Below are 127813 nucleotides of genomic sequence, written 5' to 3'. Positions count from 1 at the left end.
TTTATTTTTACTTCTTCATTTTAATGGAATATTTATCTTTTTGTATTCCTAATTTTTGTTTCCTATTTGTGTTTGTTTTAATGGAATCTTATGTTTTATAATAGAAACCAACTGGACATGTTTTAAAATAGAAACTAACCGGACAAGCACACACAAATTATCATTTACATCACCTTACACGTCCTAAAATGACTAGATTATGTACTTTGAATGTAAAAGGGCTAAACAATAAAGGGAAACGCATAAAAATCTACAAATGGTTAGACGATAAAAAATATAGTATATGCCTATTACAAGAAAGTCAATTGACACATACTTTAGCACAAACCTTAAAAGATGAATGGGACGGAGACATCTATCTCAGTGGACAACATACTAATAAACAAGGCATTGCCTTTCTGATAAAAAAAAATATAGGGATCACAGTCGATAACTTTAACGAAATAATAATTGGCAGACAAGCAAGTATAGATATCAAAATAAACGAAAAACAAATAACATTAATCAACGTTTACGGCCCTAACATAGATGATTCCACTTTTTACGAAACATTACAATCCTTTATAATCAATAACCAAGATAAAAACATTATAGTCGGTGGTGACTTCAATACTGTCCTTAACCCATTATAAGATAAAAAGAAGGGAAACCTTTATACTCATCCTAAAAATAGAAACATTTTAAATAACATAATTGAAAACTACAATATGATAGACATCTGGCGTACAATATATCCAAACGAAAGCAAATTCACCTGGTTCACAAACACAAAACCAACAATATTTTGTAGATTAGACTATTTTTAATATCTGAGTCTCTTTGCAACATTATTGACACATGTAACATAAAACCAGGATTTATGACTGACCACTCTCTAGTTGAACTTAAACTACACAAAATACAACCTGAAAGAGGCCCAGGATACTTTTAAATTAATAACAGCATCTTATTAGATACACAATATCAAACACATATAAAACAAGAAATATTCAATACAGTTCAAAATAATAAAGATGCAAACCCAAACACCTTATGGGAAGTAATTAAAGGAAATATACGTAACACAACAATTAGATATACATCATTTAAACAAAAAAAACACACAAACTTGAAACTGAAACCATCAAAACCATTGAAACACTTGAAAAACAATTGCATCAAACAAACACAAATGATACCACCGACATTGAAAATGAAATAACATTAAAAAAACAAATATTAGATGGAATCTATCAAACACATCTCAATGGAATAATACTAAGAGCGCGTGCACAGCATGTTGAACACAATGAAAAAACTACAAAATACTTCGCAAACATTGAAAAATGTAGAAGTGAACAAAAAACTGTACACAAATTAGTAGTCAATGTCAAAGATATAACAAACAGAAGTCAAATACTAGAAGAACAACGTTTATTTTTTGAAACCCTCTATAAACGAAAAAATGTTGAAAATAACACTATTCATATAATAATGAAAACCTAACTACGCTTCAAAAACAAGGTATAATATCACTCATTCCAAAACCTGGAAAAAACTTAGAATCCTTACCGAACTGGCGCCCAATAAGTTTACTAAACAATGATTATAAAATTGCAACTAAAAGTATAGCAAACAGAATAAAAAAATATTACCATTAATCATTTCAAAATCTCAATCTGGTTTCATAAAAGGACGTTACATTGGTAAAAACGTTCGTCTTATTCAAGAATGCATAAACTATTTCAACAATTCAAATAATCCTGGTCTAATATTCTTTGCAGACTTTGAAAAGGCATTCGATTCGCTTGATCATTCATTTATGTTCTCTTGCTTAGAAAATATGAACTTTGGTGAAAGTCTCATTCAATGGGTCAAACTATTCTATACCGATATTAACAGTATAATCATTAACAATGGCTTCTTTTCAAACAGTTTTAACATCGAACGAGGGGTTCGACAAGGATGTCCACTCTCATCATCGCTGTTTATTATTTGTATCGAGTATCTATCACATCACATCCAATCAAATAAACACATAAAAGGCATATCACTAGAACCTGACAAAGCAATCAAACAGTCCCTATTTGCTAATGATGCAACTTATTTTTTAAACGACAATTACGATTCTTTCCATAACCTAATAGAGTCGCTGACCCTTTACGGAATGACATCGGGTTTTAAACTAAACAAAGGTAAATGTACTGTGCTACGAGAAGGTAAATTAAAACAAAGTAATGTCCAATATAAAAAAGAAATGAAATATAATTGGACATCCGATGAAGCCACAACGTTAGGAATTACTTTCACAAATAATGAAAAGGATACAGTTCTTAAAAAAAATACTACCTAAATTACAGAATTTTAAAAACTGCTTAAAATCATGGCATCACCGTAAACTTACACTAATCGGAAGAAACACAGTATTGAAAACGTTTGCACTTCCTAAATTAATTTATGTATTAACAGTTCTCCAAAATCCACCAAATGATGCTATTAACGATATAAAATCAGCAATATTTAATTTTATATGGGACGGTTAGCCTGATAAAATAAAACGAACTCAGTTAATTCAATCTGTAGAAAATGGATGTATCCAATTAACGAACATTGACTCATTCTTGAATGCAATTAAATGCAGCTGGGTTAAAAGATACCTAGATAATACCAATACGAGTAAATGGAAAATATTCTACCGGAAAATCCTAAAAAAATATGGTGACTCCTTACTCTTTGAATGTTACATCAGCAATACTATCTTACATGAAATTGCAAACGAAAACATATTTCTGTCTGATGTTCTATCAGCATGGAGTGATGTCACTCATAATCTAGAAACCCAAACCAGCAGTAAAACTATTTAATGGAACAATAAAGACATAACTTCAAACAATTAGAAGTTTTTCTATAAAGATTGGTTTGAACGGAGCATTAAATATGTCGACCAATTGTATGACTACAGAATTAAGGATTTCTACTCTTTTGATGATATATGCTACATATACGGAATACCTTCAAATAATTTTCTGAAGTACTACACACTAATCAAAAGCATACCCATATATATTAAATCTGAAATCAATACAAATAATACATCATGTACTCAAACAACATTCGTAGAAAACATACTTGGAAGAAAAAACAAAACGAATAAAATATTTTACACACTACAAATTAAAAACCCTACAGAAAACTCCAAAACCCAAAATAAATGGCAAGTCCTTTTTGGAGAACATGAACTTAATTGGAAACACATATTTACCATGTCATATAAAGCAACTATTGAAAGATCATTGAGAACTTTTCAATATAAATACATCCATAGAATTATAGCTACAAATAAATATCTCTTTAAATGCAAATTATCTAACTCAAATCTGTGTGACTTCTGTGGTGAAAACATCGAAACTATAGAACATCTTTTTGGGGAGTGTGAACAACAGCAACTAAACGTTAAACTATCTTTCTTAAATGTAAGTTTCGGAATGTACTCATTGAAATCAATAGACTGTAATAATATTGTGAATTGTATTCTTTTATTGATGAAATATTTTATCTTTAACATGAAGTACAAAAAACAAGTACCAAATTTTAATTGTTTCGTCCATAGTCTTAAACTTAAAATCCAGATTGAGAAAGAAATAGCCTTCAGTAATGACACATTACAAATCTTCGAACAAAAATGGAATCGGATTAAATTCTCATAATGTTTGTCCACTTATATACATTTCACTCTAATGTTAGTTTATCTTTCTAAAATATTTTTGTATATTTTTTTCAATCTTATAAGATCATTGTGAATATACAACAAAACACACAAGTCCAATATGTTTTCTTCCCACTTTATACAACTCATCATTTTTCATAACTACTCTTATGTTGTTCTTTTCTTTTCTCTTTAAAAAAAACACCTATCACAAACAACCAAAGAAAAAACATATTAACCCATTTTTTTTTGTAGTTTTTTTTAATCTTAAGGAGACCAAAAAAAGTATATATATTAGCATATCTTGTATAACATGTCTGAACTTTACTGCTTTGTACAATCACTTTGTTGTATGATCATATACATGTATACATTGTATGTATTATATTGAATAAAAAAAATAAAAATAAAATGTTTCCGTACCCAAATATTTTCGTACCCAAATTTCTGTTCGTACCCAAATTTTGTTCGTACCCACATTTTGTGTATCCATTTTTTTTTCGTTCCCAATTTTTTTATGTATCCAATTTTTGGTCGTACCCAATTTTTTTTCTTACACAATTTTTTTTCGTACCCAATTGTTTTTTCGTATCCAAATATTTTTCCTACCCAAAATTTAGTTTAAACATAACTTCTTCATTTATTTAACAATTGACTTCAAATAAATACTGAACATGTCTTATGACAACACGGTCTCGACCATATATGTCCACATTGCCCACCCGAGGCCCCACCAACATAGGCCTTGCCCACCCGAAATTGCCTTTTAATATAACATCTATGCGGCGTGGGGATGCGCATCGGCCTCTGCCGCGCCATTTCTAGTTAGATTTGGCATGATACAAATGATTGCACGAAGTTTAAAGTGAATTTGATTTAAAACATTTCAAATACTGAAATGTTTGCTAAGTTATGTTTGCATTTTCAAAGTGTGCAGCATAACATAATAAGTTTAATTTATGATTGGTAAATACTTGCACTAATAGACACAATCACGGTGATTTTTTTATTACTCGCAGTTGACCAATTCAACAACCACATCAGCAAATTGTAGCTTAAATAAATACTAAAGTAAATATTGTATATTCGTGCATGCACTTATTATTATAACTGGACGATTAATATAATAAAAGGCTCGTAAATTCTAGTGTATATTTCCTGCTTTTAGTATGGTGGCTAAGAACAGAACAGATACTCTCCATGATATAAAAGGAAACGTACGGCATAACTTTCGTGCTTGTGGATGTTTGTGTCGTCATTTCTGGGGTGGGGGCGTGCTGGATACCTTCATGTACCCTCCCAGCACAGCATGACCCATTTTCAGTAATGAGTCCCATGCCTTTGTCTAAAAATTGCTATTTCGATTGAATTGTTGTTTGTCGCAAGTAGTTCATGGTATGATTGTGACTAATCATCCTTAGCTTGAAACCTTTGAATTTTGAACCTCTTCAGTAAACACACATAATCAAATCATATTTTATAATATATTCGAAAACTATAAATGAAGACAATACACTTATGTTAACTGCACGCTTATTAATCATGTGTACACACTTCGGAGACATGATCTTTGTATAGTTTCGTGCTGGAATTAAAACAGTATTTAAATAATATTCTGTAGATATGTTGCTGTTTTTATAAAAAAATATATTTAATTTGTTAACAGAAACATGCTTCATATTGTCTGATTCATGTCTTCATATTGTCTAATTTATGACAGAATATTTAATAAACGCTTGTATTGATATTTCGTACGTTTTGTTGTCTATAAAAATAACACTGGCTTGTTATTTTGCTTCCATATTCATAATACACACACACGCGGTTTGTTATTGATTTTCTGATATTTTTCTTTAAAAACTGCTATATAAATTTTACAAATAAATACTTTTTTCATAACTGTAGTAAAGAGTATATGAAAAAATTGCCTGCAACGTTACATACGTGAAAAGCGGTTTTTGTCGTGTGCATATACAACTACATGATTGATTCAGAGTTAAAATTCCGTTCTTATGTTATTCATTGTATATCCCAGAATATGATTTTTTGTCTTTTCCTTGAAAAAAACAACACAATTTATAAACTAGTGGTTATATACTTTAAATTTTAACAAAAGTTTTAGCTTTCCCACTTATCAAAATTCCAACGTAATCACGCTACGAATCATGCTCATTCGATTGAAAAGTAAGGTCGAGGAACTGCTGGTCGAAGAACAGGCTGGATTCAAAGCTGGGCGGATCACAGTGGAACAGATCTTCAGCTGCAGAGTCATCATTAAAAAAAAAACCTACGAAACCAACGTGAACTCTTTCTCAACTTCATCGACTTTAAGAAAGTTTTCGACCGCGTGTGGCATGATGGCTTATGGCATGTTATGAGAGGTTTTAACATCTATTACGGGCTGGTGCAAGTCATCAAGAACTCTACGGAAACGCCAGAAGCGTAGTACTTTCAATGAACAGTTCCTTCCCTGAGACTCTCCATGACCATCACATAACATCTCTATCTCTAACGGTGGAGGACCCATCTCTTAGTTGAGATTCGCTGATGACATTGACCTCACGGATGGCACCAGCATTAAACTTCGAAAACTCACCAACACACTCTATGAAAGACCAGGAGCATACGGGATGGAGGTCAGCAAGGAATATTCAAAGATCGCGGTAAACAACACGACCAACAGCAGTGTAAACATATCCACGATCGGCGGGAATAATCGAATATTCGTTATTCCTTTATCGGATATATGTGGAATATTCGATGCATAAATCATTCCAAGAGTCAGTAAATCACTCAATTTACACTCGGTCACTTATTTCTATCGAAGTTTCAACGTATGCATGACACATACACAATCCGAAATACGTTTTGTATTCGTTAGATGCTTTAAACATATATATATATATATATATATATATATAATGTACTTTTTAAAACTTTACCACGCTTGAATCTTTGTCCCTTAAATTATGAGAGTTTCGCTTCAACGTGTATGTTTGTTTTTCAGAAATTATGTCACACGAGATACGTCATAAATTGCGTAATCAATTAAATGAAAATAAATGCACGGAATGCTAGTTGTACGGAATGCTAGTTCTGTAATAAATTTGAATAAAGTAAATAAGTATGTAATATAACGATAAAGCACGATAGAGCAGGTCAGACGTCTATAATCGGCCCTAGCCACATAATGGCCCTTGAACCTGAGGCAGCGGGTCGTTTTTAGACGTTCAAACCAGCGCTGCCTTTTGTTATTTTCTAATACCCGACTGTTAAAAAATAGCCTTCAGTTTCATCACAATTCTACTTTAAAGGAAATACTACACTGTTTTAGTTTTGTTTTCTAAAACATATCACCTTTTCATGTTTACACTACATCAAAAGCATACACTTTTTTTAAACGTGTGACCAGTCATATTTCGATGTATTTGAAGTATTGGACGAATTAGCAGATCTCACCAACGTCTCATAACCCTTATTTTACATACACATTCTCATTTATGTTCTGATCCAGGTTTGTATTGGCTGGTAAATATGCAACAGCAATCGAATGTTGAGAATGTTACATAGAAAAAGTCAAAATACTGTTAATGTACTTAACCTTTAAGTCTCCGCAATATGTAAAATAATAAACAAGCGTGGTGGTAAAATAATAATGTTATTTTTCATTTACAGTTTCTGAATATAATATTACTTGGTGTAACAGTATGGCTAATATGTTTTTTGTGTTTATGGTAGATCAATATTCCAAATGCTATGGATCCTTACACCATCATGCAATGATCCATTTTGACAAAATCACAATACAAATAACAATATTTTGACTCAAATATGAGGCTCATTTATGCCAAACCGTTCTGGCGTGTTGACATGTTAGATAAAGGTCACCAGCACGCCCACGAGAAAGAACAACGCAAAAAATGGCACCGACATACGGGAACTAAAACATTTGTGTCATTGTTTCATCATGGTGCCTTGTCGTGCTTTCGTCTTTCCCGTGTTAAATAGTGCAATAAGATACGTAATTATGATACCGCTGTCACGTGGAAAAATAAAAAGTCAAGCGTCACTTTTTAAGTTTACTTATCATATAAGAACTCATTCATTCTGCTATGTTAGACATTTTGAGGATGACAACTCAAGTTTGCGCACATTGAAGAATTTGGGAGACAGTTAATACATTACAATACGCACTTTTTTAATCATACTGATTGACAGTATGCGAAATCATATGAAAGTATGTGTTACAAATTTTACGGCATGTTGACATATTGGACCGCACTGTGTCGATTATTTAACCTGGAATGTTTCTAATCACTTCATAGCCTCAAATAGCTACATATAATTGCATGGGTTTTAATATGTCTGAAAGAGCTATAAAACGAACATATCGTGGCCTAAGCCCGTATTACCACACTTGTTTCAGTATTGACATGAGGGCTAAAGTCCGAGGGGCAATGCCTCAAAAAGTGTGCATATTCTTGCCCATGACACACCATAGCAAGTTTTCAATCCTAATTCTATACACATTATATTCGTGAACGCTGCACAATTGGGAGCAAATTACTCAATTCTGCACCTTGTAAACGTTATTTGTATTTGAAAAGTATGCACAAAAATGACGTTACCTAAAATGAAGTAACTTTAAATCATGCCGAATAACGAATGCATACAAAGACAAAAACGGCAACAAAGGTTAACACATCGGCACAATTGTAACGTGATGTGTACGTCGCGGGGGATATTTTTTGGTAATAAAGAACCAAATTCACCAACTTATCTAAAACAATTCTGCTTAAACTTTGAACGTACACAACCCACAACATTCTGCTTCAACTTCAAGCGTACGATCCGCGACATTCATTTTGACGTTGCTAATTACTTTGTTTTTGTGAAAGACGGATAGAGAATTCGATCGTGTGCCAGATACAAACCAGTAAACCTTTGTTGTACGTCTATATCAGACAAATATCGACCTACTTTTGATACTATTTATAGTAAGGTATGCTATCAATATAAATTACGTTCTGTAGTTTAAATAGAGACGCGTGCAGACGAACTAATAATCCGGTTGGTAGTCACATCACGCTTGACATGAGCTTTTATGAAGAAATATATAGCAAAGTTTAAGGCACAATGAAAAAAGCACAGATTTGGGTGTTTAGTGATCTAAAGCATCAGGAAGAGTCGCACATTTGTCTCATTATTATGATTGTGATTGTCATTGATGGTTTGAAATTTAAAATGCAATTTAACTTCTTTCTTCTGTGTTATTTTGATCCCTCAGTTTTGACAAATTACTATGGCGCTCGACGACTGTTCATAAATTATTTGGTTGAGTTGCAATATACACATGAACAGGAATTTGTTTGAGAATTACTAAATAAAACAACAACAATACAACACTTTGCTTATCCCCCTACCGAATACTATAGTATAGCGAGTGTCATTAATAGTTTGAATATTTTAATTTGAATAAATTATTAAATGCAATTTAACCACTATTTTCTCGGTATGTATACGCTTAAATATTGATCGATTATTTAATTTCAACATATGTATCTGTCATAGGGTGATTATAATGTCATGGGTTGATTAAATCGATGTTATATTTCAAAGCCACTATCTTTAAGTAGGCATAGTCAATTGCTATTAGAATTGTAGTTGTAGTATTAGTAGTGTTTAACCACTATTGTTATACTTCATGCTAACACCGTTTATGCGCACGAGCACGTGATTGATAATCCTTTTCGCGCCACTGTCCAAAAGCGGTAGCGACGGTCAGATAGCTAGACGCCATTTGAATGTACCGATTTAGCAGTTGTTTATAAATACATCTGCAGGTATTTCATATTATGATTATTATTATTACTATCAGTGTTATTATTATTGTTATTATTCTTATTCTTCTTCTTATTATTATTATTAATATATTGAAATAATATTGTATTGTCGAACATGTCGATGCGGTTGTATTGATTGCATTGTTATATGTTTGCTATATTTAAATTATTGATTATCTATTCCTTAACATTAATCCATTCATATTCGTTATAAAATTCTAAGCTATTGTTGCAGATTCATTCATATTTATGTGTCTGCACGGGGAAATTACACATAGAAACATCAACCGTTGTTGGTATTCATTTCCCACCCACTACGGCTGGCGAGGCCGGCAACATATCAATTGGTACCTTAAAAAGACAACATCTTTAAATGAACATCTAGTGCGTACACTGTAGTCATTAAAATAGATTCTTTACGGTTTAACAAGTTTTAAAGGGGCCTTTTCACGTTTTGGTAAATTGACAAAATTAAAAAAAAAACAGATTCAAACAATTTCGTTGTAGTTGATATTTGTAAGGAAACAGTTATACTGAACATTTACCATTTCTAAAATATCCATTTTTTGCATCTTTTGACGATTTAAAAACCTGAAAATTATAAAACGTTGCAACGCGAAACGATTGAATGATTTGGAGAGTTCGGTGTTGTCGTTATATTTTGTGATACTACGATTATTGCTTATATGAAGAATAAAATACATCATTCATTTTATGAGCACGGATGGCCGAGTGGTCTAAGCAATAGACTTTCACTTCATGGGTCCAGGGGTCAGTGGTTCGAGCCCAGTTGAGTGTTACTTTTTTTTCTTTAATTGTATTCTTCTTTTTTACTGGAGCTTTTTAAATCTTTATCAATAAAAAGCATAATAGCATTTGTGAAAAGACCCCTTTAAGAATAAATTGTCATATTTATTTGCAATTTTAGATTCGACATTTTCTAACCCATTAGAATTCGAAATAGTGGTTTATGAAAACGTTTATTTCCTAACAAAATGTTTACTTTATATAACATTTCAAAAACAGATATAACATTTCAAATCCGTTTTTGAGCACTACTTCCTGGTGAAAGTCAAGATTGTTAATATAAAGATATAAAGAAGTGAAACTCCAGCTGCTGGAGCAGTATTGAATTATTATCATAAAGAATCAGTTGGTCCTTTATTTAAGGCAAGTGACCAATTGCCCAAACAGTACAAAACAGCACAATACAAAACAACATATTAGGTACGAGTTGACTTCCGTGCGAGTTGACCAAACAACGTGCGAGTTGACTACCGTGCGAGTTGACTTAGGTACGAGTTGACTGTAAACCTTGTATTGTGGAGTCGTCGTGGTTATTGTATAGCCTAAAAACAATGTTCATATTCGCGAACATGACTTTAGAGTTCGAAACATGATAATGGCTAGAGAATTGCTCTATTTATGTTAACAGTCTTAATTGTATTTTAAATTAAACTGTAATTTGTTGATAAAAACGTTGCAGAAAAAGCATCAATATTGCAAATATTCGATCATATTCGTTCGTTTCGTTCATATTCGCGAAAATGAGTCATATACGCATTATAGACGGACTCAAAATTTCGAGCAAAAAACTTCAAAAACTGTTAAAGGGGAATAAACAACACAATTATACAATTCCGAATGACAATAAGTATGTTTCCAATGCTATTGTCTTTCTGGATTGTATTTATCATCACAGAAATGGATAAAAGCAACGTTTGGATTATCAAAAGGTAAATGTAATATATTTTCGAGATAAGTCACTATATTATTTATACAGTCTTTCACAATTATGGAACGTTTTAAATTCATCTTTCCAGAAATAGCAATATGTGGGTCTAATCTCTTTCAAAAAGACATTTTATTCAACGTAACGTACCGAGTTAAGAAAATTCAAAAATTATAAATTGATTTTGACACCTTAAAAAGAAAACATCAATTATTTAATAAAGTTTGGTGTCTTTTACTCTTTATACAATGGAATATATTGCAATGGGTATAAACTGTTTATTGAAGTCTGATCCCCCCCCCTCCCTTCTCTGGTCAAACTCCCATTGGAGTTCTTTATAAATTGGAGTTAAACGGGGATCCCCCGTCAAACTCCCATTGGGGTTTAATTTAAATGGGGGATTGACGGGGTCCCCCGTGAAAACCCCGTTGGAGTTTAATGGATATGGGAGATGGACGGGATCCCCCGTCAAAACCCCACGGGTGAAGAAAATCTACAAACACTTTATTTTCTTATTAAAGTACATATTTCTTACAATTATAACTTAAACATGTGTATTTGTAAACATTGAAACAGAAAACAAAGCATAATATTTAAATTACATTTTTTGTAAAATATAGGTAAAATTCTCCCGTCTGGAAAAAACTCCCGTTGGAGAATTGCAATTCTCAACGGGGGAGCCAAAACCCCGTTGAGATCAAACGGGGGATGGCAACTTTATTATCAAATAACTCTACTTTCCAAAAACATTTTTACTCTTTTTTTTCAATTATATGTATGTACTCAATGCCCCCTACAAATATGCAAAATGTCATAACAATTGTTCAATAAATAAAAAAAATAAGTTTGCAAATAATCTGGATTTGCAAACTTAATCTGGATACTGTTATAAACACAAATAAGAATAAAGCTGGGGTCACCGCCTTGGAACGGTCAATGCAAAGCATTGGGGGTTTAAACCGGTTTTAGAGCGCTCAACCTCACACTTGGCCCAGCAATAGTCATGTAACATTTAAGTGTAAATAAAAATTAACCTCATAGCACTGTAACTCAAATTAAACAATAATAAAAGGGAATTAAAACGCATTCAATTTAATTATCATTTAATTACTCAATGGTAGGAAAGATACCAGAACAAGAGAGTTACGACTTTTTGAGTCACGATGAAATGAAACTACTAACAAGTATCTACTACATTCCTTCTTTATAGAAAAAGATTAAAAAATATAGCGTCATAAAGTTAATATTTCAGATCATCATCGCGTAAATACAAGAAGAAGGAGCAATAATGGGTGTAAAGGATCCATATTACATACCTTTGTTGTTAATGCGATTGCTAAAAAATAAATCTAACAAGAAACACCTATCAGAGATGAAATAAAATGAAAATTGAACGATATAAAACCAATGACCTATGCATGAAGATTACAACAGTGAAAGTGGGTCGTATGGCTTCGTCAGGGGTGTATACAGATATGCGTTAACGATTCTCCAGTGCGTTGCAACTGTAAGCTTAATGCAATGCATACAACACATTTAAACAGTCATGAAAACCCTTCGTCTCAATGATAGCTGGATTTAAATTAACTAACAGATACGTGCTAGTAATACTTTAATTCTTCTGATATTATGTAAGTATACATTTTGATTACCATAGCTTTTTATATTAAAATGGTAACATCAGTTTTTTTTTATTCAAAATAGTATTAGTTAATTTATTTCACAGGTGCGTCTGGTTAACTGTGTTTGAAAGCAATATAGTTTGGTCGTTATTTAGAACGATACGAATTATGAGCATTCATTTAAAATGTGAATATCCATTAAAACATTACTATTTTACCGTTTTATTGTTTTAAGAGCATGCATGGGTGTGTTGTTAATAAACGCATTAATGAGGGATTGAAGCTCATCAAATGTTGACAAAACAAAACCCGTTTATTTGAAATATGTTTTTCCTTAAGTTTCAGGATATATATTCTACATGGTTATTTTTGCTTCCAAGCGTTCAGTTTTCTTATACTCAGAATAATTATTCCATTTTATTTGTGTAACAGCTTTCTCCCTATCCAATTGCATTTGGACCATTTTGAACGTTTTATGGATTTTTACCTGTGGCTGTGAAAGATAATGTTACCTTTGATAAGGTACATAGAAATGCGAGAGTTGAATACCTTTTTAGATCAATTTAATTAGTAACTTAAATGAGAGATGATTCCTTTAACGGATAGTACAGGTGTGAACATATATGTTATATTAAGGCGTTGTATACGTTCAATGTATGTTTTTAGTTTGTGCTTAAAATTTATTATTTCGTGAAATGCATTGTAAACCTATTTAAATCGATTTATGAAAATGCGATCAATGATCTTAAGATAATGATAGTATATAACTAGATTGATTAAATTGATAAATTGATCGATTGATTAATTATAGGTTGATGATAACTGATTTGCAGACAGTTAGATCTTGATGTAAATAGTTTAATAGAACAACACAAAAGTTCAATTCAATAACATATTTATACAAGGTATACTCTGAGTATTTTAAGATGAGCAACATTAAAAACGGTCCGAACACAATGCCCTAACTTAATACGCAATTTCCTATTATACTTTTATTTTTCCGTAAGAGCAAGACAATACTCATCGATTCTTACTTGATTAATCATTCTTTGAATACAACAATATGAAAAAATTGGAAATAACTTGTAATTTAAGACACGATATGTCATGCATACGAGTTTTCATATGAACGAGTGTATTTTTCATGATCAACTTGACAATGGTTTTTTCGTCACGCATAAGCTCTCAATAGGAAGTTTTAAATATCATGTTCTCTGGCTTATTCATCTACATACTTTACGATGGGCGACAATGACAAAACGTTGTTAGTTTGTAGCTTTATTAGCCAAATCTGGTTTAAGCGTGTTAACGATCATTTCTTCCTAGATGAGGTTAAGTTTGTTAGTTTATAAAATTACTCTCAATGAGAGGATTTGCAAAAGAGAACAGATCAGATTTCACAGTTGTGTTACAAATATAAGCCTTGTTCTGAGAAAACTGGGCATAATGCATGTGCGTAAAGTGTCGTGCCAGATTAGCCTGTGCAGTTCGCACAGGCTAATCAGGGACGACACTTTCCGCCGAAATTTGATTTTTGCTAAGAAGAGACTTCATTCAATCGAAAAATGTCATAAAAGCCGAAAGTGTCGTCCCTGATTATCCGCTGCGGACTGCACAGGCTAATCTGGGACGACACTTTACGCACATGAATTATGCCAATTTTCTCAAAACAAGACACATTTTATGATCACCACAAGGTCCTTTATTGAAGGCAAGTGATAAATTGTCATGCAATTCACACCGGCAAGTATCACAAACAGGATACATATTCATGTACATATTAATGTACACATATACAAATAAATTTGTGGAAAACACGTCAGCATATAATTTACAAAACATCCGAACACGTGTTTAGCAACCTGTTGAAGGTATTACACTTCATAACGCTCATATCCGGATGGTATACGCAAATGCATATTCGTTGCTTATAACTAATATAGTTCAGTTGACTCTGAAAAATGATGTGGGCCATTGATTTAATCTTTTAATTGATGTCAGGCTTTAAATGACTGTGAGAAAATACAAGGAACATTTGATGTTTAATAATGGAACGCATTGGTACTTGGGTTACTTGACTGGGAACATGCAATGCATGAACATTTGTTCCATATTATCAATATGCTTTGTAAAAAAACATCTGCATTTTAACATTTATTTGATGATTTTGAAATAGCTTAGCCTTACTCTTAACCGATTTGGGGCGGTACATAACACGTAAGAGCCAACTGACTTAAAATATCCATGTTTTAACTTTGATATTTCATCGTTGCATACCAATAACTTTAAAACATATCCCCTAATCGTTGAAATACATGTTTGATAATTAGGTATGAAGGACACAAAACTGTGTAGTATTCTATTTGCGCGTCGCGTTTTGCCATTCTCGTTATCATGGTGTGTATTGATAGGAATATTTTTGGAAATCGTTTTAGACGGGCATATGATTTGTTGTTAATTCTGTGGTAAGTGTGAGGTAGGTTCGGTTGCCCTCTAGCCGGTGTAAACCTCCAATGCTTGCATTGACCCTTTCAAGGCGATGATCGCAGTTTTAATTATGATAATTATTATATATATGCATTTTGTTCTTTAGCAACAACAAATATACCATGTATATGTTTTAAGAGGGCCACAGCATTTTAATAGACCAAGTTATAAATCAATGTTTCTTTCGACCATAGGTTAGTCCATGCTATTTGGAGGTAACCAGTGTAATTCAACCCATATTTTTCGAGAGCCGACAAGGCAAACACTATTATTTGTTTGTAGAGGTTCGAGCTATCCAAATACTTACTAGTTTGAAAGACAATCTTTCTTACAGCTTTACGTGTAGGAAAGTTATAAAATAATAAATTCAATTCTTTATAACCTGAATCAAACATGAGTATAATTGACCATCCCAGTCCGTCAATGCTTAAGGCAGAGGTGTAGAAGGCAGTGCGTAGTCTTAAGGCTTGGATACTCCGGGTTTGGACAACGCCTCATCTGAGCTGATAAAGCACGGAGGAGCGGCAACAACTGCAGCAATGACGGCACTATACCAAACGACCTGGGAGGAGCACAAGTGGCCAAAGGAATGGACCCAGTCACTGGACATCACCCTGTCGAAAAATGGCGACCTCAATTTCTGGGAAATTAACGACGAAATCAGCCTCATCAGTCACACCAGCAAAGTCATGCTACGCATCATGCTCAATTGATTGAAAAAAGTAAGTGTGAGGACCTGTTTGCCGAACAGGCTGGATTCAAAGCTGGGCGGAGCACAGTGGAGCAGATCTTAAACTGCAGAGTCATCATTTAGAAACACCTACAAAACCAACGTGAATTCTTCTTTAACTTCATTGACTTAAGCCGTACGCGTGGGGCATGATAGCCTATTGCATGATAAGAGGATTCAACATCGATGTTGGGCAAGTACAGGTCAACAAAAACTATACGGAAAAGTCAGAAGCGAAGTGATTTTCAATGAACAGCCTCCCTCCCTGAAACTCTCCATGACACCACATCTCTATCTCCATCGGTCGAAGACCCATCTCCAAATAGAGTTTCGCTGATGACATTGACCTAACGGATGGCACCAGTATTGCACTTCGAGAACTCACCAACAACACTCTATGCAGGAGCAGGAGCAGGAGCAAACGGGATGGAGGTCAGTAAGTAGGAGTCAAAGATTACGATGAGCAACACAAATAAAACAATTTAGACGTCACCATGAACGGCGAGAATAATCGAATATTCGTTATTCCTTTATCGGATAAATTTGGAATATTGATGAATTAACCATTTTAACAGTCAGTAAATCACTTAATATACTATCGCTCACTTTTTCCCATCGAAGTTTCAAATTATTCATGACAAATACACAATCCGAAGTACGTTTTGGATACATTAGATGATTTCAAAAAATAGTTGCTTTTATTTTAAAAACATTTACCACGCTTGAATCGTTGTGCCTTAAATTATTAGAGTTTCGCTTCAACGTGTGTGTTTTGTTTCAGATATTATAGCACACGAGATGCATCATATATTGCCTAATCAATTGAATGAAAATAAATGTATGGAATGCTAGTTGTATAGAATGCTAGTTTTGAAATAAATATGAATGAAGGAAATAAAATATGTAATGTAACGATAAAGCACTACAAAGCTTAGTCAAACGTCTATAATCGTCCGTAGCCACACAATGGCCCTCCAACGGCAGGCAGCGGGTCGTTTATAGACGTTTACTCCTGCTCTGCTGTTTGTTATTTTCTTATTACCGACTGTTAAAAATAGCCTTCAATTTTATTACACTAATGCTTTGAAGGAACTACTACAATGTTTTATTTTTTTCTTAATCACCGGTTTATGTCTAAAAAACGGGATTTACACTGAATTAAAAGCATACAACTATGTTTAAATATTTGGCCTGTCACATTTCGAAGTATTTGAAGTTAGGAATGAATTATCGAACAACGTCGCATAACCCATAAAAATTATCATTGATGATCTGATCAAGGTTTAGATTGGTTGGTAAAAATGCAACAAGAATTCAACGTTGATGATTTTACATAGAAAAAGTCAATATACTGTAAATTAACATTACCGTCATGTCTCCGCAATATGTAAAACAAAAACAAGTGTGGTGGTAAAACAATAATGTTGTTTTTATTTACAGTTTTATAAAATAATATGTATTGGCGTAACAATATGGCTAACATGATTTTTGTATTTATGGTTGATCAATATTCCAAATGATACGGATCCTAACACCATCATGCAATGATACATTTTGATAAAATCACAATACACATAACAATCATGTGACTCAAGTATGAGGCTCATTTCTTCCAAACCGTTTTGGCGTGTTGACGGCAGGCGAAAGAACAAAACATAGTCTCACAAAAAATGGTAACGACTTACGTAAACAAAAACATTTTTGTCATTTTTTCATCATAGCGAGTATCTTTGTCTTGATTTCATCTTTACCTGTTTGCGGCTTTGACGGTCGCAAACAAGACAACACGTCACGGTATGACAGAAATGATCATACATACACAGCTGGAAATATACACCGGTATTTACCACTATTGAATACTGTCAGTTTTACTACTTGCACGCATACATATGTAAATTGTGCGTAACAATTTAAGAACTACGATTACTTTTGTATTGATCGAAGACACATTTGCTTGATTTGATTGTTTCATTTGTCAATTCAAAATAAGAAAAGAATTCATCTTAGTGTGTTAAATAGTCCAATAAGAAATGTAATTATGATACCGCTGTTACGTAGAAAAAAGGAAAATAAAATGGCAAGCGTCACTTTTTAAGTTGACTAATCATATAAGAAACTCATTCATTCTGCTATGTTAGACACCCTTAGGATGAAAACTCAAGTTTGCGAACAATGAAGACTTTGAAAGACAATTATTTATATATGAAAAGTATGCACATAAATAAAGTTACCGAAAATGACGTAACTTTAATTCATGCCGGATAAAGAATGCATACAAAGAAAACAAACGGCAAAACAGGTTATACATCGGCACAATTGTAACGTGATATGTACGTCATGGGGGATATTTATTTTATAATAATTAACCAAATTCACCATCTAATCTAAAACAATTCTGCTTAAAATTTGAACGTACACAGCTCACAACATTCTGCTTCAACTTCAAGCGTACGATCCGCGACATTCATTTTGACGTTGCTAATTACTTTGTTTTTGTTAAATGTGGATAGAGATTTCGATCTTGTGCCAGATACAAACCAGTTATGAGCAAACCTTTGTTGTGCGTCGATATCAGACAAATATCGACCTACTTTGGATACTATTTATAGTAAGGTACGTTATCAAGACAATCTACGTTCTGTAGTTTAAACAGTTGGTAGTCACATCACGCTTCAAATGAGGTTTTATGTAGAAATGTGTAGGAAAGTTTAATCACAGATTTGAGTGTTAAGTGATCTTACGCAATCATGAAGAGTCGCACATTTGTCACATTATTATGAATGCCATTGATGGTTTGAATATTTTAAATGAAATTTTTAAAATAAATTAAGCTGCTTTCTTCTGTGTTATTATGATTTTTCAGTATTTACATATTACTATGGAGCTCGACGAATGTTTATTGATTATTTGGTTAAGTAATGTCCAAATATACACATGGATATGAATTTGGTTGAGAATAATTTAATAAAATAACAAGACTACAACACTATGCTTATCTCCAAACCGAATACTTTAGTATTACGAGTGTCTTTTGTAGTTCGAATATATGATTTTAAGATAAATTATTAAATGAAATTGAACTACTATTTTCTTAGTAAGTATACGCTTAAATATTGATCGTTTATTTAATTCATCATATGTATCAATTGGTACCGTAACACGACAACATCTTCAAATGAACATCTAGTGCATACACTGTAGTCATTAAAATATATTATTTACGGTTTAACAAGTTTTAAGAATAAATTGCAATATATATATTTGCCAGTTTAGATTCGACATTTTCTGAACCCATTAAAAGTCGAAATATTGGTTTAGGAATAAGTATATTTCGTAACAAATATTTTACTTTATTTAACATTTATAAAACAGATATAACATTTCAAATCGGTTTATGATCACTACTTCCTAGTGTAAGTCAAGATCGTTAGGTCTTTAAAGTCAGATTTTAGGTTGCAACTGTAAACTTAATGCTAGGCATACAAAACATTTAAACAGTCATGAATACTCTACGTCTGAATGACAGCTGGATTTAAATTAAAGAACAGATACGTTCTAGTTATACTTCAATTGTTCTGGTATTTTGTAAGTACATATTTTGATTATCGTAGCTTTTAGTATTAAAATGGTTAAATCGGTTATTATTTATGCAAACTATTATAAGTTATTTTATTTCACACATTCATCTGGTTAACGATTTTTGAAAGCAAGGTAAACGTATAATGGTGGGTTTGAACTTCAGCCAGTTATGACAAAACAAACATTAATTAAACATACACGTATTTTAGCAACAAAAAAATCCGTTCATTTGAAATAGTTTTTCCCAAACCTTGAAACTTTCATTCAGGTTTATATGGATATTAATCTACATGGTTAATTTGCTTCTAAGCGTTCAGAGGTTTTATACCTAAGAATTATTATGCAGCTGAGATTTGAGTTGTGTTACAACTGCTCTTTCTACCAAATTGCAATCGGATCGTTTTAAACGCTTGATGGATTTGTATGCGCAGCTGTAAACGATCATCTTACTTGTGATAGTATAAATAGCAATGCGAATTCGCGTTTTTATTCAATTTTACAGGGAAGTTCTTTCATTACACTTTAAGAAATGGTTGTATCTTTTTGGATAAAATAAATAAGTTACTAGGTAAGATTTTAAACATGTTATTTTTTTACAATTAAAAGAAAGTATAAATAAGGCTGTTTATGTCATATTTATGCATTGCAAACGTTCAAAGTATGTTTTCAGTTTTGTACTTAAAATCTAATATTTTTCATTTTAGACTTTGGGTTATTGCAAGATATGTTTTAATCGAGCAAAACAGCTTTTTCACGAGCCGCTATTTAACTTGTATTAGTATATATTGTATATACAAATTCGTTATTTAAAATTCGAGCACACGCCGAAATAAAATAAAAGCGCTGAAGGCACTGATGTTGTTGCATAATCATATACGCAACTCATTTTGTCAAAACTAAGTTATAGCTTTTTAATCGCAAGTTTGAAATGAACAAAAGCCATTCAAATTTATATAGAGTGTGTACTACAGAAATGGTTAAGTGGCACGATAAGAGGAAAATCTCTTAATTATCTTACCACAAATGTTTGCCGTACGCGGTGTTCATGTCTGGAAATCGTTCATGAACGCCCGGATACGGTACCCTTATTTGCCAGTTTGCTTTATTTGCTATTTTGAATTCAAGTTTGTATTGAAAAGCATTGTGCCTAAATAAGCCAATAACAATTCACAGTGAGATTTTTAAAGCCCCGGGTCATGCCAAAATGGGCCGTATGCCATATGCGCCAATCATATCTATAGTCCACCCAGCGTGCACATCTCTCAGTCTGGTCAGGAGATACATTATGAGACCATACCACATCGATTTATATTATAGCGGACAGAAACGCCTCTCGCCAGACTGCGCAAATGCAGTGGTTGGGTTTGAACTACGCTGGGCAAAACGCCATAAGACCCATTTTCGCATGACGCGGCTGTGAAAGTGTGATTTAAATGTGTCGAAAGAAAACTGCGTTTTAATAAAATATTAACATGTAATATATTTCGATGGTTAAAAATTAAAGTCATATTAAGCCATGTAAGGACACATATGATGTGAACTGCCGTAGTATAATTTTTATCTACTTACACTAATGTTTCATGCAATGAATATGCGACTTATATATGAACAAATAAACGCAAAGATAAAACTTTTGTTTTCAATTTTATTATTTAGAAACGTAAATTTCAAACTGTATTGCCAAGTCAGCATTTACGCCGAATATCTTTTTAAATTATATTTATTGTTATATTTAGTTGTTTTTATATTCGGTTTTAGCAATTATACAGCATTTCTTTCGTTGTTTATGGTATACCTATAGTTATTGCTGTACGCATGTTCAACGTTTTATAAATTGTGAACTATGAATATAAACAAACTTAACCATATACTGCGTTTTTACCACCCGCGCAATTGAGAATACAGGAGAGATTGCCGCTACCTGTCGAGAACAAAATAACGTTTCCCAGACAGATCGAATTTAATCCCGCTGTACTAGCAAGCACTATCAACGAGGTTACGCAATAGACGTGCGATAGTGTTTTGGACTCTCGAAATCCAATTATTCTTGCTGATCAACAGTAGTTTTATTTTCCCGTATCTATTAATAGCCTCAGCATGGGTTAAGCATGACAGACTGTTGTTGTTTTTTAAGAATTTAGATATCACATGTCTTTGTTTTTTTGGACAAGCTTATATAATCAAGTGCTCGCTCAAATTGTTGAACGCATATACATTTCACAAATTTTAGATATGCTCACACCATTTTAAAATAATTAAATATGCCTTTAAAATAATACGTTTATAGCCTGCTGCAATTTAGTTTATGTGCTATAAGAAGCAGTAATGTAAAGGACCCCTTTGGAAATAAGTCGCAAGACTTTCAAGGGCTTACCTGGCAGTACATGTCCTTATATCAGACTAAAATAAACTAAAAGTTTTAAAGTATCTGTCTAATGTAAATGTACCTTAAATTTATACCTCAGTCAATTTAATCTGTGATACTTTTGTGCTCAATTTATGTGTTTGTTATAAGCTGAATTGTTTTAAGCTTCTGTGTGAAAATTGTAAATTTTATTAAGGTATGTAAATGTATCTCACATTGTTACCTCATAAAGTAAATTTTATCTGTGATATTGTTGTGCTCAATATATGTGTTTGTTCTAAGCTAAGTTGTTTTAAGCTTCTGTGAAATTGTAATCTATCTATCTATCTATATATCTATCTATCTATCTATCTGTCTGTCTGTCTGTCTGTCTGTCTGTCTGTCTGTCTGTCTGTCTGTCTGTCTGTCTGTCTGTCTGTCTGTCTGTCTGTCTGTCTGTCTGTCTGTCTGTCTGTCTGTCTGTCTGTCTGTCTGTCTGTCTGTCTGTCGGTCTGTCTGTCTGTCTGTCTGTCTGTCTGTCTGTCTGTCTGTCTGTCTGTCTGTCCGTCCGTCCGTCCGTCCGTCTGCCTGCCTGCCTGCCTGCCTGCCTGCCTGCCTGCCTGCCTGCCTGCATGTCTGCCTGTATGTCTGTCTGTCTGTCTGTCTGTCTTTCTGTTTGTCTTTCTGTCTGTCTTTCTGTCTATCTTTCTGTCTATCTATCTATCTATCTATCTATCTCGGATTTTGAAATACCTGTACTGCGCAAAAATACCACGTGATCAAGACACAGTAAATGGTGGACTATTTTTAAAACTCATAAAAATTCTCTTCCGCGACACGAATAATTCTAAAATTGTGTTTAAAGATTTTTTTGTATACGCTCCGTTAAAAAATATTCCATTTAATACAATAATTACATTATGTGTCTATTTGATAATGAATATAGTTGTAGAACTGAAATCTCTGGCATAAATTAAACAACTCTCTCTCGACGCGTATGCGACAGTTTTCAGGTATATCGTTCTTAACAAAACTGGCTTAAAAAACGTGGAATTAACCTTAATTGTTAGCAAGCAAACAACTAAAAAATCCTTTACGCGTACGATTATTGCGCTTGGTGTTCATATATGCTTAAATATGTAATACTCAAAATAACTGTTTTATAACTTAATCATGACAGAACATTTAAAAAAATTTAAGTGTTTGGATTTCAGTACTTCACGGACCTTCTACTATTTAAACATAACTGGACCTTAATATTGTGCTTATAGATAACATGAGGTACACATTCTAGATTGCGTCATTGCATGTCAAAAAATATGCAAGCTCCAAAAAGCAATAATTAAAAAATAACACATGTTTGTTATAAATAATGTTTGAGTTTATACATGCATATTATTTAGTTCAAAATTGAACAAAATGCATTTAATGTGATTAAGACTTTAACCTCAATGGTACTTCGGTAACTTAAAACATGTGATTTACGTAGTTTTGTCTGGATCAAAATGAGCGTTTGTCTTCTACAGACTAAATGGTAAAGGTCGACAACGCAAATCCATACTTACAAATTAACAGTAGGAACACAAAGCAAATAGTATTAAATTAAAAATCAGATATTGAAAGCCATGCGTAAGAATGTGTCAAATGAACGATAGTTTACTTCATACTCAAATTTTGACATCCGGTTTTATTCTTTACGTATTAAATACTACGTGGAAAGTTTAAATGTAATTTCCGCTAGGGTGCGTTATGTCCCTCCTTGGTGACTATGAATAAAGTTAAAATATATACTGCGTAGCTTCATTTGCCAAATTTGGTAAAAAAGTGTTGATCACTACTTCCTAGTTGTGGTCAAGGTCGTTAGCTTAGACATAAAGGCATACATTCGCTTTTGTGAGCAACAGTCTTAATTTACTGCACAGCTGTTTAAATAGGCACTCTCACATTTCACCGTTCAACAATTTGAATTGCGCAGTGTTATACCTGCATGATAAATATTGTTTATGTGCGCACATGGACAGATCCCTCTATCCCCAGTGGTACCTTAGGAAAGGCGGACATATACCCTCCGGGAAATGTAGTGCCACTCGCCAATTTGACGACTCATACATTTATCAACGCTCCACGGTTATCAATGAAGGCACCGTTCATATAATTGAAGATTTGAATAGTTTTCAAACATGATACTTAAATTCCAATTAATTCCAAATTCCAAGTCAGTGAACAATACTAAACAAATGTTTGTGTTTGCTTGTATTTGTTTAAATTAGTTTCAGTAATTTAAACAATGTGACTTTGATTGTTTATAGATACACATAACACGTGTAGCCTGAAACATCAGTCTTGATGTTCACATTGAAAGAAGATTAAAAGATTATTTTAAACATTGAAAATGTGTTTAATTTATTATTAAACTTATTGAAGTAATACATTCTTTTTGCGTTTAAGACCTATATTTGTATTTCACGTATTTGACTGTACGATTTTTAAACGTCACACATAATAACATACATTTATTATGTGTTACATGATTAAGGTTTCAGTATTAAATAATTGGGATAAGCATAAAAAGTATCAAATATCTGTACCCTAATGTATATATTCTTATTTAATTAAATACACTTATTAATAACTGATAGTTTCACCGGGATAATGTTTGAAGAGATTATTTATTGTTTATTCACTATTGTCAATTCGTTTTGAAAGCAAATTTTATCAAATACATCGCACGATGTGATCTGATAATTATCAAACATTAAGTAAGATTAAGAAAGTTGATGTTTTAACGACAAATTAATAATTGGGCAGCACACTTGAAGAGTCACATTATATTAATTTCGTTCGATCCTCTGATTGGTAAAAGGGAACTTTTCACGTTCTTGTTAATTGACCCAATTGAAAAAAGATTCAGATTTGCAAATGTTCTTTGTAGTTATGATATTTGCAAGAACATATTAATATTGAAAATTAATCATTGTCTTAAAAGCCAGTATATGCATCTTTTGACGATGTAAAATACATGGAAAATATTAAGCGTTAAAACGCAAAACGATTAAATTACTTGGAGAGTTTTATCGACATATTTTTTGCCATGAAGAGGATTTCGTAAGTAAGGTATAACGTAAACCTCATATATATATATATATATATATACGAGCACGGGAATTTTGTTTGCTGTCGACTTGTGACGAATCCTGTAACTTTTATATATTTTACGTAGCACTGCGTGTCACTCTCTGGTTTAAGATTTACTGCTTTGGACGTATTGGGAACATCGCTTATTTTCTTTTGGGTTGAATACAACTTTACGGCGTAAGTAAATGTAATTCTTTATTATTTATTTATTTTCTTTGTAATTTAGGTCATAGAACAGGCACAATTTAAAAACAATAAGATTTAAATTCATAATTTTTTCTTTTTCTCCGTTAAATTGCACTTAAAATCCAGATATTTGACAGATAGATTTTATGCAGCAACTTGATTAGTAAATTAAAAACAAAACAAGACTGCGAATATGGTACTACAGGTCCATTAATACAATATTCTTTTTAAAATACAGCCGTACTTCAATATGCAGTCCAGACAAACAATTTACAAACGAGTCAATATGTGCGCTTTGGTAGGAAATGAGAATTTCGTAAATGTTAGAACAAAACTCTTAATTGACCATTTTAATATTTAGCCGATTAGCCTGATATTCCTGTAACTTACTATACTGGTTTGTTGTTGGTTTATACACAAAACTTCACAACACAATAAACGACAACAACACGCCCATACGTATATCACGCGAAGCAACATAAAAGCTGGTAAAGCAGATCTTAAGCTGCAGAGTCATCATTGAGAAATACCTACAAGGGTAGGTGGTTAATAGAATACAATACGCACTTTATATAATCATACTCATTGAAAAAAGGTAAAACATCGGCATAATTGTTATATGATATGTATGTCGTGGGGGGTATTTATTTCATAATAATTAACCAAATTCACCTTATTTGAAACAATAATTCTGCTTCAACTCCAATCGTACGATCTGCGACATTCATTTTGTCGTTTCTAATTACTAAGTTTTTGTTAAAGACGGACAGAGATTTCGATCTTGTGCCAGATACAAACCAGTAATAAGCAAAACATTGTTGTATGCCTATATCAGACAAATATCGACCTACTTTGGATTCTATATTTAGGAAGGTATGCTATCAATATAAATTACGTTCTGTAGTTTAAATAGAGACGTGTACAGACGAACTATTTATCCTGTTGGTAGTCACATCACGCTTGACATGAGCTTTTATGTAGAAATGTATAGAAAAGTTTAAGGCACAATGAGCACAGATTTGGGTGTTAAGTGATCTCAATCAATCAGGAAGGGTCGCACATTTGTCTCATTAGTATGATTGCCATTGATGGTTAAAATGCAATTTAACTGGTTTTGTCTGTGTTATTATGATCTAACAGGTTTTACAAAGTACTATGGTGCTTATTTAAGTATACGCTTAAATATAAATCGATTATCTAATTTCAAAATATGTATCAATGGGTACCGTAACAAGACAACATCTTTAAATGAACATCTAGTGAGTACACTGTAGTCATTAAACGAATATTCTTCACGGTTGAACACGTTTTAAAGGGGCCTTTTCACGTTTTGATAAATTGACAAAATTAAAAAGAAAAATGTTTCAGTTTCGAAATATTTGCTTGCAGTTATACTATTTGTGAGGAAACAGTAATACTGAACATAAAACATGCTCCATTATATGCATCTTTTGACGATTTAAACACCTGAAAATTATAAAACGTTGCAACGCGAAACGATTGAATAATTTGGAGAGTTCTGTTGTTGTAGATATATATTTTTGATACTAAGAGGATTGCTTATATAAAGTATAAAATACATCAATCATTGTATGAGCACGGATGCCCGAGTGGTCAAGCGATAGAATTTTACTTCAAGGGTCAAGGGGTCAGTGGTTCGAGCCCAGTTGAGTGTCACTTTCTTTCTTTCTTTAAATGTATTCTTCTTTTTTACTGGAGCTTTTGAGATCCTAGGTTTACATGTATCATTATAAATCATTTAATGACACACCTCAATACACGCCAAATTCTGTGGAAAGTCCCCTTAAAGAATAAATTTTCATATATATTTGCAATTTTAGATTCGACATTTTCTTAACCCATTAGAGGTCGTAATAGTGGTTTATGAATAAGTTTATTTCGACACAAAAGCGTTTACTTCACATAAAATTTCAAAAGCAGATATAACATTTCAACTTTGTTTTTTTATCACTACATCCTGGTGTAAGTCATGATCGTTAGGTCTTTAAAGTAAGATTTTATTATGCAACTGGGTAATGCTAGTCATACAACGAATGTAAACAGGCATGAATACCCTACGTCTAAATGATAGCTGGATTTAAATTCACGAACAGATACGTGCAAGTAATACTTCCAATCTTCTTGTTATGTAAGCATATATTTTGATTACCATAGCTTATTATATTAAAATGGTTATATCAGGGGGGGCGGGTTATTCACAATATTATCTGTTAATTAATTTCACAGGTGCGACTGGTTAACGGTGTTTGAAAGCAATGTAATTTGGTCGTTAATAAGCACGATACGAATTAAAGCATCAATATTTTCACCGTTTTATTGTATTAAGGGCATACATGGGTGTGTTGTTAATAAACGCTGTGTTGACCAGTTGAGCTCCATCAACTTATGGCAAAATAAAACCTGAATAAAAAATATAACTTTACATAAAAACGAAAGATAATAACCGTTTATTTGAAATTATGTTTTCCCAAATCTTGAAACTTTCATGCATTTTGTATAAAGATATATATTCTACACGGTTATTTTTTGTTTCTAATGCATTCAGGCTTTAAATACTAAACATTATTGTGCAGCTGACATTTGAGTTGAGTAATGGCTCTTTCTACCCAAATGCAATTGGATCCTTTTGAACGCTTAATGGACTTGTACGTGCGGCTTTGAAAGATCATTTTACCGCTGATAAGGTAAATAGTTATGAGAGGGATTTGCGTTGTTATTCAGTTGTATAAAGAAGACCTCGCATTACTCCTTGAAACTCTGAAGAAATCAGATGCCTTGGTGGACCAACGTTAAACGTAACTAACTAAGATGAAAAAGGGTTTTCCTTTACAGGTATGAATATCTATATTATATTAATGAATTGTCTAAGTTTTATGAATGTTTTCAGTCGTGTTCGTTACACCTTATATTTCGTTAAATGCATATGAGAGCTTCTGGAAACAATTCATAAAAAAGAAATGAGGCTATTTAGATAATGAGAGGCATAATATATAATTAGATTCATATCACTTATTCGCACAAGGTTTGATCTGAAAGAAAATATAGTAAAATTAAAAACAAAACGTTTAATCACAAAACAACTCAATGTTAAATTGAAGGCCATAGTTTTAAGGAAAGTATTAACTGTTAAGTTATTACTAAATGTAAATGACAGCATTCAATACCAAATGTACACCTGTACCGTTTTTCGTTATTACCTAATTTTCATTTTAAACTCATTTATCGTTAAAGGCGCTTTACTTTGTCAGTCAATACATTTTACTCTGTCAATACGATACAACTACGCATGACGGCAAATACATTGACACATAGAAAGGCTTGTATTTACTCGCTGAAAGTTTTATGAGTGTGCTTCTATTATTTACTTCTTATTTGAGGTCATTTGGTCTGCCTTAATACATTGGTATAAGGCTTTTAGGGATTGGTATAATTAACATAGAGAGTATTTTAAGATGACAGACATGAACGTGGTCAGGCTACAATTACCCTAACTTTATACGCATTTTTATATTAGAATTTCAATTTGACGCAAGAGCGGAACAATTATCCGGCAAACAATTTATTTTACAAAGTCATAGAAAACCGATAATTAGTTACAAAATATTCATCTATAAACTATTTTAAATCGATACTACTCGATTAAAACTATATTAACCATGCTTTCAAATAAACAATAAAGGAATAATTTACTTTACTTTAATCCATTATCGATGCTTATGTATTAAATAGTTAACTGCACTTTGATTGCGAATAATGATTAAGGCCATTATGTTAATCATTTATTGATGCTTGGCTTTAAAAAAACAGTGAAAGTATAATAAAATTAAAAAGAAAAACGATATTCACCAATAGTTTGGTTTATTTGAATAACGAATAGTACAAGTCACTATCTTAACAATATGACATGTTTAATAAAATATATATGAATTTAAAAACAACAATTTCTTTTCAAAAGGAATAAATTGAGCGTGAAATTTCATAGTATTAATGTTCACCAATTTGAGGCGGCACGAAACGCGCAAAAGCCATGGAATTCCTTCGTTATCCGTGTTTTCACTTTGGGATGTATCTAGTATTACTAATAAAACATATCCCTTTATCGTTTTTATTATTATAGATCTTTGATACTTACCCCAGACACTAAATGTACAATAGTTCATAGATACATGTAATTAAAATCAGTTTAGACTGGCGTGATAAGTTCTTGGATGCATGTCCGGTTCGTCTATTACTAAAACCGGTTAAAACCTCTTGCATGGCCGTTCAAAGGTGGTGAGCGCTCTTGAAATTATTATATATTTATTTGTGTTGTTCTGTTACAAAACTAATGAATATGGACAAGAGTAGCTTGCTACATTTAAAATAAAATTAAAAGTGTCATTTTCCTATACATATTTAACGTATAGTTTGTAGCTTTATCAACAATACATCAATACTTTATATATTAATAATTGTATGCAGGTATTTTTTTAACAACCGATTTTTACCATTAAACATGAACGCTTTTGTGTTAAATCTTAACATATAGATAAGCATGAATTTTTAAATACACAATTGATAAAAAATTAATAAGCTTACTATTAGGACCACTTAGATTGATCTCATCTACTACGGTTTTGTTTTGGTATTGTGTACGTTAGAATCAATGAATAATACTCAACATTAGTGTACATTTATATTTAAGGGAAGGTTGAAGTTATTATGGAAAAGACCAATTTGTAAATCCGAGTTCCTTTTAATAATAGATTTCTCAATGGTATTTGGAGGTAAAGCGTATCATTCTTCACATTATGTTTTGAGAGCTGACAAGGCTTACACGTACCTCACTATTTGTTATTAGAGGCATGGGATCTATAAATATTCCCAGTTTGCAAAAGGAGTTCTTACATACAGCTATAAGTGAAGCAACTTAATACATGATTCTGAAGATAATAATAGCAGATTTACGTCTTGATCTTTTTTAATAAAAACAATTTACAGATTTGCCGTTTCACAAGAAAAAAAATAAATAGCATCACATTATAGGACTCCTATACTTCCTATTTATATGGTAAAACAAAGGTATTATTATTACCTATTTAAACTCAAAACATTTCTATTATTTGCGCTTCTTTTGCTATTGAAGAATTATTGAGGTATTAAAGGGGCCTTTTCACGTTATGGTTAATTGACAAAGTTGAATTGTTTTGTCTCAGTTTCGCAAATTTTTAGTAATGATATTTGTAAAGAAACCGTAATACTGAACATTTACCATTGCTCTAAAACATCAATTATATGCGTCCAATCAAACCCCTGAAAATTATACAGCGTTGTAACGCGAAACGATTGGATAATTTGGAGAGTTATGTTGTTGTTGTTGTTATATTGTGTGACCATACGAGGATTGCATATATAACATATAAAATACATCAATCATTGTATGAACACGGATAGCCGAGTAGTTTAAGCATTAGACTTTTACTCCAGGGTCAGTAATTCGAGCCTATATGATTGTTACTGTTTTTCTTGCTTAATTTGTATTCTTGTTTTTTTTTAACTGGAGCTTTTAGATCCAATGTTTACATTTATCAACATAAAGCATTTAATGACAAACTTCAATACATGCCCAAGTCTGTGAAAAGGTCTCTTGAATTTGTTATGTTGCCGCTGCTTTACCTTTTTATCGCGTATGCCGTAAGACAATATATTTAATTCATAAGACGTAGCTCATAAAGCAAAATATCAAACTAAAAACAAAAAATACAATAACAGATCTAGGCTTCCGTAGCTTATAGCCCGTAGGGGATCATATTTCTATTATGTTGAAGGGAATTAAGCGTGTGATATGAATTGTAATCAGGGGAACTAGGAAGTTACTTTCAATACGCTTCGACAACCTTGAGCATACACTGTGATCTGTTTTTGATGGAACATTGTTTAATTGCGTAAGTTAATTTTTATATTTATATATTTATATAAAGAGAGAGAGAGAGAGAGAGAGAGAGGAGAGGAGAGAGAGACAGAGAGAGAGAGAGCGAGAGAGAGAGAGAGAGAGAGAGAGAGAGGAGAGAGAGAGAGAGAGAGAGAGATAGATGAGAGAGATAACGAGATATATCCGATCTCGAGATAGCTATCGCTCCTCTAACTATACATATCGATGCTTATATATCCTCCTTCTCTCCTTCATCTCTCCTCTCGCGCTCTCTCTCTCTCTCTCTCTCTCTCATCTCTCTCTCTCGCTCGCTCTCTCATCTCTCTCTCTCTCGCTCCTCTCTTCTCGACGCTCTCTCTGTCTCGCGGCGAGCCGCGTTTTTTTTTTTTCTTTCCTTTTCTATTTCTTCATTTTACATATTAACCCATTCATGCCTAGCGTCTAGAAAACAGGCCTTGGCAAACAGCGTAGATCCAGATGAGACGCCGCATGATGCGGCGTCTGATCAGGGTCTGCACTGTTTGTTTAATAGAATTTCTGTAAGAAATATTATAACTATAGAAATACGTATACTAGCAATCCCTAATTTTGGAAATAAATTGATCCAATTAAGAAGGATGGAAGCTTGTCAAAAATGGGTTAATGTTGTACTATCTGCAAACAATTCATAGATCATTATTTTAGTCAAATTATATTGTAAATATAATAATAAAGGTCATACATATTCGCCCATTGTGTCCCTGAATGTTCATGGTGAGTTGTTATTAGTGCCATACTACCGGTGACAGTGTAAATGTTTTGTTTCTACTGTCAATGACGAAAAACTAAGGGAAGAGTATGTTTATGCAATATGTTATGCCATTCAGTCAGCCATAATAACGTCGTAAGTAGACTCAATTAAATCACATTCGCTTTTAAGACCAGAACGAGATCATTTGTGTGCGCTTAGTGCTTTTTTGCGATTGGTGTAAAAAGTGTTTTACGACGCATAAGCTAGTTAAACATATTTATTTGTAGAAGGAAGGCTTTGGGTAATTTTTTAACTCAAAATGTGTTTATATTAGAGGCGACACAAGTTGAATGAAAATGTCATGTGAATGTTAAATTCGGCTTCTACAGAATAATCGTTTAAAATAAAATAAACATTCTAGATCGTAAACTATGAAGTCCTAACGAAAATAAACATTAATAAAGTTCGTCGGTAAACCAAACATCAGATACGTGTAACAATGCGCAGTGCGAGCGCAATAGATCATTCTTTGTATTCTTACTGAACGATATTATGTGAGGAAAAGTACAACATCTGATAATTTGTTGGGGTTTCAAATGTTAAATTATACAAGAAACACTATACTGGGAATGATTTCGTGGCAGCGCATAGCCAAATTTGTTTATTTGTGCACGCGGTAGTTTAAAAAGGTTCTGCCATTAAAAAGTATTGGTGCTAATTCTTTCACGTTTATTTTTGTGTTCAATACATATGAGAGGCTATAACGATCAATTGTATAATTAAATGTGCACACAAAAACATGAGATTGCTACATGTCGAAACTAACAAATTGGCCAATTGCAATGTCAGATTCCAGTTAAGACAAATGATGTGCTTTTCTTCGGTAAATAACTGATGTAAAAGCAGAACATGTATTGCTCTTTTTGAGCCGATTTTATCATAATTTGAAAAACACAATTCGTTTAATTAATAATCGTGCAACCGTTCTCGAATTAGAGAAATATAACTTTCATCCTTTGAGTTTACAAATTAGAATTATAAAAAAACACCAACATGTAATGTAATGAACGCTTCGGCGCACTGAAAGTGTGCACGAAGAAATCGAGTGTGTTTGGTTTTTTTCCTTCATTCAGCTTAGGACGGTGGAACTGTAAAGACAACCTTATAGTTTGTGTCATTTTCAATTGTTTTTGTATTTTAATTACTATTGCAGCGTGAGTAAATTTTGGAACATAATACATACTTTAGGTATGGGTAAATTTTGAGATGAAAACCAAAACATTTAGATATTGTACAGGTATATGAATGAATTTCATGTAGAGAACACTAATTGTGTTAATATGTATGTGTTGACCTGTTGTATCATTTGGATATTGATCATGTTCGATGCAGACAGTAGACTGTCAAGATGCTTTTCCAAATACAGAAAATGTATTAAAAAATATATAAGCCGTGTTTTGTTTATTTGCAATAAGTAAGAAAGTACATATTTACATTTCTTTTATTGAAGATTCGTATAGCAGATTGACTGGGAGTAGATTGTTGATATCCCACAAAGTAAATGAAGCGGCTTTCAAGAAATATATAATCACATGACAAGTTTCTTAAACTTTCACGTTGATACCTTTTTTGTTAATTCAAATTACTTTTTTTTGTTTGTTTGCATTTCTGGTAAAGTCTATCTTATGATCTTTATAATTTTAACACTCCTAAGATGTAATTTGGGAGAAGCCTTTTTAGAAGGTTTTTATACTAAGCGCATGCTATAATTTATAATAGTACAAAATGCACAAATTAAAAAAAGGCATTTCTTTCAGCCGAATTTAAGCCACATTTCAATGCTCAAATCTATCTCAAATCGACAATAATGCTCTAATTACTATTTAGTAATTAGTATTATTTTTTGTAAGGTCGGGTATTGTTTGTCGGACAAAGTATCCTCGGGTCTGATCGAGTCTTAATGTTATTATACGTATCAACGTTCACTTCCTATTGATAAGTATGAATCTATTTAATAACATAACACACAGAGATATTACAAATTCAGATCGACTATCAGTATAAGAAGCAAAGCCACTGTTCATAGATTTATATGGTACTGCGAATATCATATTACACTTGACATTGTAAATAACTCCGCGTTGGGAACGCTTTAAATACATTGAATGGCCTGCATTTCTGCTTTAACTAGAGAAGGTAAGTTGAGAGTTGTTTAATTGTACCATACCTATTTAGGGCCGTAGACTCTTATTGACTACCTGTGAAGGTTAACTTTTCGTATTCATTTTGTTCAGGATCATCCAAGTTCATATGAACAGTTTTGAGACTTATAACGAGTAACACAAATGTATTTAAACCAACTTGCATCAATAAACACGCAATATAATCATTATAATGTGTTAAATTGTCAATGAATCGTGCGATAAATGTGTCCGTATTGCATAATATGTTCCGCGATTGTTTCTAAAAACTTGTTAATGTATGAAAAACAAAGAACGTCAACTACCTATATTTTCATTTTGAAGGCATTTGTTACAAATAATGCTATGATAAACATCTTTGTCATAACAATAAATGCATTTGCATAATTATGTATCATAGCAAAACGACATTACCTTTTTCCGCTTATACATATAATACGATTGAATACTTTTTGCAGTTGGACCACGTGAATATGGCGTTTAGTATCACACCATTTTGCATAATTTATCCTCGGCGACATAACGTATAATATGTATTTTTTTCGTTGAGTGTTATGTACGCTTTGGACATCAAACTCGTTAATATTAATCGTCTGAAGTTTTTATTAAACATCAAAATGTAAATTGAAAAAAAGAATAATCACTTCAAACGAAATTAATGTCTCTGGAGGATGACGGTTTAGTGTAAACTTATTAAATCTCATTAATATAGATAAACATACATGTATACACCAGTTTGAGTTAAGGTGGGGTTAAACTTCCCCGATGATCGTTTCTTTCATACCCGATATCCGTCTGCCCGTTGATCATTCGTTAGTTCTTTATCCGTTCGTTACACATTTGTTTCCGCTCGAGATCGCAGGCACTTTTGTTCCGAATTTGCAGCATCACAATCATTCGTATTCGTTTCAAGTCGTTCCGGTTCAATTATATTCAGGAATGTTTGCCGTTAGATTAGTTATATGCTACTTTCTATAACCTTGAAAGATCTCATTAACTAATGACTAGAATAAAATTGATTTTGATTTTATGATATTATCCTTTCTTTCCTTGTCAGGTCGCACCGATTTAAAAACGTTATTTCCCTTAAATTATTGATGTGTAACTGGTTGTTTCCAATCGAGATCTCAGATATAAATGATCTGTATTTTCTTAGACTTGATATAATTTATCCATATAGGGTAGGCATGCGCAAGCCTGACCGTTTGAAAGTATTGTTTTGTAGGAATACGTCGTGAAAATAGAAGAAAGATCAAAGAATTATGCGTTAATTCTCGATTTGATGCTTTCAGTGTTATAGTGCTATTGATACAAACGCTACCTCTTTTATTCAAGCTGCACATATTATCTTTAAGGCAAAACTGAAACAATACTCAAACACGTATTATATTATACAGTAGTACTTTGTAAAACCAACATGTTGTACAACCTATCAAGGTAACTTACTCGCAAACCCACTTACATGCAATCTTTTAAATATTAAAGACGTCTCAAGAAGCTTTTCAGCATTAAAACAATCTAGTTTGTTGCTGTAAAATAACAAAATTAAATATCATTTTCGGAATACTCTTAATAAAGCTTCAAACTAAAAACAAACTGTTAATCCGGTTCGCGCAATGGTCGGTACACGCTCACCTTACCTAAACGACTCTAGTTCAACACCTGCTGCCGGCGCATGTAATATTGGTTGGTGGTCACCGCTCAGGACAAGTGGGGTTTCCTTTGTTTAATCCGGTTTCAACCTACATCACAACTCAACACCACAATCGAATATCTTTCAAGTAAATGCCATAGCTGGCAACTGAAGCTATATTCAAATTGGTCGCAAATTTCGTGAGTCTAGAAAGATAATTAAGTAAGAGTTAATGAACATACTACGGGCCTCCTCATTTTTCAGCCTCATACGCGGAAGGAAAACATGAACTTTAACGTTAACATACAAACAATTTGCCGAAATCGTATATAACTTAAACGTCGAAGTGAGAGCATCCGATTCCCACGTAGGCAACTAGGGTGTAATCATCGCATGCTCAAAACATTAATTAGTGTACACATATTTGCAATATAGTTTCCCATACAATTCGTGTTAAACAGAAATCAATCATAAAATTATTTTAAAAAGTTAACACACAATTGCGACATGTTAACTATTTATATCAAATTTGGCATAACGGGCCTAAACTAAATATGATCAAATCACATAAAGAAAAGTCCCACACCCGCTTTTACTAACCTATTCTCAGACTTGAGAATAAATATATATGTAGTACCCAGAGATATATGTACGGCGTTAACAAATATACTTCTGCAATGTTCCTTATGTCATGACTAAAAAGAGTTATAAAAGACCTGTGAAGTTAGAGGTGATGAACTTCAATTCATATTGAACTGTTTTATATTGTACGATTGAAGATTTGCATTAACTAAATAATTATAATATTCTTTATTTTTAGCCAAGTCTACATAAAGTCGAAACGTCGTTTAGTAGTATGATTTATATTGTTATTTAACCATCAAGCAATGATAAATTGAATGGATTTGACGAGTATTTTAGATTTTTGTAAACAGGTTGTTTGTGCCTATTTTATAAAAGTCTCACAATCTCTTGTCACTCAAATCTCGAAATGCTCATAAAAAGTGTGTGTATACCTGCATATTTTCAGGGTAGGTTAGTCTACTTAATATAATTCAAAACGTTGGGTCAATTATGTACCATGAACTTATCTATTGGGTATGTAATACAACAAGTCTTGTTTCGTAAGTAGCTGTCTCATTGTGTCCCTAAAGTGTTTTAGACACCGAGTGCAAGATGGATTATTCTAAAAGTAAACATAACAAGTAACATCAAGGAGTGTTAATACATGCACTGCTTAACCATCTTTACGTTTCACTACGTTTAATCCTGTAAAATACACTGCCCTATCTATCCTACCAAATTGTTATTAAAAGTCAACACTGCCAACACTTGCAAACTTCAAATGACACACTATTCAGCTTACTGTGTTAAGTTGGGTATTACATAATTAGTAGGTAATTGAGGAAGTGTGATTCGTGAACGAAAAGAAAATTATTACGTACAGCTTTTCTTTTCATTTTTGCTACTTAATGTATGTAATTATTATACGAAATTATCAATTAATAAATCAGAGTTCCCTTGAATCAATGTTTCGTATATGCTATTTGGAGATAAGTCATGTAGTTAAACACGTTAGATAAATTTAAAAAAAAGTATATTTTCACCACGCAAAAAGAAAAACATGGGTATTAGTTTTTTTTCGCTTGATAATTAAGATTTATTAGGGGTTTTCCCGCCCCTAGTTTGCTAACTTGCAGATGTTTTGCCTTTTATCGCATTTGACGTAGGGCAATTTAAGTCATAAGACCTAGCTCATACCGAATAAAACACAAAATACAATTCCCCTTATAGGCGTTCGTAGTTTAAAGTCAGTACAGGATCATATTACTCTCCTATTGTAAACCATTATGCGTGTGACATTCTTTTCAATCGCGGGTACTTAAAAGTAACTACTCCGACAGCCTTCAGCATAACACTGTGTTCTTTTTGTATAATGGAATATTGCATAAAAGCGTAAGTAATTTTACTCTCATATTTATCAGTTTTCGTTCAATTATTTTTTATTCAACAAAATATCTCGACCATTATGATTAAACTTGTCTGCAAAAACCACACAGAACATTATTCTGACAAATTTCCAATACAGTTCTTAAGTAAATATAATCTGGCCAATGGTGTCCTTAAATGTGTTGGTAAGTGTTTTGTTGTTCAATAATACCAATGTATTTTATCAATGTTTTGTTTATAATGTCACTGCCCAACGACACACTAAGGAAAGATTATTTACGCGCAGCAATTTCTGCAATTCTGTCATCCATAATAACTGGAGACCTTCCTTCAACGAGCACACTCTAATTAATCACAGTCGTTTTTAAGGACCAGGACGATATTTTACTGTCATTTGTGTGTTTCATTATGTTTGCGTGCAATACACATCTTCATTTGCCGCGCACTGGATTGTTCAACGTATTTTGCAGTAGAAAAACGCTAAGGCTTTTTCAAACTCAACTTTTGCTTTCATAGTGGCGACACTTAGTTGAATGCAAATGTCGCGTCAAAGCCAGAAGAATGGCTGTTGAGTGCAAAACATTTGCGAAAATATTTGAAATTTGAATTTGGCTTCCGTATTACAATAGTTTCAAAGTAAAATAAATATTCTATATCAAAACAAAAGTGAGGTTACCCAAACTAAACCGAAATACAGTTCGTCGTGGAACAAAACTTTGATACCGGTCAAAATGCACACTGCAAGCGCAAAAATAATAATATGCCAATGAATGAAAGTATGTGTTGACAGTAATACTAACTTCTGAACATTTGATATGGTTTATCATGTAACAATACATAAGAAACACGATACTGGGAATGATTCTGTATTAGACCATGGGACTCGACATACGCTTACTGGTTGCTTAAGTCACGTGATTCGGACCCCAAAAATACGAACTGTATCGGTTTGTGAACAGCATGAGCACCAGAATTTTCAAGCAAATTAGTGCATCTACATGTATGCATTTGTAATGTATGAGCTATAATAACAATAATTATTGCAATGGAAGCGTGTCAATAAATTTCCTTCAGTGAAAACATCTTGGTGCACAGAGTGCTTCTGTCTCGTTTATTTGTGCTCCTCAATTGATTTTAGAGGCTTTCAATCGGTACAAAATACATTTTTTTCTTTATTTTTTACAGAAAATCCAAGAGATTGCTATCTCAAAAAGTCTTTTTTTAATAACTGCTGTCAAAGCAAAACATAACCTGTACTTTGAGGAGATTTCTTCATTATTTTCAAAAAACAAATTAGTTTAATTACGAAATGTGTCACAGTTCTTCGACGAGAAAACATAGAATCACATGTCATGCGATTTTTACCTTGAAACCTTTGTTTATAAACTTTAAATTACTGTTGTTGGTGTGTTTGCATAACGTCTGTCCTTTGATATTTGTTACTTGTAACAGCCTTAAGCTTAAATTTGGGAGAGGACATTTTGTCACAGGTTTCAAACTTAGTACATGTACTTAATCATAAGGGTAGACGGGGAACAGTTAAGAAAACACTACTTCAGTCGAATTTCAATGCTAAAATCTAAAAATATCTCAAAACGACAATAACGCTTTATTTATTTTTATTTATTTTTTTATTTTGAAGGATCGGGATTTGTTTTTAAGAAAAGTATCCGAATCGGATTGGGTTTTTAGTATAAAAGTTTTCATCAATTTTCACTTGCATTTAACTATAATAAATTAAATCAACAGCATAACACATACATATACTAATGTACATCGACTATCTATATAAAAAGCACTCAAACTGTTCATAAATGACAAAGCGACTGTGAATATCATATTACTATTGAAATTGTAAATAGCGCATGGGTTTAAATTATGTGCATGGCCTGGACTACTATTTAAGCTAGAGGCCGTACGTTGAGAGTTGTTTGAGTGAACATGACCCATTTAAAGCCTAAGGTTCTTAATGACTATCTGTGCAGCTTGAATTAGTATTTATTTCGTTCATGATCATCCAAGCTCAAATGCTCAATTTCGAGACTTAAACAAGTCGCACAAATATATTAAAATCAACTTGCATCACTTAATTAGCAACATTATCATTAAAATGTGTTAAGCTGACAATTTCTCATTCGATGAATATCTCTGTATAGTATACTAAAGCGATTTTGTTTGCATGATAGTTTATAGCCTGTGCCTTTTGGATTGGGAAAAATAGTGGGATAAACTATGTTATAGGAAAAATTAATAAAAATATTCATTTGATTATCAATAACATTATTCCGCTTGTTTATAAGTGAAAGTTTAGTTGCATATCATGATTTATTTAATAAAGTATTACATAATAATGTCCCTGTATAATAAACTCAATTAACCAATTATTAAGTTTATTGAAAACGTTCTGCATTTTTTCGGGGTAATTTTGGTCAATTGTTTTGGAAAAATGCTACATTTGGCCATTTGAGAGCATTATGTAAGAGGCTGTAATTTGGGGAAAAAATCACTGTTCTTATTTCTTCCGGGATTGTATCTCAAAAATTATCATTCGTGGACACAGAAAAAAAAAAATACTATATATTTTTCAATAAGTTTTTTTGTATTATATTATTCCCATATAACAACTTCGTCATAACGATGCAAACGTTTGCAAAGTGTTTTTCAAAGAAAAACGGCACTTTTTTTTACTTATAAAAGAAAACTTGCGAGTTAATAATTATTCAATGTTACTTTTGATTTTGATTTGAAAGTCATTTAGATCTTGGAATAACCAGCAGTAGTCATCTATATAAAAAAATCAATATCGCCTAAATCGTCAACCCGGTATGAACGTTAATACATAAGGAAACCTGTTATAATTCAAATATCTTACTGCATTTAGCATCTTTAACTGTTATAATGAACGCTTTTTTTAATCAAATATATTTTCATTTGTTCATATTGACAATTACTTCCCGGGGATACAATTATCCCGAGTAAAATAATAATCGGCCCTTAAACTTCCTATATCTTCTTTATTAAAACTCCTTATGTTTTGTAATCTGCAATGAAGCTCTTGTAATACTTCGTTATTTCGTACAAGTTCGTCTACCAAAACCGGCTGAAAACTAGAATAAAACTATGATAATCTGGTGAAAATCAATACAAGATATAGATTATTATAATTGTAAAGTTTGAAAGCCTCTGTGGTGTTGCAGTTAAAGTTATGGTTTTGCATCGAGAGATCCCGGGTTCAATTGTCTCGTCGATTTAACTTTTTTTAATCAACGTTATTTTGCAATTATACTTGTTTTAGACTATTCAAATTTCAATTGTGTTGTTAATAAATACATTCTATGATAAACAAAGTTTGAAAAATGCCATTTATATTGTATATCACAAATGTAAGTACATAATGGTGCATAATTTAATGGAAAACCTAAAATGTTTTCTGAGATAACAACACAAGTGTGCTTATATTTTCTTCATTACACATCATTTACTTTACTTAATCATTATATATCATTATATCATATATAGATTAAGTATTTTTTTTGGAAAATATATATGTTCATATAACCTTATATATTCGGTACATTTTCGTTTAATGTGATATTGATTTGAAAGTCGATATCCCTGACTTCAGTTAATCAATTATGATCGTTTATTCTTGCAGCCATGCATAGGAACTGATGAGCGCTTACATCGAACTATCAAGGACTCGAAACAATGATGCTGATTATTGCGTTCATTGGTAAGAGTGTATTCTATATTTATAATGATTTATCAGTGATAAATAAATCAGCTCTTGTTGTTTGTTTTTCACCAATACGTTTAAACATTATAATTTTTCACCTAAAATAGATAAATTATATACACAAATAAAAGAATTTAACATATATGCTTATTTGATTTGAGACACGATTGAAATTTAATGCAGCATTTTATTTATTTTTTATTTTGATATTTTATTTTAGTTGTCTTCTGTCAGAAACAAGCTGTGATGACAGAAAATGTTTCATGTGAGTACTTTGGCAAATATATTATAATGTATTTATAAACTATACTGAACATTGAATAAGTTATTAAACACTAGATAAACCTTTTTTGTGATGTAAAGGAACTATAATGGTCACATGTTCTTTCAACTTCTTACGCTAGACAAACCTTGTCTTTACTATGTTTGCATATGCTGTGGTTTCAGAGATAATTGAACACTAAAATAAGGAAAGTGTGTAAGTTTATGAAACTTGGTATGTTGATAAATTAATTGCGCGTATGCATTCTTTAAAATTGGCAGTAATACTAAATTACAGTCTTTATTATCTTAACAAAGATTTTTATTGATAGTATATAACCAAATCCAAATTCAAATTCCGTTTCAAATATTTTATTTCAGTGCAAGTAGACTGCTTGCTGGTAAAAAAAAAGCTAAATATATTCTATGTAGTTAACACTTCGTTTATATAATATTTAAGATGTGAAAGACGTTCGATTTGTTGATGGAGTTAGCCCGTATGATGGAGCTGTGGAAGTTCTTGTCGGTGATACCTGGGGTCCAGTGTGTGGTTTTTCATACGTCGGCTCCTATCACTCTTCCGCTCCTGTGTTTTGTAAGATGAAAGGACTACCGTAAGTGTTGTCGTATGAGTCATTTACAAAGTTGAATTTGTTTGGCAAGATGTTTGGTTTAAGTTATATATTTCTATGTAATGAGTTGTATACATTATTTTACCGTCATTAACTTCTTATGTTTTCCAAATGTTTTTACTTTCTTCTCGAACAAAAAAAATATGAAAACATGATATAAATTTCCGGCAATAATTTTGTTTATGGTTAAACTGTTAGCCTTTTTTTCGGTTATAAGAGAGACATGATGTCACGGGTACATTAAACTTCAGTTCACTGAATACTTTCGTCTCGAGCACATGGACTTCCGCCAATAATTTTGTTAATGGTTATGCTTTTATACTTTTATCTTGTTTTGGTTATAATAAAGCCCTGATGGCCCTGGGTCATCAACTTCAGATCACTGACTACTGTAGCCGTTATGGCACATAAACTCATATAATACCATTTAATCCAAATAAAAATAATACAAGTCACCTGGAGAAAAAAAGTTACACATATATTGATGAGCTTACAGTTTATAAACATAGTTACTTTAAAGATGTTATATCATATGCAGTGATCATTAAAGGTCATTTGAAACAACGTCAAATCCCTGGTGGTAAGTTAAAAATCTTTTTGGGAATGTAGTAGTGTCTTCAATTTCGTTTCAATTTCGTTGAAAACTGTTGAGATGTTTCGGATAAGACGTTTTTTTAGTTTTTTAAAATACCACATAAGTACAACGGCCCCTCGTCCTGTCAGGAATTATAATCACGTTTATATGCTGTTGGTAATTGTGTACCAAAAGAACATTTTTTATTTAAAATCTGTTAAGCAATTCCTGGCAAAGCCATGCTTATGTGTTTGCTCACCTGAGCACAATATGATTATGGGGAGCTTGTGTATTCTTCTTTTTTCCGTAGTCCGTCAGTCGTGCTTCGTAATAATTGTGGACACTTCAGTAACATTTGGTGGAACAAAACATTGATTGTACAATCTTAATGAAATGTTTTCAGAACATTTTCCCAATAATACCTTCGTCAAATTTGAACCTAGAGCATGTGGACTCAAAAACTAGAGCATATAGTATTTACGTAGGACGCTTGAGAACTCTCTAGAAGTAATAATGTTGCCCAATCGTCATGAAACTTGATCAAAGCACATGTTGTTATGATATATTAGCGTGATTTCAAATTGTTACGGTCTGTTGAGAAACATGGCCGCCAGGAGGGCGGGGAAGTTTTCATTTTATGGCTACAGTAAACTTTTGTGAAAAATATAAAAACAACCATGTTTTGTCCGATCTTCATTACACTTGCTCCGAAAATGTGTTCTTATGATATCTCGGCAGGTGTCTGGGCAGTTGTTTCTTTTATGGATTTAATGAATCCCTTTAAAAACTCTAGAAGTCGCATGCATGTTTTCCAATTTCCATGAAACTTACCAAAAACCTTTAAAAAGTTCCGGTCGGTTGGAAATAAGGTCGCCAAGGCGGAAGGACAGTTGTCCTCCTAATATGGATATTGTTAGTTACTAACTTCACAATCAAATTATTATATGTTGTAAATGAGAACAATTATAACAAATGTGTTATTTACAATAGTTTAATTATGATTATAAATTGTTTATATTTAAATGGCCAAGGAAATGAAATATAAAAGTATATCTAAATAGTAGGAATGCATAGAGCAGTCATATAACATAATCATTTTTTTTATATGCGCTTTAAAAGCTTTCTGCTTGGACAGACACTTTAACTAAACTACCTGTTACTTTAATGGAAATATTGTTATCTATACACTTATTGAAATACTGGTATAATATAATAAAATTATATCAAATAAAATACTACTTCATGAATAATTTTATTAAACTTGCATCAAAACGATGCTTAGCATAACTATGACCCATTTGCTGTAATGTCTTTTTCGTAATTCGAAAACAAAACTAAATTTTCCGAATGTGTTAATTGATTTTCTATTTGGGGAACAATTCACTTTGCTGTATTTTGCTTGAAAACAATAAACTGAAGACAACGTGTTTTTGAGATGGTTCATTAATTTTTTTTATATGTCCCGAATGTATTGAGACGATTCGCATCTTTGTCACAAAACCCGTTTTGCACCTGCAAATTTCGGTATACCTTTTTTAAAACACGATGTTCTTTACCGATTGGGAAGAAAAATGCTTAAAATAGTATCGCAAATGAGAAATCTTAGGAATTATTAAATTTATCGTTTGAGAATATTCCCCCAACGACATTTATTAAACAAAGATCGGAGTTGTTTAATTATTGAGGTTCACAGGAGAGGAACTTAGAGCCTTTTAAGCTTGTTTGTATACTTTCCCATATTAAAAAATGAAGAAAACTTCCCCGCCGGATGGCGACAATATTATTTAATTAAACTACTTTATATGAATGCATTAAACAGGTAACCAAAGGGATGTTTTAGTAACTAATTTTGACATTTAATAATCGGTTTCTAGTAAGAATATTTGCAAACAGTCATTAAAGGAAACATGGTTTAAAACAAGTGCAGATACTTAAATTACATTTACCGGAGTGCTCAATCAAAGAACAATTGATTAAAATAATTATGAAATCCAGTCAGTCGTTTTAGACCAGAACATTGTGATTTTTTTCTATGTCTTACATGACAAACTTTCAAGACCAATGGCGGCCATGTTATTAACCTAATCAAAATTATTTGTAGGAATTTGGTAGTAGGACACTCAATTGTACATAATATGAAATCCAGCCAGTTAATTTGAATCGGAAAAATTTCAAAGTTTGTTTTGGATTGTTGTGGAAAACTTCCCTGACCTCTTCCTGCTCACGTGAGAACAACGTAAGCTTAGTAATCCATTGCGATATCGTAAGTCAGTCCGTGCGTGCGTCCGTCACCTTTTACTGCAAACGACATCTTCTCTACCTAAACTTGACATATTTTACAAAATGTCACACGAATGTCCCTTAGGATTTCCACAAAGTTTGTAGAAATTATGACTCTTGGGTAAAAATAGACCACTTCCGGGAGTCGCCTGTTTCATATAGATGTACTTAACGTTTTTTTAACAAAAATCTTCCTGCACAAAAGATGATTGGTATGTATTATACTCAATAAATATTTGGCAAAAGTCTGTTCGAAACCTGGGTCAAAATTCAATCTTCCGATTGAGTAACACATTTGACACCTGCTACTATAGGGAAAACTCTACAAAACTTTTGTCTGAGAAACCGCATAAATCAAGTGCTTTTATATTTTGTATGGAGCATCGTTTAGATATCCAATACAAAGATTATTCAAATAATGCGCCTGTGGTAAGACTTTGCCAGGCTTCTTGATTACTTGTTTTAAAAGACTCATAGAAATCGTCATGAAATCTTTTCCAAAACAACAAAAATAACATGGAAGATCGGGTCGGAATTATTTATGCCTCGACTGGCAACATTTTTATTTCAAATTATGTCTTAGTCTGCACCGGGGATGACATGATTAACATAGACATATGTAGTAAAACATATTAAAATAAGTGATCCGCATTAAGTATATTTCAATTTATTTTCGTTGCAAGCCTGGGTTTAAAATTTGGTCAGACCATGAGTTAAATGTAAAGTCAGCTGAGCATGATGTGCTCATAGTGAGCTATTGTGGTAGGTGTCTTTCCGCGTTCGTCGAAGTGTGTCGTAATTCTACCGTCGTCAGTCATTGCGAATTTTCTCCAAACGACAACTCCTCTTAAACCACTGGGCAGATTTTCATAAAACTTCGACGAAATGGTGGCCCTCGTTAAGACCTGTTCAAATCATTCCGGTCGTCTCGAGGGTAGGTCATGAAGGCAAAAATAGTTTGATTAATGGAAATTTCAAAGACATTGTTCTTTGAAATCTAAGATCGTATAGTGATCATCTACACTTTTTTATAAAAATACTGCTTATCATAGTTTTTTGGCATTCTGCTTTTGACCAAGTACATATATAAAAATGAAATATAGCCAAGACAGGGAACCATACAATAGAGCATAAAAACACGTTTGCAAATTAACAAATAACATGTAAGATTATTTAATACATTCATGTGTGTAAACATACAATTATACAACAGCTGAACAATTGACTTTCTCAGATTTAAGTTTAAAAGCTTACACCTAAAATTGTGTAATAGTTTTGAGCTTTAAAACATTTGTTCATGTCATGATTGATAGCTTTTATTTCATGATGTCTTGATATATTTTATACGCAATTCGTTATATAATGGACATCACTGTACAAATTGATATTTTGATTCAAACACACTTTAACTACAAATTTTACACTTCCGCTCTTCTCGTGCTATGCTATTACATCTGCAAACTTCTATGTCAAGACAATGGGAACTATATCAATATTTGCTCAATTGGATTCTGGAATATTCATTGGATATACACTCAAGGTATTATTCATATTCGAAGCTTTTTTTGTATATGTTTGTATACGTGTACTTGGCCAAAGGCGGGCTGTCGGATTGCAAATAAACTAAGAACTATGATTAAAATCATGCCCCTGTTATCGAAAATGGCGATACCCTAAAAATCAACAGAGTTATAAATATTAAGAGAGCAGAATATTGCCTTTAATTCTTCTTTAGAACGGCAAGGCGTAGAAATTTATTATTTAGCATATACAATTGTATGGTGTTTGTCCTGGGGTAAATGTATGGCCGTTCTGTGGGATTACTTGTTATCATTACATGCATATAGTAGAATATATAACTCTCATTTTTTCTGAAACCATATGAACTTGGTGTTTTTTATTTGTCATCTAAAATTATATGGTTGTCCGTCTTTTAGTTTCTTCAAATCATGCCGATGAAGTCAAAGTTGATCCCGCCCAAAATGTTACTGGTCTCCTTTATGTGTATTAAGTGAACGATTTGCAAATCTACCTTGAAAAAGTACAGCGTAGATCCCCTAATTTTTATACGTGAAACCTTCAAACGGTTAATCTTAAGTCACAAGGGTAATGAGTTTGATATTTGGTGTTCAACATGTTCTGGCAGTCTTCCTATATGGTTATTCTTATCATACACCTGGGTCAAACCTTACCACGCCTCGGGTTTTACATACATAATATAAACTTAGATCAAATAACCTAAACAATAACTTAAACAATCTTCTCTCAAACCATAAGTCAAATAATTTTTATAGTTCGTATGAAACGTCATATTGAAGTCGTCTGCACAATTTGTTCAAATTATGCTCCTGGAGTTAAAACTGACCATGCCCTAGTGATTACATGATTTGTATACAATTATATAGATATAAGTTGTTTTAAATATCTTCTCTGAAAGGTAAGATTATGCAATTATATATCTGGTGCGCAATATCGTCTCGTGGTCCTCTACACATTTTTTTTACTCATGGCCACACTCCATTAGTAGCATTATTAACATGGATTTATAAAGTAAATAACTGTAAAAATCTTCTCAGCAACACATATTCCATAGCTTTTACATTCGGTATGAAAAATCATATAGATGACCTGAAGAAATGTTGTTAAAACCATGCCCCAGACTAGACACACCTCACTGGTCACAGACTTTATGTAGACATCTAGAGTAAATGACTTTTACAGCTTTCTCGGAAAAAACAAGGCCAATATATATAATATGCCCCTTTTGGCAAAAAGAAGTTTTTTGGGTGAGGGTTTGACATTTTATGTTAAATTATGTATCATGATAACTTATTAAAATACTTGTCAACTTTTGTGTCTTGGATTATAACAGGCCATTCCCCAAAGTAGCACAGGCGAATCAGATTCATTATTGAAATGTTGTTTAATGAATACAAACTATCTAAAGACATATGGTAGACGGTAATCTGAAAAAATCATGTTTAATTTATTTTGAAAGTTGTTTTTGAACTATTTCAAGTTTTCATTTGTGCATAATCTTGTTCATGTCACTATCGTTTGCTTGATATCGAAATGATTTGATGAAAACTGTCAAATAAGCAACCAATAAACTGTAACGATAGGCATATTGCTGTATTTTATTTTGAATAAGTAGGTTCATTAAATATGCTTCCCTGTCAAGTTGTAAGACGAAAATATGTCTGTTTCGGCTGTCCGTTTGCGTTCCAGCTGCATACCTGCATATTATACTTTCCTTTTACCTATGTTTACTACAGATTTAAAGAAGCTCTGTTCCAAACAGCAATTCAAAAGCCAGAAAAAGCTTGCGTTAAAATCATACAATTAATGGAAAAGTGCTTTACCTTATGAGTGCACTATAGATATTTCATAGAATCAAACTGAAGGTGATATTCATAATCCAGTGAGTTCTCCTTTCCAGTAACGTTAAAAAAATCTACACGATCTCATAAATTTTTCAAAACAGATAAACCGTTGATGAATCAAAAAAAAAAATTCAGACGAACTACCGGAAAATTAGATCTACAACAAATACGAGTAATTGGTCGGTATCGGCTTTAATTTGCTCGTAATACAATTCACTGAAGTTAATATTATGAGATTGATGGTACCATATACAAATCTTTTATTTTATAGAACATTCCATGGTAATGCTCATATGTTGAATTAAAACTTCGAGAATAAAAAATGTTGACATAGAACTCGTTCATACTCGCTTTAAATTATGTTCCCGGAAACAAACAAAACGACGACAATAAGTATAATTAAGTTTTATCCTGTTATATTTTTAATCCTAGGGAATAAAAGTACTCGCTAAAAACAAATATTTTATACTGACCGTTGGTCATTCCGTCCGGGGTCAGTATATATCCGAAATGCTAGCATTGTTATGTCTTCATTGTACCGTTAACTATAATAAGCGTGTGGTCTTTACTTGATTTCGTAACAATCTCATTATTTTAACGGAAGCTACGCTCTAACGTTTAAAATTAACATATTAAGTATATACCATACCACAAAACAAGCTTCATATTGGTTGATCGACCATCACGAAGTGGTTTATAAAAAGCATATTTTCACTGAATTTCCGAAAAATACTCACAATCACATTCCTTAGGAGTTGGATAAATGTACCCATTAACAGCCATAATATTTTTCATGCAAATACAAAAAGGAACAAAAGGCGTTTGGTGTTATAATAAAACAGATCCTTACATTATATAATACAATAGTATATAATATATAATATTATATATTTTTATTACAATCAAGCGCTTGTAACTAACCGTAACAAAAGAAAGTTCTTCAACTTAAATGGAAAAGACCAAAATGATGAGTTGAAAATTTAAATTAATTATTATTATACCAAGGAAGAAATGTAATTGTTCATGTTTTTTAAAGTACCAAAACATAACAAAAATATGCTTTTTAAACGACTACTCTCATTATTTTTGCTGGCATACAAAAATTGTAGACGTGTGTAAAAATTTATTAACTGTTTGCAAACCAGTGAAATAGTGATCTCTATATCCAGATTCTGGTCGGTATACTGGTATGAATCCTTATCATAAAAATAAGATGCAAGTTATCTAAGCATTATGCTGGAGTAATGTAATAACCTAATTAACTAACCTACGACTAGTTCATATGTATCATGAGGCAATGCCCGAGATTAAAATATATCAAACTCTGCTTCAGATATTTTACATCGACTTACACTACATGGAGATACAACATTATTAACGGATCTATCGGTTTCACAAATTGTCCTCCGAATGTCGATCACGTGAACTCATGCAGCTACACAACTGTTTACACATGCTATTATCAGTTGTTCGTTGCCTGTGGAGGTATCGGTTTATAAAGATTTTGATATTTATTTGGTCACACAAATGAAAATTCGTACTTGTTCACGTGAAGAGTATTTCCATGTACGGAACATGATTGTTCTTATTATTTAATGCGTTAATGTCGTTTTAGATATTGATTCAGGACATGAAGTGTTTTACTGAAAGTAAAACCAAATCAAACAATTTTACCTGAAATGTGTGACTAAAGTATGATTGCAAATTTACATATCGTTAAGGCTTTTTTGTAGGATTTCCTTTGAATATCAGCTCAATTCAACTGGTTGACGGATCAAGCGCATTTGATGGACGAGTAGAACTGCATGTTGGAGACATAATTGGCACAATATGTCCAAATAATTTCGAATTTGAAGATGCACAAGTCCTTTGCAAAATGAAAGGGTTGAAGTACGTCAGATTAATACATAAATATTGAATCGTATAATACGTATAATTATTTACATCGCTCTGAACACTCTTATTATAAGTGATGCTTTGATAACAAGATAATCATACTCAAAAACGTCCACTGAGACAAGACTACCACTTAACGCATTATCCGAATCTTTTCTTCAGTGTCTCTTGGTTCAACATTGACTACCAATACAACACGAGCGGTCGCTATCCTTTGATACGAGATTTGCGATGCTCCGGTCAAGAAAGTCACATAAACAATTGCACCTACACAACTCCATACTTCTACAACCCGTGTGAACAAGGAGCTGTCAAACTGTTTTGTACAGGTACTCTGAGATTAATTTTAGATTTGCCTATGAATTACATATACACATATTGATATAAATTATATTTTCAGTTTTTAATGTTTTTAATTTAAGCAATCCTTAAGAAACAAATTTACTGAAAGAATTATGTTTGCCAATATTCAACACAAATAACCATTAATTAAACATTAATTTATATGACAGCAATATACAATAATAATGCTTTGATCAAAGTCAGTACTACAATGTTATACAATAAGTTGGTTTTTTAACATTGCATTGGATTTCTTAAAGGGTTTCAATGTTAACCAAAACAGAAAATAACGTTGTACGATTAATAACGTAATATGTTACAAGTATTATATTTAATCTAAGCAGTTAACTTAAAGCTTATAAAATATGTTTGATATTAATAATAACAACAATATTTGGACAACCATGAAGAACAATGAAACAAATATAATTTATAAGTATTATTTATGTACGATTAAGCAAACGACACTTTGCATGTTAATAAAAAGTAAAAGATTAGTAATTGTTCGAATTGAATTGTTCATTTGAAATATGCACACTAAAGCTGACATATACGATATTAACAATCTTGACGACGGTTTCAAAAGCAAGATCACTTTAGATAGTAATCGGGACACATAATAAATAGACAATTAATACTGATAGTTTTGCATGCAAAAAATGAGACCTTTTTATGGCAATTTCGAAACGTTATCATGACTGCTCTGGATATATGCTGTTTTGCAAAAGCACGGGAATTGTTATTGTATCTTTCTCAGGCTCAATGAAATTAAACTTACAAATATCAACCATATCTCGTGTTTAACTTACAAATATCAACCATATCTCGTGTTTGATATTAATAAAAGCTTAGATATAAAGCATTAAATATATAATTACTATTCATATCATCGTCGCTCTATTCTTGATGAAGACGAATCAAATATAAAATATTTATACGTTATGCCGAGACTCAATCATCTGGATTCATTAATCCAGCCGTTTTGCGAAGTTTATATTAACCGTATTTTTTTCATATCACGCTATGTGACAGAAAATAAGATTTTAAACAAGTTTTTACAAGCTACAGTATTTAGATTATTTTTCTGGGTTGTAATTAAATAAAACAAAGAAGAAATGTGCTGCAATTGTTATTTTGATAACTAACCTGCATTTACAATATTTTTTACTGATTAATTGGCCCCTTTGGTTCATTATAGTTTATTGTGTTAGTACGAAAATGTCTGTTCCTTCATCGCTTTGAATATAGAATAAGGAACTAATCCCTTATTCCTTATTCAAACATAGTTAAGAAACTGAGTTATCTTTAAGATCAACTAAAAACAAATGTATTGCAATAAAATTGTTATGTCAAACCTGCGTTTTGATGATTTGGTCCTTTTGGTTCATTTTAATTAGTAGTTGTATAAAGAAAATTCCGGTTCTTTATTCGGTTTTAATAAAGAATAAAGAACAAGTTAAAAACTGAATAAAGAAATGGGTTATTATTAAATACACACAGTAGAAATTACTGCAATTAATATTTTTTAAACTGTATGTGCATTTGCAATAATTGTCATTGATGAATTGGTATCTTTGGTTCATTTGTATTTAATGGTTAAGTAAGAAAATGCCTGTTCCTATTTCGATTTGAATAAGGAATAATGAACTGGTTCCTTTTTCCTTATTCAGCCACGAAGAAAGAAACGGGAGTATACATAAAAACAAATATGTTGAAATGTACAATATAGAATTTGTATATAGCATTTAAGACAATGATAGGTTTTATGTTTTGGTGATATGAAGTTAATATAAGGAATATTAGGAGTAGAAAATACTAGTTTGGTTTAAACACGAAATCCTATTCAAGCGCGAAAATTATAAACAGTTATCGTAATACATAAGATTTATGTTATCTAATTATTATTTTAAGATTTATTTAAGAATTGTATTATTATTTTTCTTAAACAAAATATATCAACTATTTTAGCTTAAATAAGGAAAAGGAACTGCTCCTTATTAACAAGGAAAAAGTAACCCACTTACTCTCGATAAAAACGTTCTGCATTTTTTCCCTATAACGTTTATTATCAAGCATGATTACATCGACAGCAAAAGTGTAGACATTGACCGTCATGTGTCTTTTTTTAAGCTGAAACAAAGCTGTCAGAATTCTTTAAATAAAAAAAATTCAAGTAAATCAATATAACGTTATTATTCTCAAAGAAAACAGAACATGTGTTTGAACCTGAAAATAAAATTATTTTCCAAGACAATTGAACGTCAAAAAATTAACGTAATGCCATTACACTATTAATTTGCTTATATATTTTAAACGTTTATCAGAAATACTAATAATGATGACGCATTTTAAATATGTGATTAAAAAACATCAAATATTTATATAAAAAGCAAACGTTCAATTGTTCACCTTAATTGCATGGTTAATTTCGTTCTTGCAAAGTATGGTAGTGTAAATAAAACTTTCCAACCCTAAAAATAGGAAATATTCCATTCATTTTAGAATGATCAAATAACATTTTAATAAAACGGAATGTTCAATTCAATGGGCCATTTGTATGTGTATGTCCAAAACAGGGGTGCGTTAATGACATCTGCCAGACTTTGAAATCTTCTGAATAGATATTTAGGTACATATGTTTACGAACTAACATTTACAGAAAATATGCTCAATTATATCGCATTCTTTTCGACAAAATGTGTAAATGGCTAAGTTTTTGTAATAAATTGTAAATATAAAGAAATCGGTGCCTAAACTGTGACATTAGCGAATTTGAATATTTGGTTATAGAAAGGGTAGATACAAATATGTGTCGAGTTATTTACATAGATATTTTAGTGCTTGTCTATTTTGAAATACAAACCGGCATGTTTTTATTCATTTTATTTTGTTATTCACATATTTAGTTCCGTTTGCATACTTTTATATTGATATCAAGTTCATGGCGCTAAAAGGAATATCAAAGTGGTATTTTTTACAACTGGATGTCGGGTCAAATTTTTATTTTTATCAAACAATGAATTATAAAGGTCTATTTAATCCTGCCGCATAATCTTTGAAAGCAGAATCTGTAGTTACCTCAAACCTTCCATTCAAAACAAATTAAAAAAATATATATATTATGGACAATAATTTTAATGACGGACTAGGCAGTTTAGCCATGAATGAATTAGCATAAATAAATATTGTTTATGTGTAGCAATTAAAAAATTAATTCATTTTGGAAATTGCGTGCTTAAAATTTAGACCAATCGTTATAACACTGTAAATAAAAAAGGTAAACCTTGAATGTTTGTATGCTTTATTTAATATTAGGTTCTCGTTCCCATAACTTAAGAAAACGAATAAGTAAGGTGCTGAAAACAACAAAGCTTACTTGTAGGCACCACGTAAATAAAAACATGCATATGTCATATTTATGCCGACGAACTATTCTTTTACATTCCAAGTGAGTTCTTAATGCCAGGCACGTGCAAATGCAGCTTATTTGTTACTTGGTTGTTCGATGTAACACGACATATTAAATGTTTACACATATTTCAGTGATTAATCATAAACTCTTTTTGCATCAAATGCTATTAAGATACGTTACCTGATTCATCATTAAGTACGCACAATATGATTTAAAGCAATAGAGGATATTTGTTCATGTCAGTTAAAGATCGTTTGTTATTTCACGAGTGATCAAAGAAAATATATTTTCACGAGTGGAGCACTTAATATCTAAATATTATTTTCCTATGATCACGAGTGAAATAAGAGACGTTCTAACACTGACATGAAAAAGTTTTCTGCTCCTTTTTTTCCCCTTTTTCAAGAAAATAATTAACAGCCGTTTCCCTTTCGCTGAAAAGTTAACCTTTTTCCGTTGCGTGCCTAAATACATTTCAAAACACAAAATGACGTAATAAGTGTAAGGAAATGACGATATGATACCAGCGAAATTATCCAGTTAAACTCTTTTAAAATATCAATTAACGGTGAAAAAGCATAAAATGAAAAGAAAATGTGTTGGATTCGGTGGAATGTCAATTTTAATTCACTCGTCATCATAGAAAAAATATATATAATTATTTATGATAATCTAAAAATCAAAAAAGTGGTTCCGAGAATTTGTTATTTTCACCGGTGAAAATGACAATTTGTTTATCTTCACTGCTGTTTTGTTCACTGCAGAAATGTCATCTTTTATCATTAGGTATATAAGAATTTTGATTCTTTAAATATGGTCAGCGGGAATGAGATGTGTATAGAATACCCATTACAAAATAAGTAAATATAATCAAGCTCAATTTAATAATTGTTTGTAATTACATTTCAGACTGTGGTCGAGTGAACGTACCTTACGGATCTGTGGAGCTATACAATGACACAACCAACACTTTAACAGCTCGATGTCATAATGAAAGCCTGTCGCATGTTCAATACATATGTGAAAACAATGGATCTTGGAGTAACACCGAAGAATGTTAGTAAATTTTTAGCTCACCTGAGCATAAAGTGCTCATGTTGTGCTATTGGTGGTGGTGGCTCTCCTAAATTCGTCGTCAGTCTGTTGTCGTCATAATTTATTTCAAACACCATCTTATTTTATCAGCTCAGCGGATTTTTACGAAATTTCACTGAGATGATCCTTTAGTCACCTGCTTTTAACGTTATTTAAATGGTATTGGTTCGCTCCATATGTATGTCCCAAGTGCGTAAAACAGATTAAATAATGGAATTTAAAAAAAAATCTCCTATGAAACCGCAAGTCTAAGAAGTTAAATATTTGGTGTGTAAAATTGTCTAGTGGTACTGTTCAAAGTCTATTAAAACCGTGTGAAAGTGGTTAAATATGGCCACGCCAAAGGGGTCAGCAGATTTATAAAGAATTATGTAATAAATAACTCTAACTTATTAAAAAAATGTTGTGAAACCGCAAGGTTAAGAGGTTAAATATTTGGTGTGTTACATCGTTTAGTGGGCATGTGCAAGGTTTATTTCAGGTCATGTTTCTGTGGTCAAAACTAGAAATATCCCAGAGGTAACATGATTTATATAGACTTGTATAGTAGGTAAATGTAAACATCTTCTTATCCGTAACCGCATGGACAAGGGTAAGCACCTCGTATTTTGATCCTCTACAAAGAGTATTCAAGCCATGCTCCGTGTTTAAAACTGCCCCTCTCCCCTCAAGTTGTCACATTTCGTTTAACAAACATTTAGTAAATAATAATAAATAAAAAAATAATAAATAAAAAATCTTTTCTGAAATCGCAAGGTTCAGGAGTAATCAACCGGTGTAGGGGTCATCAAGAAAGTTTGTTCAGATCTTGCCACTGGGGTCAAAACTTGCCTCGCCCCAGGGATAACCTGATTTTGTATTTCGACTTATAAAGGAATTATACCAAATAACTTAAAATAAATAACATATCTGAAACCACAAGTGCTAAAGTTTTGATATATATTAGGATACATCAGATAGAGGTAATGTATAACGTTTGTTCACATCATACCCTTAGGGTGAAAATTGGAAACACTTAAATGGTCACGTGGTTTATAAAGACATTTTAAGTAAATAACTATTATAATTATTATCAGAAACCGCGTTAAACATCCGTTTGTGGTCTTCTACAAAGAGTGTTCAAATAATATTCATGGGGTACAAAATGGCCTTGCACAAGGGTCGTCTGATTTATATACACTTATATGGAGACAAAAAATCTTCTAAAACAAACAGGCCAGATCGGTACAAAGATCAATTTAAAGATTTGTTTTTAATGGTTAAGAGTTTTTTGAACTTAAGCTTATTTACTTTATAAAACATAAATTTAATCAAATATTTAAAAAAAATATTAAAAATCCGAATAAGTACGCACTTTGCAGCCACACCATCGGGTAATATGGTAATACACTTCTTTTAACCCGGTAATTGTTTATGATATACGACCGTCCATTAATAACAAAAAGCATTTGAGACAATAATTATACAGATACAAATAATTAAACAGGCAGACCAGTGATTATCCAAGACATACGCCTAGTTAACCAGGAGCTATATCCATATCGGGGAACGGTCGAACTGAAAGTCAACGACGCATGGGGAACCATCTGTGACAACATGTTTGGCGTGGAAGAGGCAACTGTTCTATGCGGAATGATGAATGCTAGGTGATTTTGAAACACAATTGAAATGTATCTTTGCGTTTTTGTGCTTAAATAATGCATTTAAAGTATTTTAAATTTAGAATTTAATGCTAATATTTTGCATATTTTGAAATACGCCAACGTCCTATGCTATCAATCAAAAGAAAAGTAAATAAATATACTTCATCGGAGTAGAACCTCCTCCTGATCAAACGTTTAACGCAATATGCGAGAATCAATTTAAAATATACTTGATAGTATATTTTGTTATCTCTTAAGTTTTTCGCTATTATAACGATTCAAACGAAATAAAATAACCATGAACCTTATTTACTTGTTTCTATAACATAGTATTAGCAATTCTGCCCACTTCGTTGATGATATCTCATTAAAAGCCAACATTATTCACGGTCTAGTTGTAGTTGAGTGGTGTTAAATCGCAAATTGTACTATTTGTATTTGTATTTTTGGATAATATATCAAATGTTTAGAAATTCCCCATCCTCCGTTTCATAATCTTATTCGTCAGCCAAGATATGCCGATTGTAAAGTATGTTGACCCTTTGATTCGAGGGATCTTGAGTCCTTCGTTAAAAATGGTCACTCTAAGTTAAAAATGGATTTCAAGACGAAAGGTCAATTGGTTAATGTTTCAGCTACAAGACATATCTTTTTTTTCTGTCTCGGCAACTCAGTTATTATGACCCCGTGTGTTTCTCATAGAAATCGTTCTAAAATCGTCTTGTTTTATCCCCACGGAAAATTGCAGAGTTTTTCAGAAATGGTTGCTTTATTCCATCTCAAGTTTCCAGTTCCTAGTACTGTTTTGCACATTCGCCTCTTTTCAAGGTTTCTCCCAGTTAGTTTGATCATAAAGTGAGAGTTGGTTAACTTTGATCATATCAATTTCTCTCTCCGAGAAGTAGACAATATAGAAAAACAGTTTATTAGGTCCAAACTAATACCGCAATTGTAAGAAAAATCAATAACAAGCTCCTTTTGCAGTAATTTATTTTGTTCAGACGTGATTGTCTGACAAACCTTAATATTTTAATAGGTTCGTCTTTTTGTTTTTCTCATGCGGTTATTAGTTAATACAGCATAGAATGTATTGTCCTATATCTTAGTGGTAAAGCAAGACAGGTGAGTACAACTGATCATAGACATACATGAGCAGAAATCAGCATTTTATTTGTTCTTTAAGCCAACTATCCGGTGATGTAAGTGCAATTTTAGTTGTTGACCATTTGTTAAAAACACCATGTGAACCCATGCATCGGCTTCAATAAATTACGAAAGAAAGACAATATTATGCTTTATGAATATTATTTTCAGTTACGTTTCTTTCGCAACAAATGCCGGTTACGGAAGAGGATCGGGAAAAGTACTTATTGCCAACTTGATCTGCACAGGGTCTGAAAAGGATGTGAGTGAGTGTATGTATCAGTCTTCACACAAATGCAATCACTCTGACGATGTGGGTATTCAATGTACAGGTACGAATTAAAAAGTGTCGTCCAAGTCTTTTACTTCAAGCATATATCTAAATGTAATTTGGTAAATTCAATTTTCTATTAGGTTAAACTTCATCAAGTTACATAAATCTTTTGATATTGAGTCGGAATTTTTAAAGAAACATTTCAGCTTATATATTAGCAAAACCCGGCGTTTGAGCTTAACAATGTTGTTCAAATGTTGTTAAAAGTTTGTATTCTCTTCAAATTGTCTAAAATTCTTGGCCTATCCTTATTAATTTTTTTACGAATGCTCAATGTGGAGTCTTCATCTGAAGATGTGCCTATTGTTAATTTTCACTCCTCTTTATGGCCTACATATCATAAAAGTTTTCTCCTAACCATATGGTTAGATTTGTAATGAAATTCACACAGCTGTTAATTTAGTGATCAAATGCCAACATTATTCAAAGCTCCGCTCCCTGGCAAACATTGGCGTTTGAGTTAAAATAAAAATATGCGTTGATGCTTAGATTGCCGCAATTGCTAAAATTTGAGATACGTCTTAAAGTCATTTTAGTTTAATGAAATAATTTCACACAGATTTTAATAAGGTGGCCCTTTGCAAAAATATTTTTAAAATTTCCGCTCCGTTACAAACAATAACAGTAGGAGCTAAAAGTATCACGTGTGAGAGTAAAATAGTGACACATTTTTTAAGGTGCTTATCAGATATTCAAATAATTTTTCATTTTTCTTTTGTATTAATACGTGCATAATTCAAATGGATAATATCGGTAACGAAAGTGCGTTCCCGGCTTACGGATTATACAAGACTCTAAAATAAACTTTAAAAAAAATGCCTGAAGATCCCAGTAGTCCAGGCCAAGATTGCGAAAAACACGACAGAATGCCAAACATTTCAACCCTGAATTTTATGGTATTTAAGCTTATTATATTTGTCAAATTTTAATACGAAAGTAAAATATAGTATAAGAACATAGGAAAACTAATGGTTTACATATATCGTATAGTCATGAACGAGGATAAGAATATTTCTACGGGTTCAAATACGGTAATGATATTTATATTTATTTATAATGCATTTGTTGGAAAGTAAAAGCAACTGCGGATACGTCAAGCATTTGCGTTTGAAATGTATTTCGCGGGAACCGGATAACAGGCACCATATTAAGTATGATAACATGGTACTGGATTTTTAACGAAAACAATTGATTCATTATGACAATTCATACTTGTGATAAAAAAATCAACACAATATTAAAATACTGTGTGCAAGCGTTTATTTATCTGATTCATATTGATAATTTGTTGGATTGTATCACATGTCTTTTGGCCGTGTTTTGTTGAATTCTCTCCATAACCCCCTACCCGTAAAAAGAAATATTGTCAACTGACAGGAAAATATTATCTCTTATATGATGATTTTATATACTTCCGTTGACTATGGTGGTACCTTTTAACAGTCTCGGATTTAATAAATCTGCAGTTTTAATGCACATCGTCGGCTCCACTGCGACTTTCTTAAATCAATGAAATTGAAATACATGGTATATTCTTTGATCTCTTTGGGGGCTTATTCGTAGAAGTGCTTCCCCACATCAACTAAAGCAGACTGACACACTCGCTCCGCCCCGAAACTACACTTAATCTTTGTGTTTTCATAACTTTTATGACACTTAGTATCTGCCCTAGGACGTTTTTAGAACTAAATGTGCGCGAAATACGTTTAATTGTGAGATTGATTCATTTTGGTTGGAGTGTTTGATAATTTCAATGCACTGTACCTGACTCTATAACCAAAGTTTGAATGTTGATTTTACAAAAAAAATTAAAACCTATATGGCAATCAATTATGCAACGGAAACTTTCTATTGAAAACACACACAATGAATACATACAATTATGATTTAAAAACATGTCGTCGCCTCAACTTGACACAAATGCGATAAGGAACATATAGTGCAGGGTGTTTAGTATATACGAATACGCATAGATGTTATAAAGATAATACGCTAAAATTGACGTTTTCATTGCTGAAAAAAACTGAATTAACGTCTGAGTATTTCCGTGGAAAACTATTATTTCAGAATTGTGGGACTCCATAAAATTCAAAATTGGTCTGGTATGATTCGTCGCCGTTATGGGTTATATCTGTTTTGTTTTAGCGCCTTGATTTGATTTGCGAAAAAAGGATTCCCAAGACAAATATTTTCTGTACAAACATGTCTTTTTCCAGTTTCTACTTTTGATATTACCAAGATACGTTTGGCTTATGGATCTAGTTCATTTAATGGACGATTGGAACTTTTTGCCAACGGCCGATGGGGTTCAGTGTGTGATGATTCCTTTAATTCGAGTTTTGGCGAGATGTTCTGTCGAATGATGAATTTGACGTAAGTATTGCATTGGTTTATTAAAGCATTCGTCATTTCGCATACCAATACTAGTAGAGCCTACTATTCCGCTAAAGTAAACACCCAATAGCTCAGATAGAAACGGAATATTTCATATAGTTCATCTGAGGAGAAAATGTTTACGTCTTAACACGATCCGGCGTTCGTTAAATGTCGAGTGGCTATTTTCTTTTAGTGGATTTCAATCAAACGTCGTAAACATGTACCTTAGTTGTACTTCTAGCATAATCAAACATAAAGGGGCATTTTCACGTTTTGGTAAATTGACAAAATTAAAAAACTTGTTTCAGATTCGCAAATTTTCGTTTTATTTATGATATTCGTGAGGAAACAGTAATATCGAACATTTACCATGCTCTAAGACAGCCTTTATATGCAGCTTTTGACGATTTAAAAACATGAAAAATATATAGCGTTGCAACTCGAAACGATTAAATAATTTGGAGAATTCTTTTGTTGTCGTTATATTTTGTGAAACTACGAGGATTGCTTATATAAAGTATAAAAAAAACATCCTTCAATGTATGAGCACGGATGGCCGAGTGGTCTAAATGGTAGAATTTTACTCCAAGGGTCAGTGGTTCGATCCCTGTTGAGGGCTACGTTTTTTACTTTTTTCAATTTTATTCTTGATTTTTTACTGGATCTTTTTAGATCCAATGTTTACATTTATCAATGTAAAGCATTTAATGACAACATTCAATACATGTCAAAATCTGTGAAAAGACCCCTTTAACACTATGAAAACAACGGTTGCATTCAAAGCTTCGGCAAATAGAATTTATTTTACAGTATTTTTTCATGGGTGACCTATTACCAAATGACTTCCATTATTTTATACAATTTAAATATGGTATCAAGGGGGACATGGCATTTTCCCTTATGTATAATATAAATTGAAAATCTTCTTTGAGAATGCTGCCGGTTTATCGAAATAATTTTAAACGTACATGTACATTTCTTCGTTAACCTAATTGCAACCTTGCAACCGTTAGTAATACGGTTTACCTTGTTCAATTGTATATAACCTAAACTATCTTATCTGAAACCGCTGACCTTATCTGAACATAATTTCGCATGCATATTCCTTTAAGAAATGGTTTGCTAAATACCATCGGATCATTTTGATTCATTTAAAACATGTTCGTCAATCAGGTAGTTTTCTTTTATGGAAACCTTTTATTGAAAAATATTACTTCGACCTTTATTGTGCGATGATTAAACATATCTTTTTATGCCCCCGGATCGAATGATCGGGGGTATATTGTTTTTTGCCTGTCTGTATGTCTATCTGTCTTTCTCTCTGTCTGTCTGTCTGTCTGTCTGTCTGTCTGTCTGTCTGTCTGTCTGTCTGTCTGTCTGTCTGTCTGTCTGTCTGTCTGTCTGTCTGTCTGTCTGTCTGCCTGCCTGTCTGTTTGTCTGTCTGTCTGTATGTCTGTCTGTCTGTCTGTCTGTCTGTTTGTCTGTCTGTCTGTCTGTCTGTCTGTCTGTCTGTCTGTCTGTCTGTCTGTCTGTCTGTCCTTCAGTTTGTCTGCTGTCTGTCTGTCTGTCTGTCTGTCTGTCCCAAAACTTTAACCTTGGCCATAACTTCTGCAATATTGAAGATAGCAACTTGATATTTGGCATGCATGTGTATCTCATAGAGCTGCACATTTTGAGTGGTTCAAGGTCAAGGTCATCTTTCAAGGTCAAAGGCCAAATATATGGCCTCAAAGCGCAGTCGAAGGTATTGTGTTTTACAAACACAGCTCTTGTTATTTAATAAAATATCGTATCCTCATATTCCTCCTATTCACAATTAAAAATTTAAAAAAAATCACACTGGATAAGTATTTAAAAGGCGGAACACACACGTTCTTATTGTAAGTTTAATAGTGTTGCTTTCGCAAATAGTTGCCATACACTACGGAGCAAACCAAAATAAACACACATTAAGACGAGCCTCGACCTTTTTGGTTCACAATTGTAATTTGGATAACATAATAAAATACATGTCATTTTTATGTTGTAGTTATATTCAACATAACTGTTGCTCAATGTATGGAAATGGAGCTGTTCTTATTGATATGAGAAGTTGTCCATTACTGGCCAATCATATTGACGAGTGTTCCTATTTACCGCTTCCTAGTAATTGTTATCCACATGAAACTGTGTCACTCGTCTGCTCAGGTTTGTATATGTTTCTATTTTAATCATGTTAAACAAAATTGTATACATTGAATGCTTCTGTTTCGTAAAAAATAATACACAATGTATACAATATGTTTCAATTATTTGTTGAACTCGCAAAAAAATAGTACTGGTATGAACACAAGAACGCACTCGATAAAGGCATTTATATCAATATGGGGATAAAATACTAGTAAACTTATTCGATTGGTATTCTCACTCGAGTGTAAAATGTTAAGAAAAACATTCAGATTGAAAATATAATAAAACAATATTCATACAATATGATAAAAGAATATTATGATAAAAGAAAATATTGATAATAACGTCAATCCCAAAAAAAACATAACACTCAAATTTATCCTTCCGAATTATTCTTTCGAAATTATGTGTAATTAATGAATTAAAAAATCAAGCGATTGTCTGTAGTTTTTTTCTTTCCATGCAATGTTTGTGGCAGATCAGATTTGTATACTCATAGAACACGCGTTCCTTTCGTACGGTCTGCTTTTCGAAAAGCACTTAAATCATTTCCAACATAATTATATAAACCTAACAGTTAACAGTCAATTAAAAAATTAACCCTAGCAAAACTGTCTTTCAAATATTAGCATGATTAAATCTCCAATTAAAGAGAAGACCGTTAACTTTGGAATACCTCACATAAATGTGTATTTATTGTATACTTATGACCGGTTTAGGTCCCTAACGTACGAGAAATAGACAATCCGAAGTATTTGTCATTGTTTGCTTACAAAGACAGCGCGTGCTAAATATGGACAAATAACGTAATCGCCGAGTTACACACAGCTGAGTTGCTTTGAGCGGTAGCGCTTATTTTGATTTGATGTTGGCACTTGCTAGTGTTACAATCGGATTAAGTAATTTTATGTTTTATTTATGTGTTTTTGGGTGGTGCGTTAGTCGAGTGGTAACACACTGTTCTACCATTCCAGAGGTCACCGGTTCAATTCCTGGCCGGGGCACTGGCCATTTAAGAAATGCTTATTTTGTTTCCCACCCAACTAGAGATGTACTGGTATGAAACCCAGGTAATTATCGCGTGTATCGGTGCTATACACTGAGCACGTAAAAGAACTAAGGGATCTATTCGCAAAGAACTAGGGTATCGCACCCGGATTCCTTATATCTCAATACTGTCTTTTCTGCTTGCTGTCTCTTCAGCAAAAACCAAAGAAGCCCATTGGAAATAATGTTTTAAAGTGTTGTTAATTTATATGTTAATCATACACTGGTATATGAACTCGATACAAAAGTTCAGTACAATGTAAGAAATAAAAAACACCCACTTCGGGCCCAACGGAAGAATAGTAAACATCCCGGCAGCCGCAAACTACGGCTCGGTCCATATACAATCTTGGGCTACCTGGCTGGTCACAATATTTTTCATAATAACAGCGAAATAACATTAATGACATAAAGTCGAACTGAAAATATAATGGCGTTTACGAATTATCATCGTTATAAATTGATACAATTATAAAGCGTTACAAGGGCGAAAGGATTGAATAATTTGGAGAGTTCATTTTTGTGTTGTTGCTTTAATTTCACTCTTGTTTTATTTTGGGGCTATCTAGTTCCGATGCTTGCATTTATCAATTTAAAACATGTTATCACACAGTTCAAAACATTTCAAAATTTGTCAATAAGTCCCTTTTTATAATTGACATGTATTTGCTCAGTGGCTTATAATTAACAAAGTGATAGAATTCCATCTTCTAGTTATTTAGTAATTCGAGTAAATGTTACATTTTGATCAGGACATACATGTAAACACAGTTTACCGACTCATAGGTGGGATCAATTCTAGTCTGTGCAGACAATATATCTAAAACATGTTAACCGCGCGTGTTAACATAAATTTTAAATTAAATACCAAAATATACCATGATTATTGGTCAAAATTAACACATTATTTTAGGTTTTAAGTTCCTTAAAAAACAAATTTTGGCAAAACTAATTGCAGACTATTTTCCAGCTGCATTCATTTAAACAGGACATTTAGTTTGGTCTTAGCTTTACTGCAAAAGTAAAAATCGCACAATACGATGAGTGCGGTGCAAACGTAAACCAGTTTTGAATTATCATAATAGCGAATATTATATGTCCTCACATGACTCTAAAAACTTACAGGAAATTCTTTGTAATTGAAATAATATATGCAATGAAATCTTGATGAATAATAAATAATTTTCGCCAGATGCACAACAGGACAAACCGTGTTCAGTTTGTTAGAAGAATATTAATAGATTTTTTTATTGCAATTGCAAAGTAAAGATACATATCCAGTTAATTCCAGTTGTATATATTGTTTTAATATTTAAATCAACCAATCTACAGATTACACTCATTTTTCTTTTGCAAAGCAGGCATTGATTCATGTCTTAAATAACCTGTTATGTTGATGTAATACGTTTTTTAGCGATATTTATTTCAGTTTATTTTTCAATTATGTTTAATTGCATTTAGAAAAAAAATAACGAAATTTAACACACACACGTGCGCGCACGCACGTACTCACGCACGCGCGCGCAATTTTAAGTCAATAAATGGTTGCCTAAATTATGGCCTTTTTATGACGATTTTTAAAAATAAAAGTCGGGTTAAAGTAATGTTCACTACAAACCTTCAAAAAGCATATATCAGTAAAGTGACTGAAAACAAGCAGAGAAAAGCAACAGTATCATTTAAATAGAACATGTACGTGTCAACAGTATCATCGCTACTAACAAAGCCGCATGATAAATAATGTGGCTCATAGAAATGTTTATTAATTTGGAAAAAGTCTGACTGTTTCAGTTAAGAAAATAAACAATTGCATAAAACGTATTTTTCCATATAGAACTTGAATTAAATACCCACATAAAATTGCAATTGGTTATTTGTACACCGGTACACAGCAAGAAAGACGTATGTCTGGCAGGAAATGAGCTCCATCAGTCCTGTTTCAATTGGTGGTATATACGACATCAACATTAATTTATTTATAGAAATGCACTTATAATCGATCGACATTTCATATTTTAGACATATAGGCATGTTTACTCTGAAACTAACACGAAAAAAACAACACACTCTACATTTATTTGCAGAATGTCCCTTCCTTAAAGTATCGGGTGGTTCGGTTACCTACAGCACAAATGGGACTATCGCGACTCCAAATTGTAATGCTGGATTCAGTTCTAATGTCAGCATATGCCGGACCGGACAATGGTCGCCTCCAAGCCTAGACGTTGTTTGCAGACGCAGTAAGATATAGGGGTTTAAATGTCGAACATGAGACAAGTTATATGTTTGGTATAATATTTTTGTTCAGTACTAAGTAATTAAATCAACCATTTGTTTTCGTGCGTACATATTTGCAATAGCACTTCCTTTTGACCAATAAACGATATCAATAACTTAATTTATGTTTGTATGTTGTGTTTTTTGTGTTTTGTTATGTTTGTTTGTTTGTTTTTTGTTTGTTTTGTTTGTTTGTCTGTTGTTGTTTTGTTTTTTGGGAGTTTTTTTTTTTTGGGGGGGGGGGGGGTTGGGGGGGGTCCTTTATCATATTATTTATTGTTATATTATTCTAAGTATAATTGGTCGCAATATAAAACTGCTAAATTGTAAAGCATTTGTCGTGATTATACTTTCTTTAAGAGTGTGCATTCCGAGTATTAAACTTAAGATAAGTATGTTATCCTTAGAAAAGTGGAATAAAAATGTATTCCATTTTTGATCAAATAGCATTCAATTCACTTGAATGCAAAAAATCAGCACACAGGATTTTGGCAGTAAATTTTGACAAAAGCTCTTTACTTCGATTAACAAAACCCAAACGTTCATCTGTCAGCGTACTCTTCAATGAAAGGCAACAAAATGTTGCAGAGACACCAGGAAATAGAACATTAACACGAACGGAATCTATGCGAATGCTTAATTTCATTAATACCAGACAAGAAAATGAACTCTCTAAATATAGGCACTACTTTCAAGTGGACTGAATATGGTCTCAGTTATTTAGTAAAATGTAACATTAGATTGTTTCGGTCTACCATTGGTATAAATGGACAAATCTGTAAATGATATCATTTGTGTACATGGTATATGTTACTGGCATTCATATATTATTGTTATGATTATTAGTAGCATCCGATTTATGTATGAAAATAACGGTTGGTTGTCCTTAGCCATTCCTTAATACAAGAATTTTATAATATTGACAAACACATTTTATTGATGTTGTATCTTTCGTAACCTTATACCATTCTGACGGAATATAAAAAATACTGATTACAGACCAACCACTGAATATAACAGATGTTCGCCTTGTTGACGGACCAGGTCCTAACGTAGGTCGAGTGGAAATAGCCGTGGACGGCGTTTATGGAACACTATGCGACAGCTATATCGACTACAACGATGCTGATATAATATGTAAATCTTTTAACTCTAGGTAAGCCATTACAGAACATCTATAAAATAGTTTATTTTATTTCGCAAAATGTGCTTTACAACCTTGATTTCTGTGTTTACATATATGCCACGTACTGCATCTATGCCACTTCATCAAAACAAAAAAGCGTCTTTATAATAAATAACGTGACTGACAACATGACATCACTTTATAGCGTAAACTATACAGATGATACAAGTTAAATTAAATAAATAAGCGGGAAAAATAGAGGATATTTGTTCATGTCAGTGTAAGATCATTTGTTATTTCACGAGTGGTCATAGAAAAAACGCCACTCGTGAAAATATTATTTTTCTATGATCACGAGTAAAATAACAAAGATTTTACACTGACATGTTTCTTTTATGCCCCTTTTTCAAGAAAATAATTAACAGCTGTTTCCCTTTCGCTGAAAAGTTACCTTTTCTCCCGTGGCGTGCCTCAATACATTTCAATACACAAAATGACGTCATAAGTGTTTGCATCATCCTCCGCCGAAAGAAAAAGTCCAGTAATTGATGGTTTACGGGTAAACAAAGCTTAAAGGATTTAGCTTTTTATAACCTTGCTAAAATAAGCAAACAAAGTTATGCATAAAATACTGCTGGTGTAACAACATTTACTGAACAGTACATGTCCGTGCTGCAAGTACTTGTTTAGTGGGTCAAACAAGTGAAGTAAATCTTGATGTGATAATCTAAAAAAAGAAAAAGAAGTTCCGAAAATTTGTTATTTTCAACGGTGAAAAAAAATAAAAAAAATATTTTGCTGTTATTCCACTGCAGAAATTTATCATTAGGTATATAAGAAACGGCCTTCATTGAGTTCCAAGACAAAATTTGTTACAAGCGAACTCATTTGTACGTACGTTTACACTAGTCTTATGGCCAAATATTATCATGCCAAAATCAAAGTCGATGCGTCGTTATCATTATCGCAATGATTTAATGGGGGGGGGGGGGGCTCGAAAAGAACGTATACGTGCGATGTGCCAGTCATAATTAGAATGTGTTTGATCGATATATAGCTACAATAGGAAACACCACATATATTTGATTATTGCATTATCATGGTAAAATGTTGTGTTTTGTTTTCTTTTACAGTTACAGAGCTGTATACATTCCTGGTACCAAATATGGCAATGGCTCTGGACCTGTACACATTGATCAACTTCATTGTAATGGTAATGAAGCTTTCCTTGACGAATGTCTATACGTTCAAAACGGACAATGCAGCCACCTGCGAGATCTGTCTTTACTTTGCAATGGCAAGTGATATATTGATTATATTTATTGTATTTAGTATTACGGCATTGAACTAGAGTTCATGTATTCTAGCCGCTAATGTCATATATATATATATTAAACCAATGTTTAAATGGACAAGTTTTTTGTGTACAGTTTCATTAAAGTATATATCAGCATCTAAGAAACGTTCGGAAACTAGAACGTTCCCACTATCACAATTTGCGCCTCAATTAAACTCGTTGTATTAATCTTCGACTTATAGTTATGATCGTATCAGATCCTTTTGGGTAATATCAGATTTTGAAGTCAATCTTGTTTATCGTGATTTTTTGTAAACTGTTACAAAATTCACGGTTAAGATGTTTAACTGCAGTATATTGTTTATCGGGATTAACGTTGATTAAATCGTGAAATATATCGCAACCATTTTGTATCTTATCGTGCCGGAGCCGACTTATTCTTGATAAATAGGATAACGTAACACATCGTAAAGAACGTAATTATTAGAGGAATACTTTCGCTGCTATCGTGTTGAATCAAAACCCAATCGCGGATTAAATTGGAACATATTCATTAGACTGTTTGAAACCGTTTTTGAACTTCAACTTAAACCTTGTAAAAATGAAGCATCTGAAATTGTCAAATCGTGGAACAAATTGCAATTGAGCGCAAAGCATCGTATCATTACACACAAACAGCGCATCACGTCGTGTCTAAGGCACCAAATCTCAGAAATGTACAACGATAAATTACCGCTCGATAGTGGGAACGTAGCAAAAGCATTTTAAGTCATACGCTCAGTCTTAATAAGCATGTGCTATCGCGCTGAAAATAAAGACTGTCTTTTATAGCCTACAGCTTATTTACGAATAGCCAATGTCTTCTAATGTCATTGCCTCAGAGGCGATTTTCATACCATTCGCATTATTTTAAAAGTGCAGTTAAAGGTAATACGAGTTCGTAGATGATTGCATGAAATTCAAACTAATAATATCATAAATAATCGTTACTTTTATTTTCATTCAGATAATTGTATAATACTTAATCATTAAAATTTCATCAAATCCACTGTCTCCAGTCGATTGATATGTAGTATTAATAAAATGAACTAGAACATAAACAAACTCGGAATGTCTATAGTATACCTTTTACAACCCTGTATTTATTGTATAAGTACCAAAAAGGTTGACGAACTAATTATTGCATTGTAGAATGTGGGAAACCGGACATTTTTGCAAGTTGGAGTGTAAATTATTTCCATTACAACGGAACGAGTCTGTTCGCTAACTGCGAATTTAAAAAAACCTACATCGGTTACCTGCGTATGACATGTACTGCAAATGGTTGGACGACTATTGACGAATGTCAGGAATACAGTATGTATCGATTCAAGATTCTAATTCCTGACAATTGAAGCAATTGATAAATACTGTGAAACCATTTATTTTCGACAGCACAAAATTTCGCCATTTTTATAAAAATGACGATTTCGTCAGCACTTAAATTCGCCGATTTCTGATTTTGAATTTAAAAAAATGCGTCAGTCAATATCCGATTTGTGTGTAATACATATTCGCGATCAATCGCAGTTGCGAAAAATCGTGGTACGAATGCGGGAACACACTTGAGAATCACTGCAGGATATGGGGCCTGTTTGTCACATGCCAATTAACTAGTCTTTTGTTATCAAGGGACAGTAATGGACCCTCTTAATGTATGCCATTAACACGTTCATTGTTATGATTAGCGGACAAGTGGGATCGAATAACCGTTAACGAGTGTTTGTAACAACGAAGCCAATTGCCAATTGGTTATGTGTTCTAGTTGGTATGATTTTTATTAAAATGCTGTCAATACCGTTTTAAAACTGTTTGTGTTATACGAAAGAGGTTCCAGTTTGTTAAGTGTTTTTTTTCAAATAAAATGCTTTTTTTCTGATATCAACATTAAAATTAGAAACTCTATGTGTGTGTTTGTTCTAAAAAAGTAAACTACCGGTATATAAATCAATAATGTCAATAATTTAAAAATAAATAAATTGATACATATAAAATAGTAATAAGTGTGGTTAAACGCAAACAATCAAACAACAAACAGCAATTAAAATATTCATTATTAATTTGTGATAAATACGCATGTTGATCACACATCGTCATCTTTTTATTTGGTTTATTGTCTTTCATCGGCATTCGCTGCGTGATGGCTAGTATGCAATACCCCTGAAAAACACAATGCACCTAATGGATAATAAAGTTATAAACAATTAGCGCTAATTCATTACCATTCTACATAAACGAAGTCAACGCATTCGATACAGCTGTAATGCACACGCGTTTTAAAGAAGTGTCACGTGTCAGTTAAGTACCTTGTGTAATCTACATCCCTTTGTGTCAAAACCGGATTAATCTTGATTACGAAACAGCAGTGAATGTGTGCATGGATTATGTTGGAATTTAATGCCTCATGTCTACGGTATAGTTTTAAAATATTGTTCAATTTGGTATTTGTTTTTGTTTAAACATAGAGCATGATTGTTCGTTAGGATCTTAAATTCGCCGATCGGTCGACTGACGAAATTTATGAAAATTAATGCCTGACGATTAATAATGGTTTCACAGTATTAAATATTGTCCTACTGAATCGGTTGGATTTGAACTTAACATTGGAATAGATCATGGCAACGTCATATATATTATTTAAAGACATGAACAGAGCATAATGTGTACTATTAAATTAGCTGTATATCGTAAGTATTCTTAATTTTGGAACAAAACAACTGAAACGTAATTAAATTCAGTCAGACATATGCACATAGTAAACACAGTTTGGTGAAAATGTGTATGCATGAATTTATTTGTGTTCTTTTAGGTCATATAGCGTTGTTGTATATTGTTATTATATTTTACAGATGATCCTGTTCACAATAACAAAACACTGTTTATGAATGTAAAACACGTATAATCTTTGCATACCATTTGATTTCAAACTGTGCTTGCCTTTTAAAGTTAAGTAAATACACATCTATAAACCTTCCATTTTTAAATATTTTCTTTATATATTTCAATACAAAAATACATTTCAGGTTATCCGCTTGACATTCAGGAAATAAGACTTGTTGACGGAAATAGCACCTTTGACGGCAGAGTTGAGATCAAAGTGTTCAACACGTGGGGAACAATATGCGATGACAACTTTGGAATGGAGGACGCCAACGTTATTTGCAAAATGATAGGCTTTAAGTAGGAGTCTGGTTGTTTAAATACGTGAACACTTGTAATATTGTATTGAAAAAAATTAGCGCTCAATCACAACACAATCCTAGGTTAATGAAGTTAAACGTATATACATACAGTCTTTAACATTCATCGCCTGAAGGGGTTGAAATGATATTCTCTCCAATTTCTATTCAGTCCTGCTAAAGGATTCCGCACATCATCCATTGAGGGAACGGGACCTGTTTATGTCGATAACATGGCATGTGATGCCAACAGTTCTCACATCAATGATTGCCGGTATGTAACTTACGACGATTGTTCACATTGGGAGGACGTAGCCGTTACATGTACAGGTATGACAAATTCATAGATAACAACTATCGAACGTTGAAATATTGAACCCGTGTATGTATTTAAAGTAATATAGCTAATACATTTATGACACGCTTTTACCAAAAATAAATAATTAGAAAAATGAAAGAGAAAGTGTTCAAGTCATTACATAATCTAATAGCATAACATAACTGTCAGAATAATATTAACATTTGTAATTAACTGGCTGTCAAATAATCTCTTTTTATGTATGTTTAATTTATTAAAATGAATGTATGTTTAAATTTAAAAGCAAAATGCGATAACCCAACGCTACAGTGGGGTATGGTCAACGACACTTCAACAAATGTGGGATCTTCAATAAGCGTCGCATGTGAACGTGGTCGAATACTTGTCGGTGACTCGGTAATAGTTTGCAAAGAAGACGGAAATTGGACAAGCACACCATTCTGTCGTTTAATAGGTAAAATCTATAGAAAACAGTTTAGGTGAATTCAAATTTTTTAAATAGTTAACCATGTATGGATTTATATGAATTTACAATATATGTACAGTTATGAGTAAGAACACACGTTCCGCAAATCTCAGAAACATCATCCTGAGGGAAGGTATCGTCAACCTTCAAAAGTCCTAATTTTACGGCGGTTTAACGTCATGCCAGACCTTAACCAAGATTTACAACACACTCAATTGTTAATAAACACATAGGTATTAATACTCTTTTGTTAACGTTATAACGTTATAGGGCAAAACATGAAATCCCATATACTCTGTTAGATTGAAAATTCTAGTTCTTATCCACTATTTTTAAAACAGAAAACCAACTATCAACATGAAATTATTGCAATTTGGATTACCAAGCATACGTTGTTTAAACCGATTTGAGGGCTTACCGAATCTCAAAGAAAAGTACTATTTGCGTGTACTATTTACAACGTTACAAACGACGATCAACAATAACTTAAAGATTTGTACAATTGCTGTAACGCCTTGTTTGGTCAAACAAAGTAAGATTCCCGATTTAAGTATTTACAGAACATCACACGTTTCCCATACTTATGCACAATGAGGGTTAATGAGGGTTAATGAATATTAACATGTTATGATTCCCCCTGAAACAAGAGAACCAAGATGGCCATAGATCGTTCAATCGTGTCATGGGGCGAGGCAAGTTTGAAAAATCTTTGTAGAGAACCGCACTCTAAAGTCCCATACAAAATATCCAAGCTGTTTGACCGGCTGCAAAGCTCAGTTATTAGGGCTCTGTACTAAAACATATCCCCGACCCGGCCATATAACGTGTGGGCATTTATTCTGAAATACTTTCTACAGCAATTTGCGTAATAACACTGAATAAAATAGGAAGGTTTTTCGGTTATCGTCAGACGTGTGAGTTCGGAATAGTGGTAAACCTGCTCTCTCTGGAGAAAACTTACAGTCGCGATATGACTGAAAAATTGTTTAAATAGGCAGATCAACAAACAAACAAATAACCACCCAAACATTACAGCTACTTGTCCTGGTTTTTCAGAAATTTAATAAAGTTATTATACAATTTAATTGAAAACAACACATTTTTTACATACTCAAGGCAGGGCAAATTTTAAACCCATGGATATTATTTGACTATGATGTAACATGCAAAATATTACAACTTTTGGTCATGCTGTTTTAGATAAGAAGATAAAACAGTTATTTCACAATATAAGTCTATATACCTAGATTATTTTTTGATCCAGGAGGTTAGCTTGTTTGGACGGATAGGGGCATTACTTAAACAATATTTGAAGACTTCTATCTCATATCACATACCAAATATTATGGAAACATTTTTTTTTTATTAAACATTTTTTAAAGTTATCGGTTTTTACAAATCTTGTAAAATATGTGATCGCAGGGACATGATATAAATACAATGTGTACATAATCATTACTTTATATTACATATCAAATATCAAAGCTCTGGAACTTGTGGGGGTTATTTAGGTTGTAATTATCAGTCTATAAACAATATGTGATCCCTGGTTGTCGCGAGTTTTTACCTCATGAATATTATTTGAACTTTATTTGAACTTGAAGACCACTATAAGATGTTATACATATTGACTCTGACCAATGCGGTTTCCAATAAAAAGCTTTTAAAAATTACTTGCTCAATAAGTTTATATAAATTATGTGATCAATAGAAAATGACAAGGTTGGCTCTGTGCAACTGTTTTGGAATGGTAGAGAATGTTACACATTAAATACAAAATGCGGTTTCATTGAAGAAAATGTATAAAAGTCTTTAAACAAAATGTGTCCTTAGGGGCGGTGTTCTTCAAAGCTTCACAATTCGAACAAACTAATTAGGGGACCACGGCACTATGTTACACACCAAATATTTAACACCTCACTGTTGCGTTTTTATGGAAGAAGGTTGTATAAGTAATTTACTACATTAGTGGAAATTAATCACAAATTAACTGGAGAGAAGCAAGTTTTGCCCCAGGGGCATGATGTGAAGAAAATGTGCTCTGGCCTTCTATGTAACATACGAAATTCTAAATGTTTGAACTTACTTACTGTAAGATTTTTTTATACATCACGCGGGCCCTGTGAGGTGGCGGTTAGTTTTATTAGAAAGGCATGATTTTAACAAATTCAGAACAGGACCCCAAAACGATATTAGATACGAAATATTTTAGCTCTAGTAGCCTAAATATGCAGCACATCGGAACAATTTGAAAAGCTTTGAAAGTGGGTACCCCATGGATCATTCCTGTGAAGTTCCCTTAAAATCTGCTGAGCGTTGACGGGCGACGTACGACTATCTGCTTACGGCTTAAGATGCAGGACGCAAGACGCAAGACGGAAAACGGCGATTTGCACAGATGCTGTGCACAGATGATATAAAACACGAAAACTAAAATAAATACTAGTAATATGATTGTATGTCCACAGGAAAAGCCGTTTGTATTTAATTTTGTATTATTTAGAGTACAGAAAGTAAATGCAAACGCACAGCATTTGAGTAAATAATGCGAGTTATAATGTATAAGTGACAAAAATTGTGAGATAACCAAAATACCATGTTCAATTGCAGATTGTGGAGATCCAACGCCAGATAATGGCGAAATTATGGGGACGTCATATTACCTCGATGACGTCGTCTCTGTGTCGTGTGATACCGGTTATATTTTATCCGGCGACGCCGTCATAACATGCCAGAACAACAGTTATTGGACTGATGATCCAACCTGTACTATTGTCGGTAAGAACTTATACTCATATGGAAAAATCACTGTAGACTAATAGAAATTATGTGCATCAACAATCCTGAAATTTTACTTGAGCTGAAATAAATTTTTTTCAAGACTGTAACGCCCTGACCATCGCCAATATGACGATTGACATCGGTAACACAACCACCTACGGACAGATAGCAGTTGTAAAGTGTAAATATGAGTTTAGTCCACGCGGATCATGGGCGGTGAAATGTGAAGCTAACGGCGTTTGGAATTACACGCACGTTCCGGATTGCAAACTGATTGGTATGTTATATTCCACAATAAAATAATTAAGTATTAAATATGTTGAAGCTGTCAAGTACCATGCTTGTAGCAAAAGGTATGTACAACCAATGGCAAACAATGAACTAAAATTGGATTGCCTAGTTAAATATCTGGATGGCCAGATTTTTTATTTTTAGCTTAGAAGTAAATAAAAATGCAGACTTTTATTTTAATGTCTCGAAATTGTATTTATTTCAGATTCTTCTACCTGCTTTACTTATATAATGATTGAATATATTAAACGAGAATGCCTGTATGGACATGTTACAGATTGTGGATCATCTGCACCACCCTATGGAAGGGTCAACGACACCACATCGACTATCGGAACTGTGGTTGGCGTGGAATGTGACTATGGTCGACATCTGGTTGGTGATGCGGTGTTAGTTTGTCAACAGAATGGACATTGGTCTGGTTCGCCTATTTGCTCTTTGATAGGTAATATAACGTTTTGAATAACAATCGGTATTCATGTGTGAGAAGGTGCTTGTCGGTACTTTGCAAAGCTAATGTCTTTAGGTTTTAGTTCAAGAATGTGTCAATTTCCACAGCTTGATTTATTAAAATAGCATTTGAGTTGAACGAAATGTACAACGAACATTGTACGATCTTCTTATACCCATGCAGAGTGTGATGATCCGACACCAAATAATGGCTTCACTAACGGGACGTCACACTACCTCGATGCCGTTATATCAGTATCGTGTGTAACTGGATTTGTGTTGTATGGCCATTCCGCCATACGATGTCAGAACAACAGCCATTGGACGGACTACCCAAACTGCACGATAGTTGGTAAAATATATTATGAACATGCAATTGAACATATGAATTGAAAAAGAAAGTTATACCAATAACGTTATCATACAATATGGGAACAGCCTGTTTAAATGTTTAAAATTGTCCAATTGGCAGATTGTGGCGTCCTACACATTTCCGCAATGAGTGTTAACATCGGTAATGCAACTACATATGGACAGATAGCAGATGTAAGATGCCATCCAGATTTCACACCACTGGGTTCCTGGACCGTGAAATGTGAGGGCAGCGGCATTTGGAATTACTCACACGTTCCGCAATGTGAACTCATTGGTAATTATTACCTCACATTTATTTGAGCTTTGTTTCAATAACAAATGCCTAAATGGAAGCATATTTAAACAGTTAGCCATGGAATAAAATATGTTAGGTGTTTCCCAACTTAATGTCCCTAGTGATTATTCTTAATATCCAATAAATTGCAATTGTTTTTTAATAGACTAGACTTCACTTACTAGATAACATACTTGTTTCTACAGATTGTGGAGACCCAACGCCTTCGAAGGGTCTGGTGAATTCATCAAAAACAACAGTCAATACAGTAGTGCGCGTTTCGTGTGAATACGGTTATACGCTGTCAGGAGAGTCAGTCATCACATGTCTTAGAAACGGTACGTGGTCCGGGAAATCCATATGCGACCCTTCCGGTAAGTGACATTGCAGAATTTTTTTGGTACTGTTATGATTAGGTAATTTTACCCCAATGAAACAATATTTGCTATTCAGCATTTATTTGCAAAGCAAAAAGCTATTTTTGTAATAACGATTCAGAACTAAAAAAAAGACTTACTCTATTTCGTAAAGATTCAATCTTTTTTATTCCAATTATTATTGAAAGATGTTCGTTCACCGTTCTATAAGGTTTGGGTCGAAAAACAAAAAACGTTTACGTTTTTATGAACAGATTGCGGGCGACCAGCCATATCGAATGCAGACGTGGTGACAAATTCAACGACCCTGTATTCCAAGGCATTTATCACTTGTAACGAAGGATTCGAAATACAAGGGCCAAGTATAATCACCTGCACTAAAACTGGATGGAATGATACTGTTAGATGTTCACCAATCGGTAATCAATAGATATACTATATAATAGTCCATAAACTTTATTTAAGGAAAACAATGTGGAAAGAGGCTCATATATGTTACAAAAAGAAGTAAATCAACAATGGCTCAGAAAGGCAGTTACTCATATATGTTACGAGAATCACTACATCTGCTCTATAACACAAATTAGCATTAACACATACACATAGCAAATTTATTAAGGTTAAATATTTATCATTCAAACTCTGGTTTTCTTAGTATGTGAAGAGATGGAAGTTGAAAATGGTAGTGTGATCGGCGCAGGAAGAGAGTATGGAGCTGTTGTTGAAGTGAAATGTCATACTGGATATATTATTCGGGGAGACAACAAACTGACATGCCAAGGAAAAGGTCAATGGAGCGATAGTCCAGCATGCGTCATTCAAAGTATGCATTTTGTTTTCACTGTTATTTCTTCATGAAGATTTATTCAATAAAGTATAATGTTGTGAATCAAACATGTCGTTAATATGCCACCGACAATTGCAACTCTGCATTCTGAGTTCTGATTAGATATTCCTTCCACATGACTTGTTCTACATTCACAATGAAGGCACTGTGTATGACAATCAAAATGTAATTATTAATGACCGCACTACTTTTTAATTCAAAAGTGCTCGCATAAAGTCATTTTTTGTGCGAGTCTTAAAGACATTGGTTTTGTTTATTTGTCAATACATAAATGACGTAGCTTGGCGCAAACGTTACTTTGGACGGAGATGAAACCAAAACAAACACTACATTCATTCACTATCAAATAAAAAGACATCTGCATTCCAACGGTGTATAAAATGTCGGGAAAATAACGCCTTATATGCATTCGGCATGTATGCAATCGAGGTATCATTTTTCCGACAGTTCATTCGCCGATTAAATGAAAAAAATAAATAATAGAATACTAGTACATTTAAATATGTTTACTGATTATGTCCCTCGAATTATCAACAATCCTATAATCTTTTTACATTGTGTTAATATGTGTTTCAGATTGTGGAATCGTGACCGTACCAACCAATGGAATCCTATTAACAAGTCCCGTGGTAACAACGTTTAATTCATCATTGCGATTTCAGTGTAATGATGGTTATCATCTGACCGGAACTGACGTTCTGTGGTGTGACGCAAACGGCAAATGGGACAGTTCAGTCCCGACGTGCGTTCGCAAGTGTAATATAAGACTTTGCTTACTATTTAATGATTGATGTTCATAATAAGATGCAATTTCTAAGCGTTTTCTGTATGCATTGATTCTCTCATAAATTAAAAAGAATTATTGTTTATTGTTATCGTTGTAGACTGTGATAACCCAACCCCAACAAACGGCGCCGTTAATGGGACATCCTTTTACTTCAGTGACGTGGTTTCAGTATCGTGTGATAATGGCTACTTATTGTCCGGCGAACCTTTCATTAAATGTCAGAATAACAGTAAATGGACATCTTATCCGACATGTAATATCGTTGGTAAGACTCGTTCGTATGAAAAGTAAAACTTATATGAAATGAGAATAATAGCGCACATTTAATAAAGATCAATTTTAGCTCTTTATCACTCTTCACAAACATGTTATTCTGATATTTTTACAAACTTAGTGTGTGAGCGCATTGACTTAGAAAAAGGCAACGTGACCGGCACAGATGCACACTTCGGGTCAATAATCGAGGTGAAGTGTGATATTGGATATGATCTCCGTGGTGACAGTAGACTAGTATGTCAAGCCGATGGTCAATGGAGTGGTAATCCAACATGCATCAGTAAAGGTATTCGTTTTCATTTACATGTTCATAATATATACAATTATATAGTACTTGGATGCAAAGCACTGTGAACGCTTAAATAAGGGCAACCAAACGAGCTATATATACTTAAATGAATTTATTTCAGTTGTCAAATATGGCGCGTATATATTTATGGACACCTTATACAATTTACTAAATTTGCATACGATCAGTCTGAATTTTGTAAAAAAATAAACAGTTCGAATAATAATTACATATCCAAGTCTGAATTTAGTTAAAATATTCACAGTTCAAATAATTATAATATCTCCATTGGTTTTAACCATATATTAATCTCCAAAAACTGATATTTCATGCAGTGATGCATGCTATTTCATAGAACGTGAGGCTATATATCAAGCAATAATCGTATTTGATAAATTTATCAGATTGTGGGAATGTTACTTTGCCAAACAACATGATGATCGTAACTAGTCCTATAGTTACAACGTTTAATTCCTCACTGCGATTTCAATGTCAAGAAGATTATCTACTGACCGGAAATGACGTCATGTGGTGTTCCGCAATGGGCACGTGGAACAGTTCTGTCCCGACATGTATCCAGAAATGTAACTATGCAAATTTGTTCTCCATTAGCCAAGAAGTATGTTTATAGAACAACTATAATATTGATGTTTACATGTGAATGCTATACCAAAAACTTTTTTGAAACCCATATTTACGGTTTTTAAGCGGACATTGGTGGACCATGTGCTGATGCTAGAATGTGTAGGACACATAGCGCTATTTGTGAAGACAAAAAGTGTTCGTGCATGTCTGGAGTGGAAGACAGAAGAACACGGAAATGTGATATAAGTAAGATATGTGTAAGATGTTTATAAGGGAAATGGCGATATGTAGGCTCAACCCTTGTATTAACTTTTCTGCAATAGAAATACTAAAATGGCTTGATACTTTTTTGTTTTTAATTGACCGTTTTAAGTGCTCGTCGTAGTTTATGTGTGTTATATGTTAGTCGTGTACTCTGTTAAAGTATTGTATTGACTAAAAATGGTGGTAAGAATCTCCAGAAAGACGGTTTAATATTGCAAAACTGATGGAAACATTGCATGCAGTAATTTAATGTTTTTTGTTGGTTCATTTATTTGAAAGTGCCATTGCTTCCATTTGGAGAAGAAAATGGAGATGTGATTATGGAACAACATGATTGCAGTGAATCCATTGTTTTCACACATTCGATACCAGTTTTCAACAACATGAGACGTTCAATGCATGTATGTTACTATGTGATAATCCAAAACTACTTATATGAATGTAAGGTATTTTATTATCTTTGTATCATATTACTGCATGTGTTTATATCAGCACGTTGTTTCATTAAAATCATGTATATGCTTTTTACACAGGTATGCAGATGTGGACTGGTAAGTTTTGATAAGAAATATTCCAATAATAAACCTGTACCGGTGGGTAAAGGAAAAGTAGACATCATTGAACCGACAATTGATATCAAGGACCCGGTTGTAGCAGCATATTTCGCAGATATTTTTGTTGACAACTCCTCATCAATTACATACAGGACATACGATATTCTTAACAACTATCCATTCTCAACCAAGGCGACGGAAGATATTACAATCCTTGAAAGTTTAATCAAACGGTTGGAAAATCTTTCTTCATTTGAGGCAAGTTTCCTTTTGATTGCAACATGGAATCGTGTGAAAGCAAAGGCGTCTGCACTAAATCGTAATAACGTAAGTTGTTTTTCATGCGTTTTACGAATAACGTTTTCAATAATGTAAAACGTGTGTTAATTAAAGTTGATTCAATTGTGCCACTATTATATTATGCTATAAACATTATATACGTTTATGCCTAGCAATGACGTCATTTGTAAGTTAGCAAATAGACATCAGTGTCGTGAATATTCGCTTAAAACAATAGCGTCGTTTTATAACTAGTATACAGGCTTGAACGTTAATATCCTTTTAAGAGTTGATTTATATGCGAATGTACTTCACCGTGATTTAAATGACGTGGCATCAATCGCATGTTGCGTCAGTCTTTAACAAAAATAAACATGTGTACATCCTTAATTTATTATATGCTTTCGGAAATTTTATGTATTTATGTCTTTGTAAAGCTCATTATGCCATTATGATCAAGTTGAGTAATTGTTGCAGCTCATGTAATTGCGCTTAATTTTAAATTGGTTCTATATTTTGATAGCCAGCAACGTTCCAACTGGCTATCGTTTCAAATGGTGTACGGACTTATTCCTTAACAATATACGGACATGAATTGATGAACTGGGCTTTAACGTCGAGAGATAAAACAATTCCTGTATGGATCGGTCACGCCGGAGAGAATGGTACCACATTCAACCACTTGTTCTCTTTCAAACCGCCGGCACTTCGGATGGATTTGGGTTGTAAATCAGGAGGTAATTATTGTTAAACATATCACCATCTTCATCTATATATTATCATCTTCCTAAGCTGCAGCAAAAACACATTGTTTTGTCATCGTAAACATGAATACCATCATTGTTTTTATAATATTGAAAGTTCATTACTCACTGATTTTTAAGACATTGTAAATACGTTGTAGGAATTAGTGGACTCTGTTTGAATAACATTGATGAAAACATCTCCGTATTAAGCCACCATGGTGTTGACTGTATTAAGTGGTACAATAAAAACAGTAACCGAAAACAGAACATTAATCTCATCTCACAACGTCTACCTATGTGCCCATGTGACGTCGATCTTGCCCGATGGGACCCGTGGTTTTGGCCAATTCGGACCCAAGTGCGTCAGCAAAATAACGATAGTGTGTGCGTTGACATGATGCTACGCGAAGCTTTCAAGCCCCATGGAAAGGTAAGTATACTTTATAATTCATATGTTATTTTTTGTTTGTTGTTATGTCTGAGTGAAAGATTATTAAATGTTTGTTGTAATGCTTATGGCAAACATTTATTTTGTCAAAACAATTTCAGTCGTGCTGCTATTACCGCTCAACATTGACATTCGTGGACACGAAACCCCTATCTGGTGGATTTTACTTCTCACATCCCTCTTTCTCACCACGTGATCACGAGGCAAATGATGTCATCATGAAGGACAAATGTTGTACGAAATCCAACTTCTGCGATCTCTATTACCAACTGCATCCTACAGGCACATGCTACACCGAATCTCCATACAGATTTGGTAATGGAATGTTTGCATTGTAACAATAAATATGTTTAATACATGGATTTTGACAAGCTCCATGTTTAACGTAGAAGAAAGAAGAGTTTATGAACATGTGAAGGATTTTCACGAATGTATATTTTCTAAAGATTAGTAAGAACATAGGCACTTATTTAAAGGTGCCAACTGATAACTTGTGATATAACCTGTTGCAACTTGTATGAGCTAAGCGATGATAAACGCGAAATGCTTTCGTATTTTTGGAATTATTTTGTCTTTATAAACATGTATGTATAACTGCAATAAGCATAACAGATATTGCTCATGCATTTGTTCAGTTGATCCTTAAAAACAGCAAGAATGTATATATATATATTCCGCGTCCTTCGTTTATTATCTAAGTGCGAATCTATAATTACTTAATAACAAATATGTTTAAGGTTCCTTCTGGGGAGATCCGCATATGAGCACACTCGACGGAATGAACTACACATTCAACGGACTCGGGGAATACGTATTGCTAAGCATTGAGACGTCAAATGTAACATTTTCCCTCCAAGCTAGGACAGAGAGGGCAGTGAAGGAAGACGGGAACCTGTCTGACGCGACAATCTTCACAGCGTTTGCAGCTCGTGATAATACAAATTCGTCCATACACGTTGAACTTAATAAGGCTAAGGACAGTAAGTGTACTCAATTAAGTTGTAGGCATTGGATGTATTTAAAAGCTGTTGTCAATTACTTTATGAAGTTCTCAAACTTCATGTTGTATTTAAATGACTAAGGTTTAATACCATTTGTAAATAATTATTTTTAAAATTATACTTTATTGTATCATTTACATCAATATACATGTATAAAGACATGTTTTTATGAGAGCATGTTATGGGAACGATGTATTTACAGATGTTACTTTGTACGGGAATGGCATTGATCTTACAAAGACTCTTCGGGAAGTACAACACGACATGTTTGTGTTTAATACGTCAACACTCACAATTCATGAAGATGACGGCGTGTTGAGGGTGTCATTCCTTGAGATAGGTACATTAATTCCAAACAAGGCAGTGTTTTTTGCCACGACTACTTATCAGCATTTCTCTCTAAAAAGTGGTAACCCCACTCTGATAATGCTTCCAATTTGTGGTTGTTCACACATGACGTTATGTTTAAGCTTTTGTTTCGTAATGTTCATTGCGAGAAAACGATGACAAGTTCGACAAACAAATGGTTTCTCTATACGAATATAGATGTAGTTATTGTGTCAAAAAAATTAACAAAATAAGGTCACTTAGTTTTAATTTAATAAAAGTACTGTCATTTGTTGAAAATAATTTTTGCAATCCACAGGGATAACGCTCGAAATAGGAAAAGGAGCAGGAATGTTGTCATTGGATGCGATTATACCAAATAAATTCAACGACGTAACAAAAGGTCTCCTAGGAAATTTTGATAGAGACCCTTTCAATGATTTTGTATACCCAAATGGAAGTCAGCTTCATTTTAATGCAAGTGATATGGATATATTTTATTACGGTCAGGCATGTAAGTAATTGTATAGGCGCTTCTTGTTTTAATGAATTAACCATCTTGCAACTGTTTTGTCTGTATATAAAACATTAAAAATAAAAAAAACAAAGAACCAATTTTAACAGACTTTTACAAAACCTGTTTTATATATGAAACATGTGTCATGAATTTAACCCTGATCATGTGCTTTTTGAAGAACTAAGTTTATTGTATAACAATTTGGATGTTTTGATGAATGTGAAGGAAAGAGAAACTTAATTTCAGGGTCCGTGAATGACAGCTCGTCTGTATTTTTCTATGACGACGGAAAGCAACATTCCGATTATCACAACGCTTCTTACATACCGCGTTTCCTGGATACCGTCGACAAAATAACGCTTGCTGAAGCTGAAAAGGCATGCAACGGCTCAAAGAATAAAGAATGTGTGTTCGACTACGCATTAACCTTGAACGAAAATATTGCGATGATGACGAACAGAAAACGTGAAATTATTGACGTGAACACAGAAGAAATAGGTTCGTAGTATTCAATAGTGTTTATTTCAGTCAATGTCATGCAGCAAACGGTATTCAAATAGTTATTTCGGGTAAATATACAACACAGTCAATGTGAATCCAAATAAAATAAACGTCTAAGGTAAATGATATGAATATGAGTGTTCAATTTTGCAGTACCGACTTGACAACACAAGAACGTTTATTTGTATTTTCTTTATCGTTTTAAATAAATACAACATATGCAAATAGGTATGATTTATAACATCAGAAATAAATAATGATTTGATAAATTATTTGCAATTTACTGATATAATATATGTGCTTCTCTTTTTTACCTTTGAAAGATTATGGTTTCAAACCAAACATATGAATGATAATGTATTTTCAGCTAAAGTCGTGCCAACCATAAATAATACATGTAGCGTAAATGCTAAGGTTGGAGAACAAATTTCGTGCCAGTTAAAGATCGATGATGGGTTAGATATAGAAGTTTTGAACAATGTAAATAAAACAACAACATATAACAGAACGTCAAAGACGCTCTATTTCAGACAAAAAGATGATCGTCCACACAACATATGGTATAAAGAATAGTAAAAGCCATATTTGCATGCTATAAGAATACTTTTAATTCGAACCTTATTATAGTGATGTAATATTTAAGTACGGACGGTTTAAAAAAACGTAACTTATTATAAAGTATCGAAAAATAATCTATGCCAATTCATGTTTTTTATTGCGTATGGTTTCTTTCAGAGTATCTTAATAATTTTGATAACTTTAGGATTTGATGATTTATTCAACAAAACTGGTTTATATAATTTTTACTGGACAAGACTTTGCAAGTGTTTGACCTTTCACTTTAGGTTTGTTGCAATCAACGCCGACAGAAAGCAATCTCAGCAGCACACTATACAGGTACAACTATGCACTGGTTGCAGTGGCAACGGACGCTGCTCCACGACAGTGCGGCCGGACCCTCGAGAGAATGCATATTTCAAGTACTCTGCATGCGTGTGCGACCCTGGATACACCGGTTGGTAAAAGTTGGATGTTAAGATAAAATACACTTTTGTCAATTGTAAATAAACAATAATGACAAAAAGAAAATAGCAGACAGGATTGTGCTTTATCTTGAAATACATTCATAATTATTTTACATTATTGGAGATTTAGTAAGTTAAAACTAGTCGCCATGTAAGTGTTCAATATTTTTTGTGCAATTAGTAATGTAATTTAGGTTAATATATTATATATATATATATATATATATATATATATATATATATATATATATATGTGTGTGTGTGTGTGTGTGTGTGTGTGTGTGTGTGTGTGAAAATTAGGCAATTCTTTGTAATAATTCTGAAATTTTTGTCAAATAAACGTACCATACTGCTTAGACATACTGCTTTTCGTTAATTGTAATCATCTATAGGTGCTTAAATGTTTCGATATTATATTAGGAGACGATTGTGAAAAACTATACGACTGGTGCGCTGAACGTCCCTGCTCCTTTGGAAGAAACTGTACTAGCCTACCATCGAACAGAACATATTCGTGTTCCCCTTGCCCAAACGGATATAATGCTGAACCAGGGACAAACGATTGCATTGGTACACATGACTCTTTAGTTAATGAAAACTCGTATCTCAATTAAATTATTCACACGATTCATTTTTATGTTGACATTTTCCAGAAATATAAATAGTTATGTTCAGTTTATTAACATGTATTGACATTAATCAATTCACCCGTTAATTGTCAAATTTGCTAGCATAACATTTGTTTCTTTGTTACAAAAGTTTGTGTTTGCTATACATGATACCATTCGCCGCACATGTATGAATTGTTGACATGCAGCTATATTTTTTCTTCATAAATCATGAAATTTTGTTCACATGCTCTTTAATCTATTTGAAATACCAACGGCATTTAAATACATTTAAATATTCTTATAGATATTAACGAATGCAACTCGTCCAATCTCTGCGACCATATGTGCCTCAATTCTGAAGGAAGTTACTCGTGCGATTGCAAGCAAGGATTCCGAGTCGATGCAAATAACGAACATAAATGTATCGGTATGCAAAGCAAGGATTGTGCCATTCACTTTCTTTTAAATAGTTTTTTTAAAGACACAGTTTTGAATGAAGTAATTTCAGTCAGAGTTTTTTTATTTTAATAATAAATTGGTTTTAAAAATAGTACAACAAATAGGTCGTCAACATTATTGCTGATGTTCTCTGATGATTTGTATTCGCAAGACACAACTAATAGAATAATTTACAAATAATGCATGTTCACTTGCCATTAATAATAAAAGTTCGCTTTGTCCGCATAAACTGAGTTAAACGTTAATATGTTTTTCACAGTCAAATCCTTATATAATGAATATTTATTAGTAAATTTTCGTTTCCATCGATTAAGAGTTTTTAACTCTTGGTATTTGTTTTATTAATGTGTATTCATTAGTGAATTAAATAAATTATTTTCCCTTTGAATAGATATCAACGAATGCAACGAGGCTTCTGACAACTGCACTCAGATCTGCAACAACACGATAGGCGGCTTTCTCTGCAGATGTCATTCCGGGTTTACCTTCGAGATGTCTAATTGGACATGTGTACCAGGTATAAATAATTGTAATTTTGATATCACTTAAAGAATTATGATTATGCATAAACTTATGTTTTTAAAGGAATATTAGTAACTACACTATGTATGTGATTATATGACAAATCACTGTGTCAGAAGGTTGCTAGAGAACATTATATATAATTTAGATCGTTATGTTATCACGATCGTATTAAGTATATTAACATTTCAATGGTATGTAATATTTCCATTAATATGATGTGTATGTATACTCATGATGAACTCATTTCATGAAAACAGATGATTCTGACCCATGTGCTAGATCAACACTCAACTGCACTCAAACCGCGGGCTGTACCCTTGATACGAACAATGCAACCACGTGCTTCTGTGATGCAGGATTTATTTTTAACAAAATATCATATCAATGCCAAGGTAAGAATATTTCGTATAATTTGAAGCAAATGCAGTGTATGTATTTTCCATAATGATTATATCATATATTGTAGTTAAAAACTATTTGTGTATTTGTTTCCAGATGTCAACGAATGCTCTCAACATATTTGTGCACAAGACTGCACGAACACGATCGGCAGTTTTCAGTGCAGCTGCATTGCGGGTTACCAGCTGATAAACAAGGTATCATGTGAACGTAAGTATACGCACCCTTTCTTTAAAGCGTAATGGCATAATTATGTTTCAGAAACTAGATTTTATGCTGCCAAAATCACAAAACGAAGCTAGAGTATAGACAGAACTGAATTATTCTCTGAACTTGAAAGATTTATTTACCAGAACGAATAATTTCAATGCACAAAGACGTGTATAGGTTTTCAAACATAACCACGTAGGAACAAGCACTATATATTTATAAATAGAACATTAGAATGGGGTGCATTAAGAGAGATGCAAATCCAAATAACCACTTAAATAAAGTTGATATCGTCGATCTTTAAAGTATGTGAGGTGCCATACTGGGGTTTGAACTGTTCACAAACGTGCGACTGTACCGGACGCGGTGCCGAGAGATGCGATCCTGTCAGAGGCTGCGTCTGTTCCAATGGTTGGACAGGAAGTTCATGTGACGATGACGTCGACGAGTGCAAGGAGCATCCTGGAGTCTGCGAAGATGCTAGGAAGTCCTGTACTAACAACATTGGCTCGTACAGCTGTGATTGTTTGAAAGGATACGTTACAGATGCTGTAGGAAATTGCCGAGGTTTGGTATAATATATTAAAAGTAATTAAAAATTAAATGTGTTATTTTCTTACGAGTTATATCTGTTTAACCAGCAAATAAGTAAATGTTTAAAGCAATTTAATATCACTATTTAAGATAAACACTCTTTCGAAATAAAGCCATTAGTAATAAGCAATTAGACATACATACTCGAACGTGCATCTGTATATAATAACATGTTTTAATAATCTTCACAAGACAGACGCAGGCGCAGTAATACAAGTATTCTCAAAATCACGTACATACTCCGGATTACTTTTTACATGGACATTTCTTAAATGCTTTAGTGTGTTCGTATTCTTATTGCCAGGCCTTTGTTTCAGATATAGATGAGTGCTCTGATCCACTGTTGAACGAGTGTAGTCAGACGTGTTTGAATGCTGAAGGCAGCTACACTTGTGGATGTAAACACGGCTACACAGAAGTCAATTCGACACATTGTACAGGTATATTGATTATTTAATTATTACAAAGGTTGATCTTTTGTGGCCGGAAATACATGGTCAATACGGAATATACTGGTTTCTTGTATTGAGGTCGATGGATATTTCCGCTACACCATTTCAACCAATTACTAGTCATCTATATTAAACACTAAACAGTGGAAAGTGTCAGTCACAAGATCCTTGGTCGTCACAGTGACTGTTCTTTTTCATCCGTTGTTTTTATAATTTTTGACAATAAGATACCATTCTGGGTAACTTTGCATATGAGGTGTTACTGTTAAACGGATTTTCTTCTTACTTCTACAAAAAAGAAATGTTGTTGTGTTGTTGTTTTTGTAAATACTTGAATAAAGATGAAGCTTTTTTGTACGTTTTACAAGTACCGTATAATTTACAGTCACGGAAGATTAAGTATTACGTATTTGTATTGCAGACATTAATGAGTGCGATCTAACCTTGGCGGACTGTGAACAGATGTGCGAAAACCATCCAGGATATTACAACTGTTACTGCTTCTTCGGATACAGGCTCAACGACGACAGGAATACATGTAGTAAAGGTATGATGTGTCCCTTTATGGCATCTTACAAAGGCGATTTAAATACAAATACATATAGTATGTTTTTGTGACACACTGAAAATGTCTCGACCTGTTTTTCTGTCAAATAATCTATATTATCTTTGAATGGAAATTTTTTAAAGAATGTTTTATGGCTTCTATCATTAACATGACATCGTAACAAGATTCCTATGTATGTGCCGTGGTTAAGTCTTCAACGTTTTTTTTATATATTATACTTCATATGCAATATGATTCAGTGAAGGATTTTTGCAAGGAACTTAACAATCTAACATGCGCCGGCTATTGTGAAGTACGAGACAATACAGCATCATGTCAGTGTCAACAAGGCTTTGAACTTACCTCTGATAAACAAAATTGTGCAGGTATAATTGTTTGGTTGACGTCCTTTTGAAATTCAGTACAAATGCATCGCCTTTTCTATGCAATCAAAGTAAGGAAAATTTGCTGTTGCAATAATTTAACCCATACCGCATAATGCGCTGCAATGCTTAATTGCTTTATCAGGTTTCTAGCGTTCATTATTGTCGAACTCTTAAAAGTGGTTTAACCAAGTTCAATCATATGTTTATAATATAATATTTCAAATGCATATACTTAATAACAAACAAACATGTTTTCATGCACGTTTAACAAACAGATGTCGATGAATGTGAAGATGGCAATAAATGTTCAACAGGAGCCAACTGTATGAACACTGTTGGCTCATTTGTGTGTGAATGTCCTGTCGGTATGAAGCTGCAAAATAACAAAAGAACATGTAAAGGTGCGTTATATTCGTATTGCAGCATTACAGTAAACAATACATAATTGGAGACATTGAATTCTTTAAAGTTATCGAATTTATTTTTATTATTTTCAAAAGCTTTTAAAAATACACGGTTTACATTGAAAGCACCTTTTAGAACATGTTTTAATGAGCAAATATAAGTCGTAGCTACCCAATGCACCGACTATGTTTAAATTATATATGATTTTTTATTTTTAAGAATGTGACAAGTATCACTACGGCAAAGATTGTTCACTTACGTGTTCGTGTATCAACGGTGTGTGTAATAGTACTGTAGGTAAGTATTTTTTGAAATTGCTATCAATAATTCAAAAACTGCACACGTTTTACTATTGGTATATAGAAAATAATACCATATATAGGTATTTGACCTTGACACTTCTACCACCATTAACATCAATATTCTACTTGTGTTTGAACCAGTAGTGCTTAAACCACTTCTACTTAAAGTACTCGACTGCTACCAGTACTAATTATGCCACATCTACTTCTACTGCTATTATTAATTATAGAATAATAGCATATCATAGTCATTTTCTTTTACCTACTACTACTACTACTACTACTACTACTACTACTACTACTACTACTACTTCTACTACTACTACTTATACTACTACTTCTACTACTACTACTACTACTACTACTACTACTACTACTACTACTACTACTACTACTACTACTACTACTACTACTACTACTACTACTTTTACTACTACTACTACTACTACTACTACTACTACTACTACTACTACTACTACTACTACTACTACTTACTACTACTACTACTACTACTACTACTACTACTACTACTACTACTACTACTACTACTACTACTACTACTACTACTACTACTACTACTACTACTACTACTACTACTACTACTACTACTGCTACTACTACTACTACTACTACTACTACTACTACTACTACTACTACTACTACTACTACTACTACTACTACTACTACTACTACTACCACTACTACTACTATTACAACTACGACTATAACTACTACTACTACTACTACTACTACTACTACTACTACTACTACTACTACTACTACTACTACTACTACTACTACTATTACTACTACTACTACTACTACTACTACTACTACTACTACTACTACTACTACTACTACTACTACTACTACTACTACTTCTTACTACTACTACTACTACAACTACTACTACTACTACTACTACTTCTACTACTACTACTTCAACGACTATTACTACTAGTACTACTACTATTACTACTACTACTACTTCTTCTACTACTACTACTACTTCTACTACTTCTCCTCCTCCTCCTCCTCCTCTTCCTACTCCTTTTCCTCCTTCTCCTCTTTCCTCCTCCTCACCCTCCTTATCCTACTACTACTACTACTACTACTACTACTACTACTACTACTACTACTACTACTACTACTACTACTACTACTACTACTACTACTACTACTACTACTACTACTACTACTACTACTACTACTACTACTACTACTACTACTACTACTATTACTACTACTGCTGCTGCTACTCCTACTACTATTACTTCTACTACTACTACTACTACTACTACTACTACTACTACTACTACTACTACTACTACTACTACTACTACTACTACTACTACTACTACTACTACTACTACTACTACTACTACTACTGCTGCTTCTTCTTCTTCTTCTATTACTACTTCTATTTCTACTATAACTTACACTTCTTCTGTTGTGTTATTCAGGCTGCGTGTGTGGTCCGGGCTGGACAGGGATAAGTTGCGACGTTGACTTCGACGAATGCAGAAATAACCAGGTGGTCTGCAATGAGACCTATACCCACTGTTTGAACACGCCGGGCAGCGCCTCGTGTGTCTGTCAAGAGGGCTACACGAAAAACATAGCATCGGGAAAGTGCGAAGGTTGGAACATTGCATTCTTTTATTTTGGACTTGTATCACATTCATATGTTTATTCATCATATAAAAAAATAACGCTGTCAAGAGGGCTACAAGAAAATTCTGTCCACAGAAATCTGCGATGTTTGGGACTAAGCATCGTTCATTTATAATTTTATATTATTTTATTACATAAATTTAATGTATTTTGTCAAATACGCATTTAATGTGTATAATCAGTCATTGTCATATGATTGTTTATAAATGATGCTCGAGCGATGCTTGAAGTTATTAAGTACATATTCCCTGTAAAAGTAAACTAAAAACATCTCTGCCTTTGACTTATAAACATTCTTTCCATTTACTCGACCGACCCATATTGTTTAATGCCGACCCTATATTTTGCTTGGTATTCTAGGCTGAGATTTTGACAGTGATTGCTAAATAAACGTTTACATATAAATAAAGGCATAACACTAAAAGATGTAGAAGATTTTTGTTATTGAACCTCCGTAACAAGGTATAGTAAACAAAAAAGTTACGACAACCTACTCACCGCATTTGTTGAGTAGGTAATGGAAACAATCACCTGGTTTGTTTGTTCTAAATTAAAGTAGACACATTTAACAATGACAGTTGGACAATGTCGTATTCGTGTTATTTACAAAAAAGGTTTACAACACAATATATTATTTCATTTTGTAATGAATGCATGTCTTAACGCTATAAAACAATTCAGATGTGAACGAATGCCAGACTTCTTTCATGAACACGTGTGATCAAGATTGCATCAACACACCCGGAAGTTATCTTTGTAGTTGCAGAGCAGGTTTTGTTTTCAAAAATGGAAAATGTAACGGTATGTGGTTTTAGATAATGAAAAAATGTTTACGTCTTCTTATTATATATTGTATACGTATGAACCTTAAAACGTAATACTTGGAGATTCGATATATACATTTTAAACGACTTTGTATATATGTAATGAGTTGAAAAACGTTTCTTTTTAAAAGATATGATTGCGTTTAAAAAGTGCATGTAAAATCGTGTACAATCGTGTAAAATTAGCACATAGACACATAAAAAAATGTTTTAGTAATATATGGAATTGCATTAATACGAATATTTATGTATACAAAATTAAAATAGTTCTAATATTTATCTTAGATATTAACGAATGCCTAGGCGGGAACGAATGTCAACAACAATGTGTTAACACTATTGGTAGCTACAGATGCTCTTGTGAATCGGGATTCGTTCTTGAACTTACCGACCGAAAGTCTTGCATTGGTTAGTGTGATATTGAGTGTTTTTTCATATTATAGAACTCGCTAGACGTTGGAATATGATGCTATTTAGAGACAGACGGTTTGTGTTATGTGAAAAGAATTATTATAGCTATACAACAAGTGAATTTCAAATTCAAATAATGTTTTTCTCAGTTTGTTAGCTGAGACAAAGTGTACGTTAAATCAAGCTGCTAACTGCTCTGGTAATGCTACTTGTTCTGTTTCCGACGACGAGGTTATATGTGTTTGTCCTAATGGATACAACGGGACTTATTGTACAGGTAACACTTATCGGATATTAAAAGACATATATGAATGAACCTCATTCGTGTTATTTTTTTATTTAAATTCTAATTAAAGGGGTCGTTGCACAGATTTGGGCATGTATTGAAGTTTGTCATTAAATGCTTTATATTGATAAATGTAAACATTGGATCTAAAAAGCTCGAGTAAAAATTCAAGAATACAATTAAGAAAAAGAAAAAAAGTAACCCTCAACAGGGCTCGAACCACTGACCCCTGGAGTCATGGAGTAAAAATCTGTCCATTTAGATCACTCGGCCATCCGTGATCATACATTGAGTGATGTATTTATACTTTATATAAGCAATCATCTTAGTTTCGCAAGATATAACACCAAAAACAGAACTCTCCAAATTATTCAATTGTTTCACGTTGCAACGCTTTATTACTTTTCTGGTTTTTAAATCTTCCAAAGATCGATGCATATAATGGCTATTTTAGAGCATGGTTAATGTTCAGTATTACCGTTTCCTCACAAATATCATACCTAAAACGCAAATTAGCGATTCTGAAACAACTTTTTTAATTTTGTCAATTTACCAAAACGTGAAAAGGCCCCTTAAATGCAAATTAACTGAAACATAAGTTATTCTTAAACATTACATTAAAAGTTGTTTTGCAGTATCCGACAATAGGCATTTAAATGATCCCTTAATGTATGTTATATACCATACGAGTTTATTTATTTAGTTTAAGCTGACTATTTTTGTCATGTTTATTTTGAATAATGTACACACAAAAACTTTGGCACGAACATATTTTTCTTTTATGAAAGCCTTCATAAAGTTATTACAATTAATACTTATATATGTAAGGTGATTTTTGTAGACATCGACGAGTGTGAAAATGGTAAGGAAACATGTGACCAAAATTGTAAAAATACCGAAGGTGGATACAATTGCGAGTGTCAAGTTGGATATTTCCTGGAAAACGATAATGCCACGTGCACAGGTAACTATTAATTAGTGTGTATCGGCGTCTCGTATAATGGCTATGAATAGTCTATAAGACAAAATGTATTAATTATGAAGTTGTGTAAAAACGTATATGAAATTTATATATTGTATTTATTTGATAAACGATACTAGTTATAGTAAAAACGTCCATATTTACACAAGCAAGAATACTGAATTAATTTGTTCATTATAAGCTCATATATAAATTGTCGAATAGAATGTCGTTTTTTCAACCGTTAGATCACAATATTGCATTACGTTGAACACGATATTCAAAATTAAAGAATATTTCTTTTTTAGAGTGCATGAACTGGACATACGGTGAGATGTGTTCCAGGGAATGTAAATGCAATTTGACCAATACTGAGACTTGCAATCCAACAAACGGAAATTGTACGTGTTTGAAAGGTTGGCATGGTGGACTGTGCAACGATGACGTCAACGAATGTACGTCCACTTCAAACGAGTGTCCCACCAATTCCCAATGTATAAACTTATCAGGCAGTTTTACATGCGAATGTGACGCTGGATATCTCAAGAACAGCTCTGGTCTGTGTCAAGGTAGGTAAAATGACGTTTTATTTACGGCGTAGTTTAAAGCGAGGATATATTTTTAATAGTTAAAACCAAATAATATAGTCCAAACTTTTGCCGACTTTTGTTTAAAAGAAGTTTGTCAGCGAAAAGATTATCAAATGTCTTTAATGAAGACAAAAATCAATTACGTTTACATACTCAACAAAAACGTCCAGAGCCCGTATTCATCATCTCATACCTAGCAACACATTCTTAACCGGTAGATAAGAGATTATACTTTAAATGAAGAAAACAACGTTCATATTTTTATATAACAGTCATACATGAATTGCTTCAAATAAAAAGAAAATGTTTAGTTAAATAGAGTTGTTAAAGATGTGTTCTACTTAAATAACAGTACAGTTTTAAGAAATTATGTTGTACTTTTAGACTTTAGTCTAAGAATTAGTTAGTGCATATGGGGCCTGGACTATCAGTCGACCAAGACGTATTAAACAGAATGGGCGTTTCGCGTACTTCATTTGCGTCGTAGACCATTTAATTGTGTGTTTTAACAAATAACCAAATTTCTATAACATATCCGTTTTAAAAAATGTACTCGTATAATTATTTTAATTATATGTTTTTTTATTTAGATAAGACATTGTGTGTGATAAATGATTTTTCTTTTCAAGAGTGTCCTCAAGGTCGTTTTGGCAAAGGCTGTACAAGCACCTGTTTGTGTGATATGGCACATACATCCGTGTGCAATCCAGTGAACGGGAGCTGTACGTGTGACGCAGGATGGACTGTCCCCGAATGTAAAACAGATGTCGACGAGTGTGTGTCAGCTAATGGCTTCAAATGTCCTGCCAACTCGACATGCGTCAATGCTATTGGTAGTTACAAGTGTGATTGTGACCCGGGTTTCAAAACGAGCAGCAAAGGCGACAGCTGTACAGGTAACGATTGTGGTTAAATTTATGTGTCAAACATCGCAAAACCTTTGCAAATTATTTCGGAAATTATGATTTGTTGGTTTTGCTTTTACATATTGTGTTTGCTTTTGTGAATAACCCAGTCCAGAAATTTCAGAAACACACCCAACACTTTAACGGACGATTATAATTTATCTGTTCAAAACGATCTTTTTAAACCCGAATTATTTTGCAACGACTGTTCTAAGACGGTGACCCAACTTTAAACGGGACATATTAAAAGACGTATAAATTTGATATTATTATTTCCAGCCAATACAAATCATGAACATTCAAACATATTTTCCTAAGATCCCGTTTAGCCACTCTAAAAATCCAGGTTAACTTTTTTCGGCGGATGTCAACATCCGTACATTCACCGACACGTGAATTAAAGGGCAAACAAACAGATAATTTATAACCCGTTTAATTGCTGTCGAACGACAAACGAAAACACTAATAGTCTCCTGTTCAAAATATGTATGGTTAGTAAAAGTATTGAAATTATTCTTCACAAATCCAGCTTTAACCATTAAAGTGCTACTTACTTTACAACTCCATTTCAACCTGAATAGTTTACTATAAACCAATAAGTCACTCTTTCTGTAAAGACCTCGATGAAGGAGAATAGGTTAGAGTCGTATATTGTAACATTTCATAGGCTTTTGAGTATGGCACGCCGGACTAATTCGCAAGATACAACTAAGTAATATCTCGAACAATGTTTCATCTTTGTTACAAGATTATCTTGATGCATGAAGACGGTGTGTTGTAATTTCCGTTTGATAATCAGACTCATTGCCAATCAATGCTGGTGTCTCTCAAGGGTCCATATTAGGGCCTCGCCTTGTTCTTGTATACTCAAATTACATTTGTGCGAGATATTCACTGCCCGGTGCGCCTGTTTGCAAACGATACTGCGCGTAATATAACCGTGGACAATCTGGTTGATACAGCTACTCAACTCTGAAATTGAAAAACTCCATTTCTTGGCCGAAATGGTGTCTGTTATTTTCAATCCATCTAAAAGCGAGTCCATAGAAATCTCCAGAAAAAATGACCGCTCGATTCACCCTCTCTGTTCCTCAACGACTGCAAAATTAATGAGGTTTTGTCTAATAAGCATACAGGCCTAAACTTTTTTAACTCATGCTCTTAGCATGGCAGAGAATCAATCTAATGACAATTTTTAAATTCATCCTCGATACAAAGTCCCTACTTAACGTATATACGACATTTATTAAACCAATTCATAAATACGCTGATGTAGTTTGGGAAATTTAACTAGACAGGATGGATAAGAACTTGAAAAGATTCAGCAGGAAGCAGTACGGATATTTAGGGTGGAAAATAACAAGCTGCAGTGCAAAATTTATATAGTGAAACATGTTTTGAACCATAAAACATAGGAGAACTTAACATATACTAACTTTCTTCTCAAGAAGTATAATTCCCGATTATCCTCGTATTTTTCTGCAATGATCCCCTCTTGCGTGGATGAAAGAATAGCATATCCATTTCGTTATTCCGACAGTGTACGCAGCATTCCATGTAAATCACAGCTTTGATCACGGTCCTTCTTACCATCAACTATAAACCTATGGAACGCCCTACCGGAACCTGTTAGATCTGCACCTTCTAGCTGTACCTTCAAAGCGAACCTAAACAAAGCCAAAATAAAATCCCCATGCACTACTACGATAGTGAGGGAACGCTTAATATTCATCACGCACGTTAGCGAATGTATTAGTACGCAAAAACATATTGGATAGCCCATATTGCCAATGCGGGGCGATTAGAGAAACATATCACCTTTTCTAAATGTGTTCAATTTATAATGAAACAAGAGCAATCCTGTTAGACAATCTGTCCAGTTTCGAAACAATAACTGTGCAACTTTTTCTCTTTGGTGTCAGAGACGAATCATACGATAAAAAATATCTGGTATTCAAACATGTTAAGTCTTTCATCCGAGATGGTCATATACTTTAACACTACCTCATCTCATGAAAACACCTTATCCTGCTAACGATACCACGCCTCGCAACTGTTGCTTTTCTTATCGCAACTTTCTAAAGTTGCAAAAACTCTGTCAATTTAATCTCTTTCTTATTAGATAGAGCATATAACACATTAATATTGCTGATGTATATAAAACGTAATATCTATAATTTTAAATATGCTATACAATTCCTTCATTCTTTTACTGTATATTTATATATACGTTTATGCTTCACTATTTTTTGTTTTGACACTGTGTACATTGCAGTAACATGCTTTTTTGTTAACACCTTATTAGCAGCAGTTCCAAATGACCGAAGAGAGAAGCTTTGCGCTTTTTTCTCAATAATTTCAATGCAGTCCAAATGTTAAGCATATTTTGTCCAAAGTAGCATGTATGTTTGTTTTGTATTATATTGCTAACATGTATTCTACAAAATGCTTAATACATATTTATTAAACCAAACTGTCTGAAATTGATATGTTTTCAGAGTGTTCAGACAACACTTACGGTAGCAAATGTTTCAATACGTGCGCATGCGTTAAGGAGCACACACTTTCCCACACCCAGTCATGTGACACTGTCAATGGAACATGCAAGTGCACTGGAAACTGGACGGGCAATACTTGCCAAATCGATGTAGATGAGTGCAAAGAAGATGTGTGTAAGGATAAACACACCGTATGTGTTAACACTGATGGTTCTTTCGCTTGCTACTGCAAGAAAGGCTTTGTAAAAGACGATGTTACCAAAACTTGTTCGAATGTAACGACAGGTATAAATCTTATGTATTATCATTAAGTTTAAATGTATATTATTACAGAATAAACAGGGTTTTGAAATGTGTACGAAATGTGTATGTACAAGACAGTGTGCAAAAAAGCCGATATAATTGAATTCATTAATCTTAACAACAATGCTATGATTTGTGAAGGGTCCGTTAAGATGATTATGCGTTATACAATTTGGTAGTTCCAGGAAAGCAAAAAGACCTGCAGATAACCCTAAAAATTGACGTTCAGAGTATAAATCTTACATCAGACAGGGATTTTGCAGTGGTTGCCGAAAAAGTTACATTATCGGTATGTACTGACGACATGTGCTTTTCATTTATTAAGTAACGATTACATATTGTGAAATATGCAATAAATTAAAAACGAATTTCGTTTATATGTCAGTATATGGTGCATATAATGTTTGGTAATGAGTTTGGTTACCAAGTTCAAACAGGTGATAAATATAATAGGGCGTAAAATATGACGACTGATCTTTTTACAAGCGTATATTAACAGCGTGTTATTTAGCCATATAGGTTAAACATATGTGTAAGTTCTTCTGACTAAACGTCATACCTTTGAGGACAACAAAGCGCGAAATTTTACTTCATGAGATGTGTATGTAAAATAATGAAGACTTTGAACATGTTAAGTATTTGATCTTTGGACAAAAAGGTTAACGTTATGTACTTAAACACTGGAGACATTATTAAAATAACAAAATGCTAGTTTAATAACTGTTGGATTTTATAACTGTCAATTTTTTTAAGAAACACGATGTGTTTTTTATACATGGTACATTGAGTCTATTGGCTTTTTGTTCTACGCACGTTTCATTTCAGCTAAGGACCTACCTGTTGCGGTTCATAACACATTTCACAATTGTAATTAAGGATCTACGGTATGCTGTTTTATATGCAATCGTTTCATGTGTGTACTTTTTATCCTTGGTTGAATTTCTTGAAATATACAAATATTAAATTATATTATTATATTGGTTTGAAAAATAATATTCTCCTTGTTATCGTTTGTGCAGAAAAGGAAGCTTAGTTATAAACTTTACGCTTTTCTACAATAACACTGCTGATGCGGTTACAAATGTTACCAATGCACTAGACGATCTTAGGAAAGGACCAAACATCATGTATGAAGGAAAGCTTGTAGAAGCAGTCTCAGGTGGGTGAATATTCGGGTTTACCAAAATCAGCTACTGCCTAATACATCGGTAAAAATCTTCAATGGTATTTTGTTTCAATGATTTCATTTACTTTAAGAGGCAAGCTGAATGACACAGTATATAAAAGTTCTATAACGTGTGACACATTGTTTGTTAGTATTAATACACTAATTAAGCTTTTCTACAGTCATAACAATCTTATTTCAAAAACTGATTCCGGCAACTTGAATTGTGGCGACTAGACTAATGATCACAATCATTTCATTTCCTCTGAGCAGAACAACTTCGTGGGTCCACGCCATGTGGTTTGTTTGAGGAGATAAGAGGAGGTCCGTGTGAATTCGGGACAGCGTGTAACGTCACAAACGGTGTGGTTTCGTGCGTAGTGAACATTGTGCCCACAGGTGCGTATAACTTAAAGCTTTATTTCAATCTATTGTATTATCCAATATTTTGCAATAAATAATATAAATAATGAAAAACATGTCATCAAGTATAACAATTGTATAAGTGAAAAACATTTTTTAAAGACAATAGATTCTCGTTGTAACGTAACAAAATTATTGTATGAGTTTTCGGAAGACACATTTTTTTTATTAAAAAAATACTGATAACTATATAGTTACGTTATTAAACCTTGATTTATATTAGGTAATTTTCATAGTTCGGATTTAACATAATGGGTTTGTTATTTTTACGGAATAATTTCATGTTAAGTATAAGACATTTATAGCATTTGGCTAGTAACAATGTCAACTTTAGAACATGATAGTACTGATTGTATTTAAATTGGTGTTAACAGATGTGTACATTAGTGCACAGGTGAAGTCGTCCAGTTATTACAAGAGATATTTTAGAATAGTAACTACATTAGGTTCCTACACAGGGGACGTCATCCAGTCATTGCAAGAGAGTATGTAGGATAGTAACTACATTAAGTTCCTAATAAGCATCTGAATTTGGTTTTTAATAATTCGTTCTGAAACTTTAATAGCAAATATCTATTTCGGTATAACGTCAAGTTATAAATATTTGTTTTATAAGAAAACATGAGTGGTATATTATATAATGCCATTATTACCGTAATTTTTAGTCTGTCGGACAATCTAGCTGATTGTTTGTGTTACTGGGGCAGATAGTATATCATCAAAAAAAAAACGTATTTATTCTGTCTTTCATACAATGTTTCGCTGACCTTTGTTTTTTCTGTCACGAGCAGTATATTATACTATAACTATGTTTTTATCTTTGGGACAAAGTCGAGCAGATCACTGCTGTTAGTCTGACAAACAATACATGTTATTATAACTTTGTTCTTCGCAATCTGTCAGACAATTCCAAGCTTTTCGTTGGTGTTTCTGTGACAAACAATGTATCATATAATGATTATGTTACTGATTAGGCTTCAGACAATGTTAAGTTGAGCGTTGTTGTTTGTTTGACGAGCTATCATACTGTAACGATGTTGTTGTCTATCTTTCAGACAGTATCGATGTTGATGATTGCTGTACTATATTACTGAGTTTTTCTTTTTGCCAGACAATGTCAAGCGGATATTTGCTGCTTCTGTGACGAGCAATGTTTCATACTACTACTATGTTATTGATTATATTTCAGACAACGTCAATCTGATCGTTGGTGATTCTCTGACAAAGCATGTGTGTTGACTGCAAGACAGATCCAAGATTTTCGTTTGTGTTTCTATGACGAGCAATGTATAATAATTTAAATATATTACTGATTATGTTTCAGACAATGTAAAGCTGATCATAGGTGTTTCTGTGGCGGGAGGTCTAATTCTGGCTATAGGAATTTGTACAGCGATATGTATTGTGATCAAAAGAAAAGCGAGGAACGCCAAAAAGAACACCCTAAGGCTGGATAACCTCAATCGGTACAATGAGTAAAAGAACATTTTTATTGTTCAGTGTCTTGACATTTTAAGTTATTAGACCTGTAATGAACCGTAATCTTAAATCGACTGATTTAAACAATTTTGAATCACTAGACAAAGGTATAAAAGGTACGCATTGATTTGTCGAAGCTTGCTGCTTCGAACATGATTAAAGATAGGCGCCGACAATCATGTTTAATGAACATGATCGAACTGAGCAGTATGTACGTGTTAATAATTATGTTTTAATCCGCATCCTGTCAACACAACAATTCGAGTTTGACACGTATCATATGTACTTGATATCAACACGCAGCATGGAATGTCGGCTATTTGACATAAAAAATAGGCATTTTCTGGTCTTTATACGCTTATTGATAACCAAACAAAAATTGTATTCGTTCCGCAAAAGTAAATAGAATTATTTCAATATTCGAAAGTTCAAATATTCATTGGCATCACTATCACAAAACGATCTGTGATTTTGTAAAAGTGAGCAAAGCTTAAAATAGTTTGAAAGTATGAACACACAAAACTAATCGATTGTTGTTATTTACGCTGCTTTCAATAACTTGTTCAAAATACAATCGTTTTCCCGTTAAATATAACGTTAAGTAAAAAACACTAATCAACTGTTTAGTTACTGCTGTAGAAATGATAAAGTTCATTATGATGCCAAATGCTACATAACTATTTGCTCAATATTTAGATTTGATGGACAAGGTGGGAAGGTATTTTGGAGATCACCATCCAAAGAAGTTCGCCATGGAAGTACGTGTGTTTGTTTCTTATTTTGTGTAGTGGTACACGTTATTACTTTTGATTGTTGATAACTATTAAATAAAATAAGGCCTTGTATTCTGGATATCGTAAAAAACGTCAGGATATTTCAAAATAACTAATGGTCGTGCATTGGTAATTGGGAGATATTGAAAACATATTGTTCAGCCTGTTGTCTCAGCATAAATGTGAACTATTGTTTTCAAAAAAATAGTGCTTTATAAGTAGATCTATACGATGTCTGTATGAACAAATGAAGTATGCGGTTGCGTTGCGGTTCAGGTACACTATCAAACACACTGGTAGATTTATTAAAATATGGTCAGTATATAATTCGATTCATTAAAAAATTTCAGATGAACCTGAGGCCCCAAGGTATAGAACATGGCGATCCATGGCTCTGTCATTCAGGCAGGATGCCGTTAAGGTATAAGTAAAAAAACATCGACTACATATGGGCCGTGCCTTGTGAAAAAGGGGTTGAATGCATGTGCGTAAAGTGTCGTCTCAGATTAGCTTTTGCAGTTCGCACCGGTTAATCAGGGAAGACACTTTCCGCTTTTTCGATATTGTTTGTTTAAAGAAAGCCTCTTGTTAGCAAAAATAAAGATTAGGCGGAAAGGGTTGTCCCTGATTAACCTGTGCGGACTGCACATATTAATTTGGGACGACAATTTACGCACATACGTTAAATCCCCTTTTATCAGAGCGCGGCTCATATATTTGTTTCTTGAGTGAATTTTAATCTGGCTAACTATCTATATTATGTGGAAGTATTGTACAAAGAATGCTAGAAGATTGTTTCATGTCGAGTAAATTAAGTTGAATGTTGTTTCAGATTCCGAGAATAGTTCCAGACGAGAATTCAGGTACTGCAGGATAGTGATATACAGTACGAAAAAAAGCCAGGACAAAACACTAATAAATAAGCTTTTATTAGATTTCCTGTGAATTTCGATTCCACCGAATCATATTTAAAGTGTATATATGCAAATTTCTTTTCGTATACCCTATGTGGGATCTGACATTATTATTGTGTATAATTTTAATACTGATCTATGGTATGTTATCATTTGTTTTTAATGTCCAATAAGGTTTTCATAATTGCTATATTTGTTGTCTATTTTTATGTATTTGTTTAATATGTGTTTTGTATTATTTTATAATTTTATCTAACGAAAAATATGAACGTTCAATTTATGTTGAAATACTAACAGAATTTGTACAATATTTTATAAAATACTGATCATATTCAGATATAAAAAAAAACATAGTCCATACGGTTCGTTTGTTTGAATTGACACCACAGGTTATTTTTTCAATACGTGACAACGCATTTCGAGTTTTAAACCTATTTATTCATGATCCACAAAATAACAAGTACTTTATATATCAGCAAAAGCAACCAAAATGCCTTTTTAGCATATAAACACTAAAAATTCAAGTGACACTTTGGTATCTTTTAAAGTGTATAGTTGCGTTTTGTAAATAATTATGTTCACTATGATGATTTGTGTAGCTTCTCGTTTGAAAGGTGGTTATAACTTTCTTTAATACATAATTAAGTTGCATGTGTTTCATACGTTTTGTATATTTTCTGTATTTTGTCTTACTACTAATTTTATTTCGTGTTTAAAAATATGCAAGATCTTTTCTATTAATTACTGTTTCCGCTGGTTTGTTTTTTTATTTCTTTTTCTCTTTTATTTTTTAATAAATCATATACTATTTAAATGTACTGTTGTTGTTTGCATTTTACTACATGCATCTTATCGGTAATCATGGAACCTGTTTAAATTCTCAATATTTCTAGTTTATCTTCCAAATGCGGTTAAGCAGTTTAAAACATCAGTTTAATTGCGTTGTGATGTTTTTGGTAAGTTGTTGCTTTCCATTTATTAGAACGTTATGCTACTTATAAGAGTACCGTCGTCACAGCTGGTGTTCAACAAGATAAGATTCGCATGACAACCACTGAAATAGTGAAGGGCAAATAATCGACTAGACTCGATTTATCACCGCGCTTAGATTCTAGATAGCTTCCGATTATTCTACAAAAATTAGTGTTTTAAATCTTGTATAAACAAATGCAATTTATTTAACACCAGTTAACATCTTCGAAGTACTTTTACTGAACTATGCAAATTCGTGTACCACCGCAATGAGGTTAAAACTGTAAAATATGGTTCTCTGTTTGCCAATGTTTTTAACTGATCACGAAATGTATTTAAGTTCCTGTTCTACAATCAAAGAGTATTGTCTGTAGCAGCGGTTTACATAAATTAACGCACTTCAATACTAAACAACTACTACTACCAAACTTCTGGTTGTGTTTATGAGTAACAAATATAAGAATTACTTCAGAGAAAAAGGGCCTTAACCATTGTAGTGAAGTGTTAAACGGGCTAAACACGTTGCGCTTAGGTCCGTAAAATGCGAATAACTTTGTCGTGCTGACTGTTAAGTCGCTGTAACGCGAGAAGGTTCGAAGTGATCTGTGCACTTTTTTAGATTATACCGGGCATTTTATATTTAAATGATAACATATTAACATGCATAAACATAATTTATTATCTTGCGTTTTAAAGGGGTATTGTAAATGTCGTTTTAATAGTTTGTTTACCCATTTCCTAAAGTTGTTTATTTTGAACAGCGCTCGACTATTATGTCATTTTAACAGGTCTGCGATTTAACTTAGTGTCATAATTACTCTGCATGTAGGAAACGTTCGTTTGATTTTAAGAGGCTTGATTTAAATAGCACTATTACGCTGGATAAGTAAGAGCACTTTGTTCATAATTCCCACGTTTCAAGCACACTGTTTCTGTTTACTTTAAAATGAGTGTCAACTCATGAAACATGTTGTACAATAATCGATAATTAGAAATTGACATACGACATAACTGTGCTGAACACCTGCAACCGGCCCGCTGCCGATATAACAACATGAGGGCCTTTGGTCTGAATGCCGTTATATGGCTAGGGCCTATTACAGACTTCCGGCCTAGCTCAACCGGACGTTATCGTTAATATTACATATCACCCTGCTTTGTTTATTCACTAAAATAAACCAGCTTGCCGTACTTTAATTTTCATCCAATTGTTTAAGTGATTTATGACGTATTTCGTGTGGCGTAATTTATGTGACGAATCATACCAGTTTAAACTAGACTCTCTGCATTTTCGCAAAAACACTTCTGACTGTTTAACGGTAATTTTTTAAAGAGCATCGAACGAATTCAAAACATAGTGCGGATTGAGTGTCTGACATGTATAATTAAAAACTTTAATAGGTATAAAATAAACCGATTCGACCAGTCATTCGATTTCTTAGTTTTGGTCATATTGGATGGAATTCGTAACAATCGTTTCCAAAATACCTCATCGTGGTTTAAGTTATATTCTAACATGGCACGTGCCAAATTTTATATAAACAAAGAAGAAAATCGTCTATGGGTTTTTCTGCAATAATTATGGGCAGAGCTTATATACAGAAATCACGCGCTGTAAGTAAACGAAACATGCCGATATATTTTCTATCAGCGTAATAATCCGGTATTTAATGGTCACGTCTGATCGACAGTACAGCCGAAAGTAATTTTTATGGGCGGAACCTCACATAAAATAGTATACAAGAAAAATAAGATACTTTGCATAAATCTTGAGTAAAAACCGTGTTAGAATTGAAATAATTCGTGTACTTCGCACACGTGATTTAATCCCTACGCATCTTAACTTCCGGCCATGGGTTATTCGACAACAAACTATAACGTACACGCGCGAATTATTTCTCAACTATGATCGATCATTGATGGATGGAAGAATTAAAAAGGGATGATTATGTCGTTGTAATTGTATTGTTATACGCGTGCGGTTAAAGTTTTCTTTAGTGTAAGCGTGTCGTTTAAATAATTTTGTTTGATGACTCATTTTAAAGCTGAAAGCGTGTTATCAAACTTATCTATAGTTTTAGTTGTTATCGCTATTTTAACTTTCCTTTTTGTGTGCTACATTTAATAATTATTTTTTACCATTTTTTTCCATGATTTGGGGCCTAATTTCATTTTTCGCCGTTGGCTAAAACTGAGTGTGATTTCGTAGAAGTCGCTCGATAGGACTTTTTAAAAAAATAATTTAATCTGCCCGGTTTCGATATGATCAGATTGACGTGGCGGATACGAATAATGGCCGTCTCGTGACGTCAACGTGTTTTTATTTATATAAAGTATAATTTAATATTAAATTTAACGATTTAAACAAGTCAATCACATATGTCGAGTCAAAGTCAGACAGATTTAAAGTAAACATGCACAGACAAAAGTGGCATCCCACGTTACCATTGTGTAATGAGTCACTGGGGTAATTGCAAAATACCCTGTGTATACTATAAATGTATACACGGGATGCAAATGTCCAAATTCCTCTACAACACCATGGTCCTAATAAGAGCCGAACATTACCTTCCGAAAGCAATAAATACAAAATAAGCTGTGTCAGAACTATAAAAACATTACATCTTCAGTAGCAATGTGTATACTTCTGGAAAATTCTTATCCAGTGAATATTTTCTTTAGTAATATCTTTTATGGTATGAAATTCTTTTTAAAAACATATATCCGAACAAGTGCATGTGTTGGTTAAGTTTTGGATAAGATTTCGCCTAGGTATGTGACTTTGGTTCTATTTATCCGAATAATCAATGAACAGCCAAAAACGGATTACATTGAACGATAGACTACCATGAACATTTCGACAAATTGACAGATTTATGGGAACTGGCGAACATTAAGAAATACGCCTACGATTTAGATTTAAACCTTACAAACATCAACCAAAAAGATAGACTGGTCGTACATGAGAAACCTACTGGACGCAATCCTTTACACCGAGGAAAAACATATTGATAACACGAGGAGCAATATTTCAATCAAGAGCACTATCATAGTTTAAATGTACACGCCACGTGTGATCATAGAGGTATTAAGGAATGTTACAAAAACATCATTTTACCTTCATTGAATTTGTCTTGAGTATTCCTCTTTTATATCCATGCATTTCTATTTACATCCTGCACCCGATTGTATAAACAGTTAAACCGGCGGTTAACCACATACCGGCGGTTAAAAGTCGGTAACTTGTTGGTTACTGGTCGGTAAGCGTTTGTATAAAATTGGGTAAGTCATACCGATCGGTTAAAACCCAGTTAAAACATACCCTGCTTCTCTAGGTGGGTAAGTACAAGTAACCGAGAGGTAACTTACACAAAATGGCCGAGTCGCGCGACATTATAAAAGCTAACCATCGACTACCTTGAACATTTTGACAAGTCAGCGTTTTTTCACCTGTTTGGGAACAGGTCCTGTCCCCTAGAAATTGGGAATTTTTGAGTCGCGAAATCCTTCAAATTGGGAATCTTCGCGTCGTGAAATCCATCGAATTTGGAAATATAAAAAATCATACAAATACATCAACTGGAATCTATTTTATGTAGTAAACAATGCTTGTATACACTATCAATGGCATTCTGGGATAGGGTAGATCATAAGTCTGTATAACAAATACCAGTTTATTTAAAAAAAAAATCAGAACTGGTTTTCCAGATAGAATTAATGGGTATTGCCGCAATATAAGTGAACATTGTTTAAAATGGCATAAAGCCCAATTGAAAAATAACTTTGTGTAGCAATTTGAGATAACTTGTCTAAATTAAAAGGACCAGCAGATGACCATTGTTATAATGGAAAACAGAAATTTAGGTGTCTAAATTTATGCTTGACTGATTTCGTATTGTTCACTTTCTTCAAGTAGTATTTTGAATTGTGACTCATTTTCTGGCTATTTATATAAAAACCACGATACGAGTGTGCAAAATCGTCGGAAGTAGTTGACTTTTTTAATTTCGCCGCGAGTATTTGAAGAGTAAAACGAGATTTCGGATTTCCATATTTGGGTTTGTTTACTACGTAAAGACGTCGCTACGAATAAAACCAAAACCCGGGAAAATATTTTGTCAAAGTCGGCATTTCGAAATATCTATCATTCTTTTCTGATAAGGGTTTTATTTTGTATATTGAATCTGTATTTAACGAGAACGTTCAATAAAGAACTGTCACGAACATGTGAAACATTGTTATAGAAGCGTACAAAACGAGGTCAATTTTAATACTATTGCCTTATTTGGTTGACTGTTTCCCCGCCAGCATTCAATAATGCTGCATTATGTATGCCGGCCGGGGAACAGTCAACTTGGTAACTAGGTGGCTCCACCTATCGGAAGTTGCGTCGACCTCATTCTAAAAGAACAACAACAACTACAACAACAACCGTATCCTTTTCATACTTGTTTACTAACTTCTGAAGTCGTTTTGAGACAAAAAGATAGTCTATTTGGGATTTTCGAATCGATACGAGGCCGTTTTTATAAAACCTATTTGGGATAAGACCGTTTTCTAAATTGGGAAGGGTCCGTCGGCGATTTTGGGACCGGGTCCGATTCCGATTGGAAACAGGGCCGTTTACCGGACCCGTTCAAAGAAGGAAAAAAAACGCTGCAAGTAAACAGACAATTGCAGCGACTGACACTTTATTTGCCTTATTTTACAGGGCAATACGTTTTCCGACTTCGGACGACGAATTTAAGGACGCGCAGAACGTGATTTTTTATATAATGTTATGGATATGCCGTGTGTGATCCGATGCATCAATGGCGCCCATGTTAAAATCATTTCTCCGAAAACAGTACAAACAAAAACCAAAACACGTTCGAACTAGTATCTTACCTTTAATAATCCTTTAAAATCCATAAATAATCCATTTAACTCAATAATTGACGATTTTGCATCTAGGGTCTTTAATAATTATTGTAGCATAGTGAATAAAGACCCTTATGCCGCTCTATTACTATTTTCAAATGAGTTTATGAACTCGATAAACTTTCTTTTTCGTCATACGCTACGTCACGTACTCTACATTACTGCTGTTCAAATGAACCGGAGCAGTTTAACAAATAATAGCCGTTGGTAAACTCGGTTACATTTGCAGATTTCTGCATACAAACATATGTTTAAACTTACACAATGTTTTATTTGTCTATGGTAAATGCCCTTATTGTACACGAAAATAATTTAAAATATAAGTAAACAAAAAATGAAAAACATTCCATTACACAACAGATAAATGAGACGTTAATACCCGTGTAAAAAATGGGACATTCCGAATTCCACTGTGGTGCTATTTTTATCATCTTATACTTTACACATCTCTATGCCTAACATGAATTTAATCGGGAAGCAAATATTGCAGATTATTTATGAATTGTGCGATATTTGTATGGCTTGTACATTCTAAAAATGTCAAAAGTATATGCACGGATTATAAACAATGCACATTGCACGAAATAAGGAAAATGTGATAAATTGACAATTGAAATGCGTCGATATACAGTGCATGTACGTGTGAAATAAGTCGCGTTTATAATAAATCGTAAAAAAGACTCGCACTTTTCTCAATTTCAATATGCAATATTGGACTACAGACAGAGTGATTTTCGGATGTAATTTGAAGTTATGGATATACTCAGCGTTGTGCTTTGAATGTGTAAACATCGTTCTTTGGCGAAAGATATTATTTTATAACGCAGTCATATGAAAACGGGTTATAAGCAAAATTAAAAGAATATGCTAGCATGTTATGACGACCATGAATATGTTACATCATTAAAAAAACAAGAAAATTAGGCGTCTTATCAAGCACTCTCGCAGTTGGAAGCACCAGGGATTCCGCTAAATGAGGCAAATCCCGACATCATGATATTTTTTTCCCTGGTCTGTGACATATGTTCGTAAACATTTTGAAAAATTTGATGAACTCATAGTTAAAATGTACACTTTATTTTATTGTAAAAGCATTTGTAAATGAATTTGATATAAAAAAAAAACATGACGCTGTTTATTTTGTTTGTTAACGAAATCGAAGCGTGACACTTCGCGCGAAAATTACGTCATTAGAAAATGCATTGTGGGAATGTTTTGGTTAAATTTACCGTTGGTTCAATTCCACTATGCGCGGTTTAGTTACTTTGCGGTATTTCGTGTTTATACAATCGAGTTACCTTGACGGTTACTAAACCTGAATAACCGCAAACTTACCAAGGTTTAAAAGCTACCGAGCGGTAACTTTAACCAGCGTTTATACAATTGGGTGCTGCTGTTTAACGCACCAGATATTCCGTAACACTTACTAATGAACTTGTACCATTCTTTATTTCCATCGTTTGTTAAACACGAGACGTCCTTCTTGTTCAAACTTCCATGTTGAATTAAATAGTTTGCGCCTAATAACTCACATGTGTTCAGTTTTAATGGCGTAACGATTCCAATTAAATATACATAAAGTATGTGTCTTGGTTTAAATATAGCCTGATCTCTTGTGTGAAATAGGCACGCACATGGGGAAATATAAAGAAGTATTATTTGATTGCTACAATGTATCATATATGTTATATGAATTAATATATGTACCCGTACGTCTAGAGTTAGATTGCATACATGTTCTTTGATTTAATCATAGTTCAAATGTTTTCTCCAGCATATATGCCACATGGCCTGGACGTCACAATGATGCCCATGCATAAGGAACATCAGCACTGAGGCTTATCGTCATAGGACTATGACCATGAACATATTTGTCATGTCTCAATCACAGTCGCATCCCCATTTATGACTTGCTAACTCAAAGTTATAATCTGTGCCATCGAAGTCTATTTTCAAACGTAGTATTAGTAATAACAGGTTTCCTTGGCCTAGTTATTTCACACGTCTGCATGGTACATATTTTGTATTCGTGATAATAACATAATTTATTCACATATGATATGAAAGCAATTTCAAAAGATATGGAAAAAACGCACATTTAAATGCAGATCATAGTCCATGTTTTGTAAACAAACCCGAAGCAAATTCAGAAAACAACAACAAGTTTATTGTATACCCAACCCGTTGAAGTTGGTAAAGTTTGTCGATTGAATCCATTACATGTATAGATGGCGCTAAACTTTAATAATACAAACATGACAATTAGTCCTTTAGATATATAAGAAATCCCATAAAAGAACTTTTCGAAAGCCCTACGACAATAACAAACATTAAATAAATGCTTATGTCACTTATTTTCATTTTATGTTAATGATAGTTAATTAAATAAAAATATGATGTGCATCCATATTTTTATCAAAATCAAAACACCATCGAAAACAAGTATTTTCTTGTCTTTTATCTGTTAACATAAATTAAAACTCAAGTATGTTGCATTTATTGTTTTTTCCGGAAGTAAGAGACCAACTCGACTCGGCGCTGTTAATATTTATTAGTTATTAAAAACAATACTGTATAAAATTCGTGCGTACCGTCCTATATAATTAAACTATAGAAACTCCCTTTTAAGAAATATCATATAATGTTGAAGCACTAATACAACCTATTGTGAAAGCTGCAGAAAAGTATGCATTCATGTACTTTTTTAGCTGTCAGATAAATTTGACGCTCCGAGATGTACTCATATCCGTTCATATAAATTAAACCGTTCTGTGGTAAATAATTTTGGTTACTTTAGAATGACGTAATTTTTTCTTTCACATTTCTTTTTTCAATTCATATTCCCCAGTGCTCTATCTAACAAACTGTTGGCATAGTAAAAATACTTGTCAGTCTTCATCATTTCGTGTTTAAGAAATAATATTTTTCTATCATGGTTTGTTGTCGAATTACCCACAATAAGGAGTATAGATGCGTAGGAATTAAATCACGAGTGCGAAGCACGAGTTATTTGATAACACGCATCTATACAACTTACTGTGGGTTATTCGAAAACAAACCATCATAGAAAAATATTATTTCGATTCTAACACGATTTTGATTGATTTGGTTCAAGCTTTAGGACGTGAACTATATTTTTTAATACTCCGCCCTTCTTAGTACAATGTCCACTATATAGTGACGTCATTAAATTGTACAAACATATGACGTCGTTTTCATTCATAAATATTTTGCAAATGACGTCACTTTCATTGAAGCGTAGAATCGTAGAAACTTAATGACGTCAAGTTTATTGATGTTTCTGAAAAGCTGACATGCTATGAATGCTATTTGAAAACGTTTCCTAACAATTAACATTCTTTGCAGGCGTGGTTATGCCATTAATCACCAAATATGCAATTTGTTGTTTAATTACATTTATATACATGCTTCATGTATTACATTTCTTTTAGAGCGGGATTTAGCACGTGCATTTTACTGCCATATTTTCTTTATTTATTCGAAACTATTTTCGAAACATTAAGCTCCGCCCATAAAATATCATAGAATAACCAACACTTGATTTCCTTCTTTGTCTATAGAAAACAAGTCGCGAGCCGTGTTAGAATTGTTCATAACATATTCCGATATGTGAACATAAATAATATACACTTACATTATAGGAGGTGCATCTGTCTCTGAAGTAAGCATACTAAACAACTGATTTCTGTTTCAAGATTCACACAAAAAAGTATTGATTGAAAAGATACTAGGATATGTGTGACGTTGGAATATTATTGCAAGATACAGTATAGTATTTAAAGTGCTTGTGTTCTTTGAATTTATCATTTGATTAAAATAAACCACATATTAACCCAATTATATCATGTACACGATTGTAAGTTTTTTTTAATGTAGTAAAACACTAAAGATACACTGAACACATTCCTTTTTCAATCACTATGACTACATTGGTAGGAATAAACTATATACGTACAAGTAAATATCAAATATTAATATCATGTTGTAATAAAATATCCGTAGCAAGACAACCCAATATTACTGTAAACGAAAGCTTGTAGCAAAGATAAATCGAACGCTTTGCTCAGATGCATACGTGTGTGAAGGTAGCCGGCTTAGCCTATTTGGCCTGTTTAGCCATTAAGCAAGTTAAGTACATTGGTTGAAATATACATCTTATAAGGCTGATATTAGCCTATTTAGCAGCCATGGGTAAATATTAAATATTTAGTGTAAGTATATTAAATGGGCTGAACTAAACGTTCTATTTAGCCTATTCGGCAGCCATTTAAGCCTATTTAATCTCCATTGTAAGGATATCGATTTCCCCCACCCACAGACACACAAGCACTATGCCCGGTGCCCACTCACGCATATCTTGAAGCAGGTTTTATCGTAAACGCAGGACCTGCATCCCTGCTTTTTCGAAGAAACGATAAAACACAGGCACCTACAATAAGAACAAAGTAAAAATAAGTGGGGATCACATTACAGGACTGATCGATAATAAAGATAAGCTTTGTTACCGTTAAATGACACATCAAACATACTTTCATCAGGTGCCGCCCCACTTTTCCAGACGAATCGCATAACTGTCCCCAAAAATGCTATTTCGTTGTTCTCAGTTGTCATTTCATGTACTAGATATATTACAATTAAAACTCGGATTCAGAAACAAATATGTATAGCATACATCTGCCTTTCTTCTTTAACAAACCGACACCTAATGCTACGATAATGTACCGCTACTTTAAATCGTACTTATTCTCTATAATAGCATATACCCTGCCTCGCAAACTTTTGACTAGCCGCCAGTAATTAATTTAAGTGCGAACTTTTGTGCTCACATTATGAAAGGCGACAGACAGACGACTACCGACTTAAAGGGGCCTTTTCACAGATTTTGGCATATTTTGAAGTTTGTCATTAAATGCTTAATATTGATAAATGTAAACATTGGATCTTAAAAGCTCCAGTAAAACATCAAGAATAAAATTTAAAAAAAGGAAAACAAAGTAGCCGGTACCAAGGCTCGAACCAGTGACCCCCGGAGTCCTGGAGTTAGTCTGAAGTAAAAACGCATTAGCACTCTCGGCTCTTCCGCCGGGTGTACGCACGTTAAGTATTTTATACTTTATATAAGCTATCTTCGTAGATTCGTAAATTTAAACGACAACAACAGAACTCTCCAAATTATTCAATCGTTTCGCGTTGCAACGCTTTATAATTTTTAGGTTTTCAAATCGTCAAAAGATACATATAATGGCTATATTGGACTATGGTAAATGTTCAGTTATACTGTTTCCTCACAAATATCATAACTAAAACGAAAAATTGCGAATCTGAAACAACTTTTTTCAATTTAGTCAATTTACCAAACCGTGAAAAGATCCCTTTAAAGAGCAAACCAATTAGCAATTGCACAAACCACCACTAATTGATTAGCATTTAACTCAGCAAATAATCGACTTATTAATATAAGTTTTGTTTATGCCCAGTTCCGCTTACCGTTCAAAAATAGAAAATAAAAAGATTCACCATCAAAATTTATACTACAATCGTATATAGATAATAGAACACCTATAACTGTATTGTATAAAACAAATATTCAAAAACCTCACACAAACCATATCAACCATCTAAAAACAAAGCCAAAATGACGGAAGGATACGTTCGTTTTCTCAAATACGAATACGAATAGGCCGTACACCACCACGGCTGGTCTTTACTCTATATTTATAACAAAAACGCTTTTTATAACATAACCAGGGCCTTGCGAGACCCTCATTTTTCCTTCTCCGACCGAGCCGTACGACAATAGGGGAAAGTACTCATTCAATAAACTTCCTAACACCACTGGAAGATGCAAAGTGCGATTTGAATCGCTCCGTAACCCCTTGTGCAACCCCTTATGATAGTATACAAAGCGTGTGAATATTCATTTCTTTGCGATATGGCTGTTGTTGCATGTTCTTATTAACCCATGTGTATGAACGTTATGTTGTCGGGAAAAATGCTGAGTAGATCGTACAAGCGGGGCTGATAGCGCGCACTTGACAAATCTCTATCCCGTCCGTGCGTCTTTGGCTCGGAATTCAAACATTTTGCAGGCAAAGGAAAGTGGTTCTCTGATACAGCTCAATCACGGCGAGTGGGGTCATTGCACATATTTATTATGTGTTGTATTACCTGATCAAATTTCAAGCATAGAAAAAAATGAAAACAGTAATCGATAATATCGATAATTTTCAATTTTTAAATTATTACGTCATTATTCAACTTGCAACAGTTCAAACTATTGACCGGTCAACAGTTCGAAATATTCACCGGTAACAGTTTAAAAACATTGCTTTCCCGACGAGGACATAGCAAAAATAATAAATTATCACTTATATAAGGCATCAGGTAATACTACTAATATTGCATAATATTTCAATAGTGAAGTATTCCTATAGCCATTATATACCTATATCCCTTAGCATTACATAACCACTGCACATTAACAATAAATTAGCATATGGATAAAACATAACAATACAATTTTATCAGGTGAAATACATACCACATAATTCCTCATAACGTAATAAAGGTTACCATATATTCGGTACCTTACTACTATATATAATATATATATAAATTTATGGCATATTATAATTCATTGCTGTTTACCTTTCGACTTCTAAACTGCCCATCTGACGAGCCACATATGGACCTCTCCACAAGAGCACACTAAGGCCTCATCTATTTGTTTCAAAATTATATTGTTAGTGAACAAGCGGGTAGCTATGGTATATTTGACCAACTCTTGCTCAATCTCTTTTTTCCCCTGAACGGTCACAGGGGCAGGTCAACACTACAGATGCACTATACGAAAATACTGATGGACCCGTTAATAAGCATCGAACTAAACACGAGCAGGGTTCTTAAACTAGAATCAACGATGATATCATGCAAGATTTTCTGAAAAGCGGTAGACAGTGGAAGTATTGTTTTTTATCAAATTTTAAATCAAATAAATAAATTGTTATGTTTATGCAAGTGGTGTCGTTTGCTTCACTTTGCAATGTAATAGGAAATTAATGAAAAGGACCAATTTATGGAATATACCTACATTTGAATTTTTTGAGTTGAAGTAAGTCTTTTAAATTGAAATATAACTGAGTTTTTTTCTTCATTTTTGTAATATTTGTATTTATTTTCCATCACACATACTCGCCGAAAATAGGTATCAATCGATAATACGTCGCCTTACAGTAAATGTTAGAACTTACTTATTTAGATATTTACTATTGTCATCATACTATCAGTTTTTAACTTTTTAAATTTATTGTGTAAAATAATCCTACAATAAACAGATCCAAAAAAATAATGTTCGTGTTATTTATAAGCCAAAAATGCAGATTTAGAAATAATTACGATATCTGTCGAAGTTCAATGATGCAAAAGAATTATACCCAAAGAAATTAAACATTTTTACAATTTAAGGATGTTCGATCGTTTCCACTTTACGGTAATTGATTCACTTAAAAACGTTTATATATTTTCACGGTTTCAAAGATAAGGTTGGAATAAACGAGTGAAAATTCTAGTTTTACTGTTTTGGTTATGAGCCTATCAATTTTCGGCATTTACACATTTTAGAGATTTACGGCAATAGAAACAAACCAATCTCCACGCAGAGTTGTCGTTCCTTACTCTCACATACACCTCTGCGAAAGGCTCAGTATGCAATAATGCCCAGAAACTGGGCAAAACCGAACAGTCGCATTTAAAGTACATTAGATTCGGATTTTTTACAATCAGATGCGTAAAATAATGAAATAGGAATTTACGATACATCGTGCAAAAACTTGCGAGTTTTAATGCAACTCTTTGGAACTATTTTATTGCCCATTTACGCAGATGGAATCATTCCTCGCACTTCACAAATGAAAACAATTGAACATAATTTTATTTAGTGACGCTAGGCATTGCTTCGACGTATGTTTGTATGTAGGTTTGTTTACATAAAAAACATATCAATTTTATAATAATGATATGCGATATTATGGTATGAGTCTATGAGATGGTTTTCTTTAATGCAGTGAATGTAATGTAACCGTCGTTGCGTACATTAGTAGTTGTTGTGTACATGTGTATCCTATATATGGTCAACAACACATTTTGTTTCTGAATGGCAAACATGGGTTTGCTAAATGTGTGTGGTTTGTGTCACATATTTAACATTTTCTATGTCCGAATAACAGTGCAATAATCATTATCTTGAATTTCATAAATTACAATTTGGCAAAGTTATCTGGTTGTTTAAAGTTTAAGTAGACAATGAAAAATTCAACTTTTGATGGCCCTAGAAAAGACAAATGTATTTCTCATGTGTCCAGCTTTTGACATCCTAAAGGAAGCCTTAATAAAAAATGTGAACAACATGAAAAATGAACAATACTCTTTTTCATTGACATTCTTTTGACAGTATCTGTAACAATGCCGTTCACTAAACAAAAGTGAATGACAGCACAAAGCAGTTCTTTTTATGCACCGAGGGTGGTAACTTTCATATTTGGTATGCATATGTATATGGAAAAGACAAAAATTTGGAACCTTTTGACATTGCCCTTGAACTTAGGGTCCTCGTTTAGGTTTCGGAATCTCCGTTTAGGTTTCAAAACATGCTCATAACTGCTATCTCGCTTCATATGTAACTGTATATGAACAAGGCCTTTCCATACGCACAAAAATTTGGACCCCTTTGACATTGACCTTGAACTTAGGGTCCGCGTTTAGGTTTTGAAATCTGTGTTTAGGTTTCGAAAAAACTTCTATCAAAGCGTTTTTCGGGGGCATATGTCATCCTATGAAGACCGCTCTTGTTGAAATATTTTTGTATGTATTTAATGATGTCTAGTTTTCTTTTAATACACATCAAAAAGTTCGAACATAATAATTTTAAAATATGACATATGTTCAATTGACAACCCACAACATGGGTAACAGGTAGATGGGGTAATTAAAGATGTTTATTTGAGCATCAACATTGTTTGTTCATTTGTTACATCTAAACTATTTTCATAAGTATGTTTATTATAAATATTTATATGAGTGTCACATCTCAGTTGATAATTTTATTTGTTATGGAGCAGTTATTATGTAGTTTATAAAGTCCATATTAAAATGTCTGAAGCAAAAAAATCCACGGTGACCCATCAATTTCTTTGCTTCATTTTAATGCTAAGCTTGTTAACTTAAATTATTGAGAACTTCAAATGAAATATGAAAATTACATTAAAATAAATTTGTATCTGTATTGTATGTCATCGATTGAACTGTGCAATAAAAAATTCACAACAAATAAACTAGTCATACTTATGTCTCATTATTTTTGACGATTTCCAATATTTTTGGTTTCAAATGTGTTTAGTATGATAATACAAAAGTTACAAGTGCTATCTAATACAATCTCAATATTACTAGTCAATTTTAAATGTATTACACACAAGCGTTTTTTCGTCCCTCCAATTTTATGCCCTATAAAAATGACCTTTTCTCAAACGCAAATGGCATTTTAAAACCTTCAATATCTGAAATTATTCACGGTGACCACCCTTTTTTGATATTTATTTCATATTCATATCCATTATTCACCCTACACAAAATTATAGCATTCCGGATATTTTTAAAATGTTCACGAAACGATCGAACATCCTTTTTTAATTCAATCATAAACAGTATATGCATTTAAATGCTTATCAGCTTTAGTGGAATTTGTAAAATGCAGATTATTCAAGACATAGGTTAATGTAATTTTCTCTGTTCCAATTTGGGTATTTGCTGAAGGATCCTATCTTTTTAATAAAACAAAAAAAACGGCAACGTTCTGTTCTGTTAGGATTACTTTTTTATATATAACCTTAAATCTTAACAGTCTTTGTAATCAAGTTGATACTTGCATAGCTTATATAACTGAATTGCATTGAATTTAAAAATAAAAAACAATCTCGTGTACGATAAATTTTACAAATTGCTTGTAAAATGCATGCTCTGCACAGTTTAAATATAATGAATTGAAACTCCAGCTGCTGGAGCAGTATTGAATTCTTATTATATACGATTAGTTGGCATTTATTTAAGGCAAGTGACCGATTGCAAAAACAGTACAAAACGGCACAAAACAGCACAATACAACATAACAACATTTAAGAATAAAGCTGGGGTCACCGCCTTGGAACGGTAAATGCAAAGCATTGGGGGTTTAATTGTATCTGTCTCCTCTTAACCAGGACGCATCCAAGTCCGATTTCAAATGAATTAAACCGTTTTCTGCAGAACAATACAATTTATGTTAGCAGACCATGAAAATTTAAAATAAAACCTTAATTAATTAAACATTACTGTTGTTTATGAATATGAAATATAATTAAAGTGATAACTATGTACTGCCATAAAATTATACGAAGTATGTATACGTTGAATACGTTTTTACTTCCAAGATGAATATTTTGTTGTCACAAACTATGCGTTGAGCGACTTGTCCATATCAAAATTTAATTCAATAACCCTTACAAACATTTTAGAAACAGATTTGAATCTCTTTAAACTTTAACTTAAAGCTTTTTTTATAAATCAAGCATTATTCCACGTGACTACACTGTTGTTTACATTGATCTTTTGTCAAATGGCATTTTGATATAGTGTTAACTGGATAAATTAGCACTTTCATACTGCCACTAAATATCTATACTTTAATTTAAGCCAAATGACATACATTGTTTTAATCTAAATATACTCATGCCACGGAAATGTTTTGAGATATATTTTCATGAAATGATCTTATACATTTCGTCTGTTATAAATTCATGCGATGTAAGCATACATTATTATTGAATATTTCGGGGCGTTTAGAAATCCATTATTTTCCTAGTAGCATCTTACAAGTTACCTACAGACTAGTTTTATAGTGTGACAACAAGTATTGATAGAACTCTTGTAAGCATCACACGGTTTATTACTAATGAAAGCGACATATCAAAAGCATCATAGCACATGCCTTACATACGACACTTTTAATCATTGAAAGCTCACACGAAAAACTGTAGCTCAGAGGAAATAAACTCAGGGCCTCTGATGTGTTGCTAGTTCTTACTAAAGGGGCACACTTTGAACATATCTTGCTATGTTAATCTAACTTATAATTCACATAACATCACAAAAAGCGTATGGCCTATTTTGACCCCATAGGCACAATTTCAACAAACTTAGTTGGGAGCAACAATCTGATGTAACGTACCAATTAATATACCTATGAGCCTTTCTTTTTTTACATGTAGTGAATAAAACATTGAAGTTATTTTGCTTATGAAATCTATAGTAAAACATGTGCAACCTGGTCGTGGCCATTTTTGACCACAGGGACATAATATTAACAATCCTTGTACAGGATCACAATTTGATCTTATATTCTGAGTACCAAGGCTCTGTGCTTTGATGTTTCTGAGGTTTAAAAGTTTATTTTGCATGTCCGTATTAAATATGTGACCTCTTGAACGTGGTCAACAGGGCCATGATTTGAACAAGCATTATTTTTAGAGGACCCATGGAAGATGCTTCATAAACATTATGAAAGTGATTTCACACACAACGATGTTTAATATTTTCTCTATATAAGCCAATGTCAAACAATTGACCAATATCACGATGCCACTTTTAACAAAAGGGGCATAATTTAAACAAAATTCCTGGAGATAAAACTGGTGACTTCCATGGCAAGGCCCTGTTTGGACCACTTGATAAGGGGCATTCTTAAGATTCGAAGAATCATGCCCTGTAGTTCAGGAGTATATTAATTTAAAGTAAAAGTTGACAGACGTATGCCCGCACGCTAGGCAAAGGTGGCTCTTGGTATTTTAGAAAAACTTCTTCTTAGGACACAACCAGACATAATACATATGCTAGAAATATGCAATAAGTGAATTACAGTTTAAATACCCATTAACATACAAATACAAAAGAAGCAAATAGTATATTATAAGCAAACTAAATAACACCGCATACATACAACTATGCAAAACTAATAACAATACATAATAAATTTGATGAACATAGGCAATGGATTACTGTTTAAATACGCATACAATATAAATTTAAATCAAGCGAATGGTGTATTATTAGCAAACAAAATAGCACTACATTCATAAAACTATGCAAATTAATAACTTATGAAAAAAAAGTTATATACAAGAACTAAGGCATGGAAGAGGTATTGCAATTTCTAGTATTTTATGGCAAAACACTGTCGTCTGCTAAATACGCATTTTTCCTTTTATCACATGCTATACCCTGTTTCTCATGTAATACAACCATAACATATTTTTTAGACTACACATGTGTAAAGCAACATTTCTAAGCGTTTTCATGGCCTTAGTTTTCGTTTATTGACCAATCGCATTTTGTTTTTTGCAGCAATGCGTCAAATGACGTCACGAAATATAAACAACAATCGGGATTTATCATTATGTTTGCGTAAATATTTATTAAATTTGCTCATTTAAAAACTTGTGATAACAAAGATCTGACATTTGTTGTCATATCATACCATATTTTATTAAACTCGTCCAGGAAATTCGTTAGTAAGCTCGCTAAAGGCTCGCTTACTAACAAAATTCCTGATCTAGTTTAATAAATATGGTATGATATGACAACTCGTGCCAGATCCTATATATATATTAATCACATTTAGCATAATAAATGTTAAATATCGAATTGAACGTCAAATACCGCCTGGAACGAGTTCTTGCCAAACGGTATGAACAAACATCATTTCATTGAAACAAAACCGTTTTTCTTCGCCTTGTATTATCAAACATTATACTTGTATGCCATTTAAAAATTAGTTGTAAGAATAATTTATAGCTCTATATAACCACACTAACGAACAAGGCAGGCACAATACATAAATAACATAGCCAATGTATACAAAAGTGTAAAAAAATAATAAATAATGTATATAAAACAAAATTAAGTGTATATGGTTTGCGTTATTTGTACTCGAAGTATAATATGCAAGTATAAATTTTAATTAACTTATACCCTAGCGGACTTCTGGCTAAATCCAAGAGCTATGGATCGCCATGTTCTATACCGATCAGCGTCTGGTTCACCTATTAATACACAATCAATTTCAATATATACCAGTCTTAATCGAAAATCCAAGCAAAGCATTCTTACATACATTTAAAATCAATGATTATCATTCGTTATGTATCACGCAAACACATTAAACGATAATTCATTTGTAAATTCTTACATACTGTATCGTCGGAAATACAAAATCACATATTTGAGACCAAGTTAAAAAATATTAATGCAACGACCATAAACATATAAATAAAACATCGCAGATGTAATTGGAAAATGCAATAATTGTTAACATTCAATTATTCTGACAGTTTGTGCAATAAAGATAAATTAACGCCATACGTCAATTATTTTAAACTGTAATGGTATTCGTAGAATTGCAATAGTCAGTAAGTACATGTACCAGACACTTAAAGAAACATACGTACTTCCAATGCTGTCTTTCATGAATGGCGATCTCCAAAACATCGTCTCATGTTGTCGATCAGATCTTAATATATAACATGTATTAATATAATAACATATGTCGTCGAATTATCATGAAAACTGGTATCATCCCTACAGTATTAGTTTTTCAACGATGGCAACTAAGTTTATTTTTAGTGTAAACGATTTCCGATAGAAGTTAAATCATTATCTCGTGACCTATATAACGGTCCAAGTTTTAATTCACAATGTGTTTGTACTGAAAATATAAAAACAACCGAATTACCATCTTCGACATTTTTAAAAACCAATACTACTTTCGATGTTTCATTGCTTTTGCTAACAATTTCAAAATGTAATTCAAATCTTGCCAAACTGTATTAAAATGCCAGAGCTGTTGAAGTTCAAATATAACAACAAGCAAAAACAAATTCATGTGCATTAAATATATATACCGATTATCCTGCCTGTCGATTTGTTTGTTGGCGTTCCTTGCCTTCCGTTTGACCACAATACATATTGCCGTTATAATTCCAATAGCGAATAGAAGACCGCCCGCCACAGAAAAACCAATCATCAGCTTGTAATTATCTGGAAAAGTATATATTTCAGCAGGATAAGTTTAAAAAATAATGGAGACTAAAACGTTAATCTTATTTTCAATATCAAGACACACTGGCTGTAATCTATTTGAATCCCATATCACGTAAATCCCCCATAACTTGTGATATGTTATATATGTTTACACAATTTTGCTGATCCTCGAGCATTTGGTGTATAAAATAAAAATAAAAAAGTTTCCAAAGTGTACTGGTTTTTGCATGGCTTTTGGACGATTTCTGTGTTGTTATGTTTTATTTGAAAATCGAAAGATATTGCAAAAAATGGTTTCCGTTCTGATTCAATTGCATGTTGGAGTTATTAAAATGTTTAATGTTCAAAGAATATAATCAAGTGTTTTGAGTGTGGGCTTAATTTAAGTCAACTGGTATTGGTTGGTTTATCACCAATTTGAACCTTGTATTTACATACCAAAGTAGTCAATATTAAATACATTCAAATTACGGTTCCATTGTTAACGTTGAAAATGACCCTTTTTTACTATTACGAAAAACATTAATCTAAAGGACCATATAAAACAAAGTATAGTTAAACAAAAATTTCAACATAATATGATTGTGTTAGAACTATCACACACTTATGACCAATTGCATACAACCCTTATGTTTTAGCCTGCTAAATAATATTTTGTCCCAACTGTACATGGATTTTGTATTTAAACTATTTTAATATGTCAGTACCTTAAAAGGGCATAGTATTTCACTGTAACTAAGAAAAACACAAACAGAGCTGTTGAACCATTTCTTTAGAACGCCGTACAATATCATTTATGAGAAATGACAAAAATAGTCGTAAAGATTCTATATGTTATTCTTTGTAGTATGATACATAGTTTATAACGTGTGCACGTGGACATTTGGGAGAAATCAAACAGAGTAGTCCTTTTATTACTTGTATCATAACATCGTATGCCTAAATAATTTCAATCACTATTTATCTACATATTTGTAAAACAACACTATACTGTTGTCATTTCTCTTCATTTGCAACAAAATTGAAAACATTAACATGTAAGCGAAAACATCATAAACAGTCCAAATTTGTCGGTAAAACGAACTCCTAACGTGGGATCAGGTAACAGCAAGCTTAGCTTAAAACTGAGAGAAAAGGTTGAGTCATTTTGAACATGCAAGTGTTAAGAAAATATGTTGTTTATAGTGAAAAGTACCACATCTGATGAATCATGATCCAGAAATAAAACACTACATTGGTAAACTTTCAGAGTTAATAATGGTTGTGCATGATTAATTAAAATGTATTTTTATATCAGTGTGTCCTATATCAATAATAAAAAGAGATATTACAACGATATAAACGAATTCGTTGATATCCTATGGACTACACAAACGCAGCAAATGTGCATATCCCGAAACTAGCAAATGATTCTTTGATTCTTACATATATATTTAATACTTGTATTATTTACATTATTTAAAATTATGAATTGTAATGCAAATATATGTTTTCATACACTACAAATTATTTGAACATGTTATACGTGTAATAAAATACATTTAATACACGTGTGTGTTTCTAAATATAGACGAAATGTGTTATATTAATGTGAAATACATAAATATACACGACGTAGCTATTTTTTCACTCAATAAATGTAAATAAATATGTTCAACGGAAATATACCTATTGAACTTGAATGTTTTGTTTTGAAATGGTCTCATTCCATAGTTGTAATTCCTACCGATACTATTTTCATTAAGTTTGTGATTAAAAGAAAATGTTGCATTATTATAGGAATGATATATAACAGAAAACGTGATGCAAACCTTTGGGAACAACATCCAATACGCACATCGGGGCATTGTCTATAACGTCGCACACCGTTCCGTATTCACATGGACCTTTGCCCTTCTCGTACAATCCACATAACACGGCGGGGCCGGCCGATGGTTCTGTACAATGCCAGAGAAATAATAGTCATCGTCAATTAAAAGTAAAGGTTTTTCATTAAGGATAACCTTTGCCAATGCATAGCATACTAAGAGCGACTATGGGAGCATGTAAGGCTATAATCATATAATTAAATATTAATAATATTTGTTAATACTAATATTAATAAAATATCAAAAGAAACACATTTTTGACATTGATAAGATTGACCAATAAATTCGACAGTATCTGACTGTAGTGGACATAAATATTCAATTACCTGACATTGCTTTAATACTTCGTCCATCAAAGTTGATGAAAGTTCCGTCTTTGAGTCCCATTAAGGCATTCAGTACTTGTGTGGATGCATCGACATTATTAGCGTAGAACAGTGAGTAATTTGCTACTAAGCTACCTTTCCTGTTAAACGGATACAAAATAGTGTCATTATTGCGCTGTTGTTTTAAATCGCACATATAATTGCCAATGATTCAATGATTGCATTGCATAGTTAAAAGTATAAATACGCGATCAAGCAGAAATATAACGTCATACCTCAGATCCTTAACGACAATTTTGAAATGTGTAACGAAACGCAACAGGTACGTCCGAAGCTGCAATAAAAACTCTTATTGCGTAACATTTATTTTAATGTACAAGACATCGTGTTTTAAGTGCGTATACCCAATAAGCAACAGATGCTAGACGATGTAAAAGCCCCATATATCATCTTTACATGTGACAATACTTTAACGACAATTATTTGAACCCTAAACACACGTAAGGTCATATTGTAAGCATGTTCATTGGATTAAATTTCTTTTAGAAATCAATTGCACGGCGTTAGATTGATTAACATACGTTGTCAACATATACCGTCAATCTCTAACACACGTTGTAATTTCATAAAATATTCCATTCAACTTGTTCTGGATATTCGTAAGAAAAGTCGTGTGATATGCTATATATACACTTAAACGAAATCAAGGGAACGTCGTGTCTTTTTTGTGTTTCATCAAAGACATTAATTTAATGTTTATTTATTTAAAACGACGTACATACCGATAACGTAACTTTAGTTGCAATCTCTGCAAACGTTGCGTCTGATGTGAGATCAAGAGATGTGTCAATGGAAATGCTCAATGTGATCTGCAAGTCTAGTTGTTCATAATTCTTCTCTGTAACATATACATTGTTCAATGTGTATTTATATCAAAGTAACTTAATTGATTAAATGCCTTCTTTTTTTAAACATACATGTTATATGAATCTGCAATAAAGTATGATATGTAAATGTATTACCTTTTGTAACTTTCGTACAATATTTTGAAACATCATCTTCCACAAAACCTCTCCTGCAGTAACATGCGAATGATCCGTTAAGGTTTACACATATCGAGTTTTTATCCTTGCAAGATTCTGTTTTGCACTCATCGACGTCAATTTCGCAAGCCTTACCCATCCAGTTCCCCGTGCACAAGCACGTCCCATGGACCGTTTCACATGACTTGATGTTGGAAAGCGTATGATCCTTAATGCATTAGCACGGGGCGGAACATTCATTTCCGTAAGTATTATCTGTGCACTCTGAAGAAACAACAATAAAACGGTATTTGGCTTTTTAAAATACTGCTGTACCGACAGAAAATGTCAAATAAAATCGCTTGGCCGTGTGTCCCAAACATTAACACTTTGAATAAAGAAAAGAACGTATGATTTAAGTTGCAACTTTGTTTCGGTAAAACTTTTTATTATAAACGTAAAAAATAATAGACACGCATATTACATAATAATACGCAGTTGCAAATGCATTGGGTAAAACTATTATCTTATTCGAACACAGCATTATTAAAACTTATTATGCATAACGTAACAATTCTTTTGTTGCGAATATAGGGTCTATGTAAGGTTGCATACACCTCATGGCAAAATTTGAACAAGAGTCAACTATACA

General features: G+C 33.0%; 2 protein-coding genes and 1 long non-coding RNA gene across 3 annotated transcripts; all 3 read left to right on the top strand.

Annotated features, from left to right (window-relative positions):
- Window positions 1-41445: 41445 nt before the first annotated feature.
- On the top strand, window positions 41446-42331 carry LOC127873569 (uncharacterized). The gene is made up of 3 exons (XR_008046257.1): window positions 41446-41522; window positions 41746-41790; window positions 42247-42331. It is a non-coding gene; the product is annotated as an uncharacterized LOC127873569 (long non-coding RNA).
- Window positions 42332-55276: 12945 nt separating this feature from the next.
- LOC127872136 (putative DMBT1-like protein) lies at window positions 55277-64297 on the top strand. Its single transcript, XM_052415462.1, has 6 exons — window positions 55277-55361; window positions 56887-57046; window positions 58358-58518; window positions 60737-60893; window positions 62926-63083; window positions 64269-64297. Exons 2-6 carry the CDS (start codon window positions 56997-56999, stop codon window positions 64295-64297), a joined length of 555 nt encoding a protein of 184 aa, XP_052271422.1. The 5' UTR covers window positions 55277-55361; window positions 56887-56996.
- Window positions 64298-72247: 7950 nt separating this feature from the next.
- LOC127872135 (uncharacterized) lies at window positions 72248-104654 on the top strand. The gene is made up of 53 exons (XM_052415461.1): window positions 72248-72360; window positions 72633-72803; window positions 75426-75593; window positions 75697-75873; window positions 76165-76332; window positions 76522-76689; window positions 76810-76986; window positions 77193-77360; window positions 77618-77725; window positions 78019-78186; window positions 78787-78966; window positions 79095-79262; window positions 79392-79559; window positions 79967-80146; window positions 80271-80393; window positions 80691-80812; window positions 80945-81292; window positions 81768-81981; window positions 82149-82420; window positions 82540-82753; window positions 83176-83418; window positions 83642-83779; window positions 84086-84280; window positions 84530-84781; window positions 85152-85344; window positions 85630-85799; window positions 86230-86379; window positions 86725-86847; window positions 87271-87396; window positions 87662-87796; window positions 87900-88013; window positions 88320-88580; window positions 88925-89047; window positions 89481-89606; window positions 89867-89992; window positions 90268-90393; window positions 90617-90694; window positions 92163-92339; window positions 93055-93174; window positions 93483-93605; window positions 93766-93885; window positions 94736-94858; window positions 95164-95424; window positions 96075-96341; window positions 98849-99133; window positions 99331-99440; window positions 99977-100035; window positions 100171-100310; window positions 100590-100715; window positions 102064-102205; window positions 102915-102976; window positions 103342-103412; window positions 103824-104654. Exons 1-53 carry the CDS (start codon window positions 72264-72266, stop codon window positions 103866-103868), a joined length of 8469 nt encoding a protein of 2822 aa, XP_052271421.1. The 5' UTR covers window positions 72248-72263; the 3' UTR covers window positions 103869-104654.
- Window positions 104655-127813: the final 23159 nt, after the last annotated feature.

Source organism: Dreissena polymorpha, chromosome 3 (genome assembly GCF_020536995.1).
Source record: "Dreissena polymorpha isolate Duluth1 chromosome 3, UMN_Dpol_1.0, whole genome shotgun sequence".
Taxonomy (NCBI): Eukaryota; Metazoa; Mollusca; class Bivalvia; order Myida; family Dreissenidae; genus Dreissena; species Dreissena polymorpha.
The sequence above is the reverse complement of the archived record's forward strand: the minus strand, read 5'-3'. Positions and strand labels throughout refer to the sequence as shown.

Excerpts from the sequence above, each read along its gene's own strand:
- LOC127872136 (XM_052415462.1), top strand. The coding sequence starts at position 56,997 with ATGTTTGGCGTGGAAGAGGCAACTGTTCTATGCGGAATGATGAATGCT. Across the intron at positions 58,519-60,736 it reads TGTGGGTATTCAATGTACAG|TTTCTACTTTTGATATTACC; the intron begins GTACGAATTAAA and ends GTCTTTTTCCAG. Across the intron at positions 63,084-64,268 it reads TGTGTCACTCGTCTGCTCAG|CAAAAACCAAAGAAGCCCAT; the intron begins GTTTGTATATGT and ends CTGTCTCTTCAG.
- LOC127872135 (XM_052415461.1), top strand. The coding sequence starts at position 72,264 with ATGGCATGTGATGCCAACAGTTCTCACATCAATGATTGCCGGTATGTA. Across the intron at positions 72,804-75,425 it reads ACCATTCTGTCGTTTAATAG|ATTGTGGAGATCCAACGCCA; the intron begins GTAAAATCTATA and ends GTTCAATTGCAG. Across the intron at positions 85,345-85,629 it reads GATCGTCCACACAACATATG|GTTTGTTGCAATCAACGCCG; the intron begins GTATAAAGAATA and ends CTTTCACTTTAG.